Here is a 121,896-nt window from a genome sequence, read left to right on the forward strand (position 1 = left end):
CAGCTTAACGCCCCAACCGCTACACACAGCATCTCCCTCCCTCACAGACACACACACACACACACACACACACACAGGTGGCAGATCTCATACCACTTTCTCTGCTTGACGCTTATTTGCTAGTAGAGGTCTTGCATCTGTCCTACACAGGTGGGAGCACGTGCACCGCGACTTGACATTAAATTCCGATTATTGCCTCAGGAAGAATAAACGGAATATCTTCTTTTTTTTTTTCCATCCACCTCTGCACAAGCTTTTCCGTACTGAACATTTCAATTAGCTAATTAATTAACTAAATAAAAGTCAGTGGTGGCCCTGGGTGTTTTGGTGCCAGAGGGGGAACTCTTCTCTTATTCCAAGAAACAATGTGTTCATTAAAATGTTTAGTTTGTTAATGGATGTTATTGTGGTGGCAAAGACCTGGCAGTCGTTGTGCGCTTGTGTGAGCCAAATCAGTCCGACTAAAAGGTGACCGTCAGGGCACCACACAAGTTTAACCCTGTGAGACCCGTGCATTTTTTTTTGCATGTAGTATAATTGTATTCTTAGCTTGATATCACTGTACAAATTGACCTGTTGTGACCTCGAGGATAATCACAGCCTCATGGAACTTTACAGCCACGTACCAGAGACCGAGGGCATCCACGTGACGTGAATTAACTTGTTGGGAGATTTGATTTTTTTTTTGTGAAAGTGTGGCCAGATGAACACACACTGTGTTTGATGTGTAGGGGGTGCTGATGTTTAGGGCTGTGTGAGAGTGTTCAACTGTTCATATAGTGTTTGTACAGGCTTCTCTGCGATTTGTGTCTCATGTGAAATTTCTGAGTTTGCTTTTTGTTATCTTACTTGTCTGTGTGCATTTGTAGTCTTGGTTGTGTGTGTGTGTGTGTGTGTGTGTGTCTGTTTTGGCAGCCTGCTACTGCCTTTAGTTTAAAAAGTGTTTCATTCAGAGCCAAATGAAATCCCTCCTGCCTCTACGGCAGCGATCAGATGGCGTATCATGCAGTTGTCGCTGCAGGCTAACACACTCACGCACGCACACAGGTAGATTTGACTATTTGTCTGTGTGTGTGTGTGTGTGTGTGTGTGTGTGTGTGTGTGTGTGTGTGTGTGTAGTCAGTAATGTGGCTGTGGAGCTCATTACATATCCCCAGCTCCCTCTGCTTTCGAGAGAGTCGTCTTGTCTCAGAGAAAAAGCATGTGGGAAGGACTGAAAGGGACAGATAAGGAGACAGAATTAAGGACTGAGAGAGAATAAAGGTAGTTAAATTGAATCATTATCTGCTTTCAGACCGATGAGGCAGGTAAGTTAGCAGATTTGTCTTTTACCAAAGAAGTATTATCTCACGGGTTTGCACCATTCAGGAAATTAAAGACAACAATGGACGCGGAAGCAGTGCGGAAGATCCGGGACATTTTTTACTTGAACCGTTGAGCCATTTGGGCTTGATGCGCCGCTGAGCATCTCTCATAGGAATGTATGGGAGCCCGCCTCAAACGCTGAATCCAGTTCTCTTGATACATCCACGGTGCAGCCCTGCATGTTAAACACTATTCCATCTAACTTGACTTTAAAATGGAATGGAATGAACTCGTTTTTTCCATTCATATATATTATCATATTCAAAACCAGCGGTGGTTCACAAGAAATCCGTCTTCTCGACACCCGCTGTCAGCTTGTCTCTCTCTAAAAAGTGTGAAAAAGTTTGTAACTTTGCTTCCTTCAGAGCCGCTGACATTTAAACCAAAGCACATCACGGAAAGTGCACTTTTGGTACTTCAATTCGGTTGCGTCCGTGATGTCAAATGTGTGTGTTTGAGGAGTGGTTTAGCCTCTAAGTCGATGACAAAGTGCCCAGGGCATGATGTGTGAGTATTTGCTGATGTGAATGTACATAATTACACTATAATTCTTATGAGCATATGTTTGAGTGCATGTGACCTTGATGTGCAAGGACCAAAATGGTAAATTCTTTGCTAATTAGTTTGTTTATCATCAGCTTTCAGGAGCGTTTCTCTCTCTCTCTCTCTCTCTCGCTCTCTCTCTCTCTCTCGCTCTCCTTTACCTACTAATTCACACCCCACCAGCATGTACATGTGTGTGAGTGGCTCACCAGTAATGGCCAGTGGCAGGTAGAGAGGTGATGGATTGCCTGATTAGTGGTCTGGCAGGGCTCTCCTCACAGATGGGCTGTTAGATGCCGGCATCTGGCCCTGACACACACACACACACACACACACACACACTCGCACGCTCTCTATGGACAGTGTAAAGGCATTCGCACCCACACGTGTGTACTCTTCAAAGATGAGGATGCTCAAATCAAAACTTTTCTCCTCTTTCACCGTCTGTCCCTCGTCTCCCCGTCCCTCTCTCGTCCTCCCCCTGTCCTTCTCTCTCCCCTTCTCTGTTTGTGTCCCCATGCTTTGCTCGTTAGTCAGTGTAATTACCAAGGAAGGGGAACAGATTAGGGCGTTTACGCGGCAGGATGTTTACATGCGCGGGATTAAACACACACACACACACACACACACACACACACACTCAATTGGACGGATACAAACCAGCAATGCGGCGGGGATCATGATGGATCATGAAAAGCAAACACAAACATTTGCACATGAACACATGGGGAGGAAAACAAATGTACACACAGTACATATGTACGTACACACACTGAAAGACGTGTGTCTCCTGTGAGAAAATGATGTTGGTATGTACAAAACATGTATCTTAAGAAGCTTTTTTTGTTCTTGGACAGCAAAAATTGGGTTTAAAGACACTCTCTCTCAAAAGACAAGTTTTGAGTTTCAATTGTTCCTTTGGTTTTGCTCCGTCAAAGTCACTGTCAGAATGACAACATACAGACATTTCTCTCCTGAGATGAAAAATTGAAGGTCATTTCAAAGTTTAATTGCCCCCACGGCTTTTCTGCCTCGCTCATGAAGTGGCACTCGCCGCCTCACAGATCTCGCGCTGCCCGCCGCGCACGACTGCTTGCTGCTCCGTCGACATGTAATTTGATTTCACGCGTGTTTCCGTGACAAACCTGCAGGTGCTCGTCCAGTGAACTGAACTGCTGACGTGACACTAAGGGAGCCTCTTTCACTGTGTCCCCCCCTATCAGTAAAAATCCCAGCAGGGCTCGAGACAGCCAGGCCCCCTCCGGGGAGGCCTCGTCCAATCACACGGGGGACTTGGGCCAGCGTTTGATAGGCTCCCTAGCGTCTCCATCCGCAGTGATGATAATGTCATGTGTCGTATGCTTATTCAGGCTCAAAGTAATATCATTTGTAGCGTTTTCGTCTCTGCCTTCAGCCTCGGCTCCATAAAGCTAATCACAGTGCTCGGGCTTCGGATCGGGAAGGGCGAAGAGGGGAGAGAGAGAGAGGGAGGGAGAGAGGGGTTGGGGGAGGGGAGTAAGCAGGGGCTGATGCCATTTTAAGGGTGGGGAACCACTCCCATTACTTATGATAATGAAAAGTTAATGTACACACCTTCAGGCTAAAGGTACATGTGTGTGCATGAGCTTGTGTGCTCTCAGAGTAGGTGGATGGACGGATGGATGGATGGATGGATAGATCATAATAGTATGCAGTTAAAGAGACATTCTGAACCTTTCACTGTGAAATTCTTCCTGTGGGTGATATCATCCAGAGGACACGGAGCCCTCATTGAGTTAATTAAACCTCGGTGAAAAGATGTAAAAGAATAAAGTCTGAGACTCATTTAGCGAAGCTGCTGTAAAAATGCAGTTTTCCAGTTGTTTCACGGACTGAAAGGAGTTTCACAGGAATTCAAATAAAAAGAATCCTAACAAGACATCTACTAAACCGAAGAGCCTCTCAAAATCCAAAACAGGGGAGTCATTATACCCGAGGTGAGGACAAAACCGCCAAAAACGCAACTGTGATTAAAAGGCACTTGACCTTGCAAGTGTTTTTATTTTTTTTCAGTAATTTCTTTGACAGTTGGCATTTAAATCTGGGGGGATGTTACAGCTTTTGAAAGCACCTTCATTTGTCTTCATCTGGTAAGACTCGACCTGCGTCGGAGAGGAAACTATCCCTCACTGGGAACACCAAACAGCTATTGCACATGTAAAGCATTCGCAATGACAGGCTTACAAGCTCCTAAAAGCTTGTATGATTTTCCTCCCCACATGCGCTTCTACACTCACACCCTCCCAACACCTCCCCTCTCTCTCTCTCTCTCTCTCTCTCTCTCTCTCTCTCTCTCTCTCGCTCCTGACAGATTTTGTGTAAACAATGCGTGAAAAGTGGGTGAAGTGTCCAGAGAGATGAAGGAGCGCAGTGACTTCTCTTCATCTGCCTGCCTGAGCTCTCCATTTTGCCAAATAATACACCTTACACACACACACACACACACACTCTGACAAAAATCCTTTGGTTCGGGTGTGTGTGTGTGTCAGGTGACCTCTCTCTGCTGTGAGACACAGACACGAGTCATAACCAGTGGATGCACATTCATGTATTATTTCGACATCTCTCCTTTGGGTCTCTTGGACATTTATGATCCACAAAGCCTGTGCAGTGTGTATAGTAAAACTATTGATGCATTATTGATGTGTGAAACTCTGTGTTGTGATCAATGGCTTCAGCCTCCCAAAGAAACACAAACCGCCTGTCAAGACCGAACCATGGTTAGACCTTATTCAATTAAAAAGAGGGAGCTGCACTATCACATAAACACGCACTGCTTCCTACAAATGCTGCAGGATGCCATGCCTTTCATGCCGTTGTTAGTCTGTGCGCTATAAAAGATCTGTGTGTGTGTCTGTGTGTGTGGAGAGGGGATTATGACATGCTCTGAAGATATACTGTTGGTTGCCCCCCCCCCCCCCAACCCCCTTGTCCTCTCAAGGTCGGGGACCACACTGTGGAGAAGGGGAAGGGAAGGCTGGTCTTTACACACTCTGCAGAACACACTTACTCCCCTTCGTCCCACTGGTTCCCCCTCCTTATTCCCCCTCCTCATGCCTCGGCTCTCGCCGCTCTCCTCCGTGCTCTTTCACCACCACTCTTTCCGTGCTCAAGACTTCATTCAAGGCTGATCGTTGGGACCCTGAGCACATTGTGCTAACTATGTCCATTGTGCAGGAGCCCAAGGACGAGAAGGAGTGAGCATTTGGCTGCTTATAGCAGAGACCTAACAGTGTTTCCTCAGTTGAGCAGCAAAAGGCCTGCACCAGTGAAATATCCCACTCTGGAAAGGCAATGGTCAAGCAGAGCTGGACTGATCACAGAACGAGAGAGTTGGCAGGCAGAGAGGAAAGGCTGGCACGATACAGAGCAGACGGTTGGAAGGTAAAGGTTTGAAAATGAAAGATCCACAAAACAGGTAAGGGGATCTGTGCGGCCACGGATTGATATGTCCACTAATCCCCGACTGTGTTGACAGGTGGGTCCAGTCAACCCTACATTGTGGCTTTGCCAAGCGAGGCCCTCGGCCCACAGCGGACCCGCCATGGCAGGCTTCAGCTGTGGGCATGGGGGGGCCTGCGAGGCTGCTCGGCGGGCCGCTTAACAGACAGAGAACAATGTTTAGCGGTCAGGGCCCCCGGCGAAATGTTATTGTTTGGACATGACTCGCAGGACTTTCAAGATCTGCCAAACAGACGGTACAAAAATGGCAATGTACCCACATTAGCAACACAGGCATCACACAACGTAAGATTGAGCTTGCCTTACTCTCCCAAGTCACTTAAAACCATGTGAATCCCCTGATCTTGGCATCACAAAGTATAGATTTTAAAATTTGAATGTATTCAACTAGGATGATAATTAGGTTTCCTGCTAATGAGAGGGAGCTACCACCTGGGTTGGAAGCTAGCTTTGCCAGCACTTTGGCACATTTCTTCAATTAGCTAAAGTTGGATTTAAGGAGTTCTTTCCATGAATCAGACGTTCATCATTTTCCTAAAAGACTGGTAAAGTTATGGGACCTTTACAAAGTTTTGGTATATTCTGAGGTCAAAAGCATCTAGACACCCAAATATTAACCCCATATGCGATCGTCATTCCAAACCATGGGCGTCAATCTCCTGCTATGACGAGGCTCTCCGCAAGACTTTGGAACCTGGCTGCAGGGAATTGCTCCCATTAGCCAGAAGAGCATCGGGGACGTTGGTCACTGATGTTGGGCGATCGGCGTTCCAGAAAACCAACTGGCTTTGTGCACGGTTGCATTTTGATGCTGAAACAGGAAAGGGCCTTCCAATGTAGCGTCACGTGAATTGGAGCAAAGAGACCTTACCCGAACATTGAACCCAGAAACAAGATAAATGAGCAAGCAGGAAAAAAAGGAGGAGAAGAAGAAGAAGAAGAAGAAAGAGGGTGGCTACCTCACCCCTTTTGCAACCTGTTCACTGTGCTCTTCAACACTTGAAGGACTCTTTGGTAACTTTTCAAAGGCACCAGTAATGGTCTTTGAAGCAGCCATCAAAAATAAGTGTTTTTTATCCTCTTTTCTTCTTTCTTTTTTTTTGTCAGGCTCAATGCTCTAAGGGGTTGGATGGCTTTTTGTCTGTGAGTTGTATGTATAAGAGGAAGAGAGACAGAAGGAAACATAAAGAGACTGAGGGGTCTGGCAGCCAGAGAGCAAGGAAGTGTGTTTTTCCCCTTTCTTCTCCACCTTGAGACCCTTTTTTAGCTTATTTCTCTTAACTCTTTCTACTCAATCTTTACTTCAAGACCAACACGAATGCAGAGAGAATGAGAGATTGTATGTTTTATTTGTTATTGTTTACGTGATTCTTGTTTTGTTGTTTATTTGCTCCACATTTTGCAGCTTCCTCTCCAACAGTTTGATCATCTTAGATAAATCCTGCCATTGAAATGCACTTCATAAGCCCTTCATACGCCTGCAGAATGCAGCTTGAAGGCAGTCACACTGTTTATTGTGTAATTAGCTGCTGCCTAACTCAATCAAGCGCTAATGTGAAGCGCCTTTCAATCGGCATTAAACTGCATGTCACTCTGCATGTCCTAAATCTGGTTTTCAGTATCCGGCAGGGCTCTCTCTATGGCCGCCAGCGAGTGATGCTTTCGACATGTCGATGGTTCTTTTAGAAGGAAGATATAACTTCCAGCCGATGAAGTCCTCTGGAGAGTGCGCAAGGAAGCACCGCAAACTCCACCAAAGATCTCGTCAAATTCAAATAGACAGTCGGAGCAAAGCAAGGCTCCATCTCGCTGTCTCTCTTTTTCACTCCAAAAGGTCACGGAGTGAACGCGAGCATGTATCTGTCTCGGATGTGTTTTTCTGTATCGGTTGCAGTGCGTCCTCAGCTCACCCCGCTGCACATCGCTGTGTGCGAGTGTGCACAGTCGGGCCGGATGATGCTCCACTTGGTGGGTGACTTCTAATATAATTGCCTGCTTGTTTGACTGAGTGCTTGGATGTGTGCATTTCTTTGTGTGTGTGTGTGTGTGTGTGTGTGTGTGTGTGTGAAGGTGATATCTGCTGAATAAACCACTTTGTTACACCTCTGGAGTGGAAACTTACCTCCAAAAATGTATTTTTGTTGCTTTGTGCTCTTAATCTCAATGAGCGCTAGGAGGGAAACATGTTGTTTTTTTCTGCTCCGCTTTGCCAATTACGATCGTATGTTATCGTTCCCTGAACCTAACCGAATGGACATTTATTTTGAAAAGCCTGTATGCATGTAACGATGGGGAATTGACACATGTTGCTGGACTTTCATACGTTGGTTTGGGCACATATTGGATTTATCAGTAATAATTCCGGATGATAAATAAAGCCCATTGAAAAGGACGTATTCTAGGACTGTTGTATGAGACTGCAATGGTTTTAGCAATAGCTATTTGTACCTAATAAACTGGCAACAAAGTTGATATGACGACTAAATAAGTAACTTTTTCATCATGTTTATGTTGCGTTTAACAGTTTAAAGGAGGGGATTTGGTGAATTAACAATATAAGTGGTTTGACCTTCTATAAATGTATCTTGCGATTGTACTTCTTTTAATGACTTTGCAGCTCTGCATCATGGCTTCGTCTAATAACTGTTATTATCGGAGGGGATGTTTTCCCCAGCAGAAAGTAATCGGCCATAGCTGCCCATTATTGCTATTATAATAATGTGCATTTTCTTTACCAGGGAATGTGGTGCTTTGTAGTTCCCCCCCCAATGCATTTATGGTGATTTATATCTTTAAGGGAGGGATGATGAGAGAGGAGATCTACCGCTGCCCTCTCTGCCTCCGTACCTGTGCCCCCAGATACCCAGGGAGGAGGCGGAAACGAGCGTAGGAGATGGTACACATTTCTCTTTTGAACTTCACAGGAGTGAGGCGCTGTCGAAACACTCCCAGGTGCAGATTTTTCTTAGATGTAAGGAGGAAGGGCATGGAGTTCAGAGAGAGAGAGAGAGAGAGAGAGAGAGAGAGTTGGGAGGGTATGAGTGTAGAAAGTGAGGGCGGGTGCACAACAGAAGGAGTGGGAATGGATTTGTGCATCCTGCTGGGGGTGAAACGGTAAGCCACTTTCTATGTTTTGGTGGAAGTAGATTGATTTCCCCTTCTGTGACCTCTGTCTCACTCGCTGCTGTTACCAGGTGTGATACAAAAGTCTTTTAACTGAAAAACTTCTGCATTCGAAAAACGGAAGATGAGTCCAAATGTTCTCAGGCGTCATGGAGAACAGAGTCAGAAAGGTATATGGGCCTACAGGTGTAGTCTTTGTGGAAGCGCCAGCTTTTTCATTACATGCCCGCCGAGCCCGATCGCCAAACTAACTGGAGCTTTTGGGGAAAACTAGTCCGAAAAAAAGGGGTTTTAGGAATCTATGCATCGTCTGATCACTGCAAGTAAAAAAGTCAGTTTTGTGAGTTTTGTAATGAAGGATAAAGTGAGTAGAAATCTCCCAATATTGCTGTTTTGAATTTACTTTCAGGCAAAGATGCCTTGGTAAGGCTGTTGATGTGTGAAGAAACTGAATGTTTTATATGCTAAAATATCCCTTTTGTCCATTATTCAACAAAGAAAAAAAAATTTGAGTCACTCTTTTTCCTTGACTCCACTCACGCTCCGAAGTCCCGTACGTTCTCCATCCTCCTCCAACAGGTCATGTCGGCAGCGCCGATCAGTGAAACATAAAATTAAAAAGACTCTTAGCCTTTTGACATTCCCTCGCAGGGCTTCGAAAATTAATCTGTCCTCTGTTGAATTCAAATTAACTTGACCTTCCCCTTTACAGCCCGCGTGTTCCACTGAACCCTTTAAATGGCACACGATACGCCGAGCGCTGTTTGTCTAAATGATACAAGCCGAGCCCCCCCGAGGCTTGGATGCAAACACAGATTAACTTTAAGAAGAGGTGGGAAAGGGGGGGGGGGGGCGTCACAGGTGAAGGTCGAGGCAGCCGTCGGATCACAGAGCGGCCCCCACCAGCCCTCCGGAAAAATGAAAAGGAAAAAAGCGCCAACTGAGCGGGCTCGGTATAAATCTCCGAGCTGTAAAACTGGTTCTGTCTACACTGCCCACCCTCATAAATTGGCATCTCCCTGCCAACCCCCCTGTCCCACCGTCCCTCCGCTGGCTTCACACATGCTTTATGACAAGAAGATCAGACCACGAAATGAATGGAGGCGAGGGGATCGTAAATCGTCCAGGTGAAGACGGAGATACGGTGAGGGTTTCAGTTGACTTGACCAAAGACGAAAAGTGAAGTTTGGCCCGTGGGATGAAAAGACACAAATGGCAGAGTTGAGGGGAGAGAACTTTCTACTTGTATGTAACCCCTGGTAGATAAGCAGGACTTTGCGTCATCACGCTAAGAACTTAACACACCTCATGTACTTCCTGTACTGTAGATGAATTCGCCTTTCAACCACCAATTTGCGAGGAAGATAAATCGATTTCCTCAAAACGCTATTGTCTTAAGATGCAGACATTAATACCGCCCATATGTTATGTGACGACAAGTATGTTGACATAGAAGCATTTGCTAATTATACATAAATTTACTTAAGTAATGGCGTCATTAGCACAAATGGTTGTTTGTGAGTCTCTCTGTGTGTGTGCCGGTGGCTCATGGATGTAAACAGATGTGCTCATATTTCATTTTGCCGTCAATGTAATTTGGGCTCCAAATTACATTACAAATTTGGGCTGTAATTTGGGTAATTTGGGCTCCTCAATTGAAAACATATTGAAATCATATCGACGGCCGTAAATTTCACATTACTGGAGGATATAATGAAAGGCGCCTTCAAAAACGAGGTAGTGTTGCAATGGAAGGCTGGCATGCAAATCAAATGCCACTGCTATGAGATCAACTTTAATTTAATTCATCTCCCGAAGGACTCGGTGCTTCATGCTATTGATTTATGTCGCCATCTGTATTCTAGGGTTGTTCCCACAGATCAATACAGCTTGGATTCCCATGCATGCGTTAGATGATACACCTACTGTAGTGTTGTTTTCCGTCTGGGATATTTGGGGCTGGGAGTCGGTCCTTTGCCGAGATGCAAGAGTAGTTTCACTCCTTTGTTTTGAAAAACGCACGCATGCTGGACTGCTCTCCGTGCAGAGGAGGGGATTCATTTACCTACAGCGGGCAGTTGTGCTCACGCAAACTGTTTTGAGCAGCCATTTTTCATTCTTTATGTGGCCATTTCATCAGGATCCCTGTTTGGAAATAGACAAACTCTCACATTCATTCTCGAATTATGACACTGTGGCGCGCAAAAAGCCGCTCTTTTCAGTTCTCCGGCCTTGTGTTCAGGGTCGGCCTTGCATCCACGGAGGCAGTTTTGGGGGCAGTTTCTGCTCGCGCTGTTGAGATGGAAGAGCAGTTAAGGCAACCGCTCTCATGGAGCCTGTCAGGGTTTCTAGTAGCCTTTAAGAGCCTTGAAACGACCTCAAAAGTTTTGGTAAATGATTGAATGGCATTGAAAGAACTTTTGATTGGGAAACATGATTTGTCCTGGCAAACTATGAAGGCAAAACCACATGCAGTTTGTGGCGAATGACGTCTCACTTTAACCAATTATTGTTATACCACCTTTGACTCGTCAAATTTCACCCAACAAGCCCTGGCAGTTGTTGGAAATTACTTGATTTTGAAGTGCGTTTGGCAACCTTGCCGTAGCCAAAGCTGTTACGCTAAAACTAAAACTATCCTTTCTGACAGGAGGAACAACCACTGTAGGGATTCAAGCTACGTGTGTGTGTGTTACCTGCTCAGACACGCATGCTTTTTTATGTGTGTGTCTGTGTATGCGCATACTGACCGATCGAGTGATTCTCGTGCGTACTCAGGGGACTAAGGCATCAGAAGGTACAATATACACACAAGTATAGTCTGCTTGGAAAAACACACACACACACACACAGTTATACACTATGTTCTTTGCACAAACAGTCTTTTTCAGTTACAGTACTATTTCCACGTTTCCTCCTGGATGCTCTCGTCTCTGTTGAAGCCTCACACTCAGCTCTCACCTCAATATCCATCCATCCGTCCATTAAATGTATTATTTGTGAGCCCTCATCCTTCATCCCGGCCCACCGCTCTCTTCCTCTCGCTGAATTCGAATTTCACCCTGTGAAAAATGTCTCATTTTCTGCCCTCAAATAAGTGTGCCTGTGTTTCCCCCTAGTGAATGTGTGTGTGAGCAGAGAGGCTTCCGCACGTCTCCTGGGCCCTGCTAATTAAAACATCTCCCGTCTTAATTTCCCTTCACATTAACATCACACACGAGCGTCTCAGACTTGTCTAACTTGGGTACAACTGCCGGAGTTTGACACAGTTTGTGTGTTGTCGCCTGTGCGCCTCTGTGCTTTGTGTACGCTCGTGCGTTCTCGCAGACATTCGCTTGGTGAGACCAACTCTCCCCACAAAGAGATTTCATGATTACAGGACTAACCCAGATACTTGAAGATGCATGAATAAAACGGCCCGAAAATCAGCCAGCCCATTTGACATTCTTTGCATCAAATCTCCAAAAGCTGACATTTTCCTGAACTTTCTGCTTCCCCGATTGGACGTGCGGTCGTCAGCCGCACTTTTCAGAAAGTCCTTTGACGCTTATTTCCGATGTTGACGGGCGTGAGCGACGTGTTGCCTCTCCACGGCAAACCCCATTAATAGTGTCTGCTCGCAGTGAGAGGGCCTTCGTTAGCCGCGTGGATGCAGCCGTGTCATTAGCGCCATGTTCTCCCTCGTCCATCAGCGCTCCTTTATGGCACATTTCACTCCCAACTAGGTCATTCAGGTTTGCTCGGCAGATGGAATAGCCTGAGCGGCGTGGAGACATAGCAGACAGGCGCGTAATGATGCGCGCACACAGGCTTTTGGACACAGACGCATGATCACACTCGCTCCTTCTAGTCCGTCCTCATGAAAGAGACGCACGCACGCTACCCCTCGTTCTCCTGCTTCGCCCCTTCCAAAAAAAAATGTCCCCGTCTGCCGCTGCTCTCAATCACACACAAGCGGCAGCCACACACATGGTTATTCTTTCCCCCCCTCCTTCCGCTCTGCCGTCAAACTCCCGTCCCCGCGCACCGACTGGGAAACGCAAACACACCCGTTGAGACAGGCGTTCTCTCGGGGGGATGGGGGGGGTTAATCATGCCGCAGCACCTCTGGCAAGGCTAATTAAACCAGCACATCTGTGCATCATCCCACATCTGGAGCAGGTGGCTGCGTCGCCTGCAGAACCGCGCCCCTCCCCTCTCCGCCGCCGCTACCTCGTTGCCACGTGGCTAAAACAATGGCGACCGCAAGGGCGTGCACAGTTAGTCTTTTGTCTCTTTTTAGTTGATAGTTGAAAGTTGATTCCGCTTTTAGCTCGTGCCCGGGCTCTCCTGTGCACATCCAGGTTTTTCAGCCAAAGGAAAAGTATAACGGAGACTAATTTAACTCACCAGAGAATGAATTACCTCCCCGCTCTTAGATTCAGTGATACAATTTTATACTTCATCAACAAACTTTTCCTGAGAACTCTGAAAGCCGTCCTCTTCCCTCCGTTGTCGCCTCCTCCCTTTCTTGCCTCTCTTCCGCCGAATTGTGACACAAAAGCGAACCTCTCAAAGCGAAATCCCCTTTAAAGACAGATTCAAAGTCTCAACCGGCCGGTGGGGATCGGCGAAGGTTTATCCAAGTGAAATCAAGTCAGACAGTGAGACGGGGTGGTCGGTAGTGACGCCGCTGAATCAAAGCCAGCAGGAACAGCAGGAGTGTTCAATTACAGCGCTCTCCTGGGCAAACAGGAAAGACTCTAGTGTCTTTATTTCCATGCCTTCATGATTATGATTGTGTAAACAAAAATAGCTTTTTTTTAAACTAATAAGGTCATTTAAACTTCCCATAATCCTCACTTTTGATGTCTTTAATATTCAGCTGTAATCTGAATTCACACGTCCCATGACACACTTCACACTTTATTATCTCCTTTTGTCTACGAGATTGTTATGGGATTTTGTTTTCAAATGACTTCCTATTTGGGTAATTCTTGGTGACCCTGCAGCCTTCGCAGCCTGTCCCTTGAGGCCCGCTGACGTGCCCGTAACAAGGAGCTTATTGCGCCGTTATTGCCCCGGCATCTTGGAGGTTCCAGGAGCCCGGGGGCCATGTGTGATGGGAGCTGACAGGTCCCGGGGACCCGACTGTAGCTGTCAGGGAGCCAGCGGGTCGCCTCGATGCACTTGTCAGACGCCAGGCGAGGAAACGCAAACATTCGGGCCTTGGTTAATAGATGCACATCGTCCCCCACGCTTTTTCGCATATGCAAAACGCGCAGCTTGCATGGGTGCATGGCGGCGTGTTGGACATGCACAAAATAAAAACATAATGTTATTATTTCGGCGCGACAGGAACACACACACACACACACACACACACACACACACACACACACACACACACGTGGAAACACACACGCAACCCGGTGAGTCCTTCGGGAGCCCCTGACAGCTCTGCCCTGAGCTTCCAATCCATCTCAGGGAGCTCCAAACACCCAGTGCAATTACTCTTTCTTGCTGACTGCACCTGCACAACATAATTGAGAAGACTACTGGGGCTTTGTCACTTAAGGTAAAGATGTAAAAGAAAAAAAAATGTGCCCTGGCTAAGCTGCAGAACTGCAGCACGGGGGGATATTGCACCTCAAACAACACGTGTGACTGCGCTCTCGTGTCCATCTGTGCTTTGTTTGTGTTTGTTTGCTGAAGGACAAGGTGTTAGGCCGGCGAGGCAAAGGGAATTAGGATCCTCCGAAATAACTTTTTGTGTTGAATATTCCGTGACGAAGACTTGAACTCTGGCTATTCTGTTGAGATGGCTGAGAATATCAAATATTCATGCATTGTCCGCCGTTTGAGTTTGGCATTAAAGGTTCGAGAGCCCGTTTTAACGATCAGAGATTTAATTAAGCTGCGGTGGTGCGACTGAGGCTGACTCGTGGAGACCAGGGAATCTGGAGAATCCCCCAGTCTTACTTTAATGAAACCAGCGGCAGGTCATTGTCTGTAATGAGGAAATTGACTTGGTCTTTTGTCTCATTCTTATATATTGTGCGGGGAAGTTCCAGCTTAATGAAATGAAGTAAAAACGTAATGCGTTTATGTTAAAACGGTCTAGAATTGACTTTTTAAACAGTTGCAGGTCAGGAGTGTTAAACTCATCTCCCTGATGAGCGGTCTGGAAACACATTTTCGAAGTGTTGCCGTTTAACAATTCTGGCAAACAATTATGAAGCTCAAGCTTTGAAATGAAGTCGACTAGTTGAAATGTCTCTGACAGCGTTTTCAGTCATCTGGCAACCGTGCAGTTCGCTTAAAATCCAGGGAGGCAAATCTCTCAGTTCCAGTTTCACATGAGGGAGACGCACGTTTCGAGAATCGCATAGTTCTTTCGCAGGCAGCTAACTTAGCTTAGCACAAATTCATGGGGAACCATCTACCCTGGCTCTTTCTACTATGCTAAGCTAACCTTCTCCTGGTTCATATTTACTGTACATACGTCAGGATCTTCTCATCCAGCTTCTGGCCAAAACGTCTGAGTATAACTGTTTAATTAAGCTTTCCTCTATTTTGCTCTTTTCTTCTCTCCATCTTCCTTTGTCCTTTCCTCTTCTCACTCATCCTCTTCCTCCTCCCTCCAGCCCACCTGTGAAAACGTCTAACTTTCATCCCCCTCGCTTCATATTCCCCCTGAAGGCAGACTAAGCTCTTTCTCTATCTCCCCCCTGCTCGCTCTCATTCCTCCGTGTCTCTTACTCGCTCTCTCACTTGTGTGCTAACTTACACAGAAAAGACACACCCTCAGAGACACACACACTCCCATGTCATTTGTCAACACTGTCAGCTCGGATGGAAGAAACCTTCCCTAGCTACCTGCCTAACGCCCACTCTCGACTTCTTTGTCAAATCCCACCACGCCGGAGTAGGCAGTGCCTCAGCCCTCAGTATCACCTCCGATATAAGCGGAGCAGCCAGACTTACTGAGTCATGTGACAGTTTCCAGCGCTTAGACGGTCTAAGAAAACTGTCACATCACGGTGGAAAAATGAGCAGGAAACCCTTCCTTAGTTATACATTCAAGTCACCGCAACCGATTCCTAATGATACAACTTGACTGATTTAAAACAAACTCACAAAAAAGGGTTTCACAATTCTACTTTGAAGAATCTTGAAGAAAAAGAACATTTGAAGGCTCGAGATTGTCGCAACTTATTTCTGGCATTCTGTCATACAGGAAAACCAACTAATCCCTGAAAAGTCAACTCAAGCGCAGCACATTGTGATTTGTTTGCATGTTAAAATATCTCCGAGCTTCTGTTTCATCCCAGCATATGTGACAGATTTGGTTTTTCCTGGTCCACTTCCAAATACTCACAATCAATTGAGGTATTCATTTGGAGATTCAAGAAGAAAGTTTTATTAAAGAGCTGTAGGTTCCTTTCACGTTCAGAACCTCTCACTTCTGCTAACTCAAACATCGTCAGACATCCTGAAGCAAATTCTTTGTGTTTCTCTTTGCTTTATATCGTCAAAGAAATGTAAAATTGATTCATATTTCTTTAGCTGGGAGCGAGTTCTACTTCTCGACTCATCTGAGAGCAAACTTAAAATGCTTGCAGTCATAAGTTCAGTGGCCTTTTGTGAAAAACGACATGAATTTCCTCTGACAAGGACAATATGTGTCTTAAGTAGGAAAACATACACTGACTCAAAGTGCTTGTCGAGAAAATATTAGTATTAAAGCCAGAACCGCTTTCTAGCTCTGAGGCTACACTTCATTTAACATCCTGTAAGATATGCAATAGTGATGACTTTAGGTAAATGATTTCTTCAACATAGCATAAAAGCTACTCATCACACAGTGATGTTTCCTTTTCACACTGATTGCTTCAACATTGTCACTTGCCGAGAGAAAGGTTGTGGTTCATTTCTTAACTCTGACACTGAAGCGTCAGAAGCAATTAAGCCTCAGCGTATGAGGTCCTGCTTCCAAGTCAAATGAGAGGGAGGGATAAAGGGACATTTCACCTTTTCTTACGCAGCAAAATGCACTCAATAAGCTCATTTCCAGTAATGTTGAACTGCTGCTTTCATACAGTTTTTTTTGAACTTGTAATATATTTAAGTAGTCCATTTTATGCTGCTCTTACTCTTTCAGATATAGATGTACTTTGTACTCTACTACGTCTACTTGACTGATTGAGATTTTTGTTCAGAGGCAATGTATTTTAGAGCACATGATTGAAGTATGTTGCACATTTTCACTTAGTTTAGCAAAGCCACACGTGTGGACAGGCTCTTTCTCTTGATTCTTGCCTATAATTCGTCGAGACCCAGTCGCCAAAATGTTGGCAGTGTACGTTTCTGCAGACCACAGGTATGTTGAATGTCAACGTTTCTGAACCAAAAATACGCTTTATAAATATTCAGCCTTGTGTCCCGCTTGCAGTAACGCAGCATACTACGAAGTTAATGTTGTGAAACACTTGGTTACGTTCAGGCAACAAAACTATTCGGTTAAGGTTTTGAAAAAAGATCGTAGTTTGTGTTCAGATAATAACGCAACAATGTAAGGTAAAAATGTAACGTAAAAATGTAACGTGACAACGTAACGTAACATAACAGCGTAACAAAACAATGTAATGTAACAACGTAACGCAACAATGAAATATAACAACGTAACGTAACAACATAACATTACACAAGAACTTAAGACAAAAACAAAATGCAGTAACGTAATATGCAACGTAACAGCGTAACGTAAACAGCGTAACGTAAACAGCGTAACGTAAACAGCGTAACGTAAACAGCGTAACGCAACAGTGTAACGTAAACAGTGTAACGTAAACAGCGTAACGTAAACAGCGTAACGCAACAGCGTAACGTAAACAGCGTAACGTAAACAGCGTAACGTAAACAGCGTAACGTAATCAGCGTAACGTAAACAGCGTAACGTAAACAGCGTAACGTAAACAGCGTAACGTAAACAGTCGATGTCTGTGTGTTGAACATACAGCTTGGTTTGGTTTGATCCTGCATGAACTCAGATAGGACAATGATATGTCGTCGGCTCTGAGTGAACTCCACTGAGGTGGACGGACGGCTGGTGGAATTATTCACGAGCTCCTGAATTTATTGCCACCCCAATGAGCAATAACCATCCCTCAGTTAACACGGAGAGCAATAACCCATTTAATTTCATAATTATCGATCGCCTTTGATAGCCACACCGAAAGGTCAAGAGAAGTTTTCTTTTTCTTTCTTGTTGCTCAGTTGGAGGATGTGAAAGCAGGGTGAGTTGAAGGAAGAGAGGGAAAGACAGACTTACACAGAGAGACTCTCCCGCTGAGCGTCTGACAACTGGCCGGCTGATTGGTGATGGAGACACACACACATACACATACACACACACACGTGGAATCCACATGTTACAAACACACATAACCAGCCAAGAAAATCAAACTTACATGCACGGACTAGAAAACTGTTTCTTACTTTCTTGCATTTTGCAAGAAAAACACACGCCTACTCACATTTCAGCATGAAGACACTCAACACTACATGCACCTCAAAAGATGTCCAGGCAGATACACATGTTGGAAAACACGCAGAGAGCGCTTCTTTTTCATGCCTGTACGTAATCATTTTTTATTAGGCGTTGCAGCACCTCTATTTTCATCTCAGTGTCGGCGACTGCTCCGCTCACAGCTCACAGGCCTTTGCATGTCTTCTGCTTTTTGTTCGGCCTCTTTTCTCCTCACTTCACGCTGTCCATTTGTCTTCTTTCTACTGTCTGTGGATGGAGAATATGAGAGTATTATAAGAGTAAAATGCCTTCATAAAACAAGACGCAAGAGCAGCAGACAATATTAACCAATAGCGATATGTAAAAAGAAAATTACACCCACCTAATAACAAGCTGCAGAAACGAATACAAACTACACCATGCTCTGTCCTCGCCCTCAATCACTCCCTCCCATCCCTCCTCACCCTGTCATACACACAATTCCTGACTCATCAGACACTATTGTCATGCACCTACCGTCGGCGGTACACAGGGCTAAATTATTGGCCCCTTTTTAATAAGGCTATGGATTGTTTGAGGAATGGCACCGGCACCGCCGTTGATTATATTGAAAGCCTGTTGTTTTATATCCCGCGAATGTCAGATTTCTGCTATTTACATCCCTCAACTCCTGCACGCCAGTGAATGGCTATTGATTTTGCCAGAGATGAATGGGAGTGACCGTGTGGAATTAAAAACAAAAAAGACAGAAAAAAGGGGGTGAGAAGAGGAGGGGGAAGGTTGGGGCAGGGGAGGAATTGAGGATTTCTTTGGAGTAAGGACAGGATTGAAAGAAAAAAAAGATCATCAGGGATGTAAAATTTATAAAAACCTGCATTTTGACTTGGCTCAGTATCTTTAAATCCGTACGACAGCAAGAAAAAACATCAAGCGATGTCCCAAAACAGCTTTGGATGGGTTTTCCACGCACAAGGCTTTTAGTGCCTCTGTTGGGCGTCCATCTTGGGCGGCTCTGTAAACAAAATAGTTCCATATTTCGCTCCCGGCTCTGCTTTTTCAAGCAGTTTTTCGATGGACTGGGATTCAGTTCCAAGACGCGGCGGGCTGTTTGATGCTGTTGCCATGTTTTCCGGGCCGTTGTCTCCGTTGAATTCTTGCGCCTACGGCTACGATCCGTGGTCAAGAGCCAGACTGCAGCTCTCTCTGTTCCAAAGCCTTCATATTTTTCTTTGAAAGGGAAACAAAAAAAATGCCGTCGCTCATATACTCTCAATCGGTGATGTTGAAAGCATCACAGGAGTTATTTTTCAATGAAATGATGAACCTGCCGTTTCGTCTACCTCTTCCCTAAGTTTTGTCTCAAAGGTTCTAGTGTTTCCAGGGTATTTTGGGTCATTCTCTTTTGTATTTTCCAAACATATCATGTCTTGTGGCAGCTTTTTGCCGGTATGCTGAGATCCAGAACTTAACTCAACACAAGGTCCGTTAGCTGTTTCAGTCGTTTCACACGATCCGTTGATGATCAGATTTCCATTTTTCTCGGCGGTTTCTAATCCAAAGAGGTTTGTGTCGCTGATTATTTTCAAGTGGATTCTTTTTTTCTGTATTACTGCTGAACATTTGGACAAAAGTGCTCAATGTGAAAACAAACAATGAGGTTTTATAACCTTTGAGTGTCAGTGATAACAAAGCCTGACATTAAGCGTTAATCAAAGCACCGAAAGCATACCAGCATGAACTGACTTGATTATATATCCCCTTTGGCTCTGGGGAGTTAAAATGGGCACGTCGCACTATTTTCTAACTGATTGTAATTGTTAGCTTACATCCTTTGGATGTGACATGAAGTGAAACGGCCATGATCATTTATTAATAATCATGCAAGTCATTTTCCCCCTCGCTTGTTCCCACTTCTTTAGCGTTGGATATGCTGCTCTTCTTTGCGTTTGCCATTTTTCAGTGTTTTCTGACATCTCACTGTTTAAGTCTGTCAACCCGGACTCATGCAGGGACCTACAACGTGGACTCAGGTGTGCTCCACATTTGATTTTTGAAATGCAGCAGTGGAATAGCGGCTTTGAAAAAAGTGAGGGATGGAGTGAGAGAAGAGGCTTTTAATGACTAACGGACTAGGACCGACTAGGACCGACTAGGACCGGACAGCAAGGTTGGGAAAAATATATTAAAAAAACGGGATTGGAAGTGGAAGAGTGTAAAAAAAAAAAAAGATGACAGGAGTGGAATGAGGTGGTGGGGAGACGGAGGGAGGGAGGGAGGCCAGAGCACGGGTAGATGAATGACATTTTGGATTCTCTCAGCAATAAAGCGTCTCCCTAGACACAGGCTGTCTGGGTTTAGATAGAGGCCGTCACACTGAAGGGCTCATTTGCCTTTCAGTTGCTCATTACCTCCAACCCAAACTTATTCCCTGCTGTGGGAGGCCACTGCCCATCCCCCGGGTGCTCAGACTCTTAGTGTATGTGTGTGTTTACATGCAGGATGTGTTCGCATGTGTGGCGGTGACACTGTGGACGGTATATCTGCGGTGCGTGGTGCGTGACTTCCATTATCTCTCCGGCGCGTTGCGTTCGTGACACGCCGCTTCATTTCGTGCACAATTTTTACGGCAACTGATGTGTTTGGAATCACTCAAGTTCGGGAATTGTGCACAACATGGACAGACACACACACACACACACACACACACACACACACACACACACACACACATAATGTGGTTTTCCAAACGGAGAGCGAAAGCTAAACACACTTGAACAACCACAAATAAGCATGCACACACACGCACACACACACACACACACACACTGCATGCATCTTCACACCAAAGGTGTCTCCTCTCCTAGCGCAGGTATCGAAACTCACAGGCCTCACGGCATAAATGTTCTCGAACCTTCCTTCATAATGATTTCTCCCATATGGTTTATACTAATATTCTGCTCGGAGCCAACTCACTGGAGCTGACACACACACACGCACACACACACATGATCACAGGCAGCCCTTCTGTGCTACATTAACTACAAACCTCATTTCCCCACAAAGAGAAGCCACCGGCTGAAAATTGGCTAGGACGAGTCATTAAACCTGTGTCTGACACACACACGCACATACACACACAGACACACACATACATCTGTTATACAAATGACCTCCCCCCCCCCCCCACCCCCCACCCCAATACACACACACACACACACCCGTGTCAGTGTAGCAGGTGATATCCCAGCGCCCGCGGAGAAATGATTGCCCTTTTGATGGAGGAGGGCCAGTTTCCATGTGTGCTGTACAAATGTGCGCGTGCATCTGTGAGTCTCGACACTCGTGCCTTTGAGTGCATTTCACGATGTGCCGGGTGCACCTGTTGCAGACATGCATGGCAATTGATGGTTACTGCAAGGGAAGAGGATTAAGATGCACGGGATATGCCCCCGTTGGGAGATCGGAAAGAGTGGGGAGAACGGTGTGGATGGAAGAGGAAGTGTGAGCAGAGTGGAGGGAAAGGACAGGAAGAGAGGCAGGTGGGAAAAGATATCAGTGAAGGACAAAGAGGAAAAGGAGGTGACTACAGGGTCGCAGTCGGTGAGCATGGAGGGGAAGAGACCCTGCTGTGATATGATTGAGGGCCCTGGACCCCCGCTGCCCTCATCAGCCGCCCAGAGCTGTCTGGGACAATTTGAAGTTCACAGGGAAGTGGGGACGCCCTAATAAGCAAGAACTAAGGAAAATTCCTCTTATGCGTTGGCCTAGTTTCTGTCAGAATGGACTCTGTGGTCCATATCAGGTTCTTTCTACCAATCTTCATTGTTTTTTTTACTGTTTTAAAATTTAAAATTAGGCATTTTTACATCCGGACTTGCCTCGCCCTCTGATTGGCTCAACAGGCTGGAACAGAAGTGAGTCCAAAAGAGGCGGCAGACGGACTTTGTGCTTTGCTAATTGAATAAGCTCCTTTCAAAGACTCTTCTTTTCAGAGGCATGCGTGTTCTTCTTGGCCTCCACTAACAGAGACACACATTAAAAAAAAAGGGCACAAAATGGCCACAAAATAGGCTCCAGGTGCTTAGTTTTCACCGCCTCATCAGCACTTTTAGGGATGAGGATGTGGGGACGAAGGCTAAGTTAAATGTGTGTGTACTTTTTCAGTTGACTCGGCAATCATTCTGTGACATTATTGTTTTGCTTCACACAGTAGTTACTGCTTGTAAAACTGGTAATCCATGAAACCAGTCAGGCCGAAAATAACTGAGCATGAGCTTAATTTCCTTGAATTGTTTCACCTCAGCACATAAAAAAGCTCACACCGGGTCACACTGACCCTTTATGTGTGTTTGAAATGCTCTGTTTATAGCACCAATGTATTCAAATGAACTGAGAATTGTAGAAATATCATAATTGAGATTCATTATTAACTGTCTGAAAAAAAAAAGCCATTTTATTAACCAAGGGCGACCTGCTAGCCGCTTAAAAAAGTAAGTTTAATTTTACCTATCAGTCATTTTCTAAGAGAAGGTGATTTTTTTTTTTTTTAGTGGTTGGAATGAGACTTAATTTCAGATACAGGGAGCTAAAGTTAGAGCTGAGCCTATAAGCTCTCTGGCTGCCTCGTCAGCCCCACCTCAGGACTGTGTGACTTCTGAGCAGCAGAGGAGATGATGGTGATGATGATGATGATGATGATGACGATGGTGGTAGTAGTGAGTGATGAGCGAAATGAAGGCTGGTAGGCCCAGTAATAACCATCCACCACTGATGGGATCCAGGCTCCCGGCTGTTTGAAGCCAGGCGTGTGGGAGTGTGTGTGTGTGTGTGTGTGTGTGTGTGTGTGTGTGTGGGTTGTGATTAAGGGATGGATTGTGGCTTCCATTGGATGTATCTGCAGCTCAGAGTGGAGGAGTTTTCAGTCACGTACTGTAAATCCATGAAATCCAAGATTCTGGGCATTTTTTATATGTTTTAAGTGCATGATTGTCTTCTGCAGTATTTTGCTGAGTGATTTGAATGCATTTAAACGAAGGCTCATCGTTTGCAGTCTAATTAATAATTCTGAATTTGAACAATGAAGCAAAGGTGACTGACAGAGTACCAAATGTGTGTGTCTCTGTAGATAATAAGCAAAGTGCCCTCTAGGATGCCCTGCCAGCAGGGGGTAAAACTGAGCAAACGGGCAGATAAGACAGTGTGTCAATGCTGGAAACACACCACCATCCAGTTTACTTCTGATCTCATGTCGTTTTGCTGACCCCTGCAGTTACCACGCCGAACACTCACTCAGCCGACTTCTAGTAGCTCACAGTCTTGAGCAGAAATGAAAGGAGAAAGACGGAAGAGGTCAGACTTTTGATTGAAAACGATGCATCTATGTATGAAGTTACTGCTAATGCAAATGGAGAAAAAAAAAAAGGATCAAAAGTTGAAAGACAAGACAGGAGGAAGGATGGAGACCGAGTTTGTAAACAGGAGGACGGAAACACGATGAGAGAGCAGCGGCGAATGAGAAGCCAAAGAAAGCGTGCGGGATGTGAGGGAGAAGAGACGGCCTGAGAAACGAGACAGAAAACGCAGCTCAATATGTCAGCGAGAAGAAGCGGGGAGGTGACTGTCTGCCTTCGTCTCTCACTTCACAGATGGATCAGAAAAACAGGCTCTACAGCCAAAAAACCCACCGTGAATTATACCGCACGTCCCTCTGCTCCGTACCTGCTCTGCAAGGCTGCTCCCTCGTTCTTGCATTCTTTCCCAGGAAGAAAGGAGTGAGACCGGATTAAGTTGTAATTCAATTTAGGGAGATTAAATGCAGTCGGTTTCAGCTAGAAAGGCGACAACACCAGCAGCAAAACTGGTTTATACAGCTTAGAATTCAATGCATATGCATGTGCACGCACACACACACACACACACACACACAAGCCTCATGGAGCCAGCACACACGTAGACTGGCGCACACGGGCAAAGACATAAAATGCACACACTCCATTTGTCTTTGAAGTGGACCGGAAAACAATCATCACTGCCTATATAGAGGCTGCCAACTCAAGTCTTTCCATTCCTTATTGCTCATTATCGTTTTGTTATAAAGACATGGATGTCACGAGGAAGCTGGCGTTGAGCCGTTGGAGTCTGGGCGTCTGCACTGCTGGACTGCTGAGGCCGTGAAAATCCCCAAGAACGACTTATGTTTTTTGTTGGCTGCTTTGTTTCTATGTTCTTCCCTCCGTTGCATTCAATTGCATTTCTCTGAAACCTCTTTCTTTCTTTCTCTCTTTCTTCCCTTTCTTACTCTGTTACTTGTAATCCTCGCTCACTCTTTCATGTGGAATGATCTAACTTAATGACATCAGACTTGTGACGAACTACATATATTGCCTACGCACATTAACCCGCAATACAAATTGACCAATGGTTCTCTTTGAGCTTCAGGTGTGCTGCCCCCCCCCCCACACACACACCGGTGCTGTCAAGTGGACATGGCCCTGTGTCACCCGATGCATTAACAGGGGGGAAAAAGGCAACGGCTCAATACTTTGTCCTCCGCTGAGCCAGACAGAGAGAGAAGAATGGAAGGAGGGCTGAGACCGAGGAATAGATGGCTAAGGGCAGAGAAAAGGAAATTAGGAAAAGAGAGAGAGAGCGGTAGAGCAGATGGATCCAGACACTTTCAAAATGAGCCCAGAGAAAAGAGCATTTACAGTAGAGCATGTCGATATGAATGCTAATGCTCCTGGACGTCATTCCCACTCTCACAAATACAAGATTGTTTCTCTCTCTCTCTCTATCTCTCTGTCTCTCCCTCCCTCTCTTTCAGTTCTATTTCCCTTGCCTCGATTTACCTTGCTTACTCACCCTGAAGGAGTGCCATTTCTGTCTTTGTGTGTGTGTGTGTGTGTGTGTGTGTGTGTGTGTGTGTGTGTGTGTGTGTGTGTGTGTGTGTGTGTGTGTGTGTGTGTGTGTGTGTGTGTGTGTGTGTGTGTGTGTGTGTGTGTGTGTGTGTGTGTGTGTGTGTGTGTGTGTGTGTGTGTGTGTGTGTGTGCGCGCTGCCGGCTGATATTGGCTTTTGAGAGTTGTTTTCCCCCTCACTTTTCACCTCTCCCCTCTGATCTTTTATCACCGCACACAGACATAAAGTCACACACACACACACACCAGCGAGGAGGTTTCAATAACAGATTATTACAGACGCCCGCTAACCTTTCATCTTTGCACACACACACACACACACACGCTTATCGATCCGACCAATTTTAGATCCGCGCAGACTTCCTTTGAGTTTGTTGCCGCTCTCGAATCATTTCATCTAATAAGTCATCTGTGTGTGGTCAGCAGATCTCATTTATCACCATAGCTCAGGTCCCCTCACTGCCATTGTGTTGCACACAGCGTGCACCCACAGCAATATGGAGGATCACACGAGGAGAGGAAGCGCACTCGTCTTTGCAGAGCCAACGATCCATAAAGCAATATGGGAGTTTATGAGCTCTCAATGTTGTTCAATATAGGGGCAAGTTCAACTATGCAATAGCCCGTTAGTTCTTTTCCTCTTTCTGTTCTCTCTTTCTGAAATTCTTGTTCTGGGATACAGGCTTTGACATCTAAATGTACAGCAGGTTTATTTTAAGGACATGTCAGGCTACTGCAGAAAAACAAATGTCCATAACTATTTATGAAAAGATACAATATACACGCCTAAGAAGCCTGAAATGAAAAATGCCCTACAACGAACCAATATCCACCATGACATCCATCCATCAAACAATCTGCAACTTCTAGCGACTTTTTAGCGGTCCAATCAAATGCGATGGAACAACTACCTATTCACATCCTTTTAGTTCTTAAAATGTGCTGGACTTTGCGTCTAAAATGATTGACGGTGGCCGTGAGCTGCTTTGTGTACACTGTCCTCTCTACAGACAAGTGCACGGAGCCCTGAGAGTGGAGTAGTTTGACATTGGAGGTGTAGAATGGAGAAAGATATAAAGAACAGCCGAAGGATGACCTGATAAAGACCTGATAAAGACAGCAACAAGGACCACAGCACTTTCCGATAAAGGACAGAGTGACATTTCTTTAATCTAATACTAAAAATAAGCTACTTCTCTGGTTTCAAGTACAAACTCAAGTCTCCAGGCTGTAATGTTGCATTTCTGAGCAGTTGTTACTTGCACAACCACAAGAGGAAACTCTTGGAAAATGCAAAAATGCGTTTGAGTTAAGTGTTGTATATGCCCCCGCTGCCATCAACAGACCAAACCGCTGGACGTTGGCAAAAATAAAATTCAGATTTAAAGGTGAGACCCGTTCAAAGTTGAGCCGCTGACAAACTTTAATGAGCGGTTTAATTACATGGAGCCAAAACTCCATTCCGGTGCCTACCGCACACAAACCTCCAGTCGTGCCGGCGGTAACGCGGCGATGGTGCCAGCTGAACGGAGCAGATGGTAGCAGGGCTGAGGTCGGGGAGGCTGACTGACTGGCTGACTGGTGCAAAGGCTGGCAGGGACGGAAAGAGTGCTTGATTGGGTGAGAACGGGACAAACTAATTACAGTGGTAGCCGCTGCATTAGTCCGTCGCCATGCATTTATCATTAGCGCTGCGGACAAACAAAATGATTTACAGGGTCTGTATGTTTTAACGTCGGCGTTTTCATGGTTGTTGTTGTGTGTGCGGCGGAGATCTGCTACTTTCTAATTGCCCGGCCTTCCCGCACACCAATAGAGCCGTTTCTACTCACCATAATATCTTCAAAGTCTTGTAATCTCGTCAGCGGAGTAACGTCTCCAAGTGAAACCCTCTGTAAAGGTCAACCAATGCAATTTGAATATCTTTGATTAAACGGTGTGCCGGTGCCAGACCCAGACTGTAGGTCACTGCCTCGGAGAAATGATATCCACCCCTCTCACCCCACTTGTCCCTCCCCAAAGTCTCGACGCTGGCAGCTCCCTCATTGTCAAGGCTGCACTCTTTTCAGCAATTTACGTAATCTCCCGACCCGTTCTTTCTCCCCCAATATTCCCTCTGTCCTTCAATCCTTCCCTCTGTTTGTGTCTTCACATAATGCTTCGTTTTAATCCGGAAATCCCGCCTGAATGTCTCTTCTTCTGTCTTCTCTGCCCTCCTTCTCTGATCCTTTATTCATTATCTCACTGATTCTTCCATATTTCAGAGGCTCATTGAACCATGCATCTACACGCTGGCGTTTTAGTCAAAAGACCAGCTCAAAGAACTGGTTAGTGCCGTCAAAGAGTCAGAGTTTTCCTGTCAAAATAACCCCGGGGAAAAGAGTTGTATCTTCTATTCATTTTATTACTGAAAAAGTAATGTCGTTTAACACAAGTACTTGAATTTGAATTCCATATTCTGGACATCTGCTGTTCTTTGGCTCGGCCCGTTGAGGTTGAACTTTTTTTTGAATGTGTCATCATAATTTACCGTGCCCACTCGCTGCATATACGACAAATTGCCTCTAAAGTGACACAACGTTCCCGTCTCTTGTCTCCAGTTTGTCCCGGCACGGAGAACAAGCTGAGCACTCTGTCTGACCTGGAGCAGCAGTACCGCACCCTGAAGAAGCTCTACGAGAACTGTGAGGTCGTCATGGGCAATTTGGAGATTACCAGCATCGATCGGAACCGCAACCTCTCCTTCCTCAAGGTATGAACAACGAACCCTCTCTGGTTTGTTTACCTGTTTGTTGTTTCAGCACCATGGACAGAGACAAAGGCTCCATCACTTATTCCCTATTTTTATACATAGTTCACATGTTTCAGCACCATGGACAGAGACAAAGGCTCCATCACTTATTCCCTATTTTTATACATAGTTCACATGTTTCAGCACCATGGACAGAGACAAAGGCTCCATCACTCATTCCCTATTTTTATACATAGTTCACATGTTTCAGCACCATGGACAGAGACAAAGGCTCCATCACTCATTCCCTATTTTTATACATAGTTCACATGTTTCAGCACCATGGACAGAGACAAAGGCCCCATCACTCATTCCCTATTTCTATACATAGTTCACATGTTTCAGCACCATGGACAGAGACAAAGGCTCCATCACTCATTCCCTATTTTTATACATAGTTCACATGTTTCAGCACCATGGACAGAGACAAAGGCTCCATCACTTATTCCCTATTTATATATATAGTTCACATGTTTCAGCACTATGGACAGAGACAAAGGCTCCATCACTCATTCCCTATTTTTATACATAGTTCACATGTTTCAGCACCATGGACAGAGACAAAGGCTCCATCACTTATTCCCTATTTATATATATAGTTCACATGTTTCAGCACTATGGACAGAGACAAAGGCTCCATCACTTATTCCCTATTTCTATACATAGTTCACATGTTTCAGCACCATGGACAGAGACAAAGGCTCCATCACTCATTCCCTATTTCTATACATAGTTCACATGTTTCAGCACCATGGACAGAGACAAAGGCTCCATCACTCATTCCCTATTTTTATACATAGTTCACATGTTTCAGCACCATGGACAGAGACAAAGGCTCCATCACTTATTCCCTATTTCTATACATAGTTCACATGTTTCAGCACCATGGACAGAGACAAAGGCTCCATCACTCATTCCCTATTTCTATACATAGTTCACATGTTTCAGCACCATGGACAGAGACAAAGGCTCCATCACTCATTCCCTATTTTTATACATAGTTCACATGTTTCAGCACCATGGACAGAGACAAAGGCTCCATCACTTATTCCCTATTTCTATACATAGTTCACATGTTTCAGCACCATGGACAGAGACAAAGGCTCCATCATGTATGCACCCACTGTAAGCTCGGTCAAGCACATTGTGAAGTTGTCGGAATTAACAGAAATGTTCTCATTCTAATCCAACAAATCAGTTGTCAGCATTTACGCATGTATGTTGCAATATTTGCATTCAAGGGAGCTGATCTGCAGGGTGTAACCAGGGATGAGTTCAGAAAACGGTGGGGTATTGACCGAAGCTCTTTTCCAGCACAGCAATACGCCACTGAACCATGTACAGTGGAGCTAATGATAAGAAGTACAGGTAGGAACTACTATGGAAGAAATGTCCTTGAGTCGTTGCAGGCAAATGAGCACCGTGAATGTAAAGTGCCATTCCTCTCCAACACAGTGCTCTCTTGGGTGCGTAGCTGCTCTCTGAATGTGTCTCCGGGTGCGCGTGTGTGTGTGCCCGTCATCGGGGACAGTGCTTTAAAATTCACCCGTGCTATATGTTCACATACTGTACCTGCCGCCAGGGCGCGGCGCCGTCCCTCCTCCCTGCTGTTTAATGAAGTGAGGTGTAGTCTAATTACTGGGCCAGCGCTATCAAATGAATATCATAAACAGTCCCATTAGGCCTGGCATCATTAGGGAAACAATTAGGCATCTGGGGGATTGTTAAGTAGATGTGAGGGGGGGGGGGGGGGGTCAGGATTCGGGAGTCATGCGGTTGCCATGGAAACTCTGTGGCTATCAAGCTATTGGTCACAAGAAAACAGAGAGACCCCGCCCACTTGCTTAAGCTGGGAGTGCCACACTGTGAGGGTGGATAGTTTGATGATGAAACCATTTAATTTTGGGCGATTCGAAAGTGTGTTAAAAAAATTACATTAATCTCAATTAAAATTTGCTCTCTAAAATAAGACTTGAGATTCAATTTAGAGGCACCTCACTGAAGCCATCATTTTGTAATAGCTTTTTAATTCATTCTGCAACTATATTGCATCGTCTGCAACGCATAGCGACACACAGTGGTTCATGCAAAGTTCAATGTCAGCATGCACACATATCATCTCCACATTTCAGCAGACACACCAGGTAGACTCATGCACTCTGAGCTGCAGGCTGGCTGGGGATTGGCTGAGGCGATGTGGATGGAGGGAAGGAGGGGAGAATAGAGAGAAGGAGGATGGGGGGGGGGGGGGGGCGGGGGGTGCAGAAGAAGAGCTAGAGGGTTGTCGCTTTTATGGCAGGCAAAAACAGCTGCTGTGCTAAAATTACAATGTTTAGCTACCGTGCCGCAGGGCTGTGTGTTTGTGTCTGCATATATTTGTGTGTATAAGGAAGGGAGCAGGGATAGGGCGCGACACAGGGCAAGGATGGAGGAGGGGGGGAGGGGGGGCAGGGACACACAGGAGGACTTTTGCCTGGTGAGATGCTGACAGTTAGATGGATGAGGTGGCTCCGCAGCCTCCTCAGGTCCAGCTTTCTTCAGAAGCACATGACTTTCCCTTATTCTCTGCCTCCCTTCAGCGGAGTGCAAGAGGACCAGAGGTGTGATGAAGTTAGTTTTATAGCCCAGTCTGTATCAGATCTGGTTCAATTTATAGTCTCAAATAAATCTGAGCGTTTCTTTTATCCAGCTATGAGGACCGCATGGGTGGAGCTTGCCCCGTTGGGTCACTATTAAGCAAAGTGCGTCTTACTGTCTGGTTGCATTATTTCACCTCGACTGACCTGAGTTGACCAGCGCTGTTCGCTGCTTTCCTTCGACACATTTAGAAACGACTTGTGACTGTGAACAACACAGTCTGTGGCTTTTCATGTTCATGTTTACAGCCAAATAATTCAATCTACACACTCACGGAGGTCAGAGGTCACAGAGAAGGAGTTCTCCATCCCCATTTGAGCCGGGGAAGGGAAAGAATCCATGTTATGATTTTAGTTTTTAAAACTGTTCAGGGCTCCTCAGAAGTACTTTTGGTTGAGAGATGAAATGTTTTGTGAACGCAGGCACAGGTGTGTGAAGGGCATCACTGCGCTGTCTCCTGGCATCCTATCCCCCCCACCCCCTGCCCCCCTCTGTCTACTCTGCTGGCCGGCTCCCCTGGCCACTATCTGTCCGTCACTCAGAATGACCCATTTTCCCAGAAGTGAATCAGGGAGCCGCGCCAAGTGGCCTGCAGTGGCCTGCAGTGGCCCGCAACCATGGGATGTCACCTAGGCTGAAGGACTCTTCATTAAAGCCGGATCAATCTGCCGGCTAGCGCCGCAAAACACGTGGCGCGATGCCAGGGCTGCAGCTGAGAGCGGGGGAGGATGGGGGGTCGGGGGGTCGGGGTGTCGGTCCAGGACCGTACGGAGACGCACACGTCCCACGGTGTGTGCGTTTTAAAGTCTCAGACTTCTCTTCCAGAGGAATCTATATCACAAGTTTAGGGACAGAAACACACACGCAGCAATAAAGAGAGATGAACGACGCGGTCACTGTGGTGTATACTCTGTGTCGACATGCAGACAGAGGCACTCTTTACAGAGCTTATCTCCTTCAAACACCAGCCCAGAGAGACGGGAGAGAAAAAGAGAGATGCTGCTTTTTTTTTTTTTTAACAAGCACTCATTTCCAACCCTTCTTGGTAACGTGGCTCCGCAAGTTCAGCTCAGCACAGCCAGGCAACAGAGATGGGAAGACGAGACTCCTCACACCAAAGGCTTTCCCGTTTTCCTTGGGCTGTGTTTCGGCTGCAAGTGAAAGTGCTCAGCGATTCTTGCGGCTCAGCTATTCTCAAAGCGTACATCCTCAGAGATCTGCCGTGCGAGGCACGCGCTTTCCGCTGCCTCACCCGCCTTCGCGAGTTACCAGTGTGCGCGCGCGTGTTGATCTACTTGTAGCGTGCCGCCGAGATGTTATATTAGCAGAGGTGTTGAGTCAAAATATCTGTGTTCATATATTACGGCAAAACTTTTCATCCATGACTTCCTCAGCTCCAGCGTGCAATCTTTACTCTTCTCCCGTGTCCTTGCTCTAACCTGCTGGGATCAGTGTGTTAGTCAGAGATTACTGCTTCTTCCCCGTGCGTCATTATTCAGCACTCATCCCATCGCTCCTCTCTCTGTCTCAGAGTGTAGACTCTGCGCTATTAATTTATTGCGGGGCAGTAATTCAGACTCCACTCTGTCACACGTCCTGCGCCGTGTCTGTCCTTCAGGGTCGTTTTTTTTTTTTTTTCATTCACCCGCTGTTCATGCACTCTATGCATAAAGACACTTCAACCCCACCACCCACCGGACACCTCTGGGAGGATTTGGGCCGGCCAAATGCGAGCCAGGCCTTGTGAGCCAACATTAGTGTTGGGCCTCATTGAGGCTCTTGTGGCTGAATGGGAGCAGAATCCCCGCAGACAACGTCCAACATCTTGTGGGAAGTAGACCGGAGGCTGTTGTGGCAGCAAATGAAGCCCCATGGTTTTGGTTTTGGAAGAATGTCCCCGAGGTGGACTAGCGGAACTAGAAACCATATTAACGTGCCCACTAAACAGTCCCCCTGGACTGGCTCCTAACGGCCCAGTGTTCATGTACTTTTCGCCATGTAGTGTATTGGAACGTGGTGTTTTAAAGCCAGATTGTTTTTGCATGATTCTGATTGTAGTTGAATATTCCCTGTTAGTTCCCCGTGACGATCTGAGCCCGTCTCTGTGTTGTCTGGCTCTGTGCTGCAGGAGACAAAAAGAGAGGTATCGAGGACAAGTCCAGCAAGGAGGTCAAGTGCTCCTCTCCCTCCCTCTGCTCCTGCTCTCCAGAAAGGCTGCGCACAATTGTGCTCCACCCGGCACAATGGCCGTCACGGGGCCTCTTCAAAAATAATGACACCGTGATCCCGAGCGGCGGTTGGAGAGGGGTGTGCGGATCCGGGTGAATCATACAGTTTCATTAGCCTCTGAACCAGTAGAGGAGCTCGTAAAAGGTTGGGACTGTCGCCTGGAACAGGAGGCTGTTCGCGCCTCGCGGGCGCCCTGCAGCGTCTGCATAATTACAGCTCTTAACGCTGGGAAAATTAGCACCCTGCTCGCTCCAGCCAGCACCCTGCCAGATCACAGTGGCACAACGCTGATGTGTCTCATATACTGTTAATTGTGGGGTAATGGAGGTGTCCAAGTCCGAGAGACATACTGCTTAACATTTTACATTGTTGTATTTGTTTTTCTTTCGATTTTGGACCAGCAGTTGAGCTATTTGTTAACCAGAAGGGAAGTGAGGTAACTTGTGTGTTTTATTAGATACGGCTAAAAGCAGACACCAGAGGAAAAGAAAAAAACCTCAAACAGTCCAAATGTTGTTAGATTATTGTTGATATCTAGCATATTTATCTCTAGGGCAAATAAAATATATATAAGGATATTGTTACAAACTTCCTTTTAGAGATTCGACCATTTCTGCTACAACTTGTGCGTCTGTTTGCGCACCCACCACCGTCTTCCCTCAAGCCATACAGAGGGACAAAAACAAACAACCGAAAACATCCGGATGGCTGACAGGTGAACCCAGACGGATCTGTCATCCTCCCCCCCCCCCCCCCCCCCCGTCTGTCATTGTGATTGTCTATCAGGCAAACTGTGTGCTGTGACGGATAAACACCAGCCAGCATCAGCATCCAAGCAGCAAAAGGTCTTTCTTCTGTGGTGCTGCAGACCTGACTCCTGTGGGAGCTGCGGCCCCACAGTTTGGATGTTGGGGTGTCTCTTGGCCTCAGGGGGGGGGGGGGGGGGGGGGGGGCTGGTTCCTGCTCATTAGTGGGCTCCTGGGTGTCTCTGTGGCTCCACCAGAGAACTGTCCAGAGATGCCGGAGCAGCAGAATACCTGTACACTCACATATTCTCACATATTATGTAAACATATGCGTTTACACACAAGCACACACATCTTGTATCCGGGATCCGGTTGTCCTGCCCACTCATTCCTGTCTGCATGTTTGCGCGTCGGTGTGTGCGGACGGCTGCGCGCCATTTTTTGTTGTCAGCCTGATCAAAGCAGACGCGGCGCAGAGCAGAGGTCTCGGAGGTGAAATTAAAGTCTTGCTGCCTCCACGGCGCGGTGGGGGGAAAGTGATTACCGTTAAATTAAAAGGTACGACCATAAAAGCGCGCCGCGGCCGGAAACCCTCGCAATTCATCAAAATGATCCCACGGCTCGTCTTTTTGCTTCTCAAATTGTAAAATATTGTCCATGACACCGGCGTAACAGGGGCGTAATTAATGCACTGAATCAATTCAGAATCACTCTGCGCAGAGTGGCCCTGCTGGGACGCCGTCATTATCACAAATTATGGTGGGAGATGCACGGGGGCCGAGAGGAACGGATAAAAACGCTTGCGGTGTCTTTCTTTCCCTCCTCCACAAGCAATCCAGTTAGTTTCCCGCTCTCTGAGCATAAAACAGCCACACCGGTATTACTGTATCATCAGTTAATACCAGTTAATACCAGGTGCAAATTATTAGTGAGAGCTCTTTTAAAACTTCCTGAATTATCCCTTGGCTAATGCAAACGTGTGGGTTTAATGACAACATGGATGTAATAATCGAAGACATCAATATATATATACTCCAATTATTACTCCACTGACTACAGCTCTGGCCGAAGGCAACATGTTCTCCTTTCCGTCTGTGCAGTCCATGACTGTGAACTCGATGTCAAAGGTCACTGTGACCTCACAGAACTCATTTGTAGGCGTATCTCAAGAATCCACAAGCTAATTATGGCAATTTCCCACAAATGTCTCATTGGATAAAATGATTTATTTTGCACAGACATGGATGTAAACTGCAACATAATATTTTAAAAAGGACTCGTCGATATATAATTCTCAACATGGCTTCACCGTGCTTATATAAACCAGCTCCTGCGAGCACAACCACCGACAGCTGGACCGCAGCGGACTTTGATGGATGGTGGAATACATTTAGCTCTAAATGCCACTGCTAAACGGCATTAGGAGGAGTGAGCATCAAGTGCGGGTCATGTGTTGCAGGGTGTTGGCATTTTTCAGAAGTGGGACGCGTTTGCCTTTCCGACCAGGTGGCGCTTGAACGCGCACTGAAGTGCTAAAGACCCCAAATGTGAGGGGCCGGGACAAACCCAGCATGTCATCAGCGGTAGTATACCTTTAATCTATCGCTGTCCTCCTGCCTCCATTAGTGCTTCTTATTCAGCCTGGTGTTGTGCAGCTACTGCCCAGGTCATAGCCGGGGCCAGTTGGAGGGAAGGGAGGCACAGGAGAACCAGGACTGAGCGGGGACAGCTGCAGATCTGTAGCACACGCGTCGGTGGAACTCATGGGGACTGTCAAGTCCACGCCCTTTATTACCACATAGTGTATCGTACATTCTAGAAATATGTACGCAGATAGAACGCACTCATCTCAGGAGTTGGTTACGTATACTGTCAGAAAACGTATCCTCTACTCAGTAATCCGCTCTGCTGCTGGATGCTCGCGGATGGCTGGAACCCACCGTGTGAAAAGCCTCTTTGTTTCAGGAAACAAAAAATCTCATCACAAAGTTTGAAAACATTATTTTACAGATAATATTTCATTTTAGTGCTGTTTGTTTGTTTTTTTGCGAGGCGGCTTTTCTCTCTCTCTCTCTCTCTCTGCTTCTGATCCAGCTGGGATTGCAACTAAAAAAGCCCGAGAGCTGAACAGAACAGAACACTGCAGACATGTATCACTCAGCTCTTCAATAAGTTATTGAGAGAGAAGCCTGAAAACATAGGATTGCATATCTGTGGTTAAAAAAAGGGAACAATGAATGTTTAACACAAAGCGCAAATATTACACGGCCAAAAAAAAAGCAACGTTCGGTTTCTGATTTTTCAAAACAGAAACCACATCCTTGAATGTGTCCGTTATGCTGGCTTTAATAGAAGTCCGTAGGAAACAGAGTAAATATGCGTAGGACTGCATCCATCGGAGTGTGGGAGATCCTGAATACGTCTGAATGAAGCTATAAAAATAAAAAATGGCCGCCATAGTGATGAGCTTTGCCGCCCCCCCTGCAGAGAAAGGAAATTATTTTTTGTAATTGCTGATGGGCTAAGATATCATCGCATATGCACAGGCTGGGAAGCAGAAACCACTTGGCTTCAGACGATTGTAAAAGGTTGCATTCTATGAATCGGGCCTCAGCCTCGCTGCGTGATGCAACCAAATTGAGCCATCTTTGTGCTGTAACTGTCATTTTTTCAGGTGTGATTTCATTATGTAGTCAATTTGATTGATATTGCAAAACCCACCCGCGTGTGCATGCATGGATGCGCCTGAAACGTACACATATCCACACACACACACACACACACCTCTTGCTGCCACAAATCAGGACATCCATCTCTGATTAGGGGAATTTGATTTCAGGGTAATGAAGGAGTTTACCGCCGAAAAGTGGTGCGCTTCATAACTGCTGATGATGCCACATGCCATCATTTTCTGCTGAGGCAAAATGGCTGACAAATACACTCCCTAACCAATACACACACACACACACACACACACACACATACATACACACATGCCCACGCTTTACAAAGAGACGAGACAGATCGAATCTGACATGGTTGTAATCAGTCCCACAGCTGCCTGTACCTGGCTGCAATATATCTGCAGTCTTCTACCGTGTGGTGTACGTGAGAAAGAAAAGTAGTGTTTGAATTCATACGTATTTGTCGTCTTTCCCATCGCCATTAATTGATCGTCCGAGCAAAGTCTCGCATTGTCTCCCGATGGCTGCATCCCATCTCTGCGCCGGGGCCCGATCATCAATCACTTGGACGGGGCCGCTAAGCACCTTTTCTTCCCCAGAGAAGTGGACTGACATTGGTCCTCGAAGGCCGCTCAGCTCCCCCCTTTCCTCCCGCTCTCGTCGGGGGCCCCTCCTCTCCCCTCAGGGACCCTGCCAGCTCTCAAAATCTCTGTCCTAAACTGGGATGACCATGAATAATGAGCATCTTAGCCATGAGGAGCTAGGTGCTATAGGAGATAACATGTGTTGGGATCTGACCCTGCTGTCCTGGCTGGCTGAGACCTTCACACGTGTTTTTCAAACAAAGGAGCAGCCATGTTCCTTCCTTTCACCAAAACGCCTGATCTGGGATCTGCAAGAAACCTCATGCCGGATGACCACACCCCCCAGCTCCAGCAGAAACCTGATGCTGGTCCCTCATTGGCCAAGAAAGGGCCCCCCACTGGTTGTGCCACCTGGTTTATAAGCCTGAGCACAGCTAGAATTCTTTCTCTTCCGTCCAGACACCGCTGGTGTAAGGAGATCCACAAGGCTCTCTTCACCCCGGACACGCGCTGGTGTCAGGAGGTCCACAAGGCCTCTTCACTCCGGACTCGTCCAGGGGACAAGAAGATCCACGAGGAACCGCGGCCTCATCAAATCCTATCAGGTCACATGTAACATTCGCTGGTCGAACAGACTGTGTTTTATCTTGAGTTTTGGATCCTGTAGTGCGAGAACGGATAACTCCTATGCCCCGTTCTCCCACCCTTTTTGTGTACACACCGCCGGCAGAAGGTAACAATCTTTCCTCGCCGAAGATTTCCGGGAAGGACGACCCAAACCTCGTCCCTCAGCCGAAGTTAAAAAGCCCCTCTCTGCAGCGAGGAGGCCGAGTCTGCGCCAGCCAGCCCCGAGGCCGCGCCACCGAGAGCCAGCGGCTACTCGAGGACCGAGTGATCCCCACCACGGGAAACGTACCCCACCGAACAAAGCTTCTACAAGTAAGAGTTACTGGTATCTGGGCCTAGCTTAGCTTAGCATTAGCTTAATTTAGCCTATTCGTTATGTCGTTGTTATTCCTGTGTCTTGTTACGTTAAGTTACGGTCGTGTTATAACGTGTTATTGCGCAAGCATCGCGGACCACGGAGTCCCGTTATATTGTGTATTTCCTGCTATAACTGTTTGCATTAGATCCGTCGCTGCTAGTGGATGTGGAGGTTGTGATTTTATCATTTCAAAGACCAAAACCACGGTGGCGGAGCCTCGTCTCGCCGACCGAGTTTCGGGGTGATAAGAGAGCAATACTCGCATCTCACCGCAGTGATAAAGATCTGTTTGTTTTGGGGATTATTTTATTTTGTTTTTGGTTTTATTCTCTCTTCTTTAAATCGGCTCTGTGAGTGAGATCTAGAACCGCAACTATCACCGTACAAGCGTGACCGGTCGGTTCAGAATCCGACCGCAGAGTTTACGAGTGATCAGCTGTTCCTCACATTCTCACTGCAGCACCGAGCACCGCACTCGGAGCTCTCTCTCTCTCTCTCTCTCTCTCTCTCTCTCTCTCTCTCTCTCTCTCTCTCTCTCTCTCTCTCTCCTCTCTCTCTCTCGTCCTACTAACCCGCACACACATAGTTAGATTCATTGATTTTGGGTGAACCTCTCAGACACGTGGTCACGTAATCTATTGTCCCAACCCACATTGTGCGCCGCCCCACGTGGTTACACGTAGCCACCTCTCAGCTATCTTGTCGCGGGTCAATAGACTCCGCCATCTTTGCTTGTAGGCTCACACGCCCCTTTTTAGGTTACGTACCATCACTGTTTGAGTAGGCCCCCCCCCCCCCCTTTGTTTCCACACACTCACACTCACACATGTACATATATCTATATACATATCCTTACCCCACTTTATTCATTTGACTTTAGGTATTAGACATATAATTGTATGATAGTGTTTGTTGATTTTGATATTACTTGATTTGATCATTTATTATTTTATTTAATAAACTCTGTTATATTTTAAAGAGCAGTCGTCTGTGATTACTTGTGCATATGTGTGTAATAATAACTGGATGTAGTGGCCTGTGCTCGAACTTAACCCTTCACTTTCACTCTGAATGTGTAATAGTACTCAGACTATTGACATTATGAGTGAACGCTAATTATGAGACTTAGTTTTATTGTTTGGTTATTGGTCCCTGTTCGCAGGGTGGTGCCCCGTTATTATTAATAATCATTAATAATTGTTACTGACATTAATAATTCTATTGATGTCAAGAATTTAGTTTCTTAGATGCTGATAATCAAACACGCTCCTCTACGTTCCCAACACATGCCGCTCACTTTTTTTTTTTTTCTTCCCACTATAGCTACTGTCAAGCGAGCAGAAGCCAGCCTGTGGCTGACGTGCACTAGCTTTGTCACATAACTGCATTATGTAGGGTCCCCAAAGGCTACAGCATAATGCGATACGCCACGCGACTGTTGCTGGGATGCTACAACAGCCCTGCCTCATGAGTTATGTATTAGTGTTTTCACTGCGACTGTACCACGCTGTCACTGTTGTAGTTTGGCCGGCTAATGTGCGGCAAACTTTCCCCTTTGGTAATTTTGATTTCAGAGTCAGGGTCTTTACTGTAAATGCGTCTTGACAACACAGACGCCTCACGGACGCCGCTCATGAAACGGGCTCATATGAGATTGTCGGGCTGTCCAAGACAATAAATATCAGCGCCGAAAGCCAGTAGCACAGCAGCTGCTGGAAGCACACCCCTGGATACCCACACACACACACACACACACACACACATACCACTGTGTCATCCCAAAGTCATTGTCAACGCTAGCTGGCAGTATTGAAACTGAAACATGTCAGTGTTTGTATCTGACTCTGAAAACTTGCCTTTCAACATGTCCAGTAGCAACCTGGGTATTGTGATCCAACATAAGGAATATATATATATATATATATATATAAAACTTGTGTTTTTCACAGACTTACATTTTGTTTAAAAAATGTAATTACTTAAGGAAATTGCACTTGGAAAGTTCATTTCCTTTCCTTTTGTACCATCACATTTGGTCTCCTCTCTTTACTTAACATCTAAAATAAGAAAATGATGAGTGAGCTCCAGACTTTTATTATTTAATAAATAATACAAATCACTAAACTTCTTCCAACTTAGATGAAAACTAGTATTTTTTTCACAATCCCGGCTTAACAGCGAGAGTCGATGCTCCTCCGCTGAAAGCCCGTCCGACTGAAGTCTTTTGATTGAGGCGAGCAAGAAATTAACTTTCCCCTTTTTCCCTAAAGTGCAGGTGGAGAAGCTGAAATACCTTTAAAGGGAGTGGATTTCAAACCGCATGCGCGCCACCGACATGAAAAGTGGTGTGTGGGTTCAAAACGCTCGCTCGTTCCCATTTGATGTGGTTTCCGTTTTGATGTGAGCCCCACACACACACACACACACACACACACACACACCTGCACACTTTTCACCCTGTTGATTCATCTCAGCGGAGCACCTCAGGGTGCCTTCAACAAAACTCGAGACGTTTCGCACAAAAAGAAATCTCCCGCGCTCTGCGCAAATACCTGTGCTGAATGACTCAGTCATCTCCACGGTGACATTTCATGCAGCTGGATTTTCACTTATTTCAAAGTCAATGGCCCTTCTCTCAAAGGCCTTGATTTTTTTTAAACAGGATTTCTCAAAATCTTGAATGTCATACCCGAGTGCTCTCGGCATACTTAGCAGCCAAACAGTCGCACGAGGTGAAGGAGTGCACATACCGCTCTTATGGAGCCCATTGAAGCGAGTTGGTAAACAGGTCCCTGCCCGCCCATTAACTTTGCTGCCGCGTGGAGGAGTCAGATAGCGCCGGCGCTCCGGTCGGATCAAACTGTTGAGAGCCGCCAGCGTTGCCGCTGACATGCGCCGCTGCACTCTCCTTGACTCACTGGCAGAGTGCTCTATGTGTGTGGAAATGAGCCATAATCACCATAATATGTGTCCCATCTCTTGTATTTTATAATAGTGTCATTATACTTTTTACCTTGCATTATGCCTTCTTCCCCCCCCCCCCCCCTTCCTCTATGCTGTGTTCTCCCCTCTCTCACTCCCCCCTCCTCTTCTTCCTCCTTCCTCCTCCTCTTGCTCCTTCGCACCATCCACCTCATTTAGGCTCTCACTCATCCAGATGACAGGAACAGGTGCACTATTAATTATGCTTTGAAACGAATCTCCCCTGTGCTCCACTTCCCTTCCCCCTTATCATTGTGCACTTCCTGCAAATGCCCCCACTACACTGCACCTCCTGACCCTAAACTCCTCTCTTGTCCTTCTCCGTCCTTTTATACTTTCCAAACGTCCTCCATCCGTGGTGCCGTTTTTTTTTTTTTACTCTCGCTGTCTAGTATTTGCCTCCCACAATTTTTTGGGGCGTGCAGTGTTGAGATTGCGAGTTATCTGTGTCATTATCTGGAGATATCAAACTGTTTTCACGTGGTCATGTCCTAACTATCTCATTATCTCAACACGGCAACTTAGCCGTTTGTAGTGCTTGTGTTTGCTATCCCGCGATAACAATTGAATTACATCGTTATCTCGAGGTATCAAACGTTGTTTTCTCATGAGCGTGACTTAAATACCTCATTATTTTGAGATAACAAAGGCGTGTATTCTTTAAGATATAGCGGCTTCACCCCACTGAAGTTGTTTAAGAGTCTAACCAAATCGGCTTAGCCTGATGAAAGCAAACTGTCAGGGAGAGACCAGAGTAGATTACATTTTAGAAAATAAATAAGAGAGAATTAACTCCACGGTGGATACAAACCCACTTGGAGAGAGCCCTCGGTAGCATCGCGTTGGATCACAGCAAAGCACAAATCTAGACAAAACGATTTATTTAGGTCGTGATAGTGAGACGTACAGACGGGTGCCAAATTAAATCAATATGAGGGTTTGAGCTTCAGTGCTTCTTGTCATAGATTGTCCAATTCAGTCTGCTTTCATTCTCCATCTTTTCTCCAGGTTTACCTTTTCATTGGTTTTACCCGTCTGTACGTTTTACAGCTGGAGGAAAATGGATGTAAAGGTTTACTCGAGTAATGTCGGTGCTTAAAGGTATAGGAAGCCTGGGGATCTATTAGCAGAAATGGAAGATGATATTATGTTTTCATTAAGTCAATAATCAACTCAAACTAAGAATTGTTGTGTTTTCGGCTTAGAATGAGCCCTTCGTATCTACATAGGGACCTTTGGAGGGGGTCCGGACCCCTGGATGAGCAACCATTGCTGCTCCTTACTTCTTTATGCACAATATATTTTCTATCTTGGAGTAAATAAGTCAGGTTTCAGGTTTCGTGGCCTCAAAGATGACTTTTTTTCCTCACCATCTTATTCATCTTACATTCACTTTTGAATGTCTTCACTCTTGATCCTCTTGAATGTTGACCAATGTGCCGCATTAAGAGGGGGAACAAAAAGATCAAATTAGGTTGTTCCAGTCGGTGAAATAAAAGGCGATTCATAATACATGTAATATTCAGGTATCGAGATTCAGAACGTGCAAGCAAATCTCTCTTAATTCTTCCACTTAAACTCTCTAATGCAGCGTTTTTCCTTCTGAATCTGGGATGAAGCCCAAACGCGAATCTTGGGGGAAAATTACGAAATTTGTATGCAAATCTATCGGCTGCGTTGGCAAGGTTTCCCCGAGTATCTGCAAAGTAAGTAAAAAATGATGGTAGACACACAGGCTATTAGCCTAAAAACATCACACAGTTTGGTGAATTAGCTCACATAAGTGTCTGTTGAGGCATATTTAAGTTATAATTGGAGGATCCTGAATGCTGGCGAGCTACTCACTGTGTTTTTAACATCTTTAATCCGGCTTTAGTATTCACCTCTTATGCTTCTACTCTCACCATCTGGTGCTGAATTAGGTCTCGATTCATAACTCTTTACTTTGCGAGATAATTTATGCTTCATTTCAACACAAATATTCTTCCTTCGTAGTCAGAATTACCACGCGAGTGTGTCTCCGCGAGACTCTGAAAACATCTCCACATATCTGGAAAGGTTACAGGTGCCCGAGTGCATGCAACTCACAGCTTCCTTTCTGTTTCCAAGACAGCACAGCCGCCTTCTATCTTGATTATGTTGTGTGGAGTAGATAAAGCACTTTTGGCTCCCCAGCCTTGGCCTCGATGCGATGTATCCCGCAGATGCAAAGAGCAATTTCCCAACATGTGAAACTCGCGCATCGCCCCTGAGGTGAAGCGTTTAACAAGAAAAGGAAACAAGCCTGCCGGGACCGCGTAGCATTCTGCTTGACTGAGTGCTCCGCGCTAGGCCGCTAATTGCCTGCGATTGATGGAGAAAAGCGCGAGAGGAAACGTTAAACTTGCAATGCATCACGGGTAGTTGACCTATGTCGACCGACTCTTGTCTGTGCCTCGTGGCGGCGTTCTCTTCCCTGCGTAGGTGGGGGTTATCGGAATATCTGAGGCTTGCGTGTGTGTGTGTGAATTTCTGCACAAACCCTTTGTGGCTCTCACAAGAGACAAAACACTCACGCTGCAATCAAAAGATTCCTTTTTGAGCCACTTTTGGACTTTAGTGTCACAAGCTAAGAGTCATTTTTAGAGGAGGATGATGGGAATGAGGTGTGTGTTCGAGCGATCGATGGTTCCTGCACCTTGTTGGTTTAAATTAGTCCTCACGATCACCTTGTTAGGAGTGTTTTGGAGGAAATTCAAGGGGGGCTGTCCCCCTTGTTTAGTCTGAGCACAACACCCACAAGTCAGCGGTGGGCAGCTTCTCCGAGCGGCATCCTTCAGCTTCTGTATTTGTGATTCTGAAACGGAGCGCAGTCGACGCGGAGGGGAAATGCAGGTGTTTGTGTGCACTTCCCTCCGGACCTCGCCTCCCTTCTTGTCTCCCTGCTTCCTCCCTCCTCCTCCGGCATACCGAGGAATGCACATAAATATTGATTTAGAGAGCTTTCAGAAAAAGAAAAAAGAAACCAATTTGATGGCAACGGAGGGAAATGAAATAGTGTAAAAAGGGAAAGAAAATGACTGAGAAAGGGCAGAGTAATCCTTTAATTTAATTAGGTAAATTACAACAAAGACTTTCTAAGACTTGTTTTTTCTTTTCTCTCCTCTTTCTTCCGCCTGCTCTCTCCCTTGCTCCCGCTGGAAGGCTTTCCTTCAGTCGCTAAGCAACAAGGAAACAGTTTTTCTTTGGTTTTGCCAGCGGGTCCCGGAGGTTGGCAGGGAGAAGGGGGCACAGTGGAAGCACTGTGGAGTCTGCCAGCAGCCGAGTGCATGCCTACAGCTGGGTCGGGTCCCCCCCCCCCCCCCCCCCGATTCCCAGTCATAGCGCCCCTGGCAGGCTTCCCGGGGTTATGACGGAGCTAATGATATATATCGAGGCACCCCGGCCCCCGAGCAGTAAACACGGGGGGGCCACGGCGGGGTCGGAGTGATGAAACGGCACGACTTCCAACCACGGGGCCGGATCAACAAGGTCCCTGGAGAAGAAGGAGCAGGCCTGTTCTGTGCACTTTATTTTTAGAGGCTGAGTCACAAGTTGCACGGAGTTGCATAAAGTTGCACAACCTGCTAACTCTCAAACAAACGTGACAAAAAAAAAAAGAAATCACAAAACATATGACAGAGAGTGATTTCACCGAGGGGGTTTTGACAGGCGGTGGAGTTCCTCACAATAGAAACCCTCTTTGCAATAAGTATGCTAATCAAAGCCTCGGCTGAAATGAATCCTACTCCTCTTTTATTATGTTGTTCCTTCACTCCACAGGTGATTGACACATTGTAATCTTGCTAATAAGCACCTCCAGTGTCTCTTTCCTTCCTATTGTGTTAGCGCTACAATACGCCAACTCAGCAGGTGCAGGCGCGTATGCAGAGCGCTCGATATAGAAGCGAATCTCGGTTACCGGCTATTATCCTGAAACGCAGGCCCTCCACATGCGGTGGCCTGACTGTCAGTCTCCACTAAGCGTCCCCCAGGGGTCAGCAGCCAATCCAACCCCACACTGCTCATTCCCTCCCTCCCTCCCAACCAATCATCTGGCCTGTCTCTGGTCATTAGGATGTCTCTGTAGCTGCTTCATAAGCCTTTCCATTTATACCCTGGACTTTAATAATATGTCTAAAGAGTGTTTGAAGGCATGACAGTGTTTCTGCTTTGTGCAACAAATCCCAAAACTCTGTTGCGTCCACTTGTGGGAAGCCGGTGAGGGATCATATCCTTGTTGCTGCACGAACTTAGACTGTATTCTGGGGGGAAATACATCTCCCTTGAAACGTAATTGAGAGTGAAGTTTAGTGGAATGGGAACGACATTGTGCAGGAGACAGGGTTGTGTGCAGAGGAAACAGGAAGCTATAGAGGGGAGATAATATATTTGACACCCTCCTGGTGACGCCTCTTGCCTGCACACGGGAAAACAAGTGGCGGTCGACAGTGTGTGTGTGCCGCCAAAACCTGAAGAAAAAAGAGCAAACCGCTTCAAACCAAGCCTGCCATTGTATTGTAGAACCATGTAATCATATCTACCCCCCCCCCCCTCCCCCCACACACACACTTTTAAATGTAGAGTTGTAATTAGGCCTGTCAGTGGTGGTCGGTAAAATGTGTAAGTGTGACATTTAACAAAAGCCGCACGTGTGCTTGTGAGTCTTTGTAAGGAAACTCAGGCTGCTGTTTGAGGCACTCCGATGAATATTGCATGGCCACATAGAGGGTGTTGTTGCAGCAAGGGAATAAGTTATGTTTTAGAAGACACACACACACACACACACATGGACACACACACATCAAGTTATGTGCCAACGATGCCGTATGCGAAGACTACGCTGCCAGAATGATGGATGTGGCTGTCGGCTAAAAGAGCTTCTTTCTCAGCGTTCTTCTGTTGGACTGTTATCTGTTGATGTAACGCCACGCTGCTGTGTGTTTTTTATTTCTTATTAAGCGATCGCCGCGACATGAGGACGAATACTTTTTCTTGCGAATTCTGACAAAAGACGTTCAAAGGTTCTCTCCCTGGGCCCCCGTCCTTCAGCCCGACTCTGCGGTTGAATTAATTGGCCTCATCAAGTGAATGACACCGAGGTAATCAGCCAGATTTTTTTGTGGCTTTTGAGAAGGTCAATTGATGCACAATGAGGCAGATAGCTGAGGTCTGCCATGTTCCTCAGCAAGGCACTCGGCACACTCGAGCTCTCTATTTCTGTGTTTTATGTGTGTGTGTGTGTGTGTGAGTGAGTCAGGCATTCAGCCAAGCCCTTTAAGCTTGAACTGCCGCCAAATTATCTTTCTTCTCTTAGTTTGAGATCTCTGAGGAATCCATTCACACCTGACTGAGAGTTTCCCCATGAATATGCCTTTAACACCTACAGGGCATAAAATCAAACACGAATGTACTTCATTTGGATTTAAAAATATTGTTCTGAAAGGTGGGATTGCTTATTGGCTCTACAAATGTCAAATTTGCTCGTATCACGGACCTCTCAAGCCTTAAAAAAAACAGCTGAGAGAACGTAATCAGAGGGGTGCAATCAGTCTGCGATTGACATTTGAACCACTTTGGGCTCCATGTCCAAATCTTTCATGAGCTTGACATTTAAAAAATGCAAATAACATGCTCCATGCACAGAAACTGAGAGGAATGAATTACCGACTGTTCCATGAGGCGGACACGGCCAAAAAAAACAGGCGGTTTGGCGTTGAAGAAATGAAGAGTTGGAGGTTGTGGTGGATAAAGTATTCGGTTTAGTTCAAACCCACTATTTAGATGCCAGACTGAAGTTACATCATCATTTCCCATAAAGAGTTTTGGGTTTTTTGTTTATTTTATCACCAGACAATAAGGTCCGTGTTCGACGGTTCTGCAAAACCACGGATTACGTTTGGATTGCTCCATAATTATCACTTTGAGTGGTCAAATTATGGAATGATTGTGGTTTTAGCAAGTAACTTCTGGTAAGGGTTAAGCAATCAAAAACAACTGGCTGTGGTTGGGAAAAGACTGGCGGTTAATACAAAGGCGAACATTAATTGAAGGGGCATTACTTTCTACATTGTTTATAATATTTACTTGCCTCAACATCAAGAATCTGAGCCTCACTTTACATATTCAATATGTTCTTCTGTTTTTTTGTCATGCAGTCAATCAGAGAAGTGACCGGCTACGTGTTGGTGGCCCTCAACCAGTTCGACTACCTGCCGCTGGAGAACCTGCGGATCGTCCGCGGCACCAAGCTGTACGAGGGTCGCTACTCTCTGGCCATCTTCCTCAACTACAGGCGGGACGGGTACTACGGCCTGAGGCAGCTGGGCCTGCGCAACCTCACAGGTTCGAGTGATTTCACCAGTGTCGCAACAGTTAACGGCCTGCCGGAGTGAAACTTTTCTCGCTTGTTTCACTTGAAGGAGGGCGGTTTGCGTTAATTATAAGGGAAAATGCAGCAATGTTTCATTAGAGATCCATTTTTTCAGCACCCTGCAAAAAAAACATTGCCATTTCCTTCCCTGAAAATGCTTGTGTTTGACTTGTTTTCACACCCACATGTACAGCGTTAATAGAGCCTTTTTAATTAAGTCACAAAATTGGAACTCAACTTTTGAAGCCACGTATCCGCTACTCTGGCAAATTAATCGTCTCTGTTGCTATATAGAGATCAAATGTCTGCGAAAAAGAGGCCTGTTTCTCCCATTAATTACATTTTTGTTTACACACTCACAAATAAGCTTTCTTTATGGAGTAAGATTTTGAAAGTGGTTGTGCTATGTTTGATGTAACAGCTTATCATACACTGAAGTGGACTACATTTGTAAAGGGTAGCTTTTGTCTGCGTTAACTTTATCTTGGTATCAGACCTTTGAGTCATGGCCTCTGCATCAGTGGACCTTTGCCATTTCTGCCGTTACCCAGTGGTGGAGTAACCTTCCAGCTCCTGCCGGAATAACAGCAGCACACACTATCATCTGTTGCAGGCTTTAAAATCTTCCTTTCGAGTGCCTGCTTCACTGTCTTCCTGCTGAATCCTATCTCCTCTCTCTCTGCTATCTCGAGATAACTGTATAAATCCTACATGTAATTCTCACAGATTGAGCCGCTTAAAAGGCTCACTCCTCCTGCCCGTCAGGAGTCAGGTGTTGCCTTTTTTTTGGTCGCCCGTCTGGGCGGCCGCATTACCATCGCTCCGGGAGAAAAACACAAGCCTGTCGTAGGAGAAGCTCTGGCTTGAGGGACAACTGTCACATGCAATCTTGAGGAGAAGCAGTGGGGCTCGGTCAGGGTCACTTATTTTCTCATACAGTTTTATTTTGATGCCATACTGTCTTGGAGTGGCAGGGAAGATGGTAAACAGAGAGAAGCTGTGATATGAAATAGAGGTCCATGAAAAGTTGACGTGTCCAAGGCTGTATGAGACGGTGTCGGCACTTGAAGGGATGTACTGAATGTTTGAACATCACTGAGAGAGAGAGAGAGAGAGTCAAGGAAGAGCTTTTGGACTTGGAGGAAAAGAAAGCGTGTTGTCTCAATCACCTCGTTTTCATGCCATATCCCTCTACTCCTCTCATTACTTACCACATTGGACATGTTTGTTAATTACTTGTCGACAAGACGATGAAGCAGAGAGTGGGACGCTTAATTTGAGTCTCTACGCAGCCTTTTGTCGGATTTTGGAGGGAAATTCGCTGGATTCTTTCGTGGCAGGAAGAACAGGGAAAGAGCTCTGTTCTTCCAGCACGGATGGAGCTTAATCTTTTAGAGCATCTCGCAAAATGGCCAATGGGAAATAAAAAATCATGTCCAACGCGTATGTCCTCTAAAAGCACAGCCAAAGAACAAAGACGAATGCTCGAGAAGCTGCCAATCCTCCTGACAATTTGCTCATACCAAGGTGTCGGAAGTAATTTGTTCGCTTGTGATTGTCTAGTAAGGTGAAAACTGCTACATGTAGCACCTTTATAATTTGTTCTGATGAGACAAGATGAGACAAGGAAAGGGTAACAAACCGGGCTCAATCCCGCCGTGGACCCACCGCGTGGGACTGCATGTGCCCTAAACTGCCAAGGCACCAGAACGCCTCGGCTGCGTCCACCCCCTTTGTTGTATTTTTGCCCGAGGCGTCTTCTCTGGCATCGATCTGCCCGCTTTACACCGCTCTCCGGTGGGCACTGCAATCCATCCTACATCCATCCTGCCCTCCTCCTGCGGCCAATTTTGTGTCAAATGTTTCACAGAGGAACCAAATGAATTTCACTGTAAAACACAAGTTGTGTGTCTTGCAGTCCTTGACCACCCTTTGTAACTTTTTTTGGGGGGGGGGGGCGAGAATCAAGCGCATATAAAATCTCGGGGCGTCCACGCGGCAATGAGTTAAAACCAGCAGTGTTGAGAAAGTCGGACGGCAGAGATTCATCCCGGGCTCTGATGCCATTAACTTTGCCGTAGTGTTTTTCTGATTGATGGCGGGGGATCAAACTGCGATCCATACTAAAGCACATGACAGATTTAGTGTAATAAGCAGCGTTTTATGGAGTCTGAACACGGTGATAAAGGACTCCTGGGAGTTTTAAGGGCACGCTGACACCCTAAGCTGGTAAAGCAGGAGGGCGCCTTCCACTTGGTCCACTCCTACAAAGTAGGGGAGGCCCAAGAGGATCTTTATTCCTGTCCGACTCATGATAGGTAACTTTCTTTTGTCCCTTCTTCCATGGATGTCTTATGAGGTTGTTCTCTGTCATTCCTCAAACTGCACGAATGCGTTATTTTCTGCAGAATAACTTGGACTGAAAGCATTAGTGGCGTGTTTGATGTGTTGCCATGTTTTTGGTGCAACCCTTTCTTGCTTGACTGTGCTCATCTGTGCTCCAAGGTGTTTTGTTTTCTCTCGGGTTCAAATGTTGCACGATCAGTGTCCTTCAAGAGCTTCCGGCAAACGAGGCATTGACGCACTTCGTCATTCTGTGAATGTTGCGAAAAGATCTGGATGTTTTTCTTTATGTATGCAACTGGAAAGGTGCGGGGGGAAATATAAGTGAGGCATCTTGGTATTCCTTGCATTGTTTATGTCCACAACGTGTAATCTACATCTCTGAATGTGTCTGATTTTCCTGAAACCTTTTGGCGGCCGTTTTGATCGACTCTCGGCCGGCCCCCCTGCCCGTCTGGCCACACATCTCCTGTTGCAGCACATCCTCAGGATGGGTGCCTCACATCGCCAGGCTTTCGTCCACGGCATCTGATCCCGGTGCACCCCGACGCTGTAATTAAGCCAGCAACCGTGCATGTTGATCAGCGCTGTTCCTCTTCCCTGCACTCTTCCGCCTGGGACAACAAAAAAAAGAAAGAAAATATCGTGAATTCTCTCTTTTAAATAGGCTCACAACTAGGCCGGCAGATTATTTGTCCCTTCCCGGTGATGCCACGGAAGCTACCGTGCACATTTGCTTGGATTCATTGTATGAAGAAATGCACGCGTAATTGATTTTGCAGGGGATGTACGTGCCCGCGTGAGAATGTGCTCAGCATTCCTCGCTGCATGCAATACATTAAACAACAGCTTCCCCGCTGCCTCATCCCTCTGTGGGTACATTCCACAGTGGGAGTCCGCCGAATGCATGGAATTAAATTTGGCCGTGGAGTCAGAATGCACACCGCTGTGCAGTCTAGTATAGTATGGGATGTATAGTAATCTGTGTTCAAGAAACTCCCCTGATATCAACTTATTCGGCCTCCCCCCTCTGGTGCCCCTGCAGCCTTTTGTAAGCCTTAATAACCTAACACACACACACACACACACACAACACATGGGCTCTGCAGTGCTAATTATCCCATGCTGCGCTGCAGTGGCGATAACAGCAACCACGAACCACGAGACTCTCAGAGCTGATGAGGTGGCGTGTATGAAATGGTGTTCACATCCAGTTTCACCCTCTTTCTTAGCTTAACTTTTTCTTTGTTTGTGAGCTTTTTTTTGTCGTTTTTGTTTTTCCTACCCTGTGAAATTGCCCATTTGGATGCGGGCCAAATGGCTCAGCGGGCCCCAAAGAGAGCTCTGACTCCAACTTCCCATCTGGCAGCAGTGCCCCCCCCCACCCCCCCCCCCGCGCGTGCGCGTGAACAGAAAGCAAAGCACCGGCTCTGCCATCCCCATTTTTTCTCCGATCACCCCTCGGCCTCTCTCTCTCTCACCTGTTTTGCTTTCCTTAATGCTCACTGGGACTGTAGCGACACTGCCGTGGTTTCACAACCTGGCAGCGACCCCAAAAACATCCCCCAATTTAAAGCGAACCATTAAGCGCGGCTGTCGCGCTAATTGCTGCATTTTTGCGAGTATTTTGAATGCATTTAGGCCAAATTACCAACAGCAGTTGCAGCTGAGACGAATTGATTAATGGACTTCATTATAATTAACCCCATGTGCTTTCTCATTTTCGGAGCATGACTATTGATTTACCGGCTCACAGTTACGATGCTCAGCGATACCAGCGAAACAAATGGAGATTTTTCTTCATGTTTAAGGAGTAGATCACACTGACATACATACAGCATGGTTTTATATATCCCCACCAATTGTCTAAAGTAAATGTTTTGAATTTTAAAATGTAAAAAACAAAGAAGAATTCCAGATTCCCTCCTTGTAACAAAGAGACGGGGCTAAAAAGTAACAATGGTAATTGTGTGTGGAATTTGTATAGAAGAAAAAAATACTTCCAGGGCCTCTTTATCTAAAATAAAGCTTGTGGTCTGATCTCCAAAAAGTGGTGTAATTACAGAAAGATCAAATAGAGCAAAAGCGGCTAATGCTAATACCCACTCTCACGCTGGACTGTTATGTGGAAGAGGGAGAGGAGAGGGATGGGGCCCATTAATAATGAATTCAGTGTCATCATTAAGGCGCCAAATGATTAAAACATATCTCCCAGCTTCAAACGCTGCTCTTCTACTCCAGAAAGTGCTGCAGTCGTGGATGTGCGAGGCGAGCGAGCCCCTCAGTCTGCTTGTGAAATAAAGTTTCGCTTTTTTTTTTTTTTGTTTCTCTCATCTTTAACCCCTTTTTTTCTGTAGTGCGGGAACACCAAAGCACCAGCATTCCTTTTTGAAAAAACACTAAGAACTAAAACTAAGAAAGTAATGTAATGCAACCCAAAGACGTTTCTCAGATGAACTTTCGTGTTCAGCCATCATGTCTTTCTTGCACATTTCTAGGTACTCCCAGTTGCAAAGCCAAAGAAAATAAGCTGCTCTACCTGTTGTTGCTCGGCTTCTTCTGAAAGACACAGACAGGGAAACACAGCGAGGCACGTCTCGTTAAAGAAAGGTGACATTCATTGACATGCAGACGCACGATGGGATGCCATGTCTGACTCCACGCTTTATTTTCTCATCTCTTTATTTCCCTTTTTACACTCTTGCACCCAGAAGTCATTGTCATGCCATGCCCGTGCTACGTTACATCAGTGTAGTGCTGTCAGTGCCGCGCTGCCGTTGGTGCTTTTTGTTTTAAACCCTTTGACGAGGACACCCTGGGGGCTTCGGGTTTGTCTCCATTAGTGGCTCAGGCATGTCTGGAAGGATCTCTAATGGAATGGTAATAGTCCCCCCCGGGGCGGTGTGTGTGCTGCCCCGTGCACCGTTCCTTTGATGCTAGGGTTCACATCTACTGGCTGACACAAGCTGACCCCGGCTAACTGAGCTGCCTGTACACCTGATAGAAAATGGCCCTCAGTCCGTAACACTGTGTTAGGTAGCAGGTGGAAAGCCTCCCCTGTCGCCCAACGTCCAATCATGTCTTTAGGGGCTTAGCATGGGGTAGCTAGGAAGTCAGTAATCACTTATATTAATGTCAACAACTTACAATGATGCGCCAAATGTAAGGTGACAAATGGGGGACAAAGGGGACAAATGCAACGAATTATCAAATATATAATTTATATGAATATATAAGTAAATAAGCTGAATATACCATAAATGTAATAATTGCACTGTGAAAAGTTAAGGTCAGATGCCCTTTGACATTGTGCCCAACAATATATTTCGCAGAGAGTCGAGCATCGGCAATGGGGAGGAGTGGAGCTGGACCGGCTCACCAGACCGCACGCTAAATACACTGTAGAACCAGATGGAGGCAATTTGCTGGTCATAGTTGATTTGCTGGTGTGTGTGTGTGTGTCCGTGTCGGTGTGTCCCAAATTACCCAAGTGAAGGGATGAGTGCTGCAGCTCTGTGCCAGAAAGTGACAAATTGCCCATTTAGCCCATTGTAGGTGTCAATTTTAATGTAGAGGGTCTAGCTCTGTTTTCAACACTTCTTTAAGCATTTTGCTCCATGAAAATATGTAATGAGTCGAATTTGAATTGCAAAATGCATGCCGTGTTTGTGTGTGTATGCTTGTGCTCGCTGCAACCGCACACCGCACCTTTCCTGGACATTTAATCACCGCCCACATTTCAAGTTACGCGCTCAGCCCCTCAGCAGTTTTACTGTCCTGATGGCTCCCCTCTGATCCATTCACAGCGCCTTCTACATTTTGAGTTTGACGTTCTTCCGCTTGGGCATTTGTACCAAAAACACTATTTTCCTGGACAATAACGGAGCAGACCTTCAGGGTAACTCCACTGTAAAACAAACGTATCACCGCTGCTGTAGCGAAAAACAACATGGGACAGCAATTCCGCAGTTGTTTGTACTTTGAGACTGGACCTGGCAATTTATTTGACGAGTGAGTCGCTTGACCTCTGGGTCGCTGAGACCTATTAAAAAGCTCAGCATGAAACTTCAAAAACACATAACCGGTAAAAGTACTTTTTTTTTGTGCAGATTTGTGTGGTTTTTTTTTGGCGCGAGGGATTTTAATTGATTTTCAAAGGTGGAAATGAAAGTGCTTGTAAAGAAACATTTGATTCTACTTCTCGCACAAATCTCCGCTAATCTCCCCACCGACAGGCGCGCAGCAGCGTGGGTCGTCGCCGCTCGTTGTCCTGCTCAGCATTCAGCGGCGCCCTCATGTCTTTGGCTGGCTCTTTTGTTTGCCCGCGCTGATTGGAGGGCCTCTGGTTCATTTAGATGCAGGGAAGCGGTGACAGAAGAGGGCTTATTAGGGCTGTGAGCCCATCCCGCCTTAAGTGCAGAGTCTCCAGTTCCATTTTCATTTGCCTCCATTATTGAATTTGCTGGCTTCTCATTCGCCATGATTGCATTTTGTGTCACCTCTAAAAAATAGAAGAAGAAAAATCGGCCTCCCCGGAGGTACTGTGACACTCAGATGGGAGACTTCCGTTATGATAGTAGAGATGAGACAAAAGTTTAGAGTTTGACGCTTTTTAAAAAACATTTTGCTGGCTTTCTGTTTTTTATTAGGTCCGAGCCAAACTTGTGCTCCTCATGATGGCTGTGTAACCTGTGGGTGTTTGTTGGGAAGAGAAGGAAATGGAGCAAAGGAACCGTAAAGTAGAAAGGGAGCGTTTATGTCTATCTGTGTTTGTCAGACGGGGAGGGAGGGTGACAGACGGGTGGAGGAAAAGATGGCAGGGATTAATTTAGCATCCATTGAATCTTTAAAAGTAAAAAAAGAAAAGAAAAAAGAAGAAAAAAAATGAATGTCATCTCCGCCTCCACCTTTCGACTGCCTCCTCCGGCACCTACACAGCCTCCATAATCTCCTAACGCGAAGCATTTTTCATAAGGATTCATCGCAAAACAATATCATTCGAGACTGGGAAATTTAATCAGGGCCTTTAAAACACAATTATGGTTATCGGGGAGGACATGGCGGCATCGCGAGAGAGGAGGTGTGGAGTGGAGGGCTGGAGAAGCAGCGGTGAAGATGGAGGGGGACCTCCCCCGCACTGTCTGCGCCCTCGCGCTCCTCTCCCATTTGTCACCGAGCACAATATCTCTTTGGCTGGCAGAGCTAATAATGGAGAAGTGGGGAAACGGGACTCTGGAGACCCACCTCCGCTTTGCCGTGAAGATCAGATATAAGTTCTCCTCAAGTCGGAGGGCCCCCGAGCCACGGCGGATTAGGCTCGCAAGCATTGTGCCATTTCTAAAGCACGGCACACCCGTTCGACAGCTTTTTAGGTGTGTGAATAATACAGGTCTTTATAGAAATGTGCAACCCCCTCCCCGCCACGCTACCCACTTTGCACTCTGAGAAAGTTCATTTAATTTTGGTCACTCGCGCCGTGTACCGAATCAAAGCCCCTCTGCTGATGCTTTGCTTTCCCCCGCCTCCAGGCAAACTAGTCGCCATTTTCTGTCTCTATTATCTTGGCGATCTGCAGCCATTTATCTACCAGCGGCTTGTTTGCAGTCTGGAGACTTCACAGTTTATTCATGGGATTTGAGAAGTCGTTTTCACTTAAGCAGCTACTTTCTCAACAGCCTCTGTGGTTTCTTTCTCCCCCCTCTTTAGAGTAAACATGCTTGGAGGCACTGTACAGTGGAGTGCTTCACAATTACACACAGTGGGTTTCCTGAGAGACCGACTGCTTGTTTTCCACTCAAATCGCTACCTAAATCGCAGGGTTTCTTGCTCTTACTGTAAATTGGCCGAGGAGAGAAATCCACAACTTCATTTAAATTACGGCTTTCGATTTTTGGTGACACACACACACAACCATGCAGAACCTAACGCACCCAAAGCACCAATTAACCATCCCATTTGTTTGCAAAAACGTCCTCTCCCAGGAATTGCGCTTGATTTGTTGCGCTTTGTTGTTCATTCACAACAGTGCATTGTGGGCATTCCAGCCATAAGATGAAAGAGACTTTTTTTTTTACACGAGTATGGGGGAACTGAGCCCTTTATTGTGGCCCCCGCCGCTTCGACCGATCCCATCGCCGCTCTCTCTCTTTGCCGACGGTTTTGTGATCTTTATTTAGCCTCTTTTTGTTTTTACGTCCATCCTTCTTAGTATTTTCTACGGACTGTTATCCCAGAGACATTATTGTCTGGGGGGAAATTGAAAATGTTGCCCGGGACATAAAGAACTTCAACACAATCTCTTTCTCTCTCCGACTTCACTTCATTGGCTCTCATGCGAGTCATTATTTTCCGGAGTTGCAGATTTGTTGCAGTTGTGTAACGTTCATCGGTGTTCCCTGAAGAGGTTGCACTCTAAGAAAATGAAGGCAATTTGTATCATCCCCCCCAGTTCGGCACCTTCTGTCATGCCAGCTGTCTGCGCTGTGTCACGGGCTATGCAGAGCGCCGGGAACTGATGCATGCAAATGACTGCAAAAAGGGCTTACACACACATCCTGTACATTCTCAAGTAAAAGCTCTTCAAACAATGCCTTGGCGTGCTGGGTCCCCAATAAAGGTCGCGTAAAAAGACATACGTGGGGGGGGGGGGGGGGGGGTGAAAGCTTGCACATAATTAAATGGAGTACAGATATCGCAGTTTTTTTATGTGAAACACGTGAGCAGGAGGTTAGGAGATTTATTGACGGCAAGCTCAGAAACAGGACCGACGAGAAAAGCTTTGATTTAATTCACACACATGCACATTATCCTGCATTTATCAATAACAGGTTGACAAAAGAGGAGCGGTTGAGTTTGTGTTAAGAGCAGAAATAGCTCATTCAAATGGTCGCGGATCAGAAAACAAATATGATGCAATGTAGAGCAAGGAAAATAGAGGTAAAGGCATGTCTCTAATGCTAGCTTGTCTCAAATAAAGCCTCTTTTAAATCTATTCATGGCATAAATTACACGTATAAAGAAGAACATGACCTTTTTAAATGACTTCTCATTTGTGGCGCTACAATGGATTCTTGCTGGAATTTCTGTAAAGAAAATTCATCTTACTTTCTTTTTATTTTGGGGGGGGATTTTTTTAATTTCTTTTTTTTAATGACAAAAAAAAAAGGAACGGGGCATCCGTTGGTGCTCTCTCCCAAGTACTGAGAGATTAATTGGCATTTAAAAGGCAAAGCCTCGGCTTAGCTCTCATGCTCTGCCTACAAATGCGAGGCTTTGTCGACCTGATGCAGCCGAGCTCTGAGAGGCTTTTTGCTGTTGGACTGGAGGTGTTCGTCGTAGGGATACTTTATGTCTTTCAATTTTAGATGACTACATGTGCATTGGGCATCTAAGGGCTTTTCCTTAGCTGGTATGGTTTTGTAAGTGTGTGTGTGTGTGTGGGGCTCAAGAAAAAGAGGGGCATCCGACTGTGGAGAGAAAGAATGATCATCTCGATTTCCCTGTTCCCCGTGCTCAGCAAGTCGGCCCATCAGCGGAGTGAGGAAGTACACTGGGTGCGGGAGGGGGGGGTGGCTGGGTTCGTGGGATGTGGGTGAGGGGCAGGGGGACGACTAGGATGGAGAAGATGATCCGAATGAAAAAGAGCAGAGTGGATGGCCCGAACGGCCGGGTATCCGCTTGAGTTGTGCGATATATACGTGACAATAACGGGGAGCGCATGGACTCATCAGGCGAGGACAGATCACCATTACGGCCTTATTCATCAGCATAATTAGGGAGAGAAAGAGATGTGGGACAAGTGGCTAGCAGCACTGATGAAAGCTCATCAGCGGGCTCCCTATCGAGCTATGGCCGCTGATTGGTGCTGGGGCCATCATTGCCTGGAAACTACTCCAAACTAGGGCCTCTTCGCTCTGCTGAACGACAGTAAAATGAACTTAATTGGCTTTGCAAAGACAACCTGGCACAGGGATCATTTTTACTTCCTTAACAATCTGCGACCTGATTGGCCTGTTCTCTGTTTCGGGGGCGTGTGATGCACAATGCAAATAAATACTTCCAAGGAATCTCATGCCACATTGCCTCTCCGACCCTGGAGCTTTTGAAAAACACTCCTGCCCAAATTGGTGGCCTTTGTTACTTCTTTTCTTTTATAGCTCTACAGAGTCATTCAAGTGCCACAGGAGTATTATTAGAGCACTCTGACTCTCTCTTTGCACTCCTCACTCTTTGGTGCTTCTTATGTCAGTGATGTCGAAAGAAAGCCCGACCGATTTAAAGTCACAGCTCAGTGCGAAACGTGAAATATGAACGGAAACACAAGGGGTGTGAAGAGGTCACTTTCTCACTCTGTTCCCCTTCATAATCAGGTTTTCTCAAGCGGTACGTCGTTCATTTCAGACCAATTTTTCTGCCCTTTAATTGGTTAATTTATCAACCGTAATGGCAACACACAAGCTATAATTGGCAAACCCTCAGAATTACTGGGGCTGGAGATATATTTGGTGATATTTATTGATTTGAATGGTAAAAACATAGAGTCAAATCAGGTTCTGGGAAAATACAGTCAGTTTGTACTGACTGTACCGTCCATCTGCTCGTTTAACGATATTGAAAACAGGTGAGTAACTTGCAGATTCCAAGTAATTGGCCTCTGTCAAGTAGCTGCAGGAAGGGGAGAATGGTCACGATGTACAGTCGAGTTGAATTGCTCATGTGTTCATTATACCTTTAGATGTCAAGGGTACCAGTATGTTAACACTTATATGGCATATCTACTTTGTATTCAACATTTATTTGGTATTGTGTGGTCTTTGCATGCTTGGCATTGTTTAACTAACCCCTCTTCTTACTTACGCAAATGGTACGTTCCCGTTTAGACGTGGCTGGAAAGGTTAACATGTGACTTGCTGTTTGTTATGAGGAGAAGATAGCAGCCTGATGTGAGTATCTGGGTTTCATTTCGCAGTTTGGTTTTAAATGGTTGACATTGATTCTTTTTTTTGGCAATAAAGCCTTGTTGCATCATTACAACAACCCTTTTGATGTTTCACAGCGCCAAATAACATGCAGCACCCTTTAGGCGGGGTGTTGCAGCAAGTCGTAATTGATGACGTGGAGGAAAGACACAAAGTCATTCATAAATATATTCAGTTTGATATGATAAACATCTCCAATCATCTCCTCCTCCGCTGATCACCTCGTATCTCGCTGCGCAGCGTCAAACCTAATCTCTGATTTGACATGACACTTTAACTTTGGCTCGGTGAGATCTTCTTTTTTTTTCACTCTCTCCATCACAGCGAGACACTTTGTGTCACTGCCAAGAGAGATGGAGCAAATCGCTCCACCAGAAACAGTCTTGAACCCAACATGACCTGAGCATATGGTGGAGCCCTCAGCGGCCGCATGCCACGCACAAACCGCCGTCGCTGGGAACCGTGTCGCCGGCTGAACTGACTATCAAAAGGGAAGATGAGGGCTTTCTTTTTGTGTGATATCAACCCGCTTTACATGCTGTCGAGTTCATTAAAGCATAGTTAGCATCAATAGTGCAGGAATTGAAAGAAGCAATGAGGAGCTAGGCACTGTGATGAGATCTGTGGTAAGTTTCCAACAAGTCCCTCCGTCAGTTCTTCTCTTTGGTGAACATGGGTTAAAGTAGAAAATGTAGAATTACTTGAAGCACATACGTTATCTTTGGCATTATAAGGGCGAAAATCTGATGCGGTTCATGCATCTGATCTGCCTCTTGGACGCCTGCTTCTAGAAGTTTTTCCGGTATCGTCCAACTGGTAAGAGGCCCTGAGGAACGCCTCAGAATCCCCCCTAGGAAAAAAAAAATTCTTGTTACTGTACTGCTATGTTCGCCCTTAAATATTGTTGGGTCTGCACCCACAGCAGATGCTGTTGAAGTCCACATAAAGTCTGCACAAGGGCCCTTCTAAACTACACCATGAAGCTCACTGGAGGCGAGCGAGGCGAGTGAATAGATCACTTCCTGTTAAGATAGAGGGATAGATAGACAGTTACTCTATTAATCCCACAAGGGGACGTTTTTTTCGCTGCAGCAGCATTTATGGTGCAGATGAAGCAATACAAATAACCGAGTAAAGAATATTAAGAAAAGCAAGGCTGATCAGAAGCCTTGTCTTTAGAGCTGCGACTCGAAATAGCGTTCATGAACAAATGACTCGCACACGTCCTTCGCCTCACAGAGCAGCGCCAGTAAAAGTCTATTTATGTAAAAGATTTGGAAGTTATTACTTTGATTAAATTGTATTTAATTGTTTTAACCTTAGCAATAACCTCTCTCTCCCTCATGTTCTCCTCATATCTCTGTCCCCTCCCTCCCTCCCCCTACTGCCCTCTCTACTTCTCACCCCTCCACCTCCTCTCTCCCACCGTTGCTCTGATGCAGGACAACGGCTTTTATGACTACCTCGTAACTCACAGCCGTGTGGAGGGGATTGGGCGGAGGGCGGTGTAGGGGCGGGGGGATGTACGTTCGGCTGTAGATCTCCCGACCTGATGGAAAGATCGAAGCGTGGAGGTGGAGGTACAGAGGGGAGGGGGTGGGCGGCGGCGCAGGACTGTCGCCGCGTTAATGAACGACCACCCGATACTGGCTCGTCATCCCGCTGGAAGACTTAGTGGCCCTTGCCCGGATGGACAGCAGAGGTGGCAATTTGTCTCTCAGCGAGCAGACGGGATCTGGACACAAGCACTTAAAAGAGCATTTGGGACAGTGCTGGGCGGGTTGTACAGAAAGATGGCTCCCCATAAAATAGCAAAATGGATTTTCTCTGTCATATCTTCAAATGTAGAAATTATTACTTCAAAAAAGTTCGGGAAAAATGTCTGCCGTCTCATTTTTGTCGCTCTCAAAAGTTTTGTCTCAAAAAGAAATTTGCGTTCTTCCAGTCAGGTGTAGGAAGAGTTCATCGCTCTTATCCATCATCAAAGTCAACTATTCAGAAGATACTGTCAACAGCCATGACAAAAATCTATTCCACCATGTTTGAACAAACCCCTTCTGTAGAAACCCTCAGAATACAGAGAGGAATGAAACTGGAAGGTTTGGTGTATGTAAGAGCTACTGGAGGGAAGATTTCTGGGTCAGAGTCTGAGAACAAACTAATTTAACAAATAAATACCTAAATGTGTATTTTGGATGTTTTCTTTCCACTAGTCTGAAAGAAGACATGTTGCATGGTATGGAAGTGAAACAGCCCAAACTGTCAAAATGAACCAGTGCATGAAAAAAACCAGTTTCGTCTGCAGAGTCTCGCCAGGAAACACACATATGGTCACATCTCCTGCAGATCATAACATGCTTGTTCAGTAAATTGCTCTTTATACTGTCAGAAATCTGTCCAGTCCAGGATGTCGCTTGCGTAACGCTTATTTCTTTAGTATTTCAAAATGACATCGAAGCATGCTGACAGTGCGGTCCACGTTATTTGACTAAAGCACGGCCCTGTCTCTTTTTTTTTTCCCTCCCGCCCTCCATGAATGTAAAACACCCCCTGATAAATCGTCCATTGTGACGGGAACATGATTACATGAAGCCGCGCGGCTGTAGGCCATTCAGCAGGCAGACGGAGCGCCGTGTCACCTCTAAGAGGGCTTTGAATAAATGTCCCCGTCTCTACCAAGGCCCACTTCTTTAATCAGGGTGTCGGATGGTAATGATTAGCTTCCCGCGTGCGCTTCTCTGCCGCGCAATCGTCCGCATTACTCACACGCTGTTAATAATCTGCCTGCGGAGATAATATCCTTCTTTACCGTCGCCTAATCCAGACCCGATTTAAACCACATTGTTACTTTTTTTTTTTTTTTAGGAAATTTAATCTATTGTGACAAGTACTTTCATGGAATCTTGCACTACTTCACATTCAAGGAGAAGGGGATGCAAGGTGATTGTGTCTAAATCCCTCATCTAGGTTAAATAATACAGCTGGTGTCCCAGAAAGAGCCTGATGGGGGCTGTTGTTTCCCTTCTGCCACGGGTCACGGCTTGGGAGGGGGGGGGATTACTGCAGCATCATTTCATTCCGTGTCCAAATCCTGGATTAGTAACAGGGAGAGGGATTATAATTACCTATCGTACTCCACGCGCAGGCATCTGTTAAGGGCACTGGTCCTTGAATAGAAACATATTTTTGCTATTAAAGCCAAATGCAGGATGAGAATCCTGCCTTTGTCTTTGGTGTGTCGGCTCTCGGTTTGATAAAGCGATGGGGAGTAGGTCAAGAGATCTTCTCCGAGTCCAATTGAGGATGCGGGCCTGTTGTGAGCCAAGAGAGAGAGAGAGACAGAGCCCTTGAAGATAACAATGCAACAATAAGAAATTGAACATGTTCCAAAATGCTTCTTTTTTTTTTTTGTTCTTTACTCTGCGTCCAGAAATCAATGAGACGCACGAGAGAAACTTCACAGCAGACTTCATTTAAGAAACGCTTATTTCATCCTCAATGAGGATGTATGTGAAGCCGTGTATCCGCTCCAGTGTACTACTTCATTTTTAATTAACACAACAAGTGACATTCAAACTCATTAACTATCGAGCTCAATTAAATTCTTATAATACCCAATTTATAATGAAGAGTTTACACCGGCGTACAGTTGGAGCTCTTTTGGTAAGCGAGTCTGTTTTGTTGATATAGTGAGATCCGTGTCTCTTTTTATTTAATTATTTTTGTTGTGCAGTAGTTCTTCATGGAACATCATTGTCTGTGGACACGGCATTGAATTACCGTGTTGCATTTGTCAATAACATTTATCTTCATGCTCAGATGGACTTCAGGGAACACTTAATGCGGGGCAGTACTTTGAGACAAAGGAGCGATGGGAGTTAACCTTGAAGTATTGATTTTCTGCCATCTTGTACATGTGCTATATATCCTCTCCATATATCTCTTTTCTTTCTCCCTGTGCAGAGATACTGAATGGGGGTGTTTATGTTGACCAGAACAAATTCCTGTGCCATGCGGACACCATCCATTGGCGTGACATTATCAAGAACTCCCAGGCTGAGCTGCTGGTGGTACCATCCAACAACAGCAACCTCGGATGTGAGTACCGCGCGCGCGTGTGTGTGTGTGTGGGAAGACCAGTGGAACCAGTAACTTTGGATGAAAAATCAAGCTCTACTTTTTTTCTTTTTTTTTTTTACGGCTTCTTCTAACGGCAGGCCGCATGCCAGCATGCTGTGGGAGCACACGCCCCACCAGCAGCAGTCGTGCCCCTTCTCTTTTTATTCATTCCGTTTGCCTGGCGGCTATTTGGAAGCGGAATCACATAGTGTTAGATCAGCGTGTGAACCTTTCCATTGTAGTGGTGTGGTAGCAGCGCTGCAGCGAGGCCCATGGAGCTGCTGTCTGCTGTGCTCTTTTTAAATCTCAGTGAATCTGACAGCTGGTTTGAAGCTGCCCACTTCTCCATTTTGCGCCCCCGCACCCGCACCCACACCCTCTTCGTGGTCCCCCAGCTCCCCCTGCTTTGGACATAACAGGCGTCGCTATCCGGCGGACATTCTGTGTCAGAAGAAGCTGACCGACTCTCTCAAACTTTTTTTTTTTTCTGCACATTTGCAAGTTTCTTCGTGCCCTCTGCATCAAAACGTGTCGGGGTGATAAGGGACAGCCGAGGCGAGACAATGGGGGAATGTTGAGTTTCTTTGATGAGAAGGCGCAACGCCCTTTGTTTGCTTACAGACAGAATGTGCGTAGTGTTGACTCCCGACATCAGCAAAGGGGGTGAGGCATCGTGCGAAGCTGGTTTCTAAAATGAAGGGTTTTAAAAAGACAGTTTTAAGAACAATATGTGTAAAAGAAATGCCATTTTGTTGACGAAATGGCTGTGATGGAGGAGGAGGAGGATGGGAAAAACAGCAGAGAACAGAGGAGGTGGGCCAAAAAAAATGACAAGAGAGCGCGTGGGAGTTGAGGTTGCCAAATTGGGGGCCTTTGCCAGCGTCGTAGTTAGTATTTAACATTAACAACCCCACAGTGGGAGTGGTTGATGGGGCCGGGTGACAATCTGCTGTACCCATTCCACTCACTCTGTAATTAACCCGTAGTCAATTAAGTGTTGATGATGGGCCACTGGCAGACGAGGGCTGTTAATGCTCTGTCAGGTCCCACTTTGCCTGTGCCAGCGCTTGATGGAAGGGAGTAGAAGCCTGTCTTTCAAGCCTCTGTTTTCCACAGGCCACAAGTCGCCACAACGGCTCTGGGTCTATTGTCGAATGAGCGTAGGAGATTCAACAGATCTGTCAGCAGGCGGGGAAGTTTTAAGGGTGTGCGTGACTACACTTTTAGGCGTTTATTATGTGAGGGGGCTGTGTTTCCATGTGCGTTTGTGTCAAAACTGCATCTTAAGTTTGCTGAGGAGTTGTCTGAAGCGCAGTTCGTGTGTGTGTGTGTGTTTGTGTGTGTGTTCTGCAGGCAGACGCTGTCATCGCTCATGTAACGGACGATGCTGGGGCCATCAAGAAGACCAATGTCAAACTTGTGAGTATGCACGCACACACGGACAGTTACCCCGGAGAGACATCAAAAACAAATCTAAAAAAATGCGCTTTTTCTTCCGGACTGGAGTTCTGCACAGACAGAGGCTGATATCAATCATCTCATTCTAAGAATAACACGTCAATGAGTGAGTTTTAGAGATATTATTAGATGTTTACTTTAGACAGAGCCAGGATGACTGTTCCCCCGAAAATTGTCTCTTTGTTATTTCTTCAAATTGAAATCTAGGGTTATGAAATTCTGCTAGTTTTAAGGGTGATTTTGGTCTAAAAGCTCAATAGAATGGGATGAAAAAGATTTTAAAAAACAGCCCAAACATATGACATCTGAGTCGACACAGATTAAAGCAGATTATAGATTATTTTAAAGCAGAATGACAGTGTCCTCAATTTTCTCCCACCATTTAGTAAATACAGTGAGATGCACTGGCTTAAATTCAATAAATCAACTCATAAATGTGGAAAGCAAATGAATTTTCTTTAATGTTACGGCTTGTTATGCAGCAGCGGTGAGCGGAGTTCTCGGTGAACGTAACAAAAAAAGTGAACAATAGACAAAAGAGGAAGGAGCTGAGGGGGAAGAAAATGTTGGTCCTCTGTTTAATTGCAGTTCTATACTCGTGTCGTCAGAACCTCGAGAGGAACTGGCCTGTTTTTCTCAGAATAACACAGACTAATGGACTACAGGGCCTTGTTGTTTTTTCCTCACTGCTGCATCATTATGTTCCCAACACAGTAGAGAGTGAGCACAGCAGTTTTAAATGCCTCGGCTTCGAGCTCCTGCTGACTCGCTGGCTGGTGTATCTCGTGCTCTACCGATGTGTGTGGGAGGCTGTTCTTTAGCACAATCATTGGAGCTACTTTGATGCAATAGGTGCGAGTCACATCCAAGTGTTTTGTACTCGACTGATAATACAGCTTCCTTTCAAACTGTTTTGCTAAACAAATGCAGGAAAAGGAGTTGATATTTCCCTGGATACCACAAGTTGGCATAGTAGCAGGTTTTCAGGGAATTATCAGCACAGTTGGAAGGTGCCTTTGGCCAGAAAACACTCGTTGTATAAACACAGATATGATGAGTCGGTGGGGTCCATGAACTTTATTTTTTAAAACTGTATTCATCCAGGGAAAACCAATTGAGTTCACTCCAGCAGCGTCCTCGCTTCCACTGCGTACCTGGGAGCTGTCGGTTGTCAGCTGCCGGCCACAAGGCTGAAGCTGGAGTGGGTTGGGGGATAAAAGGCTCGTTCAGGGGGGCACCTCCAGAGCAGCTGTTGAAAGGGAGTCCGTCTGGGCATCCATGTGGTCACAACCCCACTTGTCTGACCTTTAGCTTGTGAAGGCCCTCGTTTGTTTCTGCCTGCATTCCACATGTTTGCGTGCAGCTGTAGCACGGGAGGAAGGTCGAGGGGGGGTGGGTGGTATTGTCCCTTTTTGTGTGAGTGAGAATGTGCGTGTCGCACCTTTTTTTTTTAAATTTCTGTCTTCTCACTTCCCGGGCAGTGACAAAGACGGTGTGTGCAGAGCAGTGTGACGGTCGATGCTTCGGGCCTTACGTCAGCGACTGCTGCCATCGCGAGTGTGCCGGCGGCTGCTCGGGCCCCAAGGACACGGACTGCTTCGTACGTCACCAACACACACACACACACACACACACACACTGCTGCCCTGTTTATAACTCCTTTTCTTTCCTGACTTTCGTTCTCTCATTTCTGCCCCAAACACCAAAAAGCACTAACCTCGTCCCCTTCGTCATCCCTCCGCGTCTTTTTGCGCAACATCTGTTTGTCATCCTCACCCGCCTGAAAATGATCCACTTTGTTTACCGGCTGATGAATTGTTTGTCATTTTACAGCAGCTGTAAAAGTCTTCCACGGCGGGCGCTCTTCAAACGAACAAATTGGTGATTCAGTGTTTCAATTAGTGGCTCCTTTTATCACCTCAAGTTCTTCCTATTTCGCAAACTCGTGCACGCCGCGCGGGCGCCCGCTGACAGAGACGATATTGTAGTTGTAATTCACAGCAAGGCTCATCCAATTCAATTACCGCCGTTTCAGCCTGTGGCCGCAGACGGCAAAACACTTAGGAGGTTTATGGGAAAACATTTCACCATTTACATCATGGCCGTGGATCAATGGCTCCAATTTCTCTCCCATTTGGCGTTGGAAGAGACGAGGGACGGCTGCGCGATCCGCATGTCGCAAACCGGCGTAAAAATAAAATGCTGCCGTAATACTCTTTCACTCCCGGTGACTTATGTGAGGAAATCACAACCCTTCCCCTCGCCTTACCTCGCCACGTTTCCCGCCATGCATCCCCCCCCCTGTGGGAAGTCTGACCAGCATCCTCTGCCTTTCTGCTAACTGTGGTCGTGTGCTCCCTGCAGGCCTGCACCAATTTCAACGACAGCGGAGCATGTGTGACCCAGTGCCCTCAGCCGTTTGTGTACAACCCCACATCTTTTCAGTTGGAGCACAACCCCAAAGCCAAGTACACCTACGGAGCCTTTTGCGTCAAGAAATGCCCACGTAAGTCTGCTTCAAGTCATAAAGCACATCCATGCTGCAAGCAGATACACCACTACACTGCAAGAACACAGAGGCTCATTATGATGCTCATAATTAGGTTTTATAGACTGTGTGCTGATGTCCATTGAAGAGGCATTTAGCCTCTTATCTATCCTGAAATAAGATCCCAGACAATTACTGCAAGTCACGATAAATGACTCAAACATAAATAAATTGCGCATCTCAATCAACTAGTTGCTCCGCCATCTGTTTCAGCTTTTGGCAGCTGAAAAGAAAGCAAATTGTCGTTCTTCCTCTCCCAGATATGGAGTCGGAGTGCTGCAGTAATTCAGCGAGCATTCATTTAAAAGTCAAGCTACGTCAACAGATTGTGCAAGTCTGATCATCAAATGAGCATACACCAGTCGCATTTTTCCACAGCCGCTGCCTAGTACTAATTTGATTCATTACTTTTCCTGAGCAATGTAGCCCCTACACCATTAGTTTTGCTCATTATTCAAACGTGATTAAAATACAATCAATTTCTCGCCATAAGAGGGGTTTAGAGGAGTCTAAAGGCTACACTTTTATGTCCACGACATGATACCACTTAGCATCACAGCACCTCGACTATGCAACAACGGAAGTCCACTAACGCTCTCTCTGTCTGTCGCTGTCAGATAATTTCGTGGTGGACCACAGCTCCTGTGTCAGAGCGTGTCCGAGCAACAAGATGGAAGTGGAGGAGAACCGCATCAAAATGTGCATCCCCTGTACCGACATCTGTCCTAAAGGTACACCACGGGATGCCAGGTCAAAGATCTCCACTCCTTAGTTTGCCCTACGCAGCACAGCAAAGTTGATCTGCAAAGGTTTCATTTTCCACTTTGAGTGACTCTTGACTGTCATCATTGGTCCAATTGTGATAAAACTAAGAAGTGCCTACATCACTCGTAACTGGTGGCTGTTGCCTTGTCGTTTGTCTTCGTGCAGAGACACGCTGACAACAGACAGATGTTTCGGTGCATAATGTGGAAGTTTTACTCGGGTTGATATTTCATTCTCCTGCTTCCCCCACTTCCTGGCCTACAGCACTGCGTTTACTGGATGCACTAGAGCTTATGCGGTTAAACCAGTTTAATCTAATAGCTTTATGTGATGATACTGGATCAACAGAGGCCCCAGGAATTACTTAAAACGCTTTATAGGAAATGTAATTCATATTTACGGGAGCCAGCTTATTTTTTTATATATATTTATTACAATATATATATATATATATATAATATTCTTCTAAGTTGTTGATTTCAAGCATATACAGTTATGACTTAATACAACATATTCTTTATTTGTTAGCCATGTATTGATGCATTATTTCAAGGCATGAACGGCATTTAGCCCCCTTCTTATATTACGGCCGTGACTATGAACTGTAATACTCATTTCACATTGGAGGATGACAGAAAATGGCATAAATGAAGGTCACATGCTCGCCGTGTTTAATTAACATGAAATGGTCCCGTAAGGAGAAACTGCCGTTACCTGCTCGGTAATTACAACTCATTTTGCGCGAGTGTGAGCTAAATGCCTAAAACGCCTAATGTGAAATTAAACAGCATTACTTCAGTTCAATACGGAGGATTAGCCCCTTCGTCATATTGGTCCCACAAACTGATGTGCCCTTTCTCTTTGGAGGGAAGACAGTGGCGGCTTTCCTCCAGGCTCCACGTATGGAGCCTCCATTGATTGGCTAATCTCTTGATTACATCGTCACGCAGCAGGGCGGAGGTTAATGAGGGATAGCCCAAGGAACTGGGGGAAATGATAACAAATTAACATTTCAGATATGGAATTGGCTGGTATAAATCACTATCAAAAACTGGTTACACCACTTAATGCAAGCCTTATTCATCATCCCCTCCGCCTCTGTCAGAAATACTTGGCTCACACCAAGACCGCAAGTGTAATTAATGCAGATGTAATGAATTCATTATAGGGAGGGATTGACTGTGGATTGGCCCGTGCTTTCATCAAAAGAATTTCAATGCATGGAGAGGGGCCGTGGCCTTGCCAATGCACCAAAGCAGGGGTATATTGTCATAAAAGGGAATCAACGTGACAAATAGCTAATAGGGGTTTCTCAAAATGAGGTCTCTCCGCTGTACAAGGGCACTTTGGGTATACACCACAGTAGGTGATTCATACCTAAGGCAGCTTAGTCATTTGAACGTGTGGTTGTGTGTGTTTGTCCCGTCAGTGTGCGATGGCATTGGGACGGGCAGCCTGCAGACGGCTCAAACTGTGGACGCCAGCAATATTGAGAAGTTTGTCAACTGCACCAAAATCAACGGCAACCTCATCTTCCTCATTACGGGCATTAAAGGGTAAGTGGCAGCTTGAAAAGTCTCACAGACACACACACTTACTTTAATACTAGTTTTAGTCAATGCAAGCTGTCATCAGATTATACAGAACATTTCATATTTGGAAAGCATTTGTGATGAAGATAGTATTCACTTCTCTGCGTGTCTCTGTGTTCTTCTTCAGGGACATGTACCATGGCATTGGACCTCTGGACCCTGAACGCCTCAACGTGTTCCGCACTGTGAAAGAGATCACAGGTGAGACTGCCTCACCGGAGTCACCTTGGAAAAATTAAAAAAACAAAACAATATCATCACGTTGTGTGTGTGTGTGTGCATGTGTGTATGTGTGTGTGTGTGTGTGTGTGTAGGTGTGACGTCGTCTCCGAGGCAGTAAAAGAAAGCCTTAAGGAGAAAGTGTAAAGCAGATTTTTGTCAGTGAACTCTTAAAGGTGCTCTGGTGGATATTATGTGTGTGTCTAATAGTTGTACATGCTTACAGTAATGTGCTGCTGTGTGTGTGTGTGTGTGTGCGCATGCTTGAGTGTGTATTTATTCATTAACTATTAGAGGCCTTCAGGGATGAGCAATACCTCGTATACAAAATCTTTTTGTCATATTAAACTGCGACTTGCAGTTGAGCCAAACAGCTAATGGAGTGAAACTGCATTTTCATAATGAAAACCCAAGCAATAAGAAAGAGCAATGGCCTCTCTATCCCGGCCATTTCCTGCTCCGTCTCGTTAATGTCATTTCCACAGATCCTGATTTGATGTAATCTGTCATTAAAGGCAAGTGCAAGTGGACAGATTGTGCAGAGTATTAAATCCATTCTTTTAATTAGCATATATTGTTCTCTTCAAGCACTTTTCTCTTCTTTTTTTTTTTTTTTTGGGACAAAGACTGGGTTCTTGCTTGAACTTCACAGAGGCGGTGCAACTCCACGATGAATGAATGAAGACAACAAAAAGGATTATTTTTATTTCCTATGTTCCTTCAGCAAACTTGTTCCCTTTTCCTCAGAAAAGATGGACTTGAGGATGACTTGAAATAACTAATTGCCGCATGTTCTTCTCTGTAGGTTTCTTCAACATCCAGTCTTGGCCCGAGAACATGACAGATCTTAGTGTTTTTTCGAGCCTGGCAACCATTGGAGGTAGATCTCTTTACAGGTACGTCCTAATGTCTCTGCCGGTTCTAGCATCCTAAAGCTGGACTGCACCGACAAGGATTCATTTCATCTAAGATTAGTTCTTTGTATGTTTAACTGTTTAAAGTTTTGGTGCAACATGATTAAAAGATAAACCATGATTTAATTGGGTTTAAAAATGACTCCTTGTTGGTGCAACTCAGCAGTGTTACAGCATTACATTCATACATAAATAGGATTCAAGATGAAAATTGTAGGCTGACCTCTCGGGCCTTCTTCTATGACGTCACCGTCTACATCTTTGACTTAATACGCAGCTTGCCTGCTCATGTTCCTCGCTGTCTCTTCCTCGCTGGTTCCTCTGTGTTTGGACGGCTATATACCGTTGGGGTTAATGAGCTGCCGGCCCATGTTGTTCTGCACAGAGAGGCTCTTTGAAGCGCCGCCGTCGCTTCGCAGCTTTGATTCGCCCTGTTTTGATAACGGGCTCTGTGTTCGCTTACAAGTGGCGGATCCGAGGGACGGTGCAGACGGAGTCACGAGGAGATCCCTCCTTGTAAACGCCAGTGATGAACCTGTAGCTCAGCCATGTTTAATTTCGAGCCGGAGACGCATCCTTCAGCCTCTTCCGCCTCTCTTTCTTTGTGCTGTATTTCTTTTTTTCTTTGTCGTTCCCCTGTGAAGCTTTTCTCTACTTCTCCCATCATCTCTCTTTGTCTGCTTCCTTCTCCTCTTGTTCATTTTTTGACGTTCTCTTTGCTTTCCCCCCCTCTCTACCTCCACCTCTACGTCCTCCTGCTTTCTCAATAATCTCTTTAAACCTCTTTGTCTCGTCTCCTGCAGTGGAAGTGGTATTTCGCTGTTGATCCTGAAGCAGCGCTGGATCTCCTCGCTTCAGTTCCAGGCGCTGGACGAGATCAGCGCGGGAAACGTCTACATCTTCAACAACAGCCGCCTGTGCTTCTACAACACCGTCAACTGGACGTCGCTCTTCAGGACCACGAGCCAGAAAGTCCTCATCCGCAACAACCGGGATCCGAAGGAATGCAGTGAGTAGTCCGTCTGCAAAAATCTGCACACTCGGTAATATTGCGGCATCTTAAGATGTTTGGGTAAGTTGCTACCAGCCATGTTATCAGAAAACGATTGGTAGGAGAAAGTTATTAGTAACCAAGCACCTGTAAGTTCTCCTCTTCTCTCAGTATTTTGCTGACAGCCCTCTAATTATTTACGAACTTAGATTCGCCACATACCTCCGCAAATCCAACCTCCAACCTTGCACGCAGACACTGTTTCCAAGGCGACTGTGTCGCTCCTTGGCCGATGAAAGCCCTTATTCAGCTCCCTGTGAGGAAAGTGTTTAAACGGGTCCTGCACAGAGGTGGATTAGGCCCACTGCCTCCACGGGGATGTGGACACCTGATGGAATGATGAATGGTCCACATTTGGCTTCAGCTGAACATGGTGGAAACAGTAAGGAGGGAGGTCTAATAATAGGAGGAACATATCAGCGTGGTTTTGTAATTACTTGCGTATGGTGTCATTATCTCGAAATAATAACCCTTTTGTCTTCTCTGGTGGCCCAGTTGCACTTTGGCAACGTGTTTGTTGTGTCAGTGAAGCTCACTGTTAGAAAAGGACAGAGATAACTGGAAAACATGGAAGCTGCCAGGCTGCGGTTGATATCATTAGCCAGCTAATGAGTGCGGTGTGTGTGTGTGTGTGTGTGTGTGTGTGTGCGTTGGAGATCGATCAATGGGGCCTTACACAGGCCTCTTCATTAGGCGCAACCCCCTGTCTACCATTGACTGCTCGGCTGTTGACAAAAGAGGCGACACTCCCGGGGACGCGGGTGTCACTCACCGGATGGAGGACACGGCGAGTCCGATGAAACGGCATCGATTGTTGTGGTTCGACCGGGAAAAAAAAGGGCTTAGGGTCCTGATTGGGGCGCTCTTTAATGGCCGAGGCGTGGGGAATACCAATGCTCCCTCGCACAGCTGTGCAGCCCTCGGCTACACACAATTGTGCATGCATGTGCAGATGTACGCAGCTCTCACTTGTCTCCTCGGTATGAATACAGAATAGACACACACACACACACACACATATTGGAACAAGTGAGCACAAACACTCGCATCCAGTCCCTAAATTAAATTGCTCATAATAAACCGTTATTAGATACATTTCACTTTGCTCCCGCTTATATTATTGGTCGATCGAGAGCAATATACACTGTATCATGTTCCCAGTATGCTTGAATTACATTATGTGTGTGTGTGTGTGTGTGTGTGTGTATCGTTTTCTAATTTGTTTCTTTACGTCCTTTCTCTCCACAGCTCAGCAGCAAATGGTGTGTGATCAGATGTGCTCAGACGACGGATGCTGGGGCCCGGGGCCCGACCAGTGTCTTTCCTGCCGATATTTCAGACGAGGCCGCGCCTGTGTCGAGTCCTGCAGCCTTTTTGAAGAGTGAGTAGTCAAATCGCAAACGCATATATTTTATGTAATGTTTGTCCAGCAATAAGTTTGAGCTGATCCGACTCAAAGCATTTTCCCTGCATGTCAGATCGTGGTGGTTTCCAGGAGGCTGCATTCATTCTCGTTGCACACAGCCATACATGACGAGCAGAGGAAGTAAAATCAATTCAAACAGCTTTGATGCATGAGAATGAAGTCGAAGCGTTCTCAAGAGCTCTGGAGGAGGAGAGTCTAATTGCAGATTGGCATGAATGTAATGAGATGAACCAATCAGGGATTTGTCTCTGTGAACAGTTAAAGGAACATTTGGCTGCGTGTAACATCCATAGTCCAAAACCAATTTGAATATATTGTTGAGGTAACATATTTTATCACAAATTGCCCATTTGGGCTGACGGACAAGGGTGTTTACAGCGCTGAGCTAAATAACTGACATTTGCGACAAAGGCCCTTTGATTGTCCTCACAATCAACTGATGTTCTGTTTTCAGCGTGAATAATTGCATTCGGGTCGTTGCTTGATGCCGCCAAGAGGAGAAACACGTTTTTTTGTAGATGTATCCCATTGCTTTGTGCTGCTCTTGAATGAACGAGGAGATGGTGTGAATCACAACACTTCCATCCAAAGTAAGACTGCACCGGCAGCGTCTGCCACGAGATAAATATGACTTTCTCGCAAGCAGCGATGTCAAGCTTCTGTTCTCCCCAGGCGGAAGAGGAGAGAGTCCACGGGAGTGTGAGAGGGGAGGGCGCGCGAGAGCGAGCAACCCTCGGTCGTGTTGACTTGTTGCCGGCCCTTTTTTCACCGGGCACCGTTTGTGGGAGGGTGGCTTTTGAAGTTGCCGGGAAAAAAACAGCTCACAGCGAAGACTTTGAAGAAGACTGGCGAGGATGAGGCGCGTGGCAGGGAGCTGCTGAAGCACACTTGTTTGCTCAACTGTAAATACAGTCAGCCGCTGTGATGCATCGTGCGTTCAACAGGCTCACTTCTTGCTTTGCGCCACTGGCCTGAATTGTGGAATCGAAAAGTCCGTAACCTAAAGGTTTGCCTGGTGTAAGAGCTCACCACCTGCAAAGCATATGTGTCTTTGGCAGATGAAGGGTAACTTTCTTGAGATGAAAACTTTGGATAGCCTGTATTTCTTTGCCCCTGGTGAATATATCTTCGAGAGTGCTCATTATGTCTATCAGAAAGAGAGGACGACAGGATCAATGTTTAATGCAATAACTGTCACCAGTGATAAAATGGTAAACTCTATTAGTGGCGGCTGCTGCGTGTGTAAATGTAACATCGCTCTCTAGTACAGACAGAGAATGACTGTTTCAGCGCCGTCCTTTTTCATAAGACCGTTGTGGTTGCGTGCCAGTTTGGAAGTTGTAGTAAGGTGTCATCTGCATAGAGTGTACGGTTTCATATCGCTGCTTGCTTCAGCGGTCTAATTAATGATTGGTTCCCATATCATGCGCTTAGTTACCGTATATGGGGTTCTTCTGTGCGTCTCTTAGATTGACTTTGCATTTGCTCTGAATCTATTGTATTGGACTGTATATCTCTACCGATTTGAGTGTTTGTAAGCTCATTAAATATGTTGCCAAGTTGGTGATTTTAAACTTTTAAGATTCCACAGCTCACCCTCATTATATGTCTCCATTCTTAATGAGGAAAGGCACTAATTCCCTTTAGTTCATACATCTGTTGAATAAAACAAAGGTGGAGTGCGAGAGGGGAAAAAGAAAACGGCTGAGAGGGTGTCCACCGGTGTAGGAGAGGAGGGAGGAAGCGGATTAGGAAGGCGTTGAAAGTGTTTAATTAAAAAGGTTGCTCTGGTGGGTTGGCCATGCTCTGGTTTGCAGGAGGCTTGGAGGTCTGAATAGTAGCCACAGTCCTGCTTAAATCCCTGCTAAAACAGGGCTAATCCCTCATCAGGCCATCCCCTGACGTGGGCCTCGGCGCACACTTCCAGCCGTGAAGGGGGCCAATCGGGAGGAACGGCTTCAACGGAATGGAAATGACCCTGGAGAGCACCACTGCCGAGGTCTTTGTCTCTCGCCCGTTCTCCTCAATGTGTTTTTTTTTTTTTTTTCACTCAACCAACAAAAGAGAGATCTCTCCACTGCCCGGGCCCTTTTCGAAAGGATTCCCCTAGACAGAGCTTCCAGTAGAGAAATGTAATTTATTTTGGAACCAGGGAAAGAAAGACGAGGGACAAATGTAAATAGAGAGCAACGGGAGTTTCCTTTGAGTCCACCAGAACATTATTAATAAAAAGACTATGTGATACTGGGTGTTTGGATGTTTGAGACAAACTGCTGTGAACATGACCAACCATTCGGACCGTTAGAATAATGCTCTCGCATTAAGGCTCAGCAAAAAGGGAAATCTAGTTTTTATCGTCGAGTGTTGGATTTGACTCTTTTCTTTTTTGTAGCTTTTCGGACGACCAAGTCTAAAAGGTTTTCATCTAATATTCAGCACATGAAGCTGCATAAAACACTCATACCCTCAATATCTCAGTGCAAGATCACATAACAACAGCTCACAGGGAGGAATCTGTTGAATCTTTATTCCACCCTCGCAGCATCCGATGCAAAGACAAACACAATGCACACAGAGAGCCACTCTCATTATCTCACCACTGTGAGAAAGAGGCTTGTTTGTAACTGGGCGAATCCTCCTCTGAGGGTGTCCATCCTCCGCATCGGCCGATCGATCCCTCTGATGTGAAAAGTGGTTTTGATCGGCAGCGGTTGTTATTGACAGCGGCCATCCTCTTGCTCGCCTGCACTTCAAAAAAAAACGAAGATAATGCGCTGACTCTGACACAAACAAAGGGAGAAATGTATGGATCGGGTGCATGCACACACAAACGCACACATATAGGGGCTGCATATATGGCCTGGGGCGCTGTGCAGCTCCCGTCAGTGTAATTGCAGTGTAAAACCCAATATTGAGCTCTTTTGTTTGCCTCTATTCCTCCAGATGTTTAAGCGGGAAAACAAAACCATCACGAACTACGTGCACTGCTCTACTTGGCTAAATAAACAGTCGGGTAGAGCCCCTACCGGTTGCTGCAATGATTAGAGAATGAAAAGCAAATATCTCTGACTTATATTTTCCCTCTTTTCTCTGTGCTCGCCTGCCTCAAGCTTTGCTTCTCCTCATCTGCACGCACTCTCTCTGTACCTCCCCTTCGCCTTATCCAAAACCAGCTTCCGTCCATGCCCTCTCCCCTTCCACTCTTCTCGCTCCCTCCCGCCAGCTCTCCTCTCACTTTCCCCTCCCTCCACGCATCCCCCTTGTGTTTGCCCATGATTTTTTTTTAAAAAGCTGTTCATTATTCATGGGCCTTCTCTGTCAGCATATTGACCATACTAAGCCTTTAACTTGATCAAATAGTCTTAGGCACCGAGCTGCCCTGTGTGCCCCTCTGCCAGAGGGCACTCCAGCAGTCACTGCAATTAGGAATCGCGGAGATGGGCACGAGTAAATGAAGCTTTTAACCTTGCTTTTCTTCATGCTGCACGCAGGTTTAATATCAAAAGACAGCTATATGTACAGCTTCAAAATCCTCCCTCAGCAGCCTCGTAATCAATATTTCAATGTGGATATGCTCTCACATCTATAATACATGCACCTCTTTCTCCATTTCCTTATCTCAATCAGGGAAATGCGTGAGTTTTCCAATGGATCTGTGTGCCTGGAGTGTGATAGCCAGTGTGAGAAGATGGATGGGAACGCCATGACATGCCTTGGCCAGGTAAGACACCCCTGAATCCTCTTCAGACACCCTCACACTCGACTCCCTTAATGATACTTTCTTAAAACCACTCCTCATTTTTCTGTTCAAAGATAGTCCCCTATCTTGTGCGTGCTTAAGTGGATTTCCAACTTGTTTTTGTGGGAGTCTATCTGTTTTGCGCATGGGATCTCAGAAGGTATAAGTGCTGTGTTTGCAAAGGTGAGTGCTAGGTTAATGGGAGGAATGATGAACTACTGTGGCTACTTTCGGAGGCATGCTTTTTTGGCAAGCACACATACATACACTCAAAACAGCAAAAATGAGATTAGTTGCTGACCTTCCCGTAAAGTCACTTTTAGAGTCTCGGATGCGATCGCACCAAGCCTCCAAAAATGTTAGAAATTCCCGTTAAAATGTTAGAAGAGATGCATCAAAAAAAAAAAAAAAAAAAAAAAAGCATTGACATGTTCTCATATTAGGGTAAACTCGGGCACATGTCGTTCATTTTCAACCTGGTGCCACAAATACTGATGAGTGCACCACATTTTTATTAAACCGCTTCAGCAAATAGTCCCAAATAAATATTGATTCACTCCAGTTTGAGTAACATTTCCTGAAAATTAAGACGTAACTTATCTTTTACCCTTTAGGGGTCGTGAGCCAGAAAGTTATTCACCACACATAACATTACATTTGTAGTGCTACATTCCAGAAAGTTGTATCGAAATGCGCCGCATGACTTACTTTGGGGAATTTAGCATTGTGTGAGTAACCTTTTATGACTGTCCCGAGAGAGAGAGAGAGAGAGAGATGAAGAGGGAGGGAGACTCCTCAAGGATGCACAGAGAGGCGGCTGACTTTGAGATGCTGGTCACAGCTGAGTAGTAAATAACACCGGAGTCAATCATCCACAGGCGCTCTCACACACAAATACACATGCACACGGCAGACACAGACATACTCCGATGCATTCAGACATCTGTATGCACACACACACACACACACACACACAGACATGCAAAGTGAGAATAATGTTTATTGATGGCGTGTGTCTCCATGTGTCAAACTGTGAGAGGCTGTCCATCAGGTCACTGTGGTCGTCATTAGCAACAGTGCGCGGCGCGAGAAACTCCCAGCGCCCAGAATACAACAGTGCGTCTTGACAACAACTCTTGCACACACACACACACACACACACACACACACACACACACATGCGCGCGCGTACACGATTGTAAGTTCACACACTGCTATCGCACTTCAGTCAACACAGGCGACGCTTCAAACCCGCGCGTAAACACACACCGAGCACAGTCAGTGTTTCTCTTCTTTCGCACACACACACACACACACGCGCCACTATCCATCTTACTTATTCATGATCCCGCTGCAGCTGAGCTCGTGCTCAGTCACCACTTGTCATCTCCATCGCATTCGATGCGCCGCGCGCTTTGACACGACCTGATTCCTGATGCGTTTTGCCAATTTGAACAGGGCTGCAGCGGAATACACTGCTGGCAATTGTGCTCAACACATTATAAATCCCTGAATGCTATTCATGCGGGTCCTGCCGGCCACATTAGCCGTGGTAGGAAGTGAGCAAATTGACCTGATTCGCCAGGTTTGAGTTTGATTCTGCTCAATTCTATTCTCTCCTCTCATGTATTTTTCTATACCTCCATTATTCCTTCTTGCTTTTTCCCTTAACTTTATTTCCTTCACCTCCTTGCCCATTATTTTTAAACATTTCTCTCTCTCTGTTGATTCCCCCTCTTTCCATCTTACTAATCCCTTTACTGCGCCCTCTTATTTCTTTATTCCTCCCTTGTACACCACCTCCTCCAAAACCCCCATCCTCTCATCTCCCTCCTCCTTGTTCTGCTCTCCTTTCAGGGCCCGGACCAATGTGTAAAATGCCTCCACTTCAAAGATGGACCCAACTGTGTGGAGAAATGCCCCGATGGGTTGCAGGGGGCCAACAGTTTCATCTTCAAGTACGCCAAGGCCAACAACGAGTGTCACCCCTGCCATGCCAACTGCACCCAGGGGTAAGCCAGGGAGGAAACATGAAGATGTCCGTGTATAAAAATTGTTATAAGTGTTTGCTCCCCTTTAGACTTTCCGCAGCGTCCTCTGGCTTAGAAGCTTTTATGCCGTTAAAAGCATCGTGAAGACATACTGCTTTGGACATGGGGGCGCCTTCCCTCTCAAGGAGAGAGAGAGAGAGAGAAAAGGGGAGCGGTGGAGAAGATGACTTAATCTTGCAGCCGCTAGATTCCCCGACCTGTAGCTGGCTTCTGGTGGCTCTGCGATCAGAGGTAGAATGCATTGACCCTTAAGGCCATGTGGAGTATATTGCAGGTGAACTATAAATGAAGGGATGGGGGCAGAGAGACAGTAGCTAGAGGGGAGGGGGAGGGGGGGGGGGGGGGGGGGGGGGGTGTAGAGCATGAAAATGTAAGATAGGGAAGACCGCGAACGAAGGTTGCAAGTGAGGAAGTAGGTGGGTGAGGTGCCTGAGGTTCTATAGAAAACAACATGCTGGCTGGAACAAAGAGCATCCCAACAGAGTGAGTCACAAATCAAAACATCTGCTGGAGGTAACGTTCACCCCAAGAGCTCCAAATGGGCATACATTCATAGAGACATGAGTCTCCAGTCTGCAGCATGATACTGTGTGCACTGGAGATCCAGCAGGTCCAGATTTACCTAATTATAGAATGTTTTTGTAGCTACGGGACAGTCCTCTCGGTGTGGCGCAGCAAACAAAGAAATTCTGCTCATACCAGAACAATGAAAAGAAAGCTTGCTCTACTTGCTGTCAAAAACAAAGAGGTTTCATACCTTGTTTGGAGCTTTACCCCAACAGCAACGGTTGTCAGTAGAGGGGTAAGATGGTGCTGTGGAGTGAAAGACTTGTGAGGTGATAAAGAAGAGGACGACGGATGTGTTTTAAATCGTCAGATGACGGCTTTCACTCCCAAAGACGCACACGCGTTCCTGACTCTGTTAACACTAATCTATCGTTGACACGCCAACACCTCCATCATGCCTTGTCGTCTTATCCGGCCCTCCAGCCACAGGGTGCTCTGGATTATCATCAGTATTTGAGGCCATGAGCCAAAGTGAGACATTACAGAGGTGAAAGGTCAGTGCCGGGAACAGAGCGGCCGGTAAAGAGTTAGCATCCGGATAAAAGACACTTCAATAGGGGGGGAAGATTAAACCTGAAGTCTCATTACGTTGCCTCAAAGGTTCTCAAACCCCCCGGGGGGGGGGGGGGGGGCGGGGGAGCTGAAGAGGGGAGAGATGTGAGCCAAAGATACTGCAGGAGGCGAAAGCGAGTGGCATAAAAACAACAGGAAGTTAGTTATTGAAGTGTGACCGGATGATTTGCCCTGCTCATCATCACGGTCACACACAGCGGCACATGCAACCATTATACAATATGTACTGTACCTCATGATGCTTATTGTTAGACCACTCCTTTGTTCTCCAGGAAGGAAACAATGTGGCACACACACACACACACACGCATCCACGCACACACACACACAACATTGGATCAACACTGATTAATCGCTAATTAGCTATTTGGTGCAACATTTAATTGACAACGAAGCGACTTTTGGAGGAGCCACAATTGTCACCGGTTTAATTCCGAAGTTGCCGTGCTCTCCTAATTTGCTGTGTAATTTGTTGCGTCTCGTGTGCTCGTGCAGCACGCACACACACACACACACACACACACAAACAGGAGCGTTTCAAAAAAGCGTTCCCCTGTGTCTTTCCTGCTGTCCTCCACTCAAGGAGGTAGAATTAATGAGCAGCCAACAGTCTGCTTTAATGACTTCCTGCTTACCTAATGTTTAAAAACTCCACTTGTCAGCGGCGTGTTATCGGCACTACTTTCCCGTGCCTTTGATTGTTGAGAGAGTAAGAAGACACGGATGTAAGTATTCGTTGTGTTTTGGATGCTGAATCACAGTCCAATTTGTCACAATCGAAAACCAAAAACTGCAATTTTGCAGAGTAAGGGGATATTTACATGTCGGTTCATTACTAGAGTGATCTTTTTCACATTCATGTGATCTGTTGAAAAAGCATTGATCACAGCATCTTTAATGAAAAGGAAGAATGTTGCCCATGCAGTACAATGATAGAAGGCGATAAAGCAGGATCACAGAAGAAAACAATAGAGCTAGAACATGTAGAATTTCTCTTTCTATTCATGGTAACGTCCTGTTTAGAAACCTGAATATAATCATCCACTAACCTGGCGCCACATCTACACCCAGTCCATCGAGCCAAATGTTTCAGTGTTTCAGCTCTTGAAGGGAAGTGAGGGACAAATGCTCAATGGAGGAGCATCCTTACTGTCTCTTCTTTCTTTTCTCACCACTTCTCTAGAGGATTTTAATTTTTAATAGACAGCGAAACAGACAATTGACTGTTTTCTGTTCATTTCCCCAAAGGTTTTAGCACGGCACTTTGTTTAGGAAACGCTGCCAGATGATGCAGAAGTGTCTTCGATAAACACAGAAGAACGACGCTTTCCCAACGGAGCGCTTCTTCCCCGTCATATTGACGAGTGGTCAGCCGTGCTCGTGGATCCAATCTTCCACAGGTCCCCGCCCGGAGACAGCTGACTGACGTGGAAGAAAGACAACGCGAGGTTTACTCATAACCCCGTCCCTGATTTAATGGATGATCTCTCTTTGGTTTGTCTGCCCTGCAGGTGCGTCGGGCCAAGACTCCAAGATTGTGTCGGGATGATGGACAGGTAAGAGATCTCAGGTTACACACTTGTGACGTGGGACTGGGAGACCAGCATCAGACCCTGCCACTACTCATTAAACTCTCTCAGGATACTCATTAAAACCAGAGTGCAGACACTTTTTGTATCCTGTAATTGATGGATGACTTAGGAATGTTTTGCTCCGGCGTGAATCTCGTGGCCTAATTTGTGCCACTGTTGACATTTATTCAAATGTGTCAGTGGACTGTCATTTTCATTATGAAAGAGAGTAAAAAATATTCCGCTTTTATGTGATTTTAATGTTCCGCATTTAGAGATCTAAAAGAGTTGCAACTGACTTGTGAAATTGTTCCAGCTCGAGTTGATTTTCCGCTAGCGGTGGTTAAACGTTAACGACAAACATCTCTAAAACGTACCGTTTCTAGCAGGCTTAGCAAAGGGTCAATTTAGAGAAAGTATTTTGTGCCACACGACCTAAATAGCCTGAAGACAAAACAACAACAAAACGTATTAAAAATGCCCATAAAAACAAGTGATCTTTACAGTTGGAGAAAACTCTAAAGAGTGTTGAACTCATTAGAATTCAACCAAACCAGCACAGCCATAAAAAGGGGGTCTTGAGCTCCCTTTTAAGAGAGGAAATGAGACCTTTTTGTTGTTTTCCCCTGGTAGGCTTCTGCTGAGTCTCTATTCCCAGAGTTGTCCTTTTGCTCACACAGTGGCATTATTTCCTCCGTCTCATCTGGTGACCTCGCGTCGCTTGTTCTGCTGTAAACCCTTTCCTCCTAATTGGAGAAGTCCTCACCCGTGTCTCTCACCTGGTGCTGTCACACTCTCTGTTTCTTGTCCCCCTTTCTCTTCCCTTTGCTCCTCTTTCTTCTTTATTTTGCTTTTCATTCCATCTCTTTTAATTCCCTCCACTGTTGTATTTCTCCTTGTCTCCCCCCCCCCCCCCCCCCCCCCCCAATCTCTATTTAATTCATTCCAAACTGCTGGATTACTATTCACCACATGGCTGTATATTTCATTATGTCGAGACCCGCAGCCCTCTTTGTAAATTCCAAGCCCTCCCCCTCCTTCTGTTTCGTCAGAATCGATTCGGCAAAAGCTGCGGCACCTTGCCCGCCCATAGCTCCACGGTACAAGAGTCTTCCATTAGCTGCTAATGGCCTTTACAAAGAGAAGAGCTTCGCACTTCAGGTATCTGGTAGAAGCAGGTGTTATTTTGTTTCTATGCGGTTGTGTTTTCAAAAGATGAAGAGGGTAGTGAAGATTCTGGCGAGACGGTGAAATGGAATAGGGATAGGAGGGGCAGGATAAAGGAAAAGAGAGTCATAGAAGGACCGATTTGAGTGGTGCCATAACTGTAGTCACAAGCGCAAGAGCTATGTAAATGGCAAAAGCATTAGTGCCATCATTAGAGCTTTTAACTTCCAACCTTTAGGCTGGACTTGACTCCTGATGATTACGAAGCAACTTGTGAAGGGCTGACGCCTTTAAATTCTCATTTCTATGGAGCGATTGTCACATCTAACTTACAGCGTGAAAACATGGTCACTTTCTTTCTTTTTATTGCCGAGCTTGCCTTGTTGTCTCGCGTACTCATTACAGACGAGAGAGAATAAGATTGTAGAAACGCACAGGAAATAGCCGTGTGAGAGAGGCCCGATAGGGAGGGGTGCAGAGCGAAGAGAGCAGGAAAGAGCATCTCAGCGGCAGCCTATCAAGCTGAAGAGTCCAGATTCTAAAAGCAGAGGGTTGAATCTGAAGTGGTGAGAGTATTTTATTCGTACTACAGCAGGTTGGAGAATTCATCAGCATCTTTCCAAGTGCCTTTTTTGTTTTGTTTCTACGTTTCAGCAATAGCAATGTTTCTTCTCTTCCCTCGTCTCTACAGGACACCACTAATAGCGGCCGGCATTATCGGCGGCCTATTCATCATCGTCATCCTGGCGCTCAGCGTGGCCGTTTCTGTCCGACGCAAAAGCATCAAGAAGAAGAGGGCCCTGCGGCGCTTCCTGGAGACGGAGGTGAGAGGGGGTCGAGGGACTTTAGAATACTATTTTTCTTTGTTTATTTTAGTTTGAGGTTTCAGATTTGGAGATTAGAGAGTTAATTGCTCCATTTTGCAACTACAGGATGAATTGGTTAATGGCTTTGGACAATTACCGCAGTGTAATGCATTTCATTGATCCCAGAGAGGAAATTGGGAATAGCTTCCACAAAGACGCTTCCCTTGTTTTAATGTGGCAAAAACTGAAGAAGGCAAAGTTTTAGTTTGCTGAACAAGCTAATCATATTATTTATATATTTCTTATTTTTGGGTGCGGGGCGTCCCCCTTTCTTTGAGTTGGTTAGAAATCCTTTATCTCAAAGTTGCAGTTGCACTTTTCCAGATGGATGCCAACCAAACTAGACTCACACGCAAACCTTGAAACTTTAAACCTTGGCTATGGTACTTAGCCAAACCACGCAGAGGGTTTTAAAGTTATGCACGGCCATCGATCTGGCCTTGAAGGGGGTTCATTTGTGGGGAAGCATCAGACAGCGGAGGAGACTTTATATTCAAAGGAGAAAGTCAAAGATTGTGGCGCGGTGAGTGCAGGGTTTATGTGTGCGTTCATGCTCCGGTTGATCACCTTTGTGCTGCTACGACGCGCCCTGTTTCCTGTGTGCCGCCCAGCGGTTATGTCACCGCCGCGGGTCGGCTGAGTGGCCTTGCCTATAGGAGTGGGGCAGGCTGCTTGTCAGTCTGCATTAGGATAATTTACAGGTAGAGGCTACAGTGTTATAGACAGCTGTCAGGCTAGAGACGGGAATTGCAGGAGGGCGGCCATGGGCAGTCTCTGCCTCATCCCAGCCACACTCATCCATCTTAATTACCCGGGCCCTGTTCCGACAGCCTCTTGACCGGGAGGGAAGCCTTCAGTCCGAGCAGAATCGCTAATGTACTGTCACAGAGAAGGAGAGGTGGTGCAGGATCCGGGTGGAGGGGCGCCTTCTCGCCCCCTTTTTGCATCTTCTAATATGTGCATTTCCACCGTGTGCATGCTTTGTACATACACACAGAGACCGTTTACTGACTGCATTCTCTATTCGAAGGAATAATCCAGTCTGTGAACGGAGATCAAGCTTGTCTGGATGAGGGGTTTGGGGACAGCGATGGCTCAGGGCCCCCCCCCCCCCCCCCCCCCCTCCCTATCTGCCATAGCTTTTTTAAACAGAGAGCTCACCTCTTGTGTCAGACAGGAAAGCGGTGCCTCCAGTGCACGCTGTCAGAACGTGATCTGAGCACTCAGCCGGCATTTCCATATCAAGGACACGTGTGAAGGCTGTGTTGACTCGCAAAACGCGCCACCACTTCATTTCTTTAATGTTGTCTTTGTTTTCATATTCTCTGCCTCTGTCTGTCTCTCGCATCCTCACCTTCTATTTTTCCTTTTTGTGTTCTCCATTTTGATCTCTGCAAGTCCATTTATCCGTCTGTCTCCCTTGAGAATAAGCACTTTATTCTTCTATCTTTTTAACTCTGTCTTCCTGTTTTTGTTGTTTCTTCCCCTCTCCCTCTCTCTTTCACCTTGAAAGACACATAGACTTTAAAGAAAAGAAAGTAAAAAAAAAAGCCAATCTCACACTGTGGTGGCTCTTAAAGAATCCCCTGAACACGAATTGCTTTGCTCGCAGGGAGCGACAGCACAAACAGCAGAGTCGCCCCACTGTTGCAGCTCCTAGGCCTTGAACTTTGACCCCAACCCAATGAAGCGGGACTAATGCACTTGGAAGGTCTTCTTCCAGCTGCTTTGTACAGACACGGGCCGTGCGAGTGTTTCAGCACCACAGGCTGTGGACAGCTCTCACGCTGCTTACGCGCTCTCTTCTGCTTTCCTCCAAGAAGGATTTCAGCATTCGGGGGAGCTGGACAGCTCCCGTTGTTCGCCGCGGGGCGGGGCCCGGCTGAACGGAGGCACAGGATGTCATTACAAATGCATGCAGCGCAGCCGGGCATTGTTCAAATACCCTGAACCTCTTGTTAAATTTAATTCAAGGTCCCGGAGATTCAAAAGACACCAAAATATGTCATGTTGGATATCACAGAGAGCGTTTCTGTTCGGTATACGAGCTCAGCCGAAAAAATGAAGCAGACACACAAAACATATGCACTTATTATGAAACAGTCAAATGCATCAGGGAATTTAATCTTGCAGGGACATTAGAGTCCATTTGACCTGCTTCTAGTTTCCCCTGTTATCATTACAGGCTTGTTTCCAGCGATGTCCGCCTGGTCCTGTAGAGCTCCAGTAATGCTCTACATGGTTAGCTGGATCAGGTCTGCCCCAGCCAATCGGGAGCTAATCAGGTGCAGGCACAGTAGAGAGTGCTCGGGCTCGGTGCCAGTGGTCGAAACACTCGCGGGCCCCATGACTATACTTCAGGAAAAGAGCCTCGGAGAGAAGAAGACATCTACAGGCATTTGTACGACAGCCAACTCTAAGTCCTGAATTCCAGGTCTCTCAGAAATAGATTTCCACAAGAATGCATGTGTAGTAACTAAGAAGTGAAAGGCTGCTCTTTAAATGCAGATAGCGGAGGACAAGTGCCGCTGGGATGGGCTCGCTAATACCAAAGAATGAATGCCCTTGCATACTGATAAGCACGCCTCCCCCGCTATCGTGTGCAAATGGCCTTAATGAGCTCACTCTGTGTCATTGTGGTTTCCAAAGTAACCCGCGAGAATATTTTACTGGGCCATCAAGATATCCCAAATTGGAGGCTAAGGACGGTGCGGGGGATGTGAGGGAGCAAATGTTCGGTTCTGTGACCTTACACGCCGTCAGACAGATCCTGCTGTCCTGCATTGTACAGTAGAACCAAATCTCATGAGAGAATTTCACCACTATCGGGCCATTCCGACGATAGAGAGCATAACTTAATCATTCCCAGAAACAAATCCATATTTGGCACGTGGCATAAGTTCGGTATTTTTACAATAGACGGGAGCGGTTGTCAAAAATATCAATCAAAACTACAACCAGATATCAGCTGATTGTGTCGCCTGATTTCAATTACACGATGCAGCAAATGTAGCATTGTATGTGGGGGATGTTAACATTGAAGCCCGTACCCGAGGGCTCGCAGTGCAAGCGTATGTTTGAGGACGTTGTTTACTTACTCGATACAGAATAATTCTGTGAATGTATTCCTGCTCGAGGCTTGAGCATACTGCTCATTTGTCCAATGAAGCATCCGAGTCCAGCGCACCGGTGAGGCTCATTTGGCAAAGGCACGGTGCATTATTAGCCGGTAAATAAAGTGGCGTGGTGAGTGTGTGTGTGTGTGTGTGCGAGTGAGGACGAGCTCCAGAGAGTTTTGCAGGCCATGGGTGTGCATCTTATTTAATAGACCTCTCCTCTCCTCCCCTCATCAGTCCGGCCCGGCTTCGTCCTAATGAAACAATAACAGCCGCAGCCTGTCGCCATCTGCTCATTCTACTGCTCCATCACCTCCTCTCCTCCTCTCTCTTACTGAATCTCTCCATTTCACTTGTTTTCAGCGTGTGCGCCAGCAAATCAAATAATGCTCTTTGGCCAAATACAGCGCTGATATGACGGATGTGACAAAAGCTTGTCCTTCTTGCTGTCGATAAAGTCTGCAGTCAGTGCTTCTGTGTACTTAAATGTTAGACATTCACAACCTGGCAACCCAGAAGTTATTGTCATTTAATTGCTCATTTCTATGCGACAGTGCTCATTCGTCATTGTTGACATTTTAATTATCAATGTTAATGTTGTTTGTTTCCTTTGTGTCTTTATTTAAACATATCATGTTGTTGTTTTTTAAGATTCAATATGTACTTTGCAGAGGAATGTGAAGGAGAATTGCTTAATCCAGGGGCTCCAGGGGTATCTATCAATAACGGAGACATAGGTTATTAGCAGAATACCAATCAGAATTCAGCAGCATTTTAAAAAAGCACACGTGAGGCCAGTTGGCGGTGGCGGTTTTGTCCCCGTCAATCAAATGTGATTAAAAATGTGAGTAGTGATGAAGCAGATGAGCCGAGTTCTTGAGTGCTGAGCTCTTCTTGATTGTTGCTTATTTAGTTGTGAATATTGAATCTAAGATTTGAAGTTCTCAGGGGCTTTAAAGTACGCTTCTTTTAGAAAGTGGCACCAACACCGCATCCTTTCTATCACCAGTATTGGACAAAATCTTCATTTCTTCTTTGTGCTATTTTTTCAGCACACATACAAGTTAATTGGTTCATTCCTGACCATGGATGGAGCATCTGATAAAAGACGATTTCACTTCGAGGTCCAGCAGTTCTGGAGCTTTTGATCAAAACACATAGTTTGCCCACAAAACTGTTATAGAACTGTTGGTGTTCAAGATGAATACGGTTTCAAGACACAGCAGACTAAGATGGAGGTTTCCACTGTTACACAATCCCTGAGTCATGCTCTAACTGCCACAGCGCCTCCTGTCATCTCGTTCACTTCCCCTCGGTATTTATCCCTCGCTCTCCCTCCGCCGCCTCCGTCCGCGAACTCCCTTCCTGCGGTGACAGCTCCGCGGCCTTACGCTGCGCCTCCAGGCCCCCGGGCCATAACAAACAGACATTAAACGACATGTCATTGCCGAGCTGCGGGCAATGTCATCCATCCTGGCGGCCCCGGCCCCGGCCCCGGCCCCGGCCCCGGCCCGGCGGTGCGATCGCCGGTCCTATTGTGCTGATGGTTTTATATCGCATTAAGTAAGTGTATGGCTGAGCGGCTGATATATGGTCTCATTATATTGTTTGATGGCCGTGGCTGAGCTGGGTGATTATGCCGCTGATAAACCGCGGCGAATGAGGGACCCCGATAGGCTGATAGGCTCATTAAGACATGTATTGATCAGAGGCATTGACTTCTTGTGTGTGTGTGTAGGTGTGTGTGTGTTTTGTGGTCGGATATGGGCTTCCATCCCTGTGTGTTTGATGTTTATGAGCGTGAATTTGCATGTGTTGTCAATATTTGTGTGCACTGTACATGCATGTCATCTGCATGTGTTCAGAGATGTGCACTACATGCTGCCATATTCGTGTGTGTGTGTGTGTGTGGCTCTTCCAGCCCTCTGGCTCAGGTCTTTTCTCTGCTTGGTTACAGGTGCCAGCTCCATGCTCTTTTATATTTAGCAGCCGAGGCTTTGTGGAGCGGCTAGTGGTGAGGCGGGTGGGTGGCCGGGCCAGCTGCTGGGATCGCTGCTCGGTGTCAGCTGTTACTGGCAGGCAGGCAGCCGCGGAGGAGGCTCGTCATAACCTTGAATTGGAATTGTTGTGTGTGTGTGTGTGTGTGTGCACAGCTGGTGAGCCGCCACTGGTTGTCGGCTGTGATAGCAGCTGACACCGGGCTGTGATTTGTTCAGCGGTGGGCACGCCGCGGTCCACGCCGGGTACTGCCAGCCCGGACAGAACTTCACGTTCACACAGCGGAATCATTTTGTATTTCATGAATGCGTGTGTGTGTTTGTGTGACTATCAGGACAGTGCAGTCACTGTATTTTGGCTGCGCATAATCACCTCGCACTTCTCTTTCCAAGATCTCTTTGCTTATTATGTTAAAAGGGAGCGATCGCACCCTGAGGCACACTCTTAAGAAATGTTTTCAGCATTCAGCAAAACAGAGGCTTTCAGGTTCTACAACAAAAGACGAGAGGAATGTTTTTTATGCTTTTCTCTTTTCGCACTGGAACAGGTGACGAACACATGAATAACAGTTTGAATGTGTGTGTTTTTGTCAGCTGGTGGAGCCCCTGACCCCCAGCGGAACGGCCCCTAACCAGGCTCAGCTGCGGATCCTCAAAGAGACTGAGCTGAAGAGGGTCAAGATTCTGGGTTCTGGAGCTTTTGGAACCGTCTACAAGGTCAGTGTGTGTGTGTGTGTGTGTGTCTGTGTCTGCGTCAAAGCACCTGCCATCCTTCACACACTCCTCGCTCAGATGTGGCCGCCTCCGCATTATATATCAAACAGCGGCAAGTCAGCTAGAAGGCGAGGAAAGACACTCGAGAAGTTTCTTTCAAGTAGAAGCGCCCCTGCGTGACAACCTAAACAATAAGCGTAAACATGTCCCTTTGTAGCAGCGTTCCCTGACAGACATGAGCCGAGGGCGGCTCAAGGGCCTGGGACAGGAGCGGCTGTTCGCTTGCCAACTTCCCTGCCCTTGGCAGAATTATTCACACCACCCCGAAACTCGGCAAACTCAGTGAATAAATACGGCATTCGCTTTACATTCCTCTCTAGTACAGTACTGATGGGCCTATTTGCTTTTATCGCCATACTTTAATACAATTAATCTGCATACACAGTGATACATGAATTTATCGCCATGTTATGATCCAAAGCTCTTCGCTTGGGTTTATTTCGGCACCATACAGTGAGTAGAAGTGTTTAATCTTTTATTTTAATTTGAGGAATGAAGCACAGGAAGTACCCATCAAAATCATCAGCGCCTCAGCTGTGGGTGTTTACTGGGACTGTATTTATGGGGGATTACTTGTGTGTTTCAGGGCATCTGGGTCCCGGAAGGTGAGACGGTGAAGATCCCTGTGGCTATTAAAATCCTCAACGAGACCACGGGCCCCAAAGCTAACGTGGAGTTCATGGACGTGAGTGTTTATATCGCGGCGGCTCGTGTTCGCGAGACCTGCCCGAGCCCGTGTCACTCTGTGGGATTGTGCATTCGGCGATAAATTCTTACGAGAGTACCATCTCAGTCAGAGCCAGTAATAAAGCAAACTCCACTGTGCTGTACAGCCAGGCATGTATTGAACGAGACTCTATTAAAAAACAGCACTTGTTTATGAGATATGGCTTTATTGGAATCCAGGAGCGATAGAGGAGGAGGGAGGGAACAAGCTGGGGAGTTTCCAACTCTTCCCACCTTATCTTCGTCACCTCTCTCCTCTGTCCTTTCTTCCCCTCTTCCTCCCTCTTTTACCCATCTTTCTTTTCACACCGCAGTTTACTTATCACCAGGTTTTGCAAAAAGGATGGTAGTTCATCTTCAATATTGTTTTGGATGTTTGCCCAGCTGTTTAAATCTTCTGCAGCTCTGCATCCAACTTCTTCCAACTCCATCTTTTCTTCTTCTTCTTCTTTTTCTTCTTGCACACAAACCAAACCATGTGGAGTAGATCTTGCTCTTCTACTTTGACAGTAAAGCTAAAATGATAAGTTGATTTATTAGTTGATTCATTTGCCGATTTGTCATTTTTCAAGCAAAAAGGCCCAGAATGCTCCTGGTCCAGCACCTCAGAAACATAAATCTGTGGGTGTTGAGACATTGGTCAGACAAAACAAGCCGATATGGAACATGTCACCTTGGACTTTTTCATAGACGATAAATTACAGTGAATTGCCGTGTTACTGAAACAACATGGCTGTGCTTCCATCGTTTATTTCCCTTTCTGCCCATTTTTTTTCATCTTCTATTCTCTCCCTGCATCTTCCCTCCACCTCCCTCCTCTCCCTTCTTTCCCTCCCTTCCTCTTCCCCCTGTTTCTCCCAGCGGGGGCCTCTGTCCATCCAGAGCCAATATGCTCCGTCTGCCGGCTTGTTAAACAGCAATCTAAAGGCAGGCTCACGCCTCGCCGCTGGGAAACTGGCCACTGGAGTGCCAGCTCCAAAACGCACTCCGAAAATCCACACATATAAACACCAATAACCAAACGGCGCGCACTTTACAACAAAAGGCTCCCCAGGTGGTGGCGGCCTTGTATGCGCGAGCTGCAGGCTGATTTGTTTGTGTCGGCAGAAATGTGAATTTTGAGTGAGTGGGTTGATTATTCCATGTGAAATGCAAAAGCCTAATACAGCGCACTAAATTAGTGCATATCGATGCACACACACACACTTTCACAAGTGTGTGTGTGTGTGTGTGTGTGTGTGTGTGTGTGAGGGGGAGTGAGCTAGATTGGAGAGGGGGGTCAGCCGGCAGTAATGGAGGTCAGCGCTCGGGGAGACGAGAGAGAAACCAAAGCGCACACACACGCGCACACACACACACACAAGTCCACGTTACGTTTGCAGCGGGAGTGGAGCGCCGGTGCAATAGTATAGCCAGACATGGGTTAGGAGTCGCGGGTCTTTTGGGGTCACAGCGAGAATAAAAGCGCTTTCTTCTACTTTCTGTTACACACACACACAGGTGTCCTCCTTTGCTCTTCCCCTCCCTCCCGTCTTCTTCCTCCCTTCATCCCGAGGTGTGAGGTATGCATGGCAGGGGGTGGGGGGGGGTGGGGGGGGGGGTGAGCAGGTGGTTTTATGAAGTGGAGATGTAGTGGCACTACCTTGGGCCGCGAGGCTCTGTTTAAATCAGGCCACTGATGGTGCCAAAAGCCTCTCTACGGCCTATTGCCCCCCCCCCCCCCCCCCCTCTCTTGTTTAGAATTAATCCACTCACACCTACACCGCCACCATTCTCGCCTCCAAGCTCATTCTTTAGCACCTGAATTTAAAAAGGCACCTCATCTATATATCAACTGCCCCGGGGGCCGAGCCTGGATATACACCTCCTCCTCCTCCTCCTCCTCCTCCTCGACCGTTTGCCTCGCGCAGACACAGCAAGAGGGAGACGAGGGGAGCGACTGAAGTGAGCGTTTTTTAAGCAGCAGCTCCGGGTTGCAGCTTCTGCTCTGCCATAATGCACATTCACGCCGGCCACGAGTACCAGCCCTCGCCTATCATAACACTTCATCACCACCACACATCCTGCTTGCAGCACCGCAATAACAATTACCCGACGTTGAGTCCCAACTGTTCAAAACCTCTTCGGCCATCTGCCGCAGGAGGGGATGAGAGAGATGAGACGGAAAATGCATTTACACGCCATATCAAACCGGGGAGAAAGCCTGTGAAATCAGACACGCAGTGACTCTGTGTTCGGCGGTGTCGGTGCGACAGCTAAGAACCTCTGTGTTTTATGCATGTTAAAATATAAATGAAAGAGGCTGCGTTTGTGCAGCTTTGAAGGGGGTTTCTGCAGGATTTTCTCGCACAGTGGGAATACTCTGTGGACAGATGCTTTGCATGCAGATATAGTCATCATTCCACAAGTCTAAATTCATGCATCTAACTCCAGCTGCAGAAGGAAGTCGTATCCGTGGGTAATAGATGCAATAGACTCCCAAGGTGCATTTTAGCAAGAACATCCGATCACCAAGCTTGAAGTTCAGTTACTCTCAGATTACTCTCCTATATTTGCCACAGTTGATAAATTATGTTTTGGGTAAACAGAGGACGAACTGAAATGCAACAACCTTCTTAGTCCCTCTTTGTCCCGCTTTCCCCCCCCTCTCACCCAGGAGGCCCTGATCATGGCCAGCATGGAGCACCCCCACCTGGTGCGTCTGCTGGGCGTCTGCCTGAGCCCCACCATCCAGCTGGTCACCCAGCTCATGCCCCACGGCTGCCTGCTCGACTACGTGCACGAGCACAAGGACAACATCGGATCGCAGCTGCTGCTCAACTGGTGTGTCCAAATCGCCAAGGTAAGAGACGGCGGTCCGGTCAGACGAGACGGGGACGTGGCTGTTGCTGCACCGTACGTGTTGGCAGGTGTGAGGGTTGTAATAGATATTTGTGTTAATGTTGCGTGAGCTTTTCGTTTCCCCCTCAAGCCAGAATGTGACGGATGGTGACACGTAGAAAGTCCACAAGCTCAGATTTATTTGCAGAGTTAGGGTCTATTGTTGTTGACTTCTTAGTTATAATCTCCTCCAGTTCGCCCCCGTTGATCCTAATTATCCTCCCTGCTTGACATGCTGATCATTTCCACCACCCTTCACAATGACACGGGAGGGCCACTGACGTTGTTTCCGCAGCAACATGCCTAGTTTGCTTTGAACTCCGTCTTAGAAGAGCATCAACACGCATTATTCTCTCAGGGAATGAGTGGCGGAGCGAGGAGTCAACAAATGAAACACCCCTTCTCTGCCACACAAACAAAAATCTGCACCCCGGATTCGTCGAAACAGCAGTAGGGCTCGAAATAATTGTGTGTGCTTTTGCTTACCCAAAAAGAACATTGGTGTTGTCTTTGCAAACGAAGTCAACGCGGCCAGACTGCTCGATAGTGTAACTGCTGGGTGAGATTTAACATCTCCGAGTTATAACTCTGGGATGGCAGTAGGGTGCTATTACATGATGTGCAGGCATCTGCTGTGACACAGAGGCAACCCCCCCCCCCCCCCCCCCGACACACACACACAACCCCAGGCTGATTTACCGCTGGCACTGATCAGCCTGATAGGATTTTAGACAAAACAACAACTGTTAATATTCCACCAGATTAGTTTTAGTGCCGTTTTGCTAATGTGTATTGTGAAGATGGACGGTTCTTCCCAATGAGCTTTCAGCTCCCTGCTTCCAGTGCATCTGAAATTGCAGTCAGTTATTTTTTTACTGGTCAAACCAAATACTTCGTATATGCACGAAGCATCTGTGTTGCTTTTACTGCAGGCCACTGATCCATTTATCACAACGCCATTATACTAAACAATTTCCCCCGTTGCAATGGAAACACAGAGGTGACGCCGCTTCACTTATGTTAGTTATTCATAGCTTTGTGCCTCTTGAGCATATTGAATAGCGACCCGATATCACAGAATGCTGTGTCCCTGTGATCGCGGCCCCCGCTGAAGTGACACTAAATTACACAGAAATGAGGCATAGAACTCCCCGGCACGTCCAAGGTGACTGGGACAAATAGACTCCGGGGATTTTCCAAACATGCAGTCAGACAGTTGTGGCGTTCATCTGATCCCTGATCAGATAAATTACCATGTGTGGGCGAGGGAGCACTGGATCAGCTGGGACCGGCTTGATGCATATATGATGTCGGTGAAAGAAAGTGTAGTGCGTCACATCTGGATTCTAAGAACGTGTTGAGATCTCAGCTGTTTGTAAGACTTCATACGAGCTCCTTACAAACTAGCATGCTGCCATGAAAAATAATGTCCTCTTTCTAAAGGACTCCTTTATGAGTCGGACTATTGGAATTGATTCATATTGGTCATCGTTAAAGGCAATATATCTGTCTAAGTCGGGGATGAGCGCTGTGGTTTCACGGGGTGGGGGGTTATTGTGGGAGGTCTTAACCCTTTATTCCCCCATGATGGATGATTCCCAAGAGCATGGGGAGCAGGTTGCTTAAGCTGGTACTTATTGCCGTAATTGGATTCGATTTCACCTGTGGCGGCAAGAGGGGGAAGTGTCAGTTTCTTAGTGGTTCCATAAGTGAGGAAGAGCAAGAGGGAGTATTATTCACAACCTTTCCTCGAACCCACACGGCACGGTGACATTCAGCTCTGTAGTAGTGTTGATTGTGATTGACTGCAATAACTGCAGTTCCGTCTTGTGGCTGCAGTGGAGAGTGTGGATGAAGGTGCTCGAGTTGATTGATTGGAAATCAAAGACTGATGATTAGTTTTCATCGAGTGGATTTGGGAATCAAATCAGTGGAGCCAGTGTGGTTTATTTGCCTGCTATCCTTTCCATTATTGCTTCCATTTCTGTCAATATGGAGACGCATCTCTCAGGATTACATGTGTAACGTCATTATTTTCATTTGTTTACGAATCGAGTATTTATTAGGTCTTTACAAAATTCCATGGCAGTCAATCCAGTAGTCCAACTGGCCATCCTTTGAGCCATGTCGCTAGCAGGGCTAGAAACTAAGCCAAACTGCTCATGGGTGAATTTGATTAAATGTTGATTCCACTCCTTACTGATACAGCTATGTGTTCCCAGTTACAGCAGGGAGTCCATTTAGCAGCATGTGCTCCAGACCGGTCAACCCGAGCACACGGAGTCGAGCTAAATGCTCACAGCATTAAAGCCAGAAAGCTTGTTTCCTCTGTTTTATTAGCCTCATGGATCTTCCATCACATGGCCCCGAGCTATTTTTTTCAAGCCAGAAAAAGACTGACATTCTCTGCGGTGTGTCCGTGAGCAGTAACGCTTCTCCCCATTCATGTGTGCGGTTTTGCGCCCCGGTGTGTATCCGAACACGTGCTTGTGTGTGTTTGGGCATGTGAGCCCAATAAATAACTCGGAGCCCTCTTCTCTGAGGGATCTTTGCACTCTCAAGGTAATGATAGGGAGCCTGTCCTCCAGGACAAACAGCATCCTTACGAAGAGACACAATTTTCTAGCAAAGGGGAAAATCATTTTCCCTTGGTCTTCAGTTGGCTTTGAAAAGTATGTTGTTAAGATAGAGGAGCGAATAAAGGAGGTATTCAATTAAATAACACGGAGAGAGTAAAAAAAAAAGATCTTTACAGAATTCTGAGGGCCATGTAGTGGATATATTTTCCAAAGTACTTTAATTATATCTTATATTGTGAGTACCGGTAGAGGAATTATTGAGGGGCTTTATTTAAAGGAATAGTTGGGAAATTAGCTGGAGCCAGCACCCAGTTAGCTTAGCTTAGCATAAATACTGGACACAGGGGGAACAGCTAGCCTGGCTCTGTCCAAAGATAACAAAATGCTCAGGCTCAGTCAGATTGTGTTACTTTCAGACACAGGCTAGCTGTTTTAGCTTAGCTTTATGCTATGCTAAGCTAGGAAAGCTAAACTAACTAGTTGTCAAGTCCAGCTTCATGTTAAACAGACAGAAATAAGATTACATTTTTGGTAAGATATCAAAAAAGTATTGTTTTCCTTAGAGTAAAAGGAGCAATGCCACAATTACTCGATAACAAAAGTCAGAAAATCTATAAATCTATACAGTACTTGATTACCAAAAGTATTCATGAGTAATTCAGCTTGGGTTTCCTCCTCCATCCTCCAGCGGCAGTAAATATTGTCGATAATGAGGGAAACGTCAAGCACTTTGAAGAATGGCGCAGCAATTTTGGGTGAGACTAGACAGTAAACACAGAGAAACATCCTCCTTGCCGTGATCATTGCTCTCTATTGCGACGAGAATCAAGGAATGTAAGCATCATTACTTTGCTGTTTATGATTGCACTCCATAGCCTCCTATTCAGTAGCAAGGCAAGGGAAACCTTCCAATCATCGTTCCACAGTATATCACAAAGTGGAATGAAAGAAATGTCGACACAATGACGTCGGGATATATAATGACAGCACGGCGGGGACCTGACAATGTTTGACACAAAAGGAGGAATATTTACCTGTGAAATGTAGTGCAATAGCGATGAAGTGGCATGCAATGGAAACACTGAAGTACAAGTATCTCAAAAGTGTATTTGAGTGGATGTACTCAGTTGCATTCCAGAGCGTGCGATCATCGTAGTGTGTTTGGCCAAAGAGAAACGATAAAGCCTGTCCATACCAGCTGCAAAACGAACCAGGTGGAGGGAAACTTTCCTATTGTTTTCCTATTTCGCCATAATGTTGTGGCAATTTGCCAATCCACCCCCCCCCCCCCCCCCCCGCCACCATCGCCACAACAGCACAAACACCCGCCGTATGTGGGCTCTGACCCGGGCAGGTGACCGCTGCGCCGCAAATGGATTGGCCAAGGCCTGTCGCCAGGCAGTGACTCTTCATCACTGAGTGTTTTGGGCATTGAGATAATGGCCCCCATTAATCTCCAGCCACACTCAGGGCTGCCCCGCTCCCGCACTGCCACACACAATGACTGACGCTCGCATAGCGGCACACACATTCACATTATACAGGACACACACAGACGTCTCTTTGGATCCGTGCGAATGGCCTCTAATTTATTAGTCTCCATCTTTCCTTTCCTTTGTTTTTTCTCCTTTCCGATCTTTTTGTTCTGTTCCCTTCCTTTACTTCGTTTCAGGTGTGTTGTGTCTTTTCCTTTTCTTTCCTCTTTTTGGCTATACTGCCCTTCCCTTTTATTCCCCTTCTTTCCTCACCTAGCATATCGGTTTCTTCCTCTTTTTTCTTTTCTCTTCTTCCGTTCTCTTTTCTTCCTCTCTTATCCTTTCCTTGTCTCTCCTCCATCCACACATGAACAGCTACGTCTCCATCTCTGCCCATTTCTCAGTTTCCATGGTGGCCATGTGCTCGCTCGTGTTTATCGGAGGTCAAAGTTTACCCTACATCTCCTTCTACATTACCCGCTCCAGGCCACACATCCTCAAATGACCTCCATGGTTCTGTGTGTGTTTGCGTGTGTGCAAATGTTTGTGTAGTTGAAGAAAACTAGGGGGAAAAAAATGACCTCGTTCTCCAACTCTTCCTGCGTCTCCCTCTTGTCTCCATCTTCTCTTTATCACTCACTAACTCATTCTCTTTCCCTCTCTCACCCTCTCACACACACATATACAGAGTATTTTTTTTCATTAGGTTTTGGATTATTAATGGAATAATTAGGTTTGGGATGTATTTTAATGAACAAATCAATCACTGAATTAAATATGGGATCGGAACTGAGTGTATGCAGGGCTACGGGAGTCTTTTAATTTGCCTCCCCTCTCCCCTCTCCTCTCACTTTCTCTCTCCTCCGGCTCAGTATAATGAAAGTAAAATAGATTCGGCAAGTCGCTGTCCTGCCGGTGAAATGATTGGCTTTGACAGCGAAGTCTGGGCTGGACGAGGGTCTTGATTGTTTTTTTTTTGGCGGGTGGCTGCTTGACGGGGGCTGGTAATCTGGGCCACATTCAGGCATTCGCTCAGTGAGCGGTGAGGGAGTGGAGCGCCTCGTATAAACATACCCACGGGCGAACTCGTGGACTGACGTTAGCAAGACATGCCCTGCAGGGAAACCCCCCAGTTAGAGCAGCGCTCCGGTGTCATGGCGGCCCTGGATGACATTTTACAGATTGACAGTGCTAATGATGGCGCTGGACACCGTCCAACATGTCTCCCGTTGCGTTGTGGTAAAACATGCTTGGAAGCATGTGTGCGTAAGCAATGGTGTGATCGCTTAAATTGACAGTATATGCTTTAGAAAACTAAACACATGCAAGAAAATCCCAATCTTTGGCCCCATATGTGTGCATCCATGTGTTAATGTCCCTGTGTGTGCATCCACAGCAGATCGTGTGTTTGTGTGTTTAGATTTGCATCCCGTGGCGGCTCCCCAGGAGATGCCACCTGATGGCGGGAGATCCAATCTGGTCAAGCTTAGTGCGGAGCCCTCCGTGTCATTCGCTTCCCCGCAAAACACCGCTCTGTGCTGAGCAAACACATATCGCCTGGGCTTATTAGCCAAGCCTTAACACTCCTTCCTCCTCCTCCTCCTCCTCCTCCTCCTCTGCACACGTCAACCGGGTCAGCTAAATGAACATGTGGTCCTGAAATATGACATCAGATCAGTTGACTTTCTATGCAAAGTCACTTTTGGTGCCTACCTTGTGGCACCCCAAAGATGTATCTCTTTCTCCAACACATTGTTCCTTGTCTTTGTCTTGTATAGATTGTCCTCGTACATCTTGAGAGCCTCTCTTTGTCCCTCATTGAGAAACACTATAGCCAACTGTCTGCCAGGGCCCCCTAAAGACACACCATGGGCCTGCTCAGAAAACCCCCAGAGATCCTCTTGGAGCTCCTCAGAAGAGTCAGACGCACATATTTACATATGAAAGATTTCACAGAAAGATGCCATGAATACATTTTTTGTCTTCAAACAGCGCACTGCAGATATCTGTGCTTGTTGTCGTCCTGAGAATGTGAATACAACGTCTTACAGCAGGAGCAATTAGCTAAAGAGCCACGAAAACATTCTGCCACGCGCTGAAAGGCAATTAGGCAATTATGATTAAGACTGGAAAAATAACATGACTCCTGTCAACAGCGGTTGATGAGCGAACGCGATGCAGCCTGGAGGTGAAACCTATTGTTCTCCTTATTTGTCGCCGACAGGTTGAACATGTGGCGTGTGTTGGAGAACGTGAGAACCAAAGTTTCAGTGTATGGATGGATACTTTTATCCACGTTAGATGCTCAGGTTTAATGCAACTCAAGGACTGCTTACTAGCTTTTTTTCTGCTGCTTAAAGCTGCAGTGGCCAATATTATTTCATTATAATTTTGGTTGAAATAGTTCATATTAACCCTTGCAAAGCCAACGTGGAGAAGATCTCCTGAAAGTGCTGTGGATGAACCAGAGTTTGCATGTACTGTAATGCATACATACGTGTGTATAATGCTTTTAAACAGTAAGCATCCATGATATATACAGTATAGTGAATGATTGATGTGTTCAGTGCCACGCTATACATTCAATTTATTTTATTCCAGTCTGTATTTTCTACTAAAACACATACTAAGTTATAGTGAATTTAATACAGTCAGCAGGCTCTATGGTAGTGATCCATGTTCAGCACTTCACTTCCCGGGGGCTTCATTAATAATGCAGTCCCACAATTCTTTGCATCTCAGAGCACATCACGCCGTGATTACCAAACAGTGCAACCCATAATACTATTCTACATCGTAGAAAAACCCCAAAACCAACTAATGTGCACCCCGAGCAGTTTTCCCCTTTCTCCAAACACGTTCACAAATTCCTCCGCACACACACACACACACACACACACACACACGGACCAGTCCCCAGGAGTACGCACATGTCCCTGCTGATGCAACAAAACGAGGAGATAGGGTGGAGGCAGAGGAGGAAGAGCGCGAGGTGGAGGGATAAGCCCCCCCCCCCCGGGTCTTTCTAATTATCTGTAAGGATCAGCAGTGCTCAAGGATGCATAAGGGGAGGGATTTGACTGCCAGATCCACTGGGTAGGAAGGCCTGATTGGATCGGTCACCTCTCCCCGCACTTACCGGTGACGCCAGAAGCCGAGGCTCATTAGCCGCAGACGTATGCGCGGTGGCAGATGAGCGGCGGCGGCGGGAATTCGCCGGGGTTCTCCTGCAACTCGGTTTCTGTAATCTGCTCACTGCCTTTTCTTCCATTATCAAGTCCTACAAATGTCATTCTCAGAAAACAAGAAACTCCGCCTGCGTTCTGATTTGATTTAGTGCAATTAAGTTTCCATTTTCGACATAATAACAGACGCATTATGAACAAACAAAGGGAAATTATGCTCCTTTGTGTGCCCACGTATATGTAATCGTGAGCCCGAATGCTGGTCGAATCATGTCCGACGGCTTCCCGGCGTGATAATAACCCGCCGCGATAACACATCATAATGTCTCACTGTCACAGCAAGTAGTGGGCAACTTACAGGCGTGAAGGTTGCGCATATAGGCTGGTGCTCACTTGATTGAAATAAGGATCAGATCTCTTCTTTGTGTCTTTTTTCTTCTCCTCCCTCCTCTCCGTTTGCTTCACCTGTCGAACACCGAGGCTGCTGAGCTGTGGATGAGACAGACCCATCATTACTGTCCTCACCGCAGCCCACAGGCAACCTCCAACTTCACAGGATCCCGCTTGAGCGCAGATAATTGATGCTTGGGACAGCGTCGTCACCCAGCAAATGACATTTCGCCGCATCGCTGCAAATGTCATCTTTTGTCAGAGCTCATCACCGACACGATATAGCCAGAAGTGCTTTGTTTTGGACTTTAAGGAATTGCAACTCTACATCACCATCTTTCCTCGAAAGAGCGTGGATTCATCTCGCTGATCAAGTTGCTGTTTCCCCCTTTCTAATTCCACTGCAGCAGCCCAAAAACTATTGACATTTGCTCATGTAAATTTGCCAGCAGCGGTCTTTTATTGCCTGCACAGTGACATTTCGGATGGATCTGTATGTCCCGCAGGGGAGTTGAGATCATGGCGACAGAGCTCGGGATAATTTCACATTCGCTTCCCTCTCTTGAGGTGGAGGTAATTATTAAGAACGAAAGCAAGCAAGCACCGATCATTGTCGCGCGACATTGTTTAAACTCCCTCAGAGGGATTGCAAACCTCGCATTATCTCTCACTGTGTTCTCACACACACACACACACTCAAAAACACACTCCGCTCAGGTTGCTTTTTTTGCTGCTCTGTGGTTCCCGAACGGCTGAATGCGTAGTAAATGGGCCTGCAGCCTGACTGCTGCGCCACCACTGAGCCGTCGTTATATATGTCACATTATGTCACGTTCCGCTGAGTCGTCCATTAGCCGTCCAAACCATCCGGTGACGCACTTTGGAGCTTATTGGTTTCCAAGGAGATCTTCTTTTTTTTTTTTTAATGCAAATTGCTCCGTGCTGAACCGAGATGTGAGACGCTTTAGCAACAGATTTGTCTCCACTTTCAAAACAGTGTTTCAGAATAAACTCTGTGTGAGTATTCACCTGATTAAAGAGAGGAGCATCTGGACCTTGACTGGCTCATTCGTGCACACACAAACAAACATGCAATACAAACACACACACAGACACGCATGCTTTGGGGACCGCCGGCTCGGTGGGAATTCTATCTCCGGTGCAGCACACAGCGCGTGACAGACGACCACCTGCACCACCTGAGCGGGCCCATTGTGCACGCTCCTTATCGCACCGGTCCCGGTTCTCGGCATGCGGACAGTCCCACATTGCTCACATTGTTGCTGCCTCTTCGCCCGCTCGCCGGGGCGGTGGGGTTTCAGCGTGGGGGGGTGGGGGGGGGTACACCACATGCGGCGCTCTTATCGCTCCCTCTGGAAACAGACACCTCACCCTCTGGTTCCTGTACCGAACTCAGTGTGCTGCCTTTAATTTCCATCTTCTCTTGACATGAATTCGCAAATAAACTGTATTGCTTATGAGTTGTGTCCTGAAAACAATTGACCCACCGATGCTTCCTGGAAGAGCATGTTGCCTGGCAACAAAAACCGAACAGTCTTTCTGAATAGCTATTTCATGTCAGTGTATCGCTCATGTTGGCAATATCACAGACAAGCACCAGATCCGCCGAAGACCTGAGTTGAATTTATCACCTGCTGTACTCCATCACGTCCGTCCTCCTCTTTCTCCACTTACCGTCTAACTGCTCGCCTTTAAATGCAGCATCTTTTATTCCACAGCCCCCCCCCCCACACTGAGGTGCACTGCTCCCTGACGTTCCACACTACTCCTCTCTCTTACCGAAGACTCAGATCTTTAGACCCTTTTGTTTTCCTGCAGGAGAGACGGCTCAGATCGGGTCACAGAACAGCCGTGACCCGATCTGTTGCGTGCTTTGGAGAACTTTTAGTGTCTGTAAACAACTCAGGACTCTGCGGAGATTGAAAAAAACATACTTTCAGTGTTGTTTAAAAATGTAATTGTATCCTGCTCGGTAGCCGGCGTCAGGTCAGATAAATATAAAGTATTCACAGCAAACCACATCCTCTCACAAGTCATTTTACTCTTAAACGGAGGAAACAAGTAATTCAAAACCTTATATCCTCCATGTTACTCCGAGTTGAGTGTCACAATCAACACAACACAGAACAACAGAGCAGGCAGGTGTAAGGTATGAGCAAAGTGGAGATATGAGTTGGATGTAAAGTAGCGAAGAAGTAGAAGTAGCGTGGTGGTGCTATTTGGCTCCACGAGTCATTTTGTGACTCTTGCAAAGGTCAAAAGTACAATGTTTTAAAAAAAACTTCAGGCCTCAAACATAACCCGGTGTCATTTGGGATGTTCAACAGTGCTGCTGGGTCCTTGACCTTAATGCTCCGGTGTAGCATGTGGCTTAGCTCTCTGTGTGCTGTGAGAGCTGCATGGGAAAAGCACTCAAGGGACCTTTCACAAAGGATTTAAGTTGGTGTTTTCTGGAAACGGAGGCCTTCGCTGAACTGTACAAATGTATTAAAAGCTGCTGCTGCTGTACATCTGGTTCTGAACTCATGTAAACAGGCTAACCCACCATCCAAATTCAGGATTCAGTTACTTTTTTTTCCGAGGTGGATTATGTGCCATTTTGGAGCTTCAAGATGTGAGTAAACGGAAATAAACGACTTTCTGGCCTCTTTTTGGTGCTCCTTACGGCATTTGAAAGATTCAGAAAAACAACCAATCAGAGCAGGGGACTCTCTCACGCTGCTGTCCGATCAAACTGTCAAACTAGGCAGCTCTGATCAAATATTTCTCACCTCAAATGTTTTCCAGAAACATATTTTCGTGAGCTGCTTAGCTGTAAAATTTGAAAGTTTGCATCATTTTACAGCTAAAAAAAAATAACTGAAATATGTTTCTGACAACATTTGAGGTGAGAAACGGGCAACAGAGCAACAGAATATCGATTCACAATTGACCAGAGCTGACTGACAGCTGCGTCTGATTGGTTGTTTTTCTCTGGACGCGGTGGAATTTTGCAAATGCCATTAGGAGCACTAAAAGGAGGCAGAGGAATCAGATTTTTTTGTTTCTGATTATCTGTCTCATGTACTACTGTTAGGATGTAGTGACAGTTTGAGCGAATATGCCAAAAGATGTTTTTATCAAAGGTACCAACTGTAGCTTTAACATTGTATTTTAGCTCCTTTTTCACGACCTGTCAAGCTGTCATACAGAAAGTAAAGTTTTCGCTTCAATAACTTTGATTGTCTCTTTTATAGGTACAAGTTCTGGTCGAATGCAATGCTACACCCCTTGAAATCTCTGCGTGCTCACTGCCGCCTTGTTTTTCTTTTCCCCGGTGACCTTCCCCCGAGGTTGAATGTCGCAATTTCACCGGTCGGTCTCACGGTGTCACCGACTTTAAGATGCACTTCTGTTAAGTCCACAAGGGCTTAGGCCTGTCTCGCTGCAAATTCAGCGAGTGCTTAAGGGCTCTGACGTGAACTTTAGGAGCCTTTGTGCAGATTGTTAGCAAACCTGCAGACTTTCGAAAAGAACTTGAGCAGAAGTCACAGCTTTGCTTAGTGCATTACACGTATACATTTTCACACGAACGTGTTGTTGAGGTGTTGTACGTTTTCCGTTTTTTTTTTGTACTTGTCAGGAAACTAAAAGAGACTCAGGCAAGGATGCATTTTCCCTCCATTTTTGTACATCAACACACACTTCATCTTGCCTTCAAAGGTCAGTCGTAAACGTATACTTTGAACTCTGAGTGCAGCGGCTCAGTGGACACTTTTGGAGTGGTGCACGGCGACAATTGTAGCTCTTCCTCCGAGGCAGACGGCTTTGCTTTCTCCACAGAAAAAAACAAAACAAGAATGGCCGAGAGAGAGAGCACAAAGTGAATTTGCCTTCCGGGCAGGTACTTCACACATTCACTATTCATCCAAGCTGTTGTTGCAACTTGCAGTTCGCAACTTAACTTTTGTTTGGATTTTCCTCAAACCTCATCCATAATTCATGAGATGACCAACATGCATTTCTGTAACAAACTGAACCCGACAAGCAATCAGGGAAGGACAGGTGGCCATCTCTACCTGTCAATCATACACAGGTAACAGTGTGCGGTGCACAAAAAGAACAGAACAGGTTCAATTACTTTCCCTGCAAGTTCCTGTATGATCTACTATATACAAGTTATGTAATCACAAATTATCGAATTCCACTTCTATTTTCAAGGACTCCGGGGATTGTAACACTTAAGCAGTGTTAAATCAGCGGGACCCTCTCGGCCTGAAACCGACGCTGGCCCCACATCCTCCTCTGGGAGGCTGGTGTTTACCGCCCGGAGTGGCTGAAAATTAATTGGCTCCTTGAGCTGCTGTACATTCCCCCTGTCAGTGCGATGGCCTCACCTCATTGTGCTGTCACTTTAAGTCGAAGTGTATTAATGGACTGTGTGGGCCATTGATTCCTAATTCCTCTCGACGTTGACATCGGGGATAAATATTGCGTGGCACGGTCGTCTTCATGCTTATTGTAATCAGCATTGTTATCGATCGCCTGCCCGAGCCCCTCAGAAGTAATCTATTTTAAATACACTTTCAGCAAAAGGGGGGTGTTCGGGGCCTTGTCCCAGTACTTTGGCGAGGACAGAGGCACAGGGACTGTAAGGATAAGAGGGTAGGAAGTGTCCCGAGCTGGTAGATATAAGAGAGAGTGAGAGACATTCAGACAGACTGACAGATATAAATATTGCGAGCGTGACCAAGTATGCTCTGTGAAATATGTCTTGCTTCAACATATACAGTAGGTGGTCTCCGGGTGGTCTCTGTCAGCGCGTGTTTGTCTGCGCGTCTGTCTCCGTGAGGCCGGCGGATGATGGATGAGGGCTCAGCCCGCGGCGAGCCAGACGTCGGCGCTATCGATTTATCCTTACATTTGTCTGGGAGGAGGCGGCGGCTGGTCAACGAGCGTTTCAACGCAGCGTGCCGCGATATGTGCTCACACACACACACACACACATACGTACAGTGTTTTCACAGCATTTCAAACGGACAGCTATTCTTTCGCGCCAGCTGAGGCATGGGCCTTGGTTTGAATTGTTCCATTGTCTGCTTGAGCGCAATGAGTGCCTCCCTCCTCATCAAGGGGTTTTTATTGATCCACTTGCAAAGTGGCATCCACTTGTTTAACATCCAGTCTAATACACTTCAATTGGCCCCAGCCTTGCCTTGTCTGCCTGCCTCCTCGTCTGACTGTTTTGTTCCGCTCAGAGCACACAAGACGTGAAAGAGGAGTGTGCGTTTGTGTCTGATTCGTGTGGCGGCGTGTGTGTTTTAGGATAAATCGTATGAAATAAAATCGTTTTTTTTTGTGCCACTGTCGAGAGTTAGTGCTCCATTCAGCCCGTTGAGCAGTGCATTAAGGCGGCAAAGCAAAGTTGCTATTCTCTCCGCCCAAGGCTTTTGTTTGTTTCTCCCGTTATACGTGCTCTGCTCGTTTTGGTGTTCATAATCAACGTTAACAAATTGGAAGGACTTCCATTGTTCTCTCTGCCTAGCCATCTTGAAAATGGCCCCCAATTACGGGGGGGACAAGGAGGCGACATGGCAGGGACACAATCTCAGTTATGACTGACCACGATTGCACTGGAGTTGGACACGTTACAAGAAGTAGATATTGATGTTGCACACTTGAAGACACACAGCTTATTTCATCTTCTAGTTGTACGAGCTGCCGTGTCCAGTAACAGTGGAGAGAAAGGCACCCCTGCAATATGTCCTTTAACCTGCATGGATATTTAACAATCGTACTTAGAAACTGCCACATTTCAAATGTATGTTTCACCATGCAGGAATTTAGAATCTGACTAATCTCTACTGTATTTTTTATTGTCAAAAGTTAGAATTTCTGACTTCCTGACATCTCTGGGATGCTATAAAAGAGTCTCTGCCTCCTAGAGTCGTATAAAAGTGATGTATGATAACGATGAAAGATTGAATCTAAATGTTTGGCGGGGGCGTGCCATTAATGATGGCAGTTATGGCAATGCTTTTCTGAAAGAGGGTGACATTTACCTCATCGACGATCTCGGACCGCACAGATCACGGAATAAGAAATGATTAACGGCTCCATGAGATGATTCATCATCTCACCTTCTCTCTCTCAGGGGATGATGTACCTGGAGGAGAGGAGGCTGGTCCACAGGGACCTGGCAGCCCGCAACGTGCTGGTGAAGTCGCCCAATCACATCAAGATCACCGACTTCGGCCTGGCGCGGCTGCTGGATGCCGACGAGAAGGAGTACAACGCAGACGGGGGCAAGGTTGGTGTAAGTGGAGGCGTGAGCGTGTCTTGTTGCTGTGTGTGTGTGTACAGTGCTTACCCAGAGGACAGGGACAGCTTACAGCAAAACGGTTGACATAAGTAGTAAATACTGCGCACAAAAAGTAATAAAACAAAAGGTCCAGGGAAGGTTGTTAGGTCTTCAGGGCCAAAAGCCTTTGTGTGTCTCTGAACGTGTGTGTGCATGGAAATGTGTCAAAAAATACATTTTTGTTGTTTCTTTTTAAAAGATGACCTCAACCTTGTCTGGCACGTTGCCCTGCACATTTGCATGTTTGCATGTGTACATTTCATCGTATAGTTTGCCTTACGGCTGTGTGCATTAATACACAGAAGAATTGCCCACCCCCACCTACACACCAGGCAAATATACATAGCATTTTAATATACACTATTTGAGAAAACACAATAGTGTTTGCTCCACATTTCCAGATGTTAGCCAGCTGTGATGCATCGTTTTCTTCTTAAGGAAACCAAATAGGAAGGAAAAAGATGACAGTATTTTGTCTTTTCCTTTTTCAAATCAGGTATCTGGATGTGGAGATCTTACCAAAAAAGAACAGATTGAATTTTACGTGACATGGAACGACATCTCTACCAGTTTAAGAGCTGTGAAACTCTTTTTGGTCAGGCAAAGCCCGGCGAACTTAGTTTCAATAATATACAATTTAGAAGCACTTCATCCAAGGGAATAATGCAGCCACGGTTCCAATCAGTTTGTTTTGTTTGGGGACCGAGACCATATTAATCAGGAGTCCCTTCTTTTTCCTCGCTTGAGATGTACTCTGCAAATTGTCCTGATCAACGCGCTTTATTTAATTGGCTTGTTCATCAGCTGGAGGCCCGAAGGTAGACACTATTACCAGTGGGCAAATGAAAAATAAAGTGTTTCCATAAATGCGACCAGCTGAGTTTGATGCGACCATCTGAGTGACTGACTCCGTGTGGGTATTCGCCTTGATAAATGAGAGCTGTTGTCAGCAGATACACACGTATGCCATAAAAATAGATGCGCCGCGAGAGATAAATCAACAGGGATGAAGGTGACGGCGCCGCGCCACATTTCCAACCCCGAGCTTTTCATTTCCCCTCCTTCCTGCCCATTTCCCTGAAGAGTGCGTCAGGCTCCCCGCGTGAAGGCAGGGGGCCGTGTTTCAAATGACCGATGAGTGCACGTGTGTGTGTGTGTGCATGTGTGCGTTCACATGCAAAAGGCCAGATAATTGCCTTGTTCAGTGGACTCCACGGCTGAAAATCCCCCCCCCCCCCCCCCCCTACAGTCAATATGGAAATCTTATGGCAGTTAGGATATGGCGATGTGTGCCGTTGTCCTTGTCAGGAATGTCAAAGGGCCCGTTTTTATTTCAATTTCACCCACTGGCTGCTGTAAACCGACTTCATTGAGATCATGTGAGACAATCGGCCAATACGATCTCATTTAGTACCTTTAAAAAGCACGCTCGCTGTTGATGATCCCTGGGCTCGACTGAAGCTAATCAATCACGGTACTTGGGTAATATTGAGCAAAGTGTGCTTGAAAGCACTGTCGATTTCCCAATACTTCACAAACGCTTGATTTAAAAGACGTGGCGGCTGTTGAGCAAAACAACATAATGGGAAAGTGTTCCACTCAGGTGTAATAGGTGTGAAGCTTCCTAATTCTGTCTTTTCTGTCTTTGTTTGCTCGGTTCATGCGGAAATCCCCGTCTTTACGTACACGTCCCTCTCTCCTCAGATGCCCGTTAAATGGATGGCTCTGGAATGCATCCACTACAGGAAGTTCACCCATCAGAGCGACGTGTGGAGTTATGGTGGGTGCTGCGTGCATTATCGCTTATCAGTGTGTGTGTGTGTGTGTGTGTGTGTGTGTGTGGATGTCAGTGATTGTTGTGCTCAGAGGTGTGGGAGGAAAAAAGTCAGTTGACCTGAAATCCTCTGTCCTCTTATTTGCATTTTTTCGCCCCCGTTATCTTTCTGCTCATCTTGTTCTCTGGCTCTTTGTCTCACCTCCCCATCTCTCCCTGTCTGTCTTGCTGCCCCCCCACCCCCCCACCCCCTATCCACCAGGAGTGACCATCTGGGAGCTGATGACATTCGGAGGCAAACCGTACGACGGCATCCCCACGCGGGAGATCCCAGACATCCTGGAGAAAGGGGAGCGTCTGCCCCAGCCGCCCATTTGCACCATAGATGTCTACATGGTCATGGTCAAATGTGAGGAGACACACTTACAAGTCCTCGAGCACACATACATACACTCACAAACAAGACGTGTGTGTGCAAAATGTGGTTTATTGGATGAACGAGTGGTATTGATCTTTCTCGGCTCACTCTCTTTCTAGATGAAAACCAGATTATTAAAATACCCGACAAATCCAAATACTTTCAAACATGCAAAAATGCCATGTCAATGTCAATAGTGTTGCTCATTGTTTTAAAACATGCCCTACAAGGCCAAATACTCCCAGAGATATTAAAGGGAGATATTAACACAGTTAAATCTTCTCAGGGTACATATCACCAAATTTTACGTCCACAGAATTTAACCATAAAAGTTAGTCATCAGTGAAATAGAAAAAGCTCGTCCCTTGCTACTTATCACACATTGCCTCAGCTACAGGAGGCGACATTAAAGACAATGTCAGGGAGCAGCACTCCAACTCCAACGTGAGGGATGTGGCGCACATCACCTTATTTTAAAACCACGCTCCAACGCAACTTGAGGTGTCACGGACGAGCTGTAGTTTTAATAAAAGCGTTGGTGCTTTTAATATGCACCTGGTAAGGTGTTTTCAGAGCTCAGGGTCTTTCGGTCCAATTCTGGAAGAGAGGGGGTGATATGTAAAGCGGAGAGATGAAAAAACAATTCAGAGACAGAGAAATTGAAGAGATGCTGGTTTTGGTCTGCGGCATGCATTGCACCCCTGGTCGTGCCGTCCTCCATCTGGACGACCACACCTCCCTCCCAGCCGGCGCACCCCGACTCTCCCTCCAGCCCACACAGCTCGTCCAAAAAACCCAGCCTTCTCTTCATCCTCCCCCAAATTCTCCCATCTTGCGCTCCGTCTGCATTCAGAATTCAGAACCCTGGTTGTGGTGTACATGTCTGCGGAGGGAGCCGTCCTCCCATATTTCCAGGAAACGGTCCAGACGCACAAGCCAATCCGTGCTATGAGATCTGCCAGCTAACGGCTGCTTGGCTATCCTTTTTCCTCGCACCAGTCTGGTCATCGCTCCACCCTGAACCCAACTATGGTGCCGTCCCTCCCTGTCTTCTGGTGGTGGCTGAAAATCTCATAAAACTCCAACTTCTCCACTGATTTTTTATTTGTTCCCCCCCTTGTTATTGCAGTTCTTACTTCTTTTTTTGTTGCACAAATATTGTATCTGCACTATGAATATCCCTCTTATTATTGGCTGCTTCATGCCCTATGAGTCTAAACTAACTCTACTGGTGCACTACTCATTCGCTCTGGATGAGGAGAACAGCAGAGTGCTGAAAATGCCACATGTGTTGAAAGAGAATGATGTGATCCAGCTTGGAGCTTGATATCAAAACATAGTCCCATGACAAAAAAATGTTCATCCGATCTGAAATGTCATGAGATATAATTGTTCCTTTTCCAAATGAGAAAACGACTGCCAATGGCTTTTGAGAGCACAGAAGCAACCGCGAAAGCCCTACAGCCATTTAGCCTAATGCCGAAGCCAACTGATTTCTGTCTTTGCCCCCGAGAGGACGAGAGGAATGTGTACACAACCGCAAGCACACACAAGTCATGTGACGTCGGCTGAGCATCATCAGCGGCGATCAGAAATGGTCCAAAGCAGGTCAAGCACTGAGTCAGACTAGCGGGAGGGTCTCTCCGCCCCGTCGGAAGCCACGAGGAAGCTCAGCAAATGGCCGCATTAATTCTAATTGCGCGTTGACTCCGAGCCGTTGTTTGTGATTTGGTGCGCTGTCACGCTACGTGCCCCCGCCATCTCAGCATCACCCCAATAAAGATGGGATAGAGTTTTGATTGCTGGAGTAATTGCAGCTCATTTAGTTAATGTGCCTGCGTGTGGCGCTAGAGCGAAAATTAGAGGCAGCGAGCGAAGACGGTGGCGGGGGGCGAAATGACACCAGAGAAGGTCGGGGGGGTGTTCAGTGAGAGCCGGCTTCAGATCGACTGGAGGAAACATACACCAGGCCACAGATTCTGAAAACAGCTGCATAAACGTAGTGAGGATATGTCACCCTTAAAGCCCTCCTCTGCTCCATCTTTCTCTGTCTCTTCCCCAGGCTGGATGATTGACGCAGACAGCAGGCCGAAGTTCAAGGAGCTGGCTGCTGAGTTCTGCAGAATGGCCCGGGACCCCCAGCGATACCTAGTCATCCAGGTGTGTTTGCCTCAACAGCCTCACTGTCGGAGCGCTCGATAATAAGGCTTTTAAAATATCTGAAGGAAAATAATTCCATCTTCCAAGATATTTATGGAGTATAACCTCAGCAAAGCATGCGCTAAGAGAAATGTATCACATGTCACTATTAGGGAGACGACCGCATGAAGCTTCCCAGCCCCAACGACAGCAAGTTCTTCCAGAGCCTCCTGGACGAGGAGGACCTGAATGACTTGATGGATGCTGACGAGTATCTGGTGCCTCGGGGTTTCAACGTGGCCCCTCCGTCATACACCACCAGGCCTCGCGTCGACTCCAACCGAGTAAGGCTTCCGCGCTCAAAAACATATTTAATCATTTTTGAATCACGTATTTTGCTGTAGTCTTCATAAATGTGTCAAACTGCTTTCCAGATCGCAGGGTGTTTGAGCAGAACACTTTTATTAATAAATGCTTTATTATTACAAAACATCTTTTCATAAAACCCTTTTAAGACTACTGATTTAACTTTAACCTCAACATATAATATTAAGACTGCCCAGCTCTCTGTCCTCTATAAGGGCTCAAGGTGGTTAAGAACTTCCAATACACTGATGATTTTCCTCTTGCTAATGGCTGCCCTCCATCATTCACATCCCAGCGTGTGTGGCTTAAACCTGGGCTCTTTATGCGCTTGCTCCCCCAGGCCCCATGTTTCATTACTCAGAGCTCCAAAAGCAAATAACAGACACTCTCTTAAAATGCCGGAGCCGTTTACTAATAGACAATAAGGCGCAGGCTCGGCTGTTTGCTGTTTGCTGTGCACCACGAGCCGCTTTGCCCACGGCTCTGCATCTTATGCACCTTTACCCCCGTGACCTACCCATTTGCCAGCGGCTCTTTGTTCCCTAACGGACACACATGTAGCCCCAAAACACACACACACACAGCAATCCATTCAGGGTCCTGCGTGTTCAAGGTCAGCACTCCAAAGCTCCTTTGATTGGGCAGTCTACATGCCCACACGGGGGAAACAAGTCATTGTTGAAATCCATCGGCTGGCTGACTTTGCCACGGGAAGTTAGTTATTCAGACGCAGTCCGATACAGACGGTTATCTAATCTGGGCTGATTTGCTCTCAAGCTCGTGTTTGAAAAGAGGAGCGGATAATGACTGGCTTTGAAGAAAAGGGATGAGCAGAGAAGTTTTGGAGGAGGGGTGAGTTGATGGCAATGGAGGGAAGAAGGTGGGAGTAGGTGGACAGATAAAAACCTCAGGACGTTTCCTTTTTTTTTTTTTTCTGTTGTGTTTTCCTGTAATTGCTGCTGAAGCGCTGGCAGTTGGCAAGAGTGCCGAGGAGTAGGCCTGGGTTAAATAGCCCACGGCAAGCCAACACAGCACCTCAAGAAGCCCTTTGCTTCACATGTCATGTTTTGTATTTTCTTTTTTGAGGTTCAGGTGTTTGGATCACAGCTCTGCCTGGCTGCCCTTCACAGTCCCTTAAGGCGGATGACTCCGCTGTCAGAACTTTGTTGGAGAATTTTACCCTCAACAGGCAGATGCATGGGTTAAAAGTCTCCCTTCCTTCGCCGCAGGTGGCATACAGCTGGCTTAAACTTTAGGATTTTCGGCATTCGCCTCTTGAAAATGTGTTGTGGTTCAATTGAACTGTTGACATCTTTAGTTTAGTTTGTTAAACAATCTTCCAGCTCTTTTATTACAAAATAGTTGCACAGTATCATACAAAACATGCTTTAAAGTTTCCTAGAATAAAAAAACTACAGTTTGCTCAGTAACGTCAGAAACCACTTTTCCTGTCTCAACCCACTCTTTGCCTCAGAACCAGTTTGGCTATCGAGACGGTGGTCCGAACTCTGCAGAGGCCTCTTCGACGGGTGCCCAAGCCTGCGTGAACCCGGAAGCCACGGGCGGACCGGGTCCGGCCCTGGAGGACCAGCGCTGCAACGGGAGCCTGCATAAGAAGAGCCTGAGCCAGGCTGGAGGAGAGGACAGCGGGGGCCAGAGGTACAGCGCCGACCCCACCATCTTCCTGGGGGAGAGGGTGCCCAGAGGGGACACTGACGAGGACGGATACATGACACCCATGAAGGACAAGAGCTCCTCAGGTACTCTAGGTGAAACACGTCAGGTTAATTGTTGGAATGACGCATTGTAGGAGTTGTATTCAATCAGTGTAGATAATACCACAATTCGAAATAACCTCACCTCATTATATTCATTTCTCACCAAGCTATAAAACATAAGTGCAATAGAAAAATACAAATAAAGACAATTTAAACAAGCGCATACTCTAGTGTGTACTTCGAATTGCACCTCTTTCCTGTCATCTCTTTGCTCCTTTACAGAGTATATGTGATCATTTAGCCTGTTCATTTCATTTCATTGATTCAAATTCCTACCCAGTTTCTATCACCGGTGTATGTCAGCTACTCCAGAGTCATGTTTTGCCTTTGATCATAATTCAGTCCATCAGTCCTGCTCTTGCACTACCGTCTTTGATTTTTGAGCAGCTCAAAATTATAACAAAGCCTGCAGCAAAATGCATCTGATGCAATGTCAAGGAGCGGAAGAGTGGGCAAAATCAATAGGTTTCACACCCCACTATTATAGCGTTTGGAAGCTGCGAAGAGGGGTCATTTGCTGGCATTTTCACCCCAGGCAGATGGAGTTTCCAGTGCCAAAGAACTGCTGGCGTGTTGCCCGCCTCGTCCTGAGTGGCTGCCATTATCGCCATTATCATCTCCATCTTCTCGCCTCATTAGCGAGTGATCACTTTCTCCTACTCTCTTTCAATTTCCATTTCTTTTGTTTGCGCTTCTCTTGATTGGATTTCTGTGGATTTTTTGTTTCTCTGTCTTATTCTCTCATAAACTCCTTTTCTCTTGTTCTCCGCTTTCCCACCATCCCTCCCTTTTCTGACCCGTGCTACAGAATATCTGAATCCCATTGAGGAGAACCCGTTTGTCTCCCGACGTAAGAACGGCGAGGTCCACGCCTTGGATAACCCGGGCTACCACAGCACACCCAACAGCCAGCCCAAAGGAGAGGATGAGTACATCAACGAGCCGCTGTACCTCAACACCTTCCACAGCCCCGGCGATCTAGGCCTGGAAGTCCTAAGGAGAAATGGTCTGCCACTACCCACCCAGCCCCCTTCGTCCATCTCTTCTTTAGGCTCCCACCTCCCGCTTACCATCCAGACCAGCCTGCCACACTACCCCCTCCCCACTGGCCAGCCCTCTCCATCTGGCATGCCTTGCCACCATGGCCCGCCGACCCACATCCTCCACGCCCACCACACCATCAAACCTGCAGGACAACCTGGCAATCCAGGTGGTGGCTCTGCCAGCCAGAGCCAAACAGGAACTACTGCCCAAGCCCAGGTGTGCCAGTCAGGTGCCCTCTCCACCTCGGCCACCATCGTGCACGGCAGCCTGCCAGCCTACCAGATCCACGCCACCATGCACCCCGCCAGCCTGCTGAAGCACGGACTGATGTCGGGTAAAGTCAGCGGGAAAAAGCTGAAGGTAACCTTTGACAATCCAGAGTACTGGCAGCACAGCTTGCCTCCAATATCGTCAAACCAGACGGCCCCTGAGGGCGCCCAGGGCGGTTCCACCAACGCCACGCTCTTCTATAAACAGAACGGACACATACGGCCGGCGGTAGCTGAAAATCCCGAATACATGTCTGAGTTTTCCCTGAAATCTGGTACCGTCTTGCCGCCTCCGCCCTACCGGCAGCGGAACACTGTGGTCTAAATCGTTCCACTTGACAAACGTTCCTCAAACTGACACCCCACCTCCCGCAACCCAGACATCCTCTCCGGTTCCACTGTTCCACACAGAGGGGAGCGGCCACAACCAGAGCCCCCAACTCTTTCCAAACAACGTGCCATCTGCTCTAGACTGTAGCGACACGGAGGTGAACCGAGCCAAGCAGACTCACGCACCTTCACTATATCCAATCCAGTCCATTTCTGTCCTGTAGATAGAGACTGCGCTCCATGTCAGTGAGAACGTGAAGGTTATGGTGTTTTTTTTGGCAAGCAGCGGACACATGACTGTCACACAGCAGTGGACGCACCGTGTTGACCCAGCGTGGTAGACCACAATGGCTTTAAACAAGATACATTTGGTTTAAGGGGACCTGAACTCACTGCCAGCCACTGCGGTTGTCAGATTCATGGGAGGAACAAGATGTTCTGTTATTTTTCCAGTAGAAAAGTCTGAGGATGAACAATACGCTTCTAAGGGTTTCTGAAATAAGCAAACAGACTATGTTGTTTTGTGAATGACTTTGTGGAGTAAAGTAAAACAGCAAATATGTACTATGGAGGATAAAAGGACTAAAATGGTTTAGTCAAGACTTCCAGTAACATAACAGACGGAGCACTGGAAGCCGATCAATCATATTCAATCTTTTTGCCTATAGGATTATACCCTACGTTCTCGCATTTTCCATCAAATATGTGAATCTCATCTCAACTTTCTACTGTAACTGTGATACTGTGATGGCCAAAACTACAGTGTGCTACATTTGTAGTTCGACCATGGACTTGCCTGAAAACACACAAGGCAACTGCTGTTTTTTGGCGGACTGCTGTCTGCTTGGAAGAGCTGATCAAAAGCAGCCTTTTTACCGAGCCAAAGGGGATAAGGGAATAAAACACTGTAAACATTTTCAAAAACACTGGTTGCAGTGCTGAGAAAATGGATTTGTATGCACTGGTTTTCCCATTCAGACCATGAAGCTAACTTAGATGCGTAAAGAGTGTCTTGCCACAAGAGTATAGATTCCTGTATCTGCTGAATAGTAAGATAAGACCATCCATGAAGCAGCTGAACTAAAAATGGTGATTATATAGACAGAGTGTGAGGCAAGAGAGCAAAAATATTCTACAGAGAGGGGAGGGAAAGTTCATACAAGCCGCCTAATGAAGACCTCAAGGAATGAACAAGACAGCAGCAGCAGAGCACAGTAAAAGCAGACTACTACTGTGTGCGTCTGTGTTTATGTCAGTGCGAATGGAACGAGCTGGTGTGCGTTCACATTTTAGCGAGCCAGGGATGTCTGTGGAATAAGAGATGCGGCAGCAGTCGGTGAAGAGATGGTCGGCAGCCTCGGTACGGCTGCTAACACTGATCCGACCTCAAATTTTTCCACCATATGACTACTGTCGAGTAGAAAACACTTTTAAGGTCTTGAATTGTCTTTGTCACAGTTCAATTGTAAGAAACATAACTGTTTTGTTAGCTTGGAACTAATTATAAATCCTGAGCACTTTTGCTGGACCCTAATCGTCTCCAGCTGATGTTGACATGATTCTGGCAAACATGGGAAATGGATGCATTCCATGTCATTTATTCCATCATTTCTCCATTCATTAGTGGCACCTTGTAACTCAGGAGCCTGTTTTGCAAGCCTGACCACCCTGCAGTAACGATTTATTTGGTTTAGTCTAAGGTGGCGAAGCGACCTGCACAATTTTAAACCATTACGTTATTTCATTTTGACAAAGGATCGCCGACAAAGATCAAGACCACATCTGTGTTTGTAGTAATGGGGCTGTCGGTTGCACTTTGGCTGCTTCAGTTGGCACCAAATTGTTGCATATTTTGAAGGACCTTATTGCCCAGAAGTCGGAACTCATGAACTACCAACCCGCCAACCTCGTCTCTTTGAAATGATGTTTACAACTAATTTGCCACAGCAAATGCGTTTCGAGGCAAAGTCCTGCTCTTTGTACGTGAACATAATCCAGTGATTACTGGGACAACAAATCAGTACTCGTAAATTATTCTTTGTTTCTTATTTTCTAGTGCAGCTGTAACTTTTCCCCGACACTGATTTAGTAGTCTGGCCACTGTTCGTCTATGCTCCTGATCCATCGAGGCTTAGCGTCTCTTTCCCAACTGAGTTTTACTCTTGAGATCACCAATAGAGCGCGGATTGCCCCGTCAGTCTCAAGAGAATCGCTTTAACCCTCACTACTGATGCCTCTGCAGGCAAAACTGCCAGTCAATGCTGCTAAAAGCGCTGCTGTTACAGCCATTATTTCTTCCGCCCGAGCCATACAGGAGACCTGTGGGTGGGGAAAACACCACCGCGCTTTGCCAAACTTCAAAGATGAAGAATAAAATGTTGTAATGATGGGTTTGCCTCAGAGGTCCTCTTCCAAGAATCACATCTTAGTTCAATCAATATGAACAGAATCTTTTAGTTTCTGAACCTTTTAGCCTTTAAAAGTTTTTTTTCTTCCCATCCATAATCTTTTATTAATGTAATTATTTAGTCATTCTGCCGTCGCAGAGCCCTCTCCAAGCAGCTTTCTTATCTAGGATATTTATTTAGTGTATTTCAATGGCTGCTTCTGTGTGTGTGAAAGTGTGCGTCGGAGTAAGCTGTATATGTTTGTCCTCCCCATGTAGCACTTTGATCAAAGAGATGATATCCACCCTTCTTTACTGCAATGTTCAACTTGTTTATCTGGTAATTTACCACTTCAGAGGGGCAAAATCTCGAGCAAAAGTCAGAGGGAGTTCACGAAGAAAACACCTTTTCGATGCTACTGACCAGCTTCAAGAATGTCCTCGTTTCTACTATTCATAATGCTGCTTTGATGATATCATGATTATTTGATGGAGTATTTTGGAGCTCTGATTCAATGAACTAGAGAAAGCGTTTAATATCAATATGAAACATTTATAGCGCGTTTGAGCCTGTTTATACTGAGCGATGGAAGCGTCTGGCACATCTGTGTTTCAGATAGAAGAAAAGAGAAAGGCACGACGGCGGCGATAAGAAGATCGGTTCCTCTCGTTGGCCTAAATTTACCCGCAAAACTCAAAATATGTGTTTGAATCAAGACTAGATTAGACTGAAACGCTGGCCAGACGACTGGCCTTGCACGTTCTCGAGAGCACTTCAGAGAACCGGAGACACTTCGCAACCCTCCGCTTTTAACTGAATCGTCTCGAGAGTTCATTGCAAGTCTTGTTTTTTTCATCCAAATGCCCTTTTTTATTTTTACTAACCACAATTCGTTTTCTTTTTCTTGGAAGCAATCAATTTTCCTCTCTGCTGGCTAATATCTCATTTCAAACACATCTGGCCTCGGCATTGGACCCTTGTTACCTGCTGCGATGTGTCTCGGCCCTAAACACTCTCGTGGCAGTTCAAGAACACACCGTTAAGAGACTGATCACGTCTTTTATTTCTACTTTTTACTGTTTCCTCCGAGCCAAGGTGCAGAGGCATGTAGCCATGTCGTACTGAAGTGAATCCTTCGATGTTTCATCGTCAGCAGCTCCTTACAATAGAGGCTGCGTTAGAGTCTAATGTATAGTACAATATCACCTTGCATGGTACCCAAAGTGAGTGTTTTACTGCCCTCCACCTTTGTATCCCTACATTGATGACAGTATTATATTCAATTTTCATCGTGGGAGATTCCTTTTTTTACTGAATTCAGTAGCACAAACCTTATTTCTCACATATTTCATGGGATATTTTTGTGTATAGTACCCTATATAGTCTTTTATTGTTGAGTTGTTTTCCATATTATCAAGGATGTTTTTCTTCAAGAAAAAAAAACAAAAAAAAAACTTCAATCTGTGATTTCTTTTCCCACTATTTTGTTGTTGTTCCCTGCACATTATTTAACATGTTTGCCATGCTCGCCGCACATGTTTAGCCGTTAATTGCACAAATCATCGCTTTCGTTGTTAAATGATCAGATCAGATGAAATGTACAGAATCTTTGGGGGGGTTTTCCTCCAAAACTTCTCTAACATACTTCAACAACAAATGTGAATAGTATTTTTATAAAAGCACTGAAATGGCCGACGTGGTGAATTTGTAAATAAGGAGGTCGATGCTTTTGAATTTATATGGTCTTCTCTCCGTTTTTCTCCCACTTATGACGAGTTGTACAAAAAGAGCCGTACATATTTGCTTTATGTAAGTGTAATTTTTGACTAATGGGACTTTGATTTTAAAAGTGCTTGTTGACCCCTCTCTCATGTGAAACATTCAGAGCTTTGTGGCTGTCCTCACGTATTGTTTCACTGTAAAAGTGGTGATGGTGGGTTGGTTGGTGGGTGGGTTGGTGGGGATCTCTTTGTTTTCGCTTCCCCAATGCCTACTATTTCATTTTGTCTCCAGTAATGAGAACAAGCCAACAAACAGCTTCTTCTCCTCTTTGTCTCTCCCTCTTTCTATCTCTCATAAAACTGCGTACTTTCTCCTGGAAACGTCACTGAGCCACATCCGACCTCCTCCTCCTCTCTGCTGGACACAGCCGCCACAGTACGCCCTGTTGTCAGTTCCTTTCTGATGGGTTTTGCATGCTTTCAGAGGAGACATAGTAGAGAGAAGGCCGTACCTCCTCCTCGCCGACGTTAGCTTATCCCCCTGTATCCAAGAATCTCACCGCTGACTATCTCTCCGAGTTATTTGAAACCATACCCAAAGCTTTATATCATAGAAATACCGTTCCTCATGTTTGTTACATGAATCTGTCAAAAGTATATTTTTAATTTAATATAAATAAAGATTGATTCAGTATCTGTTGTTTTTTTTTCGTGGTGCTTTGCTTGTGTGTCTTGCAGCTAAAAAAAAACAAAACATCATCTAACGCTTGGGTTTGCTAGTTGAGCAGAAAGTTTGCAAAAAGGGAAAGTTGTGGATGTTCTTTAGCACACTTGAGTAAACACAAATCTTGCAGAGAAAATTATTCTCAAAGTAAGTTTTGGAGAAGGATTATACCTGATGTTTAGAAAAATAGCTTTATGTTTGTTTTTTTCCTGTTAGGCTTATTCAGCTCCATCAGGGACTGAAACCCCGGTTCTGTGTCTTGCTCAAAGACACCTCAGCAGGGGACCTTCGGAGCCCTAAACCTACACTCCCTTACTCAACATGCCACCCCGCTGCTCGTAAATAGAGCGGAAAGCGAAAGGCCCCCGTCGATTGCTCTAATGCTCGCTCGAAGCGCTTTAATAATACAATTTGAACAGATGCCGTCTTTAATTAAGGCGAGAAGCTCTCAAGTTCCAGCGTGCTTGTTTTGACCCGACTTCCTATAAGATCAACATTGCAGAAGTTGCACCGGAGGCGAGACTCACGCTTTCATGCTCAAAAGGACTTGCAGATGAAGACCATGCTGCATCAAACGCTCCGCAGTGTCCTCCTGGCCTCCTCCTCCTCCGACGGTCCTCCTTTTCGAAGAGGCGAATGTGTGGGTATAACATTTTGCTCTCGTTTTTCCTCCTGCCCCGCGCCGCGCTTAATCCGCTGTTTACCCAAGTGTCGGTTATGTAAACTGGCATAGGCAACATCGTTTGCTATGCAGCGCTCCTCCATCGCCGCCGCGTATACCCGGGCTTTCATTTCAATCATGAATAATACAGAACTGTCCGATGGCAGAATATGAGCTTTCTGAAGTCACTGCTATTAATACTAATAAGGCGTTGGGGTGCTTTAAGTAAACACTGTTTATGAACAGAAATCCTCCTTTCTTTCCCTCCTTTTTGGTTTCCTCCGAGGCTCAATTAGTAAGCACATCGAGCTCCACCTTTGTGATGTAGAGAGGGGGCTTCTGCTGCAGAGAAGCGCCATTCAAACTATTTCCCGCCAAAGTCACAGCCCCTATAGCTATAGCTGCACATCTATATCATCATGCCTGCTTGAATCCTGTCAAAAACATTACGACTCCTATTTTCTCCGTAAAAGAAAATTTAATTGATACTCAGTCACTCCCTTCCCGACGTTGAACTCGCATAATAGACAGATTATCTCCAACATTAAGTGCACTTCCCTGACAGGACTTTGCACATTATCGTCCTCACCAGACAGCAAAGGGGGGGGGGGGGGAGGTCACTGTTAATTTGGCGGCTGCTGTATAACCATTTGTCATTGTGTTACAAGTCTCCTTTATAGCTGATCTTCCTGTGAAGCCCGCCGCCGCCAGAAGATGAGTTTCAGCCTCGTCCCGGAGGCCTGTAGCAATTATACTTACAGCTGCCCCGTACGCCTGTGACATGGCTCGGTGACGGTGTTTAATTGCAGCCTGTCACCTTGAAGGTGTTTTTTACCCACGCACCCTTGCACCAAAGAAACAAGGCGAGCGTTTGAAACGGTTTCCACGAGCTTGATGATTATTTTATATTGCAGAGTTTAGAGCTGCAGTTATACTTTGTTCTTTTCCTCCTCCAGGATTTTAAAAGCTCTGGAAATACAGTTTGGGCCACAAGACCAAATTCTCTTCAAGGGTGTATTAATTCATGACGAGGGAATACCTTAAAATGAAGAATTACTTCACTTTAATTGCCTGAGACTAGTCTGAATGCGACACCTAAATGAATACAAACAATATTTATCAAATACAACATTTAAACATCCATCAAAGGGTGAATTAGCTATGAATTTATGAATCATATCACTTTGCCGGATTGAAGCTGCGACAGCGAGGCTGACAGCGTCTTGTCTGTTAGAAACCGTTTTTTAATCTGCTGCTTTATTGCACTTCTCTTCATCATGTAATCGCTAATTTGACATCATTACTCCAACATATCACATCGCTTCAGGCGGTATATTTGCATTCTAATAACATGGAAAATGCCCCCATTGTGCTGTAATGTGCAATTAAGTTGTGTCCATTATGTTGCTTCCATAGTTAAAGATATGACTCATAAATCACACTTCTCTCCTACCATGGGGCTATATCTCCCCGATCATAATTATGTGTAGATGTTTACTGAGATCCAAAGCAGAGTTTCCATTTAAAAGAAAAGAAATCGTACAATTTAGCCTAATTTCCAGTATATTGACACCTCATCGTGGTTTTGGGTTTTTAATCTCTTCCTCCTTCATTTAACCCCAGAGCGGCCAGAGCCATGATCATTAAATCCAATATGAGTCCTGTGACTGAGGTTGAGATAAATCTGAGCTGGTTATTAATAGAAATGTATAAACAGTGTGACATTTTTATTTAATTTTTTTACGGCTTTAGATAAGAAGCCGAGTAAATCACGGAGTCATGCATCAACAATCCTATCAAAGCAATGCAGATACAGTTCATCAGTCAGGGGGGGGGAATGACTCACCTTTGCAGTCTTAAGATCTACA

General features: G+C 46.1%; 1 protein-coding gene across 1 annotated transcript; it reads left to right on the forward strand.

The window, feature by feature from the left end:
* Window positions 1-60,477: 60,477 nt before the first annotated feature.
* Window positions 60,478-114,530, forward strand: LOC142952936 (receptor tyrosine-protein kinase erbB-4-like). Its single transcript, XM_076094970.1, has 25 exons — window positions 60,478-62,410; window positions 63,785-63,846; window positions 65,367-65,485; window positions 66,250-66,391; window positions 67,051-67,164; window positions 68,628-68,754; window positions 68,918-68,991; window positions 69,815-69,905; window positions 70,733-70,932; window positions 72,223-72,355; window positions 76,028-76,121; window positions 77,997-78,151; window positions 80,842-80,886; window positions 82,760-82,892; window positions 88,642-88,764; window positions 89,408-89,506; window positions 92,204-92,389; window positions 106,211-106,366; window positions 108,122-108,197; window positions 108,454-108,600; window positions 110,672-110,769; window positions 110,922-111,092; window positions 112,589-112,874; window positions 113,701-113,898; window positions 114,277-114,530. Exons 1-25 carry the CDS (start codon window positions 62,223-62,225, stop codon window positions 114,528-114,530), a joined length of 3,471 nt encoding a protein of 1,156 aa, XP_075951085.1. The 5' UTR covers window positions 60,478-62,222.
* Window positions 114,531-121,896: the final 7,366 nt, after the last annotated feature.

This window comes from Anarhichas minor, unplaced genomic scaffold (genome assembly GCF_050575085.1).
Source record: "Anarhichas minor isolate MPS153535 unplaced genomic scaffold, ASM5057508v1 ptg000018l, whole genome shotgun sequence".
NCBI classification, from domain to species: domain Eukaryota; kingdom Metazoa; phylum Chordata; class Actinopteri; order Perciformes; family Anarhichadidae; genus Anarhichas; species Anarhichas minor.

Excerpts from the sequence above, each read along its gene's own strand:
- LOC142952936 (XM_076094970.1), top strand. The coding sequence starts at position 62,223 with ATGTGCTATATATCCTCTCCATATATCTCTTTTCTTTCTCCCTGTGCA. Across the intron at positions 82,893-88,641 it reads GGCGCTTCCTGGAGACGGAG|CTGGTGGAGCCCCTGACCCC; the intron begins GTGAGAGGGGGT and ends TGTTTTTGTCAG. Across the intron at positions 89,507-92,203 it reads CTAACGTGGAGTTCATGGAC|GAGGCCCTGATCATGGCCAG; the intron begins GTGAGTGTTTAT and ends CCTCTCACCCAG.